Source organism: Sturnira hondurensis, unplaced genomic scaffold (genome assembly GCF_014824575.4).
Source record: "Sturnira hondurensis isolate 20B ecotype Veracruz unplaced genomic scaffold, ASM1482457v3 Scaffold0000780, whole genome shotgun sequence".
Classification (NCBI taxonomy): Eukaryota; Metazoa; Chordata; class Mammalia; order Chiroptera; family Phyllostomidae; genus Sturnira; species Sturnira hondurensis.
The window spans coordinates 11,584,780-11,728,958 of NW_028073411.1; the positions used below are offsets into that span (position 1 = coordinate 11,584,780).

The following is a 144,179-nucleotide window of genomic DNA, read 5'->3' on the forward strand; positions in this document are numbered from 1 at the left end:
TGAGGATGGCGTGGGAAGAATGCCACCACCATACGCCTCATTTTCTTTGCATATCCTCCATCTACCCAAAGACACACACTTCAGCACACATAATGTATTTCCATGTTTTCGGGCTCCCAGGAGTCAGTCTGTTGTGTGCCATGGTACTTATCACATGGCATGGAGACAATATGATCACCACACACTAGCCTGTGTGAAGGCGGGGACTTTGTCTTCACTCATTATTAAATCTGACCCAGCATCACAGTGTCTGCCTGGTTGCTGCAGGCTTAGCTAAAGAGTTGTAGAATAAATATACAAGGTGGGGGCAAAATTAGATTTATAGTTGTATCTGCTTTCAAATATAATAATGAATAAATAAGTAATAATACAAGAATAAACCCTGTGCTTCACGTCCAAGCATGAAAGAAGAAATAATTAAAAAGGAAATTATGACTTCACTTTAACTTGCTTGAGATTACTCAGCATTGCTTACCTCTGGTTTTTGACTAACTATAGTCTTTTGAGAATTATCAAAGACTGTCTGAGATGTTATGATTCTTTTAAGTAACAGGCAAACATGTAATTTTATAAAGATTTAATGAGGCAATATCATTTCCAGGTGGTTTTATCACTCAGGGAATTTAATAAAAATTTTATTAACATTGTCTTGAATTTGTTTAAATATTTATAAACACTGTTTTCAAGGGAATTCATATCTGGGGTTATTGTTTTATAGAATTCATTTTGGTTTGGTTTCAACAGTTTGGTGGTTCATTTTATTTTAATAGGTTTTGCTAGAACTGGCTGTAAATACTCTGCAATCTGAATGGGAGTCTCTTTGGATTTCACTTCTGTTTTTTGCCACCTCCCAGGGCCCCAGACTGAGTCAAAGCGTGTCCCCCAGGGATTTTGGAATGTTCTGGTCGGCTGTCCTGATCACAGCTCGTCGTCTTCTGATATGGAATCTAGATAATCTGTGTCAACGTACAGTAGAAATCCGGAGAACAAGCTGTCCGCCCAGCCTGGGTCTGAGAAGAGGCCATTCTGGTCAGTGAAGAAGATCTCCAGCCAGACTTCATCTTCTGGCTGTAGATAGATGACCGTGGACCCAGAAGCCACATCGTGGTTCCCTGTGTTGGCATCGAAGGTCTTTATCCGGTACTGCCCGTTGTGGACCAGCCCAATTGCCAGATGCTTATTGGCCAATGTGATATCATAAGAAAAGTAATAGATTCCTGGGAAAGCGCAGATGAACTTGCCCGTTGCAGGGTTGTAGTGCTCTCCCTCATTGAAGAGGACCTTGTTAAATATAATTGGTAGCCTTTCTTCTGGGTAGCTTGTTGTGATACCAACAGAAAAGGCAGATTTGAGCACGATGCTTCCACATCTACAAACTCCAGGCAGCCCCGGGTCCCCTTGTTCTCCTCTGTCTCCCTTTGGTCCAGGAGGTCCAGCTGGACCTACTTCTCCTTTCTCTCCTTCTGGGCCCATGGGTCCTTTCTTCCCAGTCTCTCCTTGGTCTCCTTTCTCTCCAGCAAGGCCCAGAGGTCCAGTCTTGCCTCTTAAACCTATAAAAAGAGTTTGCAGTTTAATCAATAGTTCCTTTAAATATAGAGTGACAAATAGCATGCCCACATTGTCCCAGCATACCCTAAATTTGTCTCTTCAGATAACTTTCAAATGCATACTCCCAAACAATCAATCTTCTAAAGAATCATGAGTACACTAAAATGGAAATATAAAATTTCCATTAGAATTCCAAGTGAATTTACTTGGCTATGTGGGAAGTCATTTAAATCCTGACTAATTTAAATAATTAACTATCATTCTGATGCTGGATCACCTGTCACTAAATGAGCCACATGCAGGTCTCATCGTTACGGGAGGAATTTAAGGAGCGGGAGGATGACATTACCCCCAGAGCAGAGTCAGGGGGGTGGACAGAGCCAGGCAGATCTTCAGAGGCTCTGCAGTCTCATGCCCCACTCTCCTGTGAGTACTACTAACAAAAGAATCGAAACGAGATCAGCTCCTATTTACTGGATGTTTTCTATATACCAAGAACAGCATTTTATTTACATGCATTATCTTCTTTAAGTTCTGCAACAATTTCATGACCTAGGAGTTATTATTACTTCCATTGTAGATGAGGAAACGGAGCCATGGAGAAGTCTGTTTGCTCATGGAAACAGAGCTAGTGAATGACGAAGCTGCCGTCTGAACTCATGCCTGCCTGACTCTGGAGCCTGAGCACTTCCAGGCAGTGGCTAGAGCAGAATCGTAAAGGGGGCCTGACACATAGTGAAGGATCAATATGCTGCAATCACTTAACAATAGTGACTGCCACCACTGTGCAGTAAGTCCTTTTTTTGGAGGAAAAAAACTGAGCCCCACAGAGGTGAAGCAAGGCTAGGACTGGAATCCAAGTCTCAGCCTAGTAATGCTTCCCCTCCATCTAAATGCCTCTTACCTTTGGGCCTGGAATTAAGAATCCTAAATTCCGTTTGGCTCTGCAGCTAAGGGTTGTATCGTTTTAGGCAAATCCCTTAATTTCTCTGGGTCTCCTTACATATAGAAAAGACATAGTCGCCATGAAGAGATTTCAACAAATTCAAAACCACCATAGTGAAATATTTTCTGTTTGTCCAATTTTTTTTATGTCTCCAGATCAACCATAGGCTAAATGCAGAGAAATAGTGGCCATGGCTTGAAAGTGCTAAGGAACAACTTTAATTTCAAATTGTATGTATAATAGCAACAAATTAGTAGCATTAAAAAGGTCATTCGATTTTATGGCCAAATCCATTCCATAAATAGCATCTGTGTAATGATACTTTCTCAAAAATATTCAAATTATTGGTTATTTGTGATGTACTTTTATAGTCAGGGACAATACATTGTTGATAAATTTTGTAGTGTATTTTCAGGAACTTTTATTCAGCTAAGCCTCTTTACCTTGATAGTGCGTTGATATCATTTATTTGAATATTACATAAGCACTGGTGTATGAGTTTGATCACTTTTCATTTATTTGGAAAATGTAGCAACAAGAATTTTGGATATTGTAAATTTGCAAAGAATAAAACCTACTTTTAAAACCTCAAACATTTTATTTCTATAATTTTGGAAAAGAGCTGCTTGCCAATTTATAGGGCACAAAAGATGGTAATAATGAAAGCAATTTTGGGGGAGGGGTGACAAAGATCAGCATAGTTACTGATCATAGAACTGTTCTTTAGTTGTATGTAGATGACATTTGCTTTTGAATTGAAATTTCACTGTCTCCAGCCAGAACCCAACCTGGTATTTATTTTTGAAATATGGTTATAATAGTTTGCCATTTCAATAATTGCTTTTTTGGGAAGAAGTAGAATATGAACATTATTTTGCTAGTAAATTAACTTTTAAGTTGAAGACAACTTCTAAATTATAATTTTATCTTCAATAGCAGCTTAACTTTTGCTATCTTCATCCGTGACTTTTGATGCATTAATTGAAAAAAACCATTTTGGCATCAGTAACAATTTGAGCATTAAATTTCATATGTACTCAAATTCTTTTTCTCTGTAACTTTGGGCAAGTCAGTTCTTGTCTGTGTTCCAAATGCTCCATTTGTAATATGAAGAAATCAGATCCAAATCCATTTCAAACATGGTGGGAAAAGCAGTAAACAGTGACTCAGCAGATCAGCCATAAACCCTAGTTCAGCTATGAGTCAGGTGAATTTGACAAAGGGGCTTCCTATCCCTGCCTTTAGTTTCTCAGACCTTGAAATGAAGCTATTGCACTAGGTCACTTGAGGTCTCATCCTATTGGAAATTCTCTGAGCTCAAACCATAAATACTAAGATAGGATTTTACAGTGAAAAGGTCTTCACAATTTCAGTCTTTGGCTTTTTTGTAGTTATTGACTATGCTGAACTGCAGGGAGTTAGATAATCGGGGGCCAGCTGTAATAACTTACAACAATTCTTCCTGTTTCCACACGGATTTACCCCTGTACCTGGGGCCAAAGAGGGGATAGATCATCCTCCTGCTCCCTGGTCAGACATGATTATGTAGAGAAGAGAATTATGGAGAAAGTGTTATCTGCATTTAAGTACTAAAGCTTGGAGAGAAAGGATTTCTTCTTAACTCTCTGTGGTGTGGGCTTACAAAGATTTTTTTCAGTGCCATGTCTTTCTTCCATCCATCCATGCACCCACCCATGCATCCATGGATTTATGCATGTGTGCACGCATCCACCTAAACCATCTCATGCCAACTAATCGTCTGCTGCATACCAGGCAGTGTCCCAGGGGCTAAGGGAGACACTGACATGAATGCCACCTGCTCCACTTTCAAGTTAGCTGTCTCTGTGTGTTGTATCTGCAAATATGGATCTTAGCTAAGTTTATAATATCCAAAGCCATGAAATAAACCACAATGACCTATTTCAGAAGGGGGTTCTACTGTTATTTGAAGATATTTATGTGGAGACACATTCAGATTAAATTCAATGTTGATATATGATACAACAGTAATTGCTATAGACCAGTGAATGAGACAAATATCTTAATGGAAAATTTATAGTTCAGTACAATAAGCTGTGCATTTGTACTTTGGAATAGTGAAATTAAACAAAAATTATGCTGATTCTGCTTGCACTTGGTGGAGGTAAGTGTGGTGGGGATGTTCCCCAAGGGTACATGGATGAGAAGACCTTTGTGGGGTCACTGAAGTGGGGAGAGGGAGAAGAAGCTCCCAGCTATGTGCACTCTTCTGGCCATGTTCAAAGCCTGTCCCCAAGCTCCAGGGCTCTGTGGATCTCGTTTGTAAGGGGCACTTCTCTTCAGCGATCACAAAGGCAGGCATTCTCACTTTTTCTTTCTTAGCTGGTACGTATTCTCATGAATGTATATGTGGATACTGGATTTAAATAATCTCAGGTTGGGAAAGTCATTTTATTTTTAAATCTCCATTTTTTCATTTGTAGCATTATTAGTATTGCTGATTATAATAATTGCTGATAGGATTATGGTGGACAATAAGTACTCAAGGTAAAATTTCTGACACACAGGTATATTATGTTCTTAATAAATGGTTACGATGATGGTGATGGCGATGACGATGATGATATACTACTGTGACTGTGTTTTTCCGTACTGGCCTCCCATACCCAAATGTCTGCTTAGTAAGGAAGGACAACGTTGTATTCCAATTAGTGTTCTCAGTGTCCAGAACCGTGTTCTGAACCAGGAGCGATTTTGCAATGCCCGCTGAGGGAGAGTTGGCAACATGGAGACATTGTTGGTTATGGCAGTTGGTGGGGGAGTCACTGGGATGTAGCGGGGCGCTGCTACATGTTGTGCAGAGCACGGGGTCATCATCCCTCCGTCAATAATTATTCAGTCCAAAGTGTCATTAGTGTGCAGGGTGCAAANCGATGATGATATACTACTGTGACTGTGTTTTTCCGTACTGGCCTCCCATACCCAAATGTCTGCTTAGTAAGGAAGGACAACGTTGTATTCCAATTAGTGTTCTCAGTGTCCAGAACCGTGTTCTGAACCAGGAGCGATTTTGCAATGCCCGCTGAGGGAGAGTTGGCAACATGGAGACATTGTTGGTTATCGCAGTTGGTGGGGGAGTCACTGGGATGTAGCGGGGCGCAGCTACATGTTGTGCAGTGCACGGGGTCATCATCCCTCCGTCAATAATTATTCAGTCCAAAGTGTCATTAGTGTGTAGGGTGCAAAACACTGGTCTAGAACAATCATGGATAGCAATAGGTGTGCAAAAATCTCGTGGAATATGTAATGCATGAGTGGATAAATGAATATATGGATGGATGAACATGGGGGTGGGTGTAGCTGGCCTCATACATGGTTAAAATGGTAGCAATTATGAATACTTGATGTGATCTGAATATATATCCATAAACATGTCTTTAAATAGCACTAGAACTACTTTGCAAACCAGATCACTCCTTTCGAGTTTATTACGTAGCTTTGAGTATTCACGAACTTAGCTATGACTCATATTTGCAGATCACAATGTCTTAAGTAATAGCAGCTAACATTTATCGAATGCTTACCACATGACACTCTGTTGCGTGTTTTACATGCATTATTGTTCTTAATCTTCCCAGTCACCCTTAGTATCCCTCATTTATAAATGAGAAAAACAAGGCTCAAAAAGGCTATTTGCCCATGATGCTAAGTAGTAACTGAAGAAGCCAAGATTTTATCCTGTCTTTCTGACTCCAAGGCATGTTTGTGTAATCACTGTATTATTACTTCCAGGCACAGTAAACTGAAAGGGTTGCTAATACCTAATTATGATCCTCATGTCATTTCCAGGATACTCATGACCATGACATAGCAGTCAGTGGTGCTCATAGGTGCTGCTGCAGAGAAGGGCTTGAAAGATAAAATTTAATTTCCAAATTAGTCTTTTTTTAATGTAATATTGAACTTCTACATAAAGATTCTTTATCTAATATTGAACAATATTTATGATTATTCAATAAATTGTTGAACAATATTGTTGAACAACATTCAACAAAAATTTATTGAACACAATAAATTGTGTTCAATATTTATGATTGTTCTTCTACTGATTTGCCAAATATTGACTGCATGACAAATTCAGAAACAAATTATCAGCCAATAATTTGAATATATATTATATTGTTTCATACAACAGGACAAACCGAGGTACAATGATGAGGTACAATCTAAGAAATAAGGTCTTTGTAGAGAGACCCATTTCTTAGATCTATTGACATTTTCTCTTTGTCTTTTCCCCCCAACTTTTATGCTTAGAAACATGTTTTTAAAGATTGATTCTAAATCGCTTCCTCCTTCAGGGTTAACATGGCCACTCTAGAATTTTAATTTGTTTTACTCTGAAGGATTGCAGAAACTAACAGTTTCCTGGGCCAACCATTTTTGTAAGAAAAATGAGAAAATTACTGAAAGACGAGGGGACATTATGTTGCTGTAAAGAGCTATAAGAAATCTTTTTTTTTCCTCGCTGCTACAGCACAGGTTGGAAAGTGATGAACTAGGAAAGAAGTATGCTGTCCTGTACTATTGCCATTTCATCTTTGACAAAGAAAACCTAGAAGCCCTTTGTGTGTCTTTGCTCAGGATATCAGCGCAGAGCAAGATGGCACCCATGCTTTTGGCTCCCAGTTCTGCCTCTCTTTCGTCTCCCTTCCTGTCCATCTGTCTGTCCATCCACAGGGCCATCTCACACCCAGCCACACCACCTGCCGCTGTAACAGTGCAGTGGTCACGACATCTGCTGTCGGAATCCAGCTCTGCCAGTCACTAGCAATGCTCTTCCGTGTTCAGTGACTCATTGGACTGCAGCATTGCTCTGTATTCTCATCTACAAAATAGGATGACTTCCGCCTGAAAGAGTTGCCGCTACAATAAAAGGAGAATGCACACAAAGAGCTGGGAGCAGCGCCTGACGCATAGTCAAGGTGCAAGCAACTGATAGGATTAATCATGGTGAAGTAGAGGAGGAATGTAAGGAACAATTCCCATTGGAAAAAGCAACAAAGAAAGGGGGCAGTTTTCATGGGGGGTGAAGGAGGGGATTTTTTACAGAGCCTCATCATTCATTACCTGCAGCCCCCTTTTCTCCTTTTTCTCCTTTTCTGCCATCTCGTCCATCTCTTCCTGGAAGGCCGATCCGACCGTGGGGTCCAGGGGAACCATTTGCTCCAGGGGGGCCTGGAGGTCCAGGTAAGCCAGGGATGCTACAGATGTATTTCGGGGAGTAGTTCTCTCCTTTGAACTGATTACCCCGAGGTTGTCCACTTGCACAAATGGCAAAACTTGTAACATAGAGCAAGACAAACATCTTGGGCTCTGCAAAAAAACCAACACACAGAGATAAATGCACACTCTCGGGTGGGGCTTTTGGTGCAAATGAACATCAGAATAGGCATCTGCAACGAGTCTCTTCCGTGCTCACCTTTTCACGAAGGTAAGAAAACACCGTTCGCTCTCATAATCCTGTTGGAAACTATCAATGCATTGTTGGTGGAGAGCTCTCAGCGCCCCACACAGGGCTGGTGGAGATGAAGGACTGATTTAAAAATTTTCAAACTAAATCCCTTCATTGCATAGTTTCTGCAGGAACCGTGGATGGACCTTGCTAACCAATGTTTTCTTTTCGCCAAAGTAATGCATTTTTAAAAAAATTAGTGATGCAAATAAATAATATAAATATCAACATTACTCTCACCACTTGAGGATAATCTCTTCACATTTCGATATCCACATCTTTCCTATCTTTTCTACAACAAAGAACAAAAGTGATATCATGTCGTTCATGCTATTCCTCAACTTTTTCCACTTGACAATATATCATGAACTCCTACCCATGTCAAAAATTATTCATAACATTAAAATAACTTTTGGATTTGATTTGTCTCTACTCTCCTTTACAGAGAGAATTCCCCACTATAAACAGTTCTTTCCAGTTTTCTGTCAATATATACACCATACTAGAATCTTTGTATCTAATCTTTGCATGCATCTCTGGTCATTTTCTCAAAATTTTGGGGCCTTTTAAAGCAGGATAAAGAAAGTGGCATTTTTAGGAAAACCATGTTCTTCACTAAAAAAGCATGTGTAATGCCAATTAGTGTTAATTGGAGCACTCTGCTTGTCCTGAGGGGGTCTCAGGCTTTAATTTAAAATCTACAGGATAAAATTCCATGGTGTCCCATTAAGCTGTCAGCACTGGGACTCCATCAAAGAGCTGAGCAAAATGAAAGCATGCATAGTACCAAGTGCTCTGAGCGAGGCAGGCAACAGGTCGCTTCAGCTATGAGCTGGTAGGACTTGGTTTCTCTCTCTCTTAAGCCTGGCAACTGAGAGGGATGGGTCACTTACTGTCATGACATTTGGCATATAGGCCGGAGGGTGTGCAGTGTAGGTTAAGGACCCCTGATTTTTCTATGCTAAAGGTCCTTAGCACTAGTAGCATCTTGGATTGGTAGAATGTATAGATGGTGTTCGGGGGCCACATGAATGAGTGGTTTTTAGATAGTTGGACCTCTGCTTGAATAGGAAGTCTGTGCAGTGCTTGATGTATATACCTGATATATACTCACCCAAGGAGGAAATTATAAAATGTAGGGGAAGCAATCAGACAAAGTTTCTTTGCTTCTTTGGACAGTCACATCAGAAAACGAACCAGGCGCACTGTACCACTTTTATGGTACCCATGGGGAAATTGCAACATCTTGGAATTAGACCCAGAAATTTGCCAGATTGTAGGAATGACAAACCAAGAAAAACAGTGTGCACATGTGGTTTGAAACAGATCTGATTCCTAGAAACCTTATTTGTGAAAAACTAAAGCAACTTATCCAAATATAGGCTCTGTCTCCTTGAGCAAACTTCCATGTTACCAGTGGGCCCTTCCCCCCAAACCAACATCTTCATCATGCAAGATTTCTTACATAGCACAAGCTCAAGTAGAATTGCACACATGGAACCTATATAGTATTATTAGCCAATGTCACCCCAACAAATTCGATGAAAATATTCAAGATTACTGATTCTATGGCTCAAATCGGATTAAGGCAGTTCCTGAAAGGTCTAGTGGGTCTGCTGAAAACACAGCCACTCACATGCACGTCAGCTGAAGGAAGTGGAAGAGCCTTTTATCTCCACTGCCTGCCACAATTAAAAAAAGATGCAATCATTACATTGCTCTTCTTCTTTCTTGTAAAAATCTAACTGGAGGAGGCTTTGAGAAGGGATTTAAAAACATGCTCATAGAAGACAGTCATGAAAAACCTGTTAACCTACAGACGGAGGCTGGGATGCTGTAGCTCAGGCCAGAAGTTGGTTCAGAGAGGGAATTGAAGTGACCTGGAAAGAAGTCGTTTTGGGCAGTGACATCTCAGACACTCTGACAAAAGGGGGAATCAGGGATCAGTCCACGAAGAAGCATGCAGTGAGGGTCTCAGTTATGGCAGATGGAAGGAGCAGAAATTTTAGGTATGCTTGGAGCTGCAGGTATCACTATTTCCAGGCACGAGGTGCTCAATGGGGCAGTAAGTAACGGGAAGAAATGCATTCGCAGAGTGAGTGGTTTGCTTCTCATGGACAAGGGCACTAGAGCATTTCCTGTACAGTAGTCTAAGTGCTGGAAGCACCCTCAGTTGGAATTTTTTGAAAGGCACTCCAAGTGATTATCTGTTAACAAGCTTCATCAGAATTGAGGGACAATGTGTTATGGTGCCTGATGAGTGATGACGGTGTGGTTTTGAGTGGCCAGTCCAGTTTTGGGACTCAGTTCATCAGGATGGCAAATGGGGATGGATTATAATGGAAAACGGCAGTGGCATCACCCTGTGATGGTTCTTTATTTCACTGAAAGTCAGAAGCCTGATGGTATAACAGGTGTGGAATGAGGTTCAGGACTTTGGGTGTCCAGGAATACAGGAGAACCCCCCACAGCCATCACTAGGGGGGTGGGGAAGCAGACACATTGGTGGAGAGGTACTTTGCGTATCAATAACTACTGGATAGTATTCGCTAAATAGTTAGACTGCTGTACTGGGGGCAAGGGAGGTGGGTGTGACTTCAACCCTTGACGTAGCTGGGAGACAGTTTCCCGGCTGCTGTCCCTGTGCGTGAGTGGGAAGAAGGTTCCCCTGCCTCATAGAGCCACACCTGCCCAGATTAACAATGGAAACAGGAGAAAGGCCAGAGAAGCTAGAGGGTGGACTGGTGTAACCCTTTGCGGGAGGAGCTGGAAATGGGGTTACAGAGGAAGGGCAGGCTGGGATTTGAGCTCAAGCTTAGGGCGGCCTCTTTCTTTTGACCAGGTGGCACGGAAGGGAGTCGGAGAGTCCTGAAAGGGCTCTCTCTCTCTGGCATGCAGCTTGGAGAAGAAAAGCGTGACGTAGCAGCTGTGCAGAGCTCTTCCTAACCATGCAGCTTAGGACGGAGAAGCACTCTAGGCCGTGCAGGGAGTAATGATGAGGGCACCGACACACTGTCGTGTCGTAGTAAGGGATTAGGCCATGCACTGCTGTGATCGTGTCAGCTCCAGCTGACTCCAGAATTGCGAAGGACTTCTTTGCAAGATGCTGCTTTGCAGACCTGGACTTTATCTGGGCTGTTAAGACTTGTGCCCTTTCCTGAATTTCACCATGATCCAGACTAATAGGGAACATTGTTTCCTGGACTATTATATGGAGGCTGATGGCAATGTATCCCAGACTCTGCACAGATAGTGATATGGGAACTTCTGGGGGGTTCTTTCTGGCTTATAGTCTTATGGGGAGCATGAGAAGTATCAGGTCTTGTGGGAAAGGAGGGCTCCGAGCTGAGGTGCTCTGAGCACCCCCAAGGTTGGAATGTTGTAAATAAAGATCTGCTCCATCCCACACTAACTGTTGGGTTGTTCACCAAGGTAACACATGGACAGGCCCGGTCTGCTTGCTCACAGTCTGGGTGAGCTCAGCAACGATGGTGGATGGTCTATAAGGACCTTCTTGGCTGGGCACCGAGCCTCCTTCTTCCCTGAATCCATCTTCTATTCTTCTCCTTTTCCCTTTCTCAGCTCCAGTCATACTGAATTTCTTGGTGTTCCTCCAAGATGCTGAGTGCTCTGCTGTAGCACCTTCATACTTTCTCTTAGTCTCGGCCTTTCTCTCTGTCTCGTTCTCCGTCTCCCAGATACGTACTTGCTTCATCCTCTCATCTCCTTCTTTAACTATTGGCTGAAACCCCACCCTCTCACCAAAGCCAACTTTTACCACCTTATTGAACATCACAATCCACCTTCCCCTACTTTCCGACTCTCCCTCACCCTGCTGATTTTTTTCTCTTCCATATTGTATTTATCTCCCTGTAACTCACTAGATTATTCTTATCTTTGTTGTTCTTTCTATGTTGGACATTTCCATCTGCTAGGAGGAAAGCTCTGTGAGGCCGGATCTTGGAGTCACTGACCTCTCCAACTATCTCAGTGTTTGGCACACACCGAGACTCAGGCTGGGGACAGAGGAGAAGGTTTTAATTTTTGTGGAAAATGTGAGTTTTGTGGAAAAAAAAAAGACAACCAGAGAGAATGGATTATGACAATATCACAAGAAAGAGGAAGGAGAGGATTTAAGGAAACATTCCTTTTGCAGAGTTTTAGAAATACAAGTAAAAGACTCAGGTTGTTTTAATTTTTCATAGTGTAGAGCATTTAAAATGTTTTAAATATGTATTTTTGTGTGGGCAGAACATGTACATTCATAAATTTAAAACCTAGAGTATGCAAAAAAGGTAAACTTCTTCTTCCTCTCAGTCTCTCAAAAGCAAGGTACAGAAGGGGCGTGCGGTTTGCTGTCCTGGAGGCAACACCGTTGCTCCTTTCCTCTGTGCCCTCTTCCCGATGTTGGTGCGTTGTGTGGCCCTTTCTGTACCTTGCTTTTTCACATCTTGGAGATCTTTCTGTGAGCGGCGTATGCAGAGTTGCCTCGTTATTTTTAGAGGTCATAGAATACTCACCACATGGATGTGTTCCATTTAACCCATCTCATACTGATGGATATTTGGGATATTTTCATTCTTGTACTATTCTAATAGTAGAGTGATGAGTATCTCCACAGAGTTCAATGAATATCACATACATAACATTTTTGCACATAGTGTATGACACGAGCAGTAAAAAGCTTTTTCCAGTTTGTCTTTTTGTTTTGTTCGTGTATTTTAAAATATTTTTTTATCATGGAAACACATTTTTAGGTTCAGTTTATTCTATTTATAAAAACCTCTTTACTTCAAGATTATTTGACCCATTAGCATTTTCCTGATGAGGTGTGTAAGGTAGAAACCCAACTTTATATTTCAACAACTTATGTTGAATAATTCATCCTTCCCTCAGTGCCCCACTGGTTTGCAATTAATTGGTTATTTTGGCTGGGACTGACCTGTGTGTGTTATGGCTTTATAAAAATTACAATGTGTTTCGACAGCTTTATTGAGATTTAATTTACACAGCATAAAATTGACCTACTTAAATTATAGAACTCAGTGTACACCACAATCTGATGTTAGAACATTTTCAAAACTTCAAAAAATCTTCATGCACATTAGCAGTCACTTCTCATACAAAGTGCTTTGAAGGATTACACTGAATTATGCAGATTTATAGAATATGTGCTAAAAGGTCTTTCCCCCCCTATTATGCTTCTTTGGACTTAGAAAATCAAAGCTCTGGAAACACTGGTACTCTTGAGCAGATCTGTCCTTGATGTTAATTGTAAATGACCCTCTGTTCTGTTTTTCGGCAGGCATTACAAAGTGCTGCTACTTCGTTTTTTAAGCACATACTGAAAAAATCACTTTGTGGCACCGTAGGTTTCAGAACCTGTGTGTTAACATGTGCTTTGAATACATAAGGCAGGAATGTAGCACATAGTGTTCTGTGGGGTCTTTCTTTTCCCTTTTGAGATGGAACCCTGTGTTCTTGCTAAACTAGCCACAGAAAACAGTAGGAGGAATACGGAATAAATCAGTGCAAAATCAAACTTCTAGAAAATGTGTCCACAGATGGAGATCCCTTTATAAATAGCATTTTCCCCTTTATTTAAAAAATAAACAAACCCATGTATGTACAGTCAAATGTTATTCAACAAGAGAGCCCAGAATACTCGATGGAAAAAGGGTAGTCTCTTTAGTAAACGGTGGTGGGAAAACCGGGTGTTCTGTGCAAAAGAACAAAATTGGACCCCTAACTTACACCACTCAAAAAATTCACTTGAAATTGACGACAGACTTAAAAGTGAGACCTGAAACCAAAAAACCTCTAGATGAAAACAGGAAAAAAATCCTTAACATTGGTTTTGGCAACAGTGTTTTTGGATATGACACAGAAGCACAGCCACAGAAGCAAAAATAAATGGCTGAGACTCCAGCAAACATAAAACTTCCTGCACAGCAAAGAAAACCATCAACAAAAGGAAAAGGCAGCCCACAGGATGGGGGGACATGTTTGCAAACCGCCTGAGCAATACCAGAGAGGGCATTGCTATCCAAAACATGTAAGGAACTTACACAACTCAATAGCAAAAAATAAATAATCTGATTGAAATGGGCTAAAGATCCGAACAGACATTGTCCCAAAGAAGACAGGCCAACAGCTACGTGAAAAGATGCTCAGCGTCACTAATTATCAGGGACATGCAGATGCAAACCACAGCGGAGTATCACCTTGCACCTATCAGATGGCTGTTACCAAAGAGAGGTGAGAAATGTTCCTGAGATGTGGAGAAAGGGCAGCCCTCCTGCACTCGTACAGCCACTAAGGAAAACAGTATGACTGCTCAAAAACAACTCGAAAAATTAAAAATAGAACTATCATGTGATCCAGCAATTCCACTTCTGGGTTTTTATCCAAAAGAAACGAACACAGAATGTTGGAGAGCTCTCTGTGTTCCCGTGTCCACACAGCATCGTTCACAACAGCCCCGACGCGAAAACGGCCTGGGCGTCTCCCGACAGATGGTTGAGGAAAGAAAATACGACTCAAATACAAAGGAATACCATTCCGCCATCAAAAGAAGGACATCCTGCCACTTGTGACAAAACAGGTGAAATTCAAAGGCATATATGAAGTGAAATAAATCAGACAGAAAGAAAAAGACTGTATAACATCACTTATGTGTGGAATCTAAACAGCTGAAATCACAGAAATGTGGAGTAAAATGGGACCTGGGGGTGGGAGAAAGGGGGAGATATCGATTGAGTGGTCAAACTTCCAGTTAAAAGATGAATATGTTTGGGAACTAATGTCCAGCATGACATCTTTCATGGACAGTACTGTAGGACATCCTTGAAAGTTGCTGAAGTAATAAATCTTAAATGTTCTCGCTGTACACGCAAAATGATAGTTATGGGAGGTAATGGACGTGTTAACTAATCTGATGGTGGCAATCATTTCAGAATAATCATGATTATAAACCCATGAGAGACTGGGTATCAAACCTTCACATTGTACCCCTTACACTTACACAATATTATATGTCAATTACATCTCAATAAAACTGGAAAAAACTGTACTTGGCAGAACTGTACATTGGTGAGGCTGCTGTGCAAAACAGTATGGAGATTCCTCTAACACTTTCATACAGAATCACCATGAGACCCAACAGTTCCAGTTCTGAGTACACACCCCAAAGAAGTAAAAACAGGGGCTCAACAAATACCTGCGCATCCATGCTCACAGCGGCAATATTCACACTAGCCAAAAGCAACCCACGTGTCCACCGACAGGTGAGTGGATAAAGCAAGTAGGGTACAGACTTACAGTGGAATACTGTTCCACCTTTAAGGGGAAAGAAACTTTGAGACACACTGCAGTGTGGAAGCATCTTAAAGACTTTATGCTGACTAGTGTTGAACGGTTCTACCTGCATGATGTAACCAGAATGGTCACAGTGGTAGACAGGAAGTGGATTGGCGATTGTCAGGGGCTGGGGGCAGGGAAGAGGAGTCCGTGTTTAGTGCAGACAGAGTCTCAGCTGGGAAGGGTGAAAAGCTCTGGGGATGGGTGGGGTGGGGTGAGGGTGAGGGGTTGTATGACAGGGTGCCTGTGCTTAATGTCACAGAATTGCACACTTAAAAATGGCAAATTTTGCATTATGTATATTTTATCACAATTAAAATACTAAATATGGGGATGAAGAAGACATATTAGTTTTCTTATTTCGGTGCTAGGAGTTTTAAAGACAACATTTTATTTTACAAATAAGAACACCGAGACTGAGGGTACAAGTCCACACAGCCATAAAAATGGCTCCGAAGGACTTGAACTGAGCTCTTTTTGTTTGCAAATACTTTGGTTCTCCCCTATTTCATGTGAGGGAAACTATAACGTTAGTTCGTGACAGAGGGCTGGACTTGGTTATTAATTCAAGTTGAAAATGTGTTTTGCCTGGAAATGATTAGGAAGAGGCTAGGTAACCAGGGGCAGCCAAAACGAGTCAGATCCTTGGCCTGTGGAGGAGAGATTTCACAATCACAGGCTTTTCCCTCTGGCTGCACCGAGGAGTGGCACTGTGAATGACACAGGATGGGGGGCTCTTAGGCGCTGGTCCCCCAGAGCTTGTGTTTTGTGGGTGCTCCTATCTGACTCTGAGGCTCCATTTTTCCCCCTGAGACTTGCTCCTCCTGTGGGCCCTGGATGACCGCCCCTCCTCCCGTCCCTACGTCTCCCACAAGACCACACGCCACTCTGTGGTGTGGCTATTCACGTGCTTTTCCTCCACCAACCTATAAACTCTGTATTACCAACATTAGGACAAAGGCTGGTCTACAATACAGGCTCAAGAAATCTGAATGAAGAAAAATGTTCACTCATCAATATTTATTTTTATCAACAGCATCGGCTGCTTTCTGTAAAGGGCTATGATGGTATGACAGTGAGAAATACTGACATTTGTCAAACATACTGTAGTCAACAGAGCAATGTCATGTTTGTACCCTCTTCCCAAAGACCCTTGTGTGGTAGGTCAGACAGGGAGCCGGTGTTCAGGGAAGTCAGGTGACTTCTTCATGGTCACAAAGCCAGTGTCAGACCAGAGATTTGAACCCAGGTCTTCAGTTTCATGGGTTCCTCTTACAGACCTGCCTATTGAACACACCAAAAGCTACCATAAAGACATGGCCATGATACCCACATCTGCCAAAATTCTCAACAAAAAGAGTAAACACCATACCTTGCTCTGGGATGGTGGGCTGCTCCAGGATTCTAAATCCACAGGAGTCTGAGAGTCTTTCATGAGAGCTCAGCGAGAAACTTGCGTTGGTACCACGTAGAAAAACAGATCCAAGTTCTCAGAGGTTTCCAAATAGTTTTGCTAAAAATAATTTTCTCCTTTAGTCCCAAAGAGTCAGAGGCCCTGGAAGTCATTCATTGAGCGAGGCGCAGCCAGAGGTTGGTTAAAATTATGGCTTTGTTTGACATAAACCTTAAGCATTTGCTTTTGTTGACAAAGTTTACAGGCGCCTCCATCTCTGTGTGTCGTGGCCTCTTTTTCAGATTTGTTTGCTTCATTTTTTCCCCTTCTTCATTTGTTTTCCACTGAGTGGATGTTTCAGGGGAAAAAAATTACTCACTGACTGGAAATCAGTCGTCAACTTAGAAAAAAAGAATCATTTCCTCTTTGAGAGTTTTCAAGGTAGAGTCTTCAAACCCTGGGCATCAGGTGGTATCTCAGGGGGTAACAAGGGGCCATGCCCCTAATCTGACAACCATGTCAGGAAAATGGCCTCTAGGCCTACATGCTGCAAAATGAAGTGAAGTTATAAATACAGTCATGATGTTTTCTTTGTTCTCTGCTGAAGAGATAAATAATCGGATATTCTTAGCAGACTAATATGTCTTTGTTCCTGTGGAGAACTGATCTTAACACCTCAAAAGGCTGAGTGGTTCTTCAGAATCCTGTGACGACTCGTCTTCGATGCAATCAGTTCCTTTGTTTCTTTCCAGCAGGTACTTAGATGTCTCCTTAGCAACAGCACTAGATTATGCGTGATGCCATGCACGGAAATGAAGGGACTGAAAAATCGTGGTATTCCCTTGCTTCCCCTACCGTCCTTTTCAAGCCATTGAGAACACTAATTGGAAGAAGTATTTCCAAGGTAAGGGAACACTGACCACAAACCTGACCAAGACGCTGGGTGGGCTCCCCGTTCCCATAAGCTTTATTGTGCCTTTGCTATCCTGCCTCCCATCCGGAGATCATCTTTTGAATTTGTGGGCTGTCCAAAATCTAAATGCCATCATAGGGTGGTAAAAACAATTCCTTAAACACAGAAGCGAAGCACAAATTTTTGCCCAATGAAGTTCTTTTTTTAAATTAAATAAATTTGTCATGCAACCCTGTATATGTTAAAGGTGGACAGAGTGTCACCTTGAAATAATTTACATATTGTAATCTGATTGCCACTGTCAGACTATTACATTATATAATGAAAGTACAATATTATTGTCTATACTCATCATCCTTTCTGGCTTATTCACTACTCTTTACAAGTTTGCACCCTTAGCCACGATCCATGTTATCCCCTCCCTCTCATTGCCTGGTGGCCACCGTTTTACAGAGTAGGATCTTCATCAGAAAGAGTCCCTGGGTCTTTCTCATTCTCCAAACAAAATGGTTGTCCTCAATTATTTCTAGGTCTCCTCACTGTTCTTAATATTCTCTAACGGACTACTTGTGCCTCGTGAGATAGAGTTAAGAAAAAGGCATCGTTGGCTTCAGAGCATCGAGGTAGAGATACAAGTCTCCTTGAAAGCCTACTTTTGTTGTTATGGAGATGAATCACGCAAAGGACTCTTCCCAGGCTGTACACAAAAGGAGGAATTTGGTAATGGCTCAGTGGAGGTTTTTCCTCTCAGGCACCTTTCGCTAGAGAGGGCTTGAGATTACTTGCTTAAAGTGTCTAGGCCCTTAAAAGAGAAAGGAGCCAAGGAGCCAGCCTTTTCTTTCCATGGTGTACATTTAGGGAAATTAGTAATGGACAGTGGGGTTGGCCAGTTTCAAAGCCTGTTGTGAAATAAAGCAGGATGGAATGGTAGACCACAGGATGGAATTGACCAGGAGGTAAGTGGGAATCTGGGTAAAAAACCTAAAGGATTTGGGGGTGGCCAGTTTTGGCACAGTATGTGAACGAGGCTGAAACTTTGCTTTCGGTCATTCTGTCATAGCAGCTACCCTGTGGGACAGTTGAACCCATGGTGGTGAATTACAAGTCATCGTATTAGTAAAGGGGTAATAAAGAGTTAATTGTGGGATCCTCAAGAACATCCTCTACAAATGGATGAACATCTATTGTGCATGACTAGATCATCACCATTTGGTGGCAACTGAAGCAACAGGGAGACCAGAAAATCAAAGGTTTTGCTTTCTACTTTCTAGCTGGGTTGAAAGTAGGGATGACCCCTTTGGGATGGAGCAAGCCTGTAGACTTCCTAGAGCATTCGTGGAGGGGAGGATTTAAATCTTGACTAGTCTGCCTACCAGAAAAGCAAGTGGGACCCTAGCAGCTAAAGCAAACATGACTATTTGAACCTAAACTCACAAAGCAGGTCGTAGAGGCTAAATGCTTTCATTCGCTCACTCCTAATATAACATCACAGAACAATATTTTGTCATGTGTAGGAGAGCTCCGACTATCTGACTTTTAAGAAATCCCCTCACGCTCTACATTGAAGTCTTCTAAAAGGCTGAACTAGACGCCAGTCCCTACAAGTTTAATGTCAGATGTTCCAGCTTTTGGATATGTTCATTTACTTGTTTAAAAGTGATGACTTCTTAAAGGGCTTTTCTATTTACTTTCTTTAGAACAGCACAATCTCCATCAGAGAGCTTACAGATGGATGAGTTGTTTTTTGACTTCCGGGAATTAGACATATCCTAATTTTTCTGCTTTAACTTGGCCAAGTGTTGACACAATTGGTGGGTATACACATTTGCTTTTTCTATGCCATTTTCAACTTCCTCAATTTCCCTTCAGTGTTTGATGATAAGGTTTCCTGTGTTATTAAAGTGTCACAGTATTTTTTGTTCTTCAGTATTTGATTTCTTTTTTATTTTTTAAATATCAGATAATTTGCTAAAAGCTGCATATTCCTGGATGTCTCCTCCTTTTCCTCCTCCTCCTTCTTCTCCACAGAATGGTCTTCTAGGGCATTCAGACCTCAGATGTAGCTAAAGCTTGTTAGTGACTATTTCACTCTATTATTTTCACACTTATTTTAGAGGCAGTCGTAAAAAGTGATGGGTAGAAGAATATGCTGAAGAGAGTATTGGCATACAGTAACATGGGAGACTCCATTTTTACTTGTTACTCACACCAAGGCCAGGGTTCTCTTCTATTTCTCACAGGCAGATGATTTTTTTCTCTTAGCTTGTGCCTCTGTTCTCCCATAGCTTCCACTCACTTTTCAACTGAATTCAGTTCAATACAGACTAATAATAATTCATGTTCACAGAGGATCTCACAGTGTGCTGGTAAACTAGTTCCCATAGAAAAGACTCAGAGTCATAGCTTTGTCAATTTACTTGGTGTAAATACTCCCATCATGGCCAATTTGGAGCTACAAGCATGACCTTCACCGAACGCAAAGTTGGGAAGCTATGTGCAGAATTGGCCCTTGCTAGCTGGTCTCAGCTGACTCAGCACACCATTGGTATATGTGCCAATTCTAGGTACTATAATGAGTACAAAAAGAAGGTTCTAATGATATATAATGAACACTTATGTGCTAAGACATTACACCATCATCTCTTTTAATCCTCACTTTAACCTCTTGAGGTGAGTCATGCTACCTTCCTCCCATAGACAAGGAATTAAGCAGTCTGATCCACAGTTGGCCCACCTGACCGCTATGCCATTTACCTCCCCAGGGATGTTGCCATCTTGTAGATGTTGCCATCTACAAGTCAAAGTTTCTGCATCCAAACAGCTTGCAGCCAGGAGAATTGCTTGCTGACTCTCTCTTCCCATAGCATTAGACTCCGTCTGGAATCTATCACCTCCTCTGGCTCGCAAGTCTCCGCCAGCCATGTTTTCCCATGCTCCTTTCTTCAGCTGTTCGCATATGTCCTCTTTTTGCCAGAACGTCTCCCTGATTCTACCAACCAGTTACAGCCTTCCGTTCCATTAATCCTCCTGGCACGTGTTTTGGGCTCTCCCATGCACCTTAGCTCACTGGTTTTTAGCCAGATCTCCTGAGTCAGCATACCTCTGAATCAGATCGGAGCACTTATATTTTTCAAAAGTTCTATGGGTAATTCAGAAGGGCAGCCAGTCTTTGGTAATCTTCGCCTTATCTACTCTTGCTCAGATGATGCCTCCTCTGTTAGTCCTTCCAAACCAAGGAGTTTCAATGATACAGTTCCTGGTCTTTTTCCTCTTTCATCTGTTCTTTTTATTCATTAGCTGATTACATATTTATTGAGCTGCTACTGTAGTCCGGACTCTGAATGCTTGGTCTTGGTGTTCAGTGGAAGGCAAACGTGGAGCCCTTGTAGAGGAAAATTCTAGTGGGGAGGACAGACACCCATCAACTAATCACAAAACTCTGTTTACTAAGATGTTAATTGGGACTTTCCATCACTTTGGAGTTTTAGTTCAAGACTCAAAGCAGAGAAAAATGGGCAATCAGTGCCCACGTTTATTTAAGACTTGCTAAAAACCAGCTGGATATGACACTGGTTTTTAGCCAGATCTCCTGAGTCAGCATACCTCTGAATCAGATCGGAGCACTTATATTTTTCAAAAGTTCTATGGGTAATTCAGAAGGGCAGCCAGTCTTTGGTAATCTTCGCCTTATCTACTCTTGCTCAGATGATGCCTCCTCTGTTAGTCCTTCCAAACCAAGGATTCATCATCTGCTTTCACTCTACCTAGTAGAAAACTAGAAGTTCAAAAAGATTAATGGGTGAAGAGAGCCTTTGAGGTAGGGAGCTTTAGCTGATGAGAGAGTGCTGGGGGTCTCTCCCCTCCCCTGCTCCTATGAGGGAGGGCAGGAGGAATGACACCTACCCCCTGGCCTAGTGGCAAGGACCCCATGAGATCACAGACAATATTAGAGATAACCTGCAAGAAGCAAACTATCTACTTTGTACTACACTCAGTTGGTAACTGAGCTCTGAAACTGAGAGCCTTGCAGCTAACATGTGATCAGAGAAATGTGATAAACAAGTTGTGGGAGAGCTTGACCCACCCCCAGAGGTTTTTTCTTCTTTTTATTTTACAGTGAAAACAATTTTTATATTTAGAATTAGCCAGCTGGAATCAGTTTAGATGATCCAATGTTGGCAGCTTCCAAAGCATCCTAGTTGAGAGCCAGTAGAACATGGACCTTTTTCTCCCCATCAGGCCGGATCTGGGTGTTGACCTTAGCCACGTCAGTGTCATAGAGCTTCTTCACAGCCTGTTTGATCTGGTACTGGTTGGCCTTGACATTCACAATGAACACAAGTGTATTGTTGTCTTCTGTCTTCTTCATGGCTCACTCACTCATCAGGGGGAATGTGATGAGGGCAGAGTGGTCAAGCTCGTGTCTCCTGGGGGCACCCTTCCCAGAATATTTGGGTTGCTACGGAGCTGCAGTGTCTTGGCCATTAGAAGTGGGTGACATGAGATTTTTATTTATTTATTTATTTATTTATTTATTTATTTATTTATGGCATGGGCACATTTTAGCACTGCCCTCTTTGCCCACAAAGCCTTCACATTGGCTTTGGCTTTGGGAGGAACAGCGGCTTCCTCCTTCATTTTTGGTGCTATCTTTGTGAAAAGTTCACCCCTGGAATTTGATGTCTTATGTGATCATAGAAAGCATAGAATCCTGAAGGCAGGGACTGTCTGAAGGAGAAAGAGCAATACAGGGACAGCTATTGGAGAGGCGAGGGTGTCTGAGTTTCCCCAAGAGGCAGATGGTCCTGAGGATGGCAGCTGGGTTTGGGCCATTTATGGGCTCTATTGAGCAAGGAGGGAGCCCCTCTAGGGTAAGAAAGCCGGGAAGAAGCCACTGAGTATATCACTGAGTATAGAAGCTGAAGCTGGTGTGGGACAGTGTCAGGGTCCAGGAGGGACTCATTCATGGCAGGAACTATTCAAGATGGAGGTCTCTCGGAAAGCCTCCAGTGACCCCAGAAATATGCTCGGCCCAGAGAAAGCTAGTCCTTGAAGGTCCGGAGCACACAGCACACGTTGGCAGCCAGGGGAGAACCATGGAAACAGCACCTGTTAAGTAAAAGTACCTCAGTCTTGCTTTTCCAGTTCTCCTGCCCTCTGATCTGACTCTAGACATGCCGAAGTGGAAGGAGGGGTAGGAGATGGGGGAAGAAAGAAAAACCATAGGATATACTGAGCTGAAGACATGCAAAGGGAACGAACAGGCTTTGTATCGCATGTGGAACTGAAGTTTTGAGTTAGATTTATTTTATTATCTGAAAACAAGTTATAGTTGACTAACAAGATTGTTCACGTAACTGAAAGTGGCCAGAAAGCTAAGAAATTCGCCTAAGGTGTTCTGAAAGGGCAGGGAAGAAAGATGCAACAGAATTTGACTGGAAGAATTGATAGGAGAAAAACAAAGCTGTTCCTCACTTACACCTCACTCATTTGATAAAGTCAGTAACCCCTGGAGAGCACTCCAAAGGAACAGTAAAAGGTGTTTGCTATGAGAGCTTTTGGGCAGTGCCTTAGTCCAGACGATGGGTCAGGCTTCCCTAAAGAAAGCACATCTGACTTGAAACAGGGAACAGGAAGAGGGGTGGGAAAACACCCCAGGCTGAGGGAATGCCCTGTGCGGAGGCCCTGAGGTAGAAGAGGATGCTTTGGAAAGAAGGCCACTGATAGGAATAAAAGAGAACCGGAGGCTGGAGTGAGGATGTGCCTGGCCCAGGGGAGGCTCTGGGGGTGACGGGAGGTTCTGGTCTTGATCCTGGGGCTGGTTGGAGCTGTGGGTGGGGTGGCATGGGTCATGCCATCAACCCTGCCTCAACCCCAGTCTGGTTACAATATTGGAGAGGATCTAAGGAGGGGCGATGCCTGTTTCCACTTTCCTGGCTTGTCAAGGCAAGTTCAACAAGCTGTAAAGATTCAGTTTGGTTTCTGAATGGAGAGATACGAGTCCTGGCAAGGACAGTAGAAAATTCACCCATTCATCGAATGAACCAATGTCCTGGATCCCTACCATGTGCCAGGTGCTGCCCCAGGGCCTGGAGATAAGGAGTTCAGAGGATCACAGACACCCCTCCCAACCGCACCCCACCTCCCATCATTAGGAAAGGAGGAAGCCTCAGAAGTCACCAGCCTGATCTTCCCATTTCATAGATGGGAAAACAGATTCAGCAAGAAGTGATTTGCCCAAAGCTCACATTTTTTAAAATTATTTTAAAAAATATTTTATTTATTTATTTTTAGAGAGAGGGGATGGGAAGGAGAAAGAGTGGGAGGGAAACATCAATGTGTGTTTGCTTCTCATGTGTCCCCACTGGGGACCTGGCCTGCATCCCAGGCATGTGCCCTGACTGGGAACTGAACTGGCAACACTTTGCTTGGTAGGTCCATGCTCAATCCACTGAGCTACACCAGCCAGGGCCCAAAGGTCACTTTTGTACACAACATCATAATTAGGTCTTGGGTCTCTTGTGTTATTTCTCAGATTACTCTGCATAGCACAGCCTCTCACCAAGACCTGATTCCTAACACACAGAAAAGATGCTGCAGAAATTTTTTAAAGACATAAAAATCCATCACTATAGGCAATTGGGAATTAACAGTATAGTATTATCCCAGATTATAATACTTGATCCTCGTCTTTATACCCATCACTTCTCATATTTTAAATTACAAGAAATTGTTTTTAAATTCAGAAAATTTCAAACATACCTGGAAATAGAGATCAGAGGGATAATGAATTCCCACAAACCCACCACCCAGATTAACGGCCACCCACGGGGAGTCACATTTCATGGACGCACCCAGCCATTTATTCCCCCTTCCCTCCCAAATTCCACACGGCGTGTCATTTACTATTTTGGGAAAACCTAGACATTTTTATCATCTTGGACAGTAACAGAGTGACTGGCACCATGCATCTCCATTGGCCCTGGAGGCCTTTTAACCAAAAACGAGCATATTTTAGATCAGTAAAAAATGTCTTCAAAGCTCTTTAACACAGGCTGCTATGTTGTGCGCTAAACGATCCAAAATGTAATTTTATGTGGTTGTTAAGGTTTTTCAGTGAAGTTTTCGGAGAGCAAGGGGAACTCTCCGATGGCTCGTTGTAGACATTCCGGAAGACGTGGGTTCCCGGAAAGGAGGCCGCAGAGCGGCCTCCGGTTTTGCTTGGCGTGCGGAGCGGGTGGGGCTGGGCAAGTCTCCCACTCGGTGGTGTCACTGGCAAAGCCTGTCACACAGTCAGGGTCCTTCCAGGGGTGTCAAACTCATTTTCACCGGGGGTAGGGGGGGCCACATCAGCCTCAAGGTTGCTTTCAAAGGGCCAACTGTAATTTTAGGACTGGATAAACATAACTACTCCTTCACTAGGGGCAGGGAGCTCAGTGCAAGGTGCCGGGTGGATAAAACAAGGTAGAGGGCCGGATTCGGCCCATCCGCTGTGTGCATGCCACCTTCAGGCAATACTGGGCAACTGGGGCTGTCTGTACAGTGTGAGGTAATGGTAGAGCCTTGGGTTGGAGAGCTAACAGTAAACATTTCTTGAAATGTTTGGCATTTGAGAGATAACTGTGTTCTGCACGTATGTGTTCTGTTTTTTAAAATGGAGTTATAGTTTTAGGGTCAATATCTGCACAGGTTGCAAAATGATCACTGCCGTGAATGCAGTGAACTCCTATCACCTCCCAGGGTACACGGTTTTTGTCTTGTGACAAGGACTTTTAAGATTTACCCTGCACACAATGTTCAAATATACAGCACAGTCTCATTAATGAGAGTTACGTGCTGTACGTCATCACATGCATGTACGTGCATGTTGGGACTTATTTTTTTTAATCAGAAGTTTGTTTCTTTTGACCACCTTCCTCCATTCCATCCCACTCCCCCAGCCCTGCCTCTGGCAGCCACGGATCTGATCTCTGTATCATGAACTCAGTTTTTGATTTTTTAAAAAAGATCTTACATTCAAGTGGGATTGCATTGTGTTTGCCTTTGTCTGATATTTCACATAGCTTAATGTCCTCAGGGCTATCCCTGTTGTCCCAAGTGGCAAGACTCCATTCTTTTTAATGGCTAAGTAATATTTCATTATAGATATAATATATGCATTATATTATATATATTATATATATATATTATATATATATATAATATTTTCTTTGCCCATGAATCCATTGACAGACACTCAAGGTTGTTTCCGAGGAGCCACACGTCTGAGCTATCCAAATAAAAAGGAGTTACCCTTTATCATGAGTTCATCACGACAAGGCCCAGTGCTGAGTGCTTTATGGGCATTTTTTTTTTATTCCTCACCAGGAGCCTGTGAGGCAGCTGCTATGGCCCCACTGTGACAACTGAGGGGACTGAGAATAGGGACAGACTGAACCACGACTAAGGGCAGAGCTGGACTCCAAAACCCTTCTGTTCACAAGTGAACACCATATCTACACAGGTAAAATCCAAGGACAATTTCCAACCTTGGCTTAGGGGGTCTGTCTTCATGACACCTAATGGCAACAAGAATGGAAAGGGAAATGTATTATTTGGAAGTTTAACCTTGAATAGACAAAGAATAAAGTTAGAGAAAGGGTTTTTCTAAGCATACCACCACTTTATTTATTCTACCTTAGGGAAGGTTGGGTGGATGAATTTGAGAAACTTGGGAAGAACAGCCAGGTGTATTCAGCTCAGAAACTGGAGACAAAAATCTGCCCAATTTCATGGAATCTGGATTAAGAAGCTCATTTACCATCACACCTAAGCAATATTCTTTTTTAAAAAAGGTATAATTTACAAAGAGTAAAATTCACCTTTTTTAGAGGTAAAATTTGATGTTGTTGACCAATGCGTTCGGCTGTGTAGCCAGCATAGGTGGAGACACGAAGCATCCCATTCCCTCCAAAATATTTCCTCCGCACCTGCAGTCAGACCTCCCCTCACCCAGCCACGGATCTTGTTTCTGTCCTGATAATTTTACCAATCCCAAAATGTCATGTAAAATGTATGTGTACCTCAAAATTTATTTTCTGTGCTCTATGTGCTGAGCATAATTATCAAGTGGCTTTTCTCATATTATATTTTAAATATGTGCTTACTGAAGAAAATTTGTAGACGAGAAAAGGTAGAATAATAAAATTAAAAATGTAAAGTTCTATCTCTCAGATAACCACTGTCGCCCTTTTAGTTTATTTTTTCTGTTGTTTTTGTTATGTGTGTGTATGGGCATAGATCTTTTCTTCAAAGATTTGTAATATTACTCATATATGGTTGCTGCTTGCTTCTCCTTTCTTAAAAAAATAAAACATGCATATTTGATACATAACTATGTAATTTAAGGTATAAAACAAGTTGATTTGATATTTAGGTATTATAATATGATTGCCATTGTAGCAACATTAGTAATAATCATTAATACTAATCATCATAACTATTTCTTTCTGTAGTGAGAATAATTAAGATCCAGTTTCTTAGCAAGCTCGATGATTATAATGTAGCATTGTGTCTCTATTCACTGCACTGTGTGTGTTAGGTCTCCAGGACTTACTACTAGTTGTAAGTTTGCACCCTTACACACATCTCTCCTCTCCCCCACCTCCAGACACTGGTAACCAGCATTCTACTCTCTGTTTTTATGTGTTTGTTTCTTTTTTAGATTCTGCATGTAAGTGATACCCTGCAGTCTTTGTTTTTCTCTGTCTGACTTATCTTACTTAGCAGAGTGCCCTCAAGGTCCTTCCAAGCGGTTGCAAATGGCAGGATTTCCTTCTTTCTCCAGGCTGAACCCTGTTTCATTGTATAGAGCCCTCTTCTTTACCCCTTCCACTACTGTGGGGCTTTTAGGTTGTTTCCATACCTTGGCTATTGTGAAAAGAGCTGCAATGAACAGGGGAGTGCAGATGTCTAATAGCCCGTTTCACTTTCTTCGGATATATGCCCAGAAGTGAAATTATTGATTGTCTGCTTGCTTTTTCTTTAACCTAATAGATCATAAGCATTTCTCCTCTGTTACTTTTTTGGAACCATGAATGGCCATACAATATATATCAGGTAGTTATACCATAATTTATTTAATCTCCTTTACCACCACCCCCCATTATTGGACAATTAAGCTGTTTCCATTTTTTTTTCTATTATAAATGAGATTACATTGAAAGTATTTGTGCATAAGCCTTTATCCCCATTTTGGATTAATTCCTTAAGATAAATTCCCACAAATGGAATTGCTGGGTCAAAAGATTTGGATATTTTACGTCTCTCTTGGTACATGCTACCAAACTGCTTCCCAAAAGGCTGCACTTATGCTGTCCATCGCTGCATGAAAACAGAATCCAGGGGGATGTAAGCTCCTCAACTGCCAGTCCCCATTAGCCTCTGGAACCCAGACAGAGCCACAGAATGTCGATCTGAAAGTGACTGCCATGGTCGGCGAAGCCGGCCTCCACTGATGCTTGACCACGGATGCGTGTTTTGCAGACAGAACATCAAAACTTGTTCCCTAGAGGTGCTGCCAATTGCACTGTCTCTGGGTTGGGTGGCTCCAGATTCCCCACACACCCTCAGCCAGGGGTTAAGCCTTGTTCATCAGTAAGTTCACAGAGTTAGTTCTGTGCTGGGAGCGTTGGGCGCTCACCCGCCTTGTCAGATTGGATATAGGTGATGAGACACTCTGCCTGGTGGAAGTTACCTCACTGTCCCCTGAGCAGACAGCTCAGGTGGACGCCAGGGGCAGCCTTGCACTGGGACAGGACAATCATCCCCTCGTGTGGCCAGGGCTCAAGGGCACCAGAGGCCCTCAGTCACCAGGCTCCTCTTCTATGGGGTCTTTGAAGCGTCGGGCATTCTTATACAGCTTTCCAGAAGTCCTTGCTCAAGGATCAAGGAGTCATGTGGCCAGGGAAGAGGCAGAAGCCATTTCTATCTCTTCCACACCAAGCTGTCAGCTGCACTAGCCCTCCCCTCAAGTCTCTGTACTGACTCCGACCTACTGGTGACCTTTGCCCGGGTCACTGGCGGTGGTCTGACCTTCCTTTGCTCCTTACATTCTCTAGAATATGCCAGTTTGCCAGGCCCAGCTGAAAGCCAGCTCTGCTATCTCTAGGTGGTTCATTCATTCCACCCAGGTTCATCTAGCATCCTCCTGTCCCAGCCACTGGTCATGTGTTGAGGTCCAGAGTGAGACAAGGTCCACACACACACTTCGTTTTCTAGGAGCTCCATGGCTTTGTGTGCTGTTTCTCTCTCTCAACCTGCACGATCTCTCCATCTCTCTGTTTCTTCATCTGGTTCAACTCCAAACTCACTTAAAAAAAATCACTGTTTTTCTTCAACTATGTGCCCAGTCAACACCTTTGAGCAGACCCAGTGAGGCCTCTGAGTGTGCAGTGGGTTAGGGAGCTAGCCAGCAGTCAGGACTTCCAGTACTGTTTTCATTTCATACATGGAAGAGGCTGAGGCACACTCAGTCTCTTGCCTGAGACCACACAGCCTTTGACTCTTAACCACTCCATTCTGTGACCTCCCCTCAGCAACTTCCTGCACACTGTGGATAGCAACGTGCCACACAGACAGAGGAGCAGTTGTAGACAGAGGCTGGAATGGGGGACCTAGTTTAATTCTGGGGATTAGGGAAGGCCACTCTAAGGAAGGGACATTTGGAGGGATTCCCGAGGATGATTTAGACTGGTGTCAGCAGAGGAGCACGTGTAAAGGCCCAGGGACGGGGCAGGGCTTTGGGAATTCTAGAAAGTGAAGGGACAGTGGCCTGGCCCTATCGCAGAAAGTAGCCTATAACGGAGGGGGCCAAATCATCTCAGGGCTTTGCAGAGTCTAGACTTTATCTCCAGAGCAATGGGAAAGGAAACCATCCTCTTGGTTATGCTTAGAGGGCGTTCTGGTTGTTGTGTGGAGAAAGGATTAGAGAGTGCGGGGGAGGCTTGTCAGCAGGCAAGAGATGGTCATGGCCGGTCACCATGGTGGCGGAAGATAGAGAACTAGGGAGATTTGGAACACATACTTGTTAAGGTCTGATGGGTCAGACATAGTGTCCTATGGGAAGCCTCTTCAGCACTCATCAGCACCAGCTGGCTCCACAGATTCTCTCTGCTCCCTGACCCTGGGAGTGGTACCTGACCCTGTTATTTCACAGGCCACGGTTTCCTCGTTATCTCGTCTGCTTCCTCTCTGGACTGTGAACTATCTATTGTTTATTGTTTTACTCGCTGCTGCCCCTACCACTAAAACACTGCCTGCCCCTTGATAGGTGCTTGATCAGTGCTTTTCAAATTTTGTTGAATTGGTCACTTACTGTGTGATAGTCACTGCACAATATATTATGTGCATGGTCTTGTGAGCTACACTCAGCAGCTTCAGAGGAAGTTTCATCCCTGATTTACAGATGGAGAAGCAAAGGCATGAAGGGCCAGTTGCCTTTATTGCACTTAAGTAACTAGAAAGTGCTAGAGCCATAGCTTGAGTTCAGACCTACTGGTGACAAAAGACCATAGGTGACACCACCCAGCTACGCTTTCTGCTTGCACCGCCCACCAGTTGGCACCTTAGAGGAGCAGGGTCTCTGTTTGGATCATCACTGAACTTCACACCCTGGCACAATGCAGTAGGCAGCAAGGGGGTGTGTGTGGAACTCAGCCAGGCTGAGTCAGGCAGCAGGGACATGCAGGGGAATACTATTTAGCCATCAAAGCCGACAGGGCCCTGAGGTGTGTTACAACATCCATGAACCGTGGAAGCATTCTGAATGAAGGAAGCCAGATGCAAAAAGCCACCAATTCTGTGAGTCTGGTTGGGTGAAATATCCATAGTAGGTGAATTCACAGAGACAGAGAGCAGACTGGGGGTTTCTGAGGCTTGGTGGTGGGCAAGGAGGGACTGATTCATGGGCACGGCATTTGCCTTTGGGGTGGGAAAAGCTCTTTGGAACTTGGCAGAGGTGGTGGTGGCTCAATATTGTTAACACACTGAATACACTGAATCATTCACTTTAAGATGGTGAATTTTATGTTATGTAAGTTTCACCACAATAAGAAATAAAGCTTTGGAATGAAACGCGCTAGCTGCCGAGGGGTGGCTGGGGAGCAAGAAAAGGAGCAAAGTGAAGCTTTAGCTATGCCTATACTTTTTTATATCTTTATAAGTAAATAAATATTTAAAAAATTTTCTTACAAGAGATCTGAAGCAGGAAACCCAAGCCCACCGTTGGACTTTGGCTTGAAATTCTTTGCATAGAGAAAGGTAGCTAGGACAGAACGGAGCACAGTCGCCGAGCGGGATATCCAAGTTGGCCGAATTTCAGCCTCATTCTCCTTCCACTAAAGCCTGTGATTTAAAAAAAATATTTTATTTATTTATTTTTAGAGAGAGGGGAAGGGAAGGAGAAAGAGTGGGAGAGAAACGTCAATGTGTGGTTGCCTCTCATGTGTCCCCCACTGGGGACCTGGCCAGTAACTCAGGCATGTGCCCTGACTGGGAATTGAACCAGCTACCCTTTGTTACAGGGGCCTGTGCTCAATCCACTGAGCTACACCAGCCAGGGCAAGCCTGTGGGGTTTAAAGCAGGGACTTCAAAGTCATAACAGATGGGCCGTGTTGTAGCCACACTTCATCTCAGAAGGAATGTCATGTCAGTGGGAACTCAAACAGGCTGCAGAAATCGGCTTCTCATCACTCATCTCTCTTCCCTCAGATGGAAAGGAGTTGTCTGAGACACCAGCGCACATCAGGGCGGAGGGCTGAGTCCTCCATGGAGACCTCACTGAATGTCGTGGGAAGAGCCGTTGCCTCGATGGAGTAGTTGCCCAGGCTTGTAGGGAAGTGGAGCTCCCACACCGATGCTTATGGAGGGGCCCCGGACTCTCCCTGGGCCTCACCCCTGTGCACATGTCAGTGTGGCTAACTTTCAGAATCACCTGGTGGGTGTGTGTTCAAAGCTGAGAGAAAGGAGATCAGGTGAGAGACACGCCCAAGGTCACAGAGGGACCAAGACAGAGCTGGGGGTTTCAATGTGGTCTGCCTGGTGCCAGGTCTGCCTGTGTTTGCTGCAGGGCCTCCGCTTGAGCACAGACCCCAGCGCACAGAACGTGCTGTGTAAGCCCTTGTTCGATGAATACATGGATGGCAGCAAAAGGACATTGTTTTTAATGACGTAGTAGTTGGGAGAGATGCACAGAATTCAAACCAGGGAGGGGGCAGGCACGTCCACAGGTTCTCTGTGCAGATAGAAAGTGATACAATCTTCAGAGTGCAAAATTTATGCTGACAGATATATTGGAAGAGTTTGAAAACTGGGCAACTCTTTGCCTCAACATTCCACTCTTAGGGTTTAATTTGAAGAAAAAAAAAACCAATGAAGGCAAAGCTATATGTACAATGGAAATGATCACAGCAAAACCTACCTTTCTGACATCATACATGATTTATTCTATAGTTCTAGACCGGTTAAGTTCATGGCACAGCAACAGAAGGACTATTTTACAGCCATGAAAATTTATATTCTGTAAGAACATGTAATGACAAAGGCAACTGTTTACGATATAGTAAGGGGAAAAGCAGGTTCCCAAATGGTGTCTCTAGTGTTGGAACACTCATTCTGGCTTAAAAAATAATATATGTCTCAAAAAGATGAGAAGCCTTGATACCTAAATGTTAATGTGGTTGTGTCACTGTTTGAAGGGCTATACATCATTTGTATTTTCTACTTCCATTTCTATTGTTTTTCAATTTTCTGCAGGGGGCAATAAGCACATTTCTTTTGGCCTTAGAAAGTCAATAAATGCTACATAAAAACAAAAGAAAAAAACCCTCACTCTACCCACCCATTGGATAACATCTTGTGTAAGTAAAAAAATGATCTTTTCTGCAAAAAAAAGGGAAAACATTGATAATATAAGAGATGGTTTGTGGCTACATATCTCCGTGTATTTCTCTTTTATTTTGTTTGTTTGTCCTTCAGTGTAGAATCCTAGCTGCTTCTTCTCTTCCTGGTACCAGATTTAAGCATTTGGTTGGAGTTCCAAATTTTCTTCATCTCCACCATCTCGTTAAGGAATTTGGAAAGAAAGAGTCTTGGATTTTAGACATCTGGGAATGGCCACAGTTTGGGGTTTGTTTTGTAAAAGATATATTTGTTCGGTTGAGCAAGTGTGAGGCAAATGCTTTCAGCGTGTCGATTAATCTTCATGGCCTAAGTGATGTAAGGGTCTGCTCAGTCACGTTTTATGATGTTTTGTTTCATAAAAATGTTTGGTTTCAAGGCATTGGCCCCTGTTCTTTGTTGATGGAGAAAGGATTTGGAGTATGGAAGGTATTTTGATTTTCCTCCCCGCATTTAGTTTGTTTTTTAATCATGTACTGGAACTCTATGATGGTTATGACTAACATATTTCGTGAGTTCATGAAAACATTTATTTTAATAAAAAAAAACAAAACAAAACTAAGCCTGCGAACCACACGATCCTGGTTCGATTCCCAGTCCGGGCACATGCCTGGGTTGCAGGCCAGTTCCCAGCAGGGAACTCACAAGAGGCAACCATACATTGACATTTCTTTCCTTCTCTCCTTCCCTTTCCCTCTAAAGATAAATAAATAAAATCTTAAAAAAAAAACAACTAATAGAACAGCACTAAAACCAGAATGTCTGACACCATGTTGTGCCGGAAGACTCCTGCTGGGGGATTTCGGGATGGGTTTAGGTGAGCGCTGCTGCTTCGAAGGGATGGAGGGAGGCATCTGCCTGCAGGCTGCAGACCTGGAAAGGTAAAGCGGAGAGACGTAACCCTTTCAGGGGGAAGTTGAGTGGCGAGGGGCTCAACAAACTGGCTTGAAGGGGCCTTCTAGTGGAGTCGGGGAACTGATGCCAGTTGGTTCTAGCTGAGATGCAGGGGGAGCTCTGTTCGGGTTGCACCGGAGTTGAAGCTGCTGAAGCACACAAGGACCTACAAGTTGTCTGTATGCCCGGGAGTCGTGTTAGAACATTCTTCTTCTTCAACCGACTTCAGAACTGTGAGGTGGGGCAAAGCTCATGTTACAGAGTTCAGTGAAAATGTCCCAATGCACGACCATGTGCACAGGACTTTGTAAGGAGAAAAATACAAAGAGAAAGCACTCCACACTGCAATAATAAAAAAAAGACCAGAGAGAAATATAATAAAGGTTTTATGATCATGAAAAATGTTTCTTGCTCTCTACCTTTCTCTATATTCTGAAATTTTAATAGTCATGCCCTATTTCTCTAATAAAAGATTCCATGAAGGAGCTTTTCGCCTCTAGGGGAGAGAGACAAATAGATGAGAAATGCATGGTTGCCACAGAGGAGGCATATTTGAGGTCAGCGTGTGAACCACAAAGCGGTGGCCATTACAGTTGCGTGCAGTCAAATTTTAAAAATAATTAAGCATATGTGTCCGGAACGACAAAGCCCTGCATGCCTGAAAGAATGCCATCTCTTGGAGTCTGTGTTGTTCTGTTTAGTTACGAGTGTTTCAGAGGATGGGACCTAAGGCTGAGGTGCTCCACTTCGTAGGGGCTGAGTGAGGAGCACGGAGGTGACAGGGTGTTGCAACTTGTCAGGTTCAGAAATGTGATGAGTCGGTGTCCCGCTGACTCCATGTCTTTGCCTGCGACGGCTGTAACTTCACCCATGTCCTCCTTGAGTTCCACGAGTTTGACGTGCATTCCTCGCTCCCTCGGATCCTGTGTTTTAGGTCATCTTCCTCTGTAATTTTAACTCTGGCTGAGGCGTAACCCTTTCAGGGGGAAGTTGAGTGGCGAGGGGCTCAACAAACTGGCTTGAAAAGGGAAGAGAGGCCTGGGCCAGGTCTCCAGGGGTTTTCCAAAGAGGCAGTGCCTTCCCTTGGACGTTAAGTTGTTGATTTTGGCCGTAGAGAAGGTTTTTGGGGCATTTGTTTATTTCCAGTGTTCCATCCATGTTGTAAGTGGTTAAGTTGGCTCACATGGGCTATCTCTGGGTTAAAGGCGTGTTCTTTATTTATTACACAAAAACGTTGATTTAGTATGTGCCATGTGCCTGGTCTATTCCAAGAGCGGGGGTAGGAGGAGGAAGGGGACAATAGTTCGCAATGGATGAGGCCCTTATCTTCATGGAGATACACAACAAACGCCAGACAAATAAATAACTAAGGAAATCAGTGGTGAAACACTGTGAAAGTGGTGGTGACGGAAGGTCGTACGCAGGGGGTTGCTTCCTTTTACTGTGCATCCCCAGTGTCGGCCTGGTGCCCACCAGCATTGCCGTGTGCCCGCAGGAGAATTAGCTAACTAACCTGAACCTCTGTTTACTCATCTCTGTTCTGTGGGCAAGTATGCCCCCTTCCATCCAGATTTGCTGTGCTGATGAAATGAGTTCAGGTGGGTGAAGTATGAGGAACATATTAGGGGCTCAAAACTAAGGGGAAGCTGGTGCACTTAAAAAAATCCATCTCCATTTCCTATTGCTACGTCTGTGGGGATTGCTGGGATTCTAGATGTAACAGCTTTCTTCTCCTTTATTATCTCCAGAAAAGAAGCAATGCAGCTACACTGTTTCTTTCCAAGTTGTCTTTTAGCTTTGCTCACTTCCCAGGCATGGTACACTGAAAATGTTCACCTCCTAACTGGCCCCCTGCCTGCCCAGCATCTATGAGTGTTACTTGACACAGCAAGGAGGCTTTGCAGATATGATTAAGGTAAAGATTGTGAGATAGGGAGATTGTCCTGGGTTATCCTGGGGGCACACCGATCTTCTAAGGAGAGGCAAGAGGGTCAGAATTACAGAGAGAAAGTGATGTGAGGCTGGAAGCAGAGGGGAACAGTATCAGAGAGAGGAGGTGCTATCTGATGTTTTGAATCTGGAGGAATGGGCATGAGCCAAGAAATGTAGGCTTCCTGTGCAAGAGAGAACAGGCAAGGAGACAGCTTGTCCCAAGGGAATCAAGCCCTTTGCACCCATTTGAGACCTCTGACCTCCAGAACTGTAGGATGGGAACTGTGTTGCGGTAAACCACTAAGTTTGTGGTGATTTGTTGCAGGAGCAATAAGGAACTAATACAGGCGAGCTCCAGGCAACAATAACAAGGGCGGAGGGATCTCTGGGGCTGGCTGACAGGATGTTTTCTGGATTTGCAGCCCCACTCTCCCACCTGCTAACTGTCGATCCTGAGAAAATGGCAGTCTCTCAGTGCCTCCGTGTGCCTTCCATAAAATGGGATGAAAATGGGCACACGCTTAGGGTACATAGTAGGAAATTAGCGTGCAGTAAGTGCTCAAGAAATACAACTTATAATTAGTAGAAATGAGGTCTTGCTGAAATGAATAACCGTCTCCCTGGGATCGTGGAAGATGAGTGAACTGTTGCCCTTAGGTGCCGGTAGATACTTCCCAGATGGTCCCTGAGTGCCACCCGAGGGTTATTCCAGTTGGTATACATACTCATTTCCACAGAGCGTTAGTTCTGCGGAGGCCAGTTTGCTCCCCTCGCTGGTCACATGTGGAACAAGCTGCCCATTGGAGGACAGGCTCTGACGCTCCTCAAAACTCTGTTTTGTTTCTCGGCTCTGATTCAAAATTGACGTTGCAGCTGGAGCTGCCAAATAGAGGGCGTCCTTTGAACTTTCTGCAATTGTTTGTCTCCGGTCAATCACAAGCTGCCTGGTTTCTGCTTTGCTAAACGTTATTCTCCTGATAATTCTGAAAACCAGGGAGAAAGCACGTTCACACGAAATGGCTGTGATTTTTCTAAGTTTAGTTAGGGCAATCCTATTATCTAGTGTAATTTTCTATTTGAAAACCAGAAGGCTGGCTGTTTGTGTGAATTTGGCCTAAAGAAATAGTTTTTAATTCAATAAAAATATCTGCATACAAAGATGTCGATTACAGCATTATTAAAAAAACAGGAAAAAATGGAATGCACTGAAAAGTGAGACAGTAGGGGAATTATTAAATATATTGCAGAAGGATCACTCGGTGGTTATAATGACTTTGCTGTAATAGAAAAAATATTTGCAATATACTTTTAGGAGAAAAATTGAGAAACAAAATTGTGTTCAGTGTAAACATAATGCTTATAATGATTAAAACTCACATGTGACACAACCCAGCCCAAAATATACCAAAATATTGCCATCTATTGTGATAAGGTGGTGGAATTATGAATTTTTTCTTCTCTGTTTTTCCAAACATTTTGTAATACGAGTGTTATTTATATCTCTAAGGAAACTGGAGTTCAAAATTATGTAAAGTAATAAGCCAGAGCTTCGAAATAGTATGGAAGAAGCCCAAGAAAATTATGCACACACACACTTACAACTTCGACGAAAATGCCTGGGGACTTCTAACTTCCTAGATTGGTGCTAACGGCAGAAAAAACAGGCTGAGAAACCTCGGCCGTCAGCACTCGGCGGGGACCTGTGGAGACCTTTCCTGGCACGTACACTTTCTTGCTTTAAGTTGACTGATTTGGTTTCATAAGACAAAGAAGAGGGTTGCTTTCCTAAGTCATTCGGTTCTGATTGCATCAGGAGCCTCTATCCCAGCACAGGGGCACAGGGAGGAAAAAAGCCCAAGGAATATTTATTATTGATCAAGGGTTTGCCATGTGCCAGGCTCTGTGCTGAGTGCTTTTTACATGGCTTGTCTTCGTTCATCCTCACGGATCTGTTAAGCAGGCCCTTTTGTGTGAGTTTTATAGGCAAGAGACGCTCAGGAAAGTGAACACTGGTTTTTGGGCAGAGAGGCGGCTTCAGACCCTGCTGTTGGATTCCCCTGCTCACGATCTCAAACAGAGCTCTGGCTCACCAGGCTTCCCGAACCCCCCGGCTGCTGCTCTGTAATGCTGTACCTTTAAGAGGTCCACCAATGTGTCCCTATGGTCGTACTTCCCTCCTATGGCTGTGCATGGGGAGTTTTCAGGTTGAAAACTTCACATAATAAAAAGTATATTACTACATAAATCTTCCTTCCACATCCATCCCTCATTCCCCGGTTGGTCTTCCCTGAGAAAACCACCATAAATGGGGATCCATGCTCAAGTTTTAATGATTTAGAATCTCCTAGGTTTTCCCAGGAACCTGGACTTTTAACAGGCGTCCCAGACAACCTGGAGGCTGGGCGTGGAGCTGGGGACCACTGCTCCAGTGATGCAGTGATGCCCAACGAAATTTTTTTTAGAAAAGAGCAATTCATTGTGTACCTGAACAGTGTTTCAGTTGTAGCTTTTCCGGAATATAAATGTTTAAAACAAGTTTACCTTTTTGCAAAGTTCAAACAGTTTTGGAACGTGGTGCATTTTAGTTAAAAATGTTTACGAGCAGAAGCGGAATTGAAAAATCAATCGTAAAACCCTGTGTGTCCTCATCCCCAGCTGGTGGACTTCCCTCAGCCCCAGGGAAGAGTGCCGGCCTGGGGGCAACTGGGTGTCTTAGCTCAGACCCCGATGACAAAACACTACAGACGAGGTGGCATAAATAGCTCTCACTGATTTCCATCAGTTCTGGAGCCTGCAAAGTCTAAGATCAAGGTGGCGGACTTGGGGTCCTCAGCGAATGCTCCTCCTGGCTTACAGAGGGCTTCCTTCTTGCTATGCTGTCACATGCTGGAGAGACACAGCTCTGGTGTCCCTTCTTCTTCTTATAGAGCCACTCATCCAGCTGAGGGCCGCCCTCATGACTCATTTAACCTGATTGCCTCCTCAAGGCCCTATCTTGGAGTACCATCTCATTGTGGGGTGGAGCTTTGACATGTGGCTTCGAGGGGGATGCATTTAGCCGGAAACACTGGGCTTCTTGTCCACTCAGCTCAGGTCCAACTGAGTGCTATTGGGTAACTTACTTCAGTCATTGGCTTTCATTTCTTCATCTATAAGGTAAGCAGGTTGGATCAGGTCAAGGGTATCCACAGTGCGCCCCAGGAGAACCCCAAGCTCTCTTTGGGGCTGAGATGGGGTGAGGTGTTGGTGACTGAGCAAGCAGGTTTTGACCTCAATAGGCCAGCCCTCTCCTCGCCATCACCATGCTACAAGAGAAGCTCCTATCTGTCTGTCTGTCTGTCTATCTGTCTATCTATCTGTCTATCTATCTATCTATCTATCTATCTATCTATCTATCTATCTAATCATGTTAGCATTTAACTACAGATATGCCAGCTTTTCCACAAAAGCTGTTTGCCTGTTCCAGGAACAAATATAGGGTACCACACTGAATTTAGTGTCTTTCTTGTTGGATTCTTGCCTCTGATTAAAATTTTGCTCAAACCAATGGTTCCCAAACAACAGTAAATGGGTATCAGTACATGTCTGATACCCGCTGGATTAACTGCTTGTTAGATGTCTTCCACTTGCTTGGGCTTGAGGCTGATGACGTGTATGAGGGTTAACTGTGTTGCTGGCGAGTGTGCAAGTGAGAGTGTACCCCCTTTAGATTCAGGCCCGCTAGAGGATCGCAGACAAGTCACTGAGCCTCCCTAAACTCCAGGGTTCTTATTTATAAAAGGGGTTAGTCATACCTACTTTGTGTGTTCTGAAGATACAGGGGGTTTGACAGAGGGGAGTTTTGCATTTTGCCTATGGTGGCTATTTCCTGGGTCCATATGATGTCACTGGCCCTCAAGTGAAGGGCTTCCTAGGTCACCCCATGGTTGTACAACCATGGTTGTACTGTGGGGCCTGGCCCCCCGTTATACTTGCCCCATGCCCAGTTGAGCCCCTTAAGCATTTGTGTGTGCTGGAGTAATAATGAACAGCAGACTGCTTTTCTGTGCCCAGGAAAGACCCTCTGCTATCTAGTGCTTTCATCAAACTGTTGAGATGGAATTTAAAACATGCACCACAATTCAGCTGTTCCCAATGGGGAAAAAGATTACACTGTTGATGCATGCTATCCATAGAAAAATTAGACTATATGGATGACAAAAGGAAGAAAATAAAAACCAGCTGTAAGCAGACCACCCAGTAGTGACCCCGTTACCCTTCTGGGATCTACATCTGGGAAGACACACCTCCTCCCTCTTCCTTTGGAAATTGTACTATTCTATGCATCAGTTTTTGAATCTTGTTGCCATTACTACACATATATATGTATATGTACACACCTATATATATAATCATATTTCCATGTAATAAAGTGCAATTCTGCAATGTAATTTTAAAATTGTGTTATGTAGATGTATTGAAATTATCTTAATTCATTCCCTATTGTTGGGTGGTTTGGCTGTTTATAACTTTTGCTTTTGCCAATGACATTGCGATACACGTCCCCCTAGTGAAGCCTTTGTGGACCCCTCTCCAGTTTCGAAGTTCAAGGTGGCAGCTGTCGTGGTCCGTCCACACCTCCCATCCTCTTCCTTCTCCTTTCAGAAATATTGCTGGTGCTTGCCCCTGTTCCTAGGGCGACTGTGTGCTCCTTGGAGGGGCGGCGAGCACATGTTGTCCATCTTCACCTTCTCTGGACTACTTAGCAGTGTCGGGGGCCCCCTGCGTGTTTCTTCTTCCACCCTGAGCTTGCACCCCGGTTGCTGGTTCTGCCTGGACATTCGACGTCTGGTTTCCTAACTCTGGTCCATACCTCAGTCATTTCACAGAGATCTACTGAGCGCCCCTGACGTGCAAAGCACAGATCCGGGCTCTGAGGAAGCAGAGACAGAAGTGGTCCTGCCCTCCGAGAGCAATGCTGTCACGTGGCAGGCAGATGCCAGCCAAGTGAACAAATGCAGTGGTCATTTTGAATGAAGAGAAGTGCCAGGAAGACTGGAAGGCGGTTTGTTGGGGGAAGGCCGATCTTGGGGAGATCAGAGGAGGCTTCTGAAAGGAGGAGAGTACGTGGAGGGACAAAGGCCCCTGCAGAGGGATGGCCACTGTAAGGACGCTGCAGCAGGAGCAATTCAGGCTGTTCCCAAAGCAGCAAGAAGGAGATGAGTCCTCGGCCAGGAGGAAGCCTGAGGTGTGAGAGATGGGAGCCTGGGGTGGGGTGGGGGAGAGAAGCTCAATCCTGCTGGGTCTCAGCAGCCGCGGGATGAGGTTAAGGTGCAATTTGAAGTTTGAAGGAAAGCTCTGGTTTTCATTTTCCAAAGGATCACCCTGCTCAAATTTTATCCTAGACTGAAATCATTTGGATGATAAACCCTCATCAGAGAAAGTGATAACCTCTCAACAGATACTCGCTAAAAGGAAGGAACACGGTTTTCTGAATTTCAGTTTCCTGAGCTTTTCGGGTTTCTTTACGTGGCAGATGTTATTATTAATACATGGCAACCATTATTAAGTTGACATCCATTCTCCCTTTATCTTTGCTACCAGAATTCTGACTTTCTCAGGAGGCTATATACACCCACTTCCCAGCCTCCTTTGCAGGTGGTCTGGGAAGGCACACGACGTAGTTTTAGCCAATCAGGTATAAGAAAACATGGTACAGCGGGTTCAGGGAAGGCTCTTGCTTTCCCGATAGAAGGACACAGACACAACCGACTAACACAGAGGTGATGTCTCAAAGCACAGAGCCATCTTGCTATCACTTGGTGACAAGGGTGAGGGTGAAAGATAACATGATAAGGATGAAATAGTGGGAAGGGAGGGGTGGCCTGGGTCTCTCATGGCTTTAATGAGCAGCTGAACCAACATTGGCGAGCCCCTGATGTTTTGTTACGTGAGGAAGTAAAAAACCCTGGTGGTTTAAGCTGCTGTTACTGAGGCATTCGGTTAACTGCAGCCAAAGCATTTCTCACCGATGTGTTCATCACCAGGGGAAGTGGGAACTGACTCCATTAGTAGTTCCACAGCCTATTGGGCACATCATAAAAATTCTGAAAATCTCAGTTTCTGTTCGTTGTGGATTCGGGCTCAGGATCTCCACAATAGGGTGGCACGCTGTTCAACAGCCACGTAATGCAAGAAAGACACCTACCATGCCCAACAGGCATCTTCACCTGAGAGGTGAGGCCTGCCCAAGACTCTGCTACAAAGACCGTTGGGCTTGCTTTCTCTCTCAGGTTGCTTGGCTCCCATTATCTGGGGTAATCTGCCACCCTTGCTCTGGGCGGGCCTGCTCCGCCTGCCACTTTAAAGTCCCAAGTGGGTATCTGAGATCAGAGAACACACTGTTTACTCGACCCTGCGCACTGATGCACTCAAGGAGCTTGGAGTCTGAGCCACCCAGTCTTCCATAGGTCTCCCCGGCACAACCCCGCTAAAGTATACTTTACAACATGAACATTGTAAACATCCACCATATTGGAGGCACTTTATGAAGCACTGCGTAAACATTTCTAATCCTCGTTTCATCTTCACTATGGTTCATAGATGAGAGATTATTTTCCTAATAAAACTCAATACTCAGAAAAGTGAAATCATTTGCCCAAACTCATACAGCTAAGTAAGGGGACAAAAGGAACTTGAACCCAGATACACCTGGTTCCAAGGCCTGTGCTCTGTAGTGATCCTCGGGCCCCGTGTGTTGTGTGGACTCCTCACCTATAGGGTGGCTCGCTACCTCCGTGAACCACAGAAGCAGCAGCGTAACATCTTGGTTTATACATCATTCAAAAAGCATTTACAGGAGGTTGGACGGTGGACCCCAAAAAGACATGTCCAGCCAAATCTATAGGTGTGAAAAACGGATTTTGCAAGTGGGATTTTGGTTCCTCCAGGAGGAACCAAATCAAGCCAAAATCTGAACTGTGGGAGAATAAACTTCTGTTGCTTTAAGCACCAAGTCTGTGATAATTTGTTATGGCAGCCGCAGTAAACTAATACCACATCACCCACGTGGGAAGATGAGATGGGAGGGGACCGACACTCGGTGTCTGAAAGGAGAAAGAGCTAAATTGTCGCTGACCACAGTGAGATGGAACTCTGCCGGTGGGACCCACTCTCCCTGGGTGGACTGGATGGTTTGGCTTGTATGGGGTCTGGGGGTGCTCCAGGGAGTGGCTGGGTAAGTGATCTCTGTGGGTGAATTCTTACTTGGTTGCAACTGTGGTAACATTTGTGAAAATGTGTCAGCTTATTACAAAGATTTCCAAGGATTTCAGAAAAGAGCAAAGAAACAAGCAAAACAAAACAAAACTCCCGTCTCTCAGAAACTATTTTGTTCCTCAACATTGATGAACATCATCTCAGACTTCCCTCTAGGCACACTTCAGCAGGAAGCTGGGGTAGATAGAACTTTGCAAAAATAGATTCAGACTGTGCACACTGTTTTTATAAGAATTACTAAATGGAAGTCTACTTGCATTGACCAGAATTAAAAGAAACGGGAATCAAGGCTGAAGGAACTGTTGCACGTTGGATAAATATTTGTTCATCACAAGAGATATCAGTTCCTAAAAGATGTTTTTAAGGGTAAAAGGCAATTATGAGACAAAAATCGAGAGTTTGGCAGTATTTGACTTTTTAAAACTCTGTATGTTTTTGCTTAATCCAATTTGCATCTACTTTGTCATGAAACAAGATTTCATGCACTGCTTTTCCCCTCCCACCCCCAGCCTCCCAGTTTTTGCTAGTCACACTATTATTTTTGGATCGCCTGAAATGATAACATTTATATTCTGTTCTGCCAACTCACTCCCACTGTTACTCAGTCTCAGTTCTGTGTGTAAATGAATCCAATGCCCATTGTTGTTCTTTTCCGTGACTTTTCCACTGCTGGGTGTTTAGTTTTGGTTCATGTCTTGTTATGCTGGATTTTACATAAAATATTTTTCAAGAAGGGCTTTGATTCCTCAGCCCTGGGCTTGTAGCATGTTTAAGGATGTCCGCCTGTTCCATAGCCGCAGTACAATTTGGCCGAGTGGAAACTGCGTGGGGCTCCCTGTTCTCCCTTGGTGCTTGGTCGATGTTATTCTGCTGTTCTCTAGTGCTGAGGGTGGTAGTAGGAAAGAGGGATCTTGTGATTCGTGTTCTCTGCACAAAACATAGACTGCACATGTCCCCTTGAATTTCAGTGTCTTCATGGAACGTCACTGATGTCGCAATTTTGCTTATGTTTCCTAGGACACATGTGTCCTTTAAATCTGGAGGTACCTAGCTTCCCTTACTTCAGGCAACGTTTTTGAATTTTCTTAAGCTTTTTCCTGTTCATTTTGGTGCCTCCGTTCAGGGTGCTGATTTGTCTACACCGGCCTCCTTTTCCTCCGTTGGGTTGTCTCGTCTGTAATCCCTTTTATCTCATTGTTCCTTTCTGTTTCATTTTGTGTGATTTCTCGTGCTTGGCATGTGCTTTCAACAGTATTTATCTTTTTGTGCGTTTGCTTCTGAGTTGACTTTCATCTCTGTAATTGCTTTATTTTTTAATCTTCTGTTTATTTCCCGAGCTCTGCCAGTTTACTTTTCAAAGGGTTTTCTTCTTATTTCTTTTTTGATCCTGTGTTTCTTCTTTGAGGTTTTCTGAAAAACCGTGTCGTTGATTATTTAAGACTGAAGAGATTAATCCCGTGTTCTCAGGAATAGATCATTTATGGTATATAGTGTTTTACTCTACTGTAGGCATGTGTTTCCCTTCCTGTTCCCCTCTCTTGCAGCAGTGCGCGCCGGGGCCCTCGCAGCCTGGTTACTTGGGTGGCGGTAGTCCTCCCGCATGCAGAGGTGCCTCCAACTGCATGACCGACCACAGTGCAGAGGGTGCAGAGAGGCATGCTAAATTGGGCTCCAAATTGCAATAGGTTGTGGTGGCTGCGCTCCCATTCAACCATGAAATGTCTGCCTCAGGCTTTGGTTTCCAGGGTGTCAGTGTGGTTCAAAACCATAGAGTTAAGGGCTGTCCCATAACTTCACTGCCTGACTCATCCGCTGCCTTTCCCACCACAGTCTTTTCCAACCAAAGACTGTTCATAAAAAACAAACATGGAGTGTCTTCCTGGCTCCTCCTCATTTATTTGCCACTCCCCTCTTTCTTTCCCTGGCCCCTCCTCCCTTCCCAGCTATCTGCAATGTGGGAACAGATTTTTTTTTACGTAAAAAAATTATTCTTTCTAAACTAAATATATCTAAAAGACACTAAGTTGTTAGCGTTTATACATATGGAATTATTAAGGCTTTAAACTGCGCTAAGATTTTTGAGAAACCTTTTTTAAGAACTTGGAGCAAATAACAGAAAACCAAGGTGCTCACGTCTTTTCACCCAGAAGTGCTTCCGTGTCCCAGGGTTCTCTCTTTTTTTAATTTAATTCTTATTCAAGTACAGTTTTCTGTTTTATATTCCCTGCCCTGCCCCCCCCCAGTGCTCCCCACCTCCCTCCCATTCCCCTCCCCACCTTAATTATTGTCCATGTGTCCTTTATAATTGTTCATGTGAGTCCATCCCCTTTTCCCCTATGATTCTCTCCCCTCTCCTCTCTGGACCCTGTCAGCCTGTTCCGTATTTGAGTGTCATTGATCATATTTTGCTTGCTTGTTTGTTTTGTTGTTTAGATTCCTGTTAAAGGTGAGATCACATGGTATTTATCTTTCACCACTTGGCTTATTTTGCTCAACATAATGCTCTCCAGTTCCATTCATGATTTTGCAAAAGGTAGGAGCTCCTTCTTCCTTTCTGCAGCATAGAATTCCATTGTGTAAATGTACTATAGCTTTTTGATCCAGTCATTTACCGATGGGCATCTAGATTGCTTCCAACTCTTGGCTATCATGAATTGTGCTGCTATGAACACTGGGATGCATAGGTTCTTTTGGATTGGTGTTTCAGGGTTCTTAGGATATACTCCTAATAGTGGAATTGCTGGGTCAAAAGGCATATTCATTTTTAGTTTTCTTAGAAAATTCCATACTGTTTTCCATAGTGGTTGTACCAGTCTGCAATCCCACCAAAAAGGGTCCCCTTTTCCCCACAACCTCTCCAGCACTTGTTGTTTGTTTCTTTGTTTATGATAGCCATTCTGACTGGTGTAAAGTGGTATCTCATTGTGGTTTTAATTTGCATCTCTCTGATAGCTAGCGATATCGAGCATCTTTTCATGTGTCTCTGGATTCTCTGTATGTCCTCCTTGGAGAAATGTCTGTTCAAGTCCTCTGCCCATTTTTTAATTGGGTTGCTTGTCTTCTTTGAGTGGAGTCGAGTGAGTTCTTTGTATATTTTGGAGATTAAACCTTTGTCTGAGGTATCATTGGCAAATATGTTTTCCCAAGCTGTTGCTTCTCTTTTTATCTTGATACTGTTTTCCTTAGCCATGCAGAAGCTTTTAATTTTGATGAGATCCCATTTGTTTATTCTTTCCTTTATGTCCCTTGCTCTAGGGGACGTATCAGTAAAAATCTTGCTGCATGGAATATCTGAGATTTTCCTGCCAATGTTCTCCTCTAGGGCTTTAATGGTTTCACAGCTTATATTTAAGTCTTTTATCCACCTTGAATTAATTTTGGTGTATGGTGTAATTTGGTGCTCGAGTTTCATTTTTTTGCATGTAGCTGTCCAGTTCTCCCAACACCATTTGTTGAAGAGGCTATCTTTACTCCATTTTATGTTACTTGCCCCCTTTGTTGAATATTAATTGACTGTAGAGATTTGGGTTTATTTCTGGGCTCTCTGTTCTATTCCATTGGTCTATGTGCCTGTTTTTATGCCAGTACCAGGCTGTTTTGATTACAGTGGCCTTGTAATACAGTTTGATATCAGGTATTGTGATCCCTCCTACTTTGTTCTTCTTTCTCAAAATTGCAGCTGCTATTCAGGATCTTTTATGGTTCCATATAAATTTTTGAAGTGTTTGTTCTCTGTCTGTGAAATATGCCATTGGTACTTTAATAGGGATTGCATTGAATCTGTAAATTGCTTTGGGTAGTATGGACATTTTGATGATGTTAATTCTTCCAATCCATGAGCATGGTATATGTGGAAACAGATTTTTATTTCCTATGGGGATATTCTGACTTATCCTATGGGGGTACACAGCTTGGTGTCCACCAGTGTTTCTGGTTCTACTCTCTTCTGAGACTTATCCCACCTTCCTCATCCCTCAATGCTAGCAGGGCCCTGTGGTTGCTTGGACAGAAAAATGTGAGTGGAAGTAACATGAGTTAACTACATAGTTTACTCCCTTTCTACAAGGAACAAGAAAGCCTCACATGATAATGATGGTGGCCTAGGAAGCTGGTGAAGTCGGCCAGGTTGCTGAGTGCCTACTCTGTGGTCTCACACTGAACGCATTGCAATAACAATATTGTAGCAACAATAATATGCAGCATAATAATAATACTAACAATAAATGATGCATAAACTTCTGCTGGTTTAAGCCACTGAGAGTCAGGATTTGATCGTCACTCCTGCCAGCCTAGCTTCTTTGACTGGGCCAGGCAAGAAAGGCCAACATTTGCTGTGTGGAACACGAGGAAGCCTGGATGTTGAGGTGATCTGGAGGGCTGGTTGGAGGGTGTGCATTCCTCACCTGTCCAGGCAACTGACTGGCTGCAAAGGCTTCCTTGCACTGTGGAGGGGAAATTTTGTAGAATCTGCCAAGGGAAGGCCTTTTGTTGCAGAGGGTTTCAGATTTCTTGTCTTAAACAGGAAGCAGAACAATAGAACTTAATCTGTTTCTGCTTCTCTCTGCTTCCTTTCATCCATCTTTTGCTCCAAATTTAGTGCTGTTGACAGCATCGTTTACCACCTTGGCACAAGCTTGGCTCATTGCTGGTGGGTTTCCTGGATCATCTGCCCCTAAGGGAGCTGTGGGGCCTGCTGCCTTCGGGTCTTCTTGCAATTTACAGCCTGAAAAGCTCTCTCTGTCTCTTTAAAATTGAGTTATCTTTCCCCTTTATAATAAAAAAAATGTGTATGATCCTAGATGTTCTAAGAATAAAACCTTGCACCTTTGAATTACTGTTCGACCTAGAGACAGTTGAAGATGTCTTAGCCCTAGTCTTGTTTCCCTAAAATCCAGCACACTCAGGAGCACCGGGGACACTTCTTTCCCTGAACCTGACAATCCAGGCTCAGACCCCTGCCTTGCCATTCCTGAATGGCAATGGACCTGGAAAGAACTGCATAAACTTCTGGAGCTCATTTTCTTCCTTTCTCTCTCTCTCTCTCTCTTTCTTTCTTTCTAAAAAGATCTTATTTACTCATCTTTAGAGAGGGGAAGGGATGGAGAAAGAGAGAGAGAGACATCAATGTGTGGTTGCTTCTTACATGCTCCCTACTGGGGACCTGGCCTGCAACCCAGGCATGTGCTCTAGACTGGGAATCGACCCTTTGGTTCACAGGCTGGCACTCAATCCACTGAGCTACACCAGCCAGGGCATTTTCTTATCTGTGAAATGTGATAATGGCAGTAGACTTTCAGTCCCATGGGGATGTGGGGGAGACCAGGTAAACTAATAATACATGGTGAAGTCTCTGGACCAGTGCCTGGTCCCAAGAAATACTCAGTACATGTTATGCATAAGCATTTTGTGGGTTTTACAAGTGACATATCAGTTCATTTACTCATGCATTTAATATATATATATATATATATATATATAGCCACTAATTTATGTAAGACATATATAAAGAGATAACAGATTAAGGTAACAATTATAATCAAGAGTCACCCCTATTCTGAGATTACATTTGAGTGTTTAATTATGTGCTCAAGCACTGGACTAAGTTTTTAAATGGGCCATCTCATTTAATATGTACAACAACTCTCTATAATAAAAGTCTAAGTCCAGCCATCGTTAACATAATGAGAATGTTTTATGTGACATCGATGTAACCTGGCAGCCAGGGAGAGTAGACTGGAATGCACATGCGTAAACAATGACAACTTCACTGTACTACTCAGTGGGGGCGGTAGATACTGTTAAATGAGCAGGTATACTGTGTGGCCGTCACATTCAAAATGACTGAGCAAGTAGAGAAATGAACTTGTACCAAATTTTGCATTAAGCTTGAATGTTCCTCCATGAAACTATTTGGATGATTTAGAAGGCTGCAGCCATGGGCAGCTGGTGATTGGCAGCTTCATCACAACAATGTACCTGCTCATGCATCATGTCTTGTGCAGAGTTTTTTGGTGAAACATCAAATCACCCAGGTGACTTAGCACCCCGTACAGCCCAGATTTGGCACCCTGTGACTTCTGGCTTTTCCCAAAACTGAAATCACCTTTGAAAGGGAAGAGATTTCAGACTGTTGATGAAATTCAGGAAAATACAACAGGACAGCTGATGGCAATTGGGAGAACAACTGTGTGAGGTCCCAAGGTGCCTACTTTGACGGGCACTGAAGTGTCATTGTCCTATGTACAGTGTTTCTTGTATCTCCTTCAATAAATGTTTCTATTTTTCATAGTACATGGCCAGATACTTCCTGGACAGACTTTGTATTTCTAGTATTATCGCCATTGTAAAGAGACAGAAACAGGCTTCAAACTATGAAGGAACTGGCCCAGGTCATGGAGGTCAGAGTTGGAATGGGCATTTTGGGCAGTGTGACTCCGAGCATGTGATCAACCCCTATGTACAGTGTCTCTGGAGGTACTCCCAGGGGCTGGAAGCAGACTGCTGTCTCCAGATGGATGGTTAAAAAAGGCCTTTTGCAGAAAAGGATGCCCGAGCTCAGCCCTGCAGTCTGCATAGGAGCTCTCCCTTGGAGGAGACCTGGGCAAGAGCGAAGGTCATCATGGAACAGAAAAGCTGCAGGTGTGGAGTCTGTGAGGCAAGGTGGGAGGGCAAGGCCTGAATCTGATAAAGAGGCTTAGACATCAGACAAAGAGGCTGGGACCAATGATAGATGGTAGGCTTGAGCCTAACACACACCTGGGTGCAGATTTCTTAGCTAAGGCACTTTTGGGTACGTTACGTGAGAAAGTGCCAGAGCCAGGCCTTATAGTTCGTGACCTGCGAGCCTCCCCACCATCTCACCTGTCATCCCTGAAATCTGAAAAGTAGATTCCAGTTCAATGTGTATTAACACACGTTTTGTATTTTCTGAAAATTGTAAGACATATTTGTTGTAAAAAAATGAAAACAATAGAGAAGTGTATGAAGTCAAATGAATCCCTCTCTGCAAATCTCCTCCTTCGAGTCCTGACCCTCAAAGATTTCCACTCGCCGTCCTGTGTGCACACCCTTCCATGCTTCTTCACTCTGCACAAATGTGTATACAGTCGTGCTGCAACCAGCTTTTCTCCAAAATCAGATCCACATGTAACCGTTTTCTGCACCATGGTGTTTTCACTCAACAGTATTTGGTGACAATATTTGGTGACTAATATTTCCTTCCTCCCTCCTTCTTTTCCTTCCTTCCTTCCTTCCTTCCTGTCTGCCTTCATGTGTTCCTGCCTTCCCGCCTTCCCATGGTGATTATTGCTCTTTATTGCTCGAAGATGGAGAAAGAAAATAGGTCCCAGAGAGGCAAAGCAGACTCATAGGGGATTCCTGGCTCATGGCCTCTCCTCTTGCACCTTCCACTTTCCTGGAGGTGCCAGGGAGCCTGTGGCCTTCATCCAGCTCAGAGAAGCAGGCCTGGAAGTGGGCATCCCTGGAGAGGCTGGGACTGGATGGACATGGATATTCCTCTGGGCTTACAGAATGTGGAAAGCAGGGCTAATGCCCTTGGACAGGGATGGCTGTGCTGGACACACTCCTGTGATGAAGCTGACGGAGCCCTGGGCTTGGGTGAGAAGGTTTGGAGAACATAAGGGCTCTGCCATTTCATCTTGTCTATACTGTGGGGCCGAGCGGAAGGTCCCTTCTACTCTGGGGCTGCGGTGAGGAGCAAATGAGATGCTCCAAGGCAAGCGCCTCTAGATCTGCACAGGTGTGAAGCACGAGGGGTTGCAGGTGCCATCTCAGCCTCCTGGTGTCGAGTTCCCTGATGTCTCCAGGGGTGGAGAGTTCGGGGATTTGGGGAGAGGAGCACACAAATCCTGCGTAGTGTCCATGGCACACTTCTAACATTTGCATTTTTTTTAGCACTGCCTAAAACTTCCTCTAATAAAGCCATTCAAATTACTATCACTGAATCTAACACTGAAGGAATATTCTAGAACACATGATTAATTCGGTTTAAAGTTAATCCAGATTAAAAACCTGAATACTCATGAATACTTTTTTCCACTTCCTTCTTCCTTCTCTGCCTCCTTTTCTCCATCCCTGTCTGCCTATTTTCATGAGGACTTAGTTGCAACAGAAAGAACATGAGAGTGGGGGTCTGTCAGACCCTACTTTATCCACTTAATTCCTTCATGCATCAGTTTTTTTAAGCTGGAAAAAAAGAGGGTAAAAATACCTACAAATCCAGATGATGTGGGAGCCCAATAACAGAAGTTGATAATTACAGAACAGTTAGCATATGCCCAGTGCTTTACCTGTATTAATTAATACGTTTAATCCTCATAACGATCCTGTGAGGCAGGGACTCATTATCCCATGTTACAGTTGAGGGAACCCAGACAGTGGGAACTTAAATAACTTGCCCGAAGTCACACAGCTAGTAAGGACCACAGCTACAACTGTCACTACTCTTGTTTCAACTCATTCTTAACAGATGGGAATTCTGACTGTGCAAAGAATCACCTGTATTCACTCTGTTAACAGAACAGAACAAATTTCTCTTTACATCTGGATGACTTTGCCCAAATAGTGGTTCTTTCTTCCTGCTTCCCTTTGCAGCACAAACTCAAGCCCTACCTTAATAATAAAGCTATAATCATACTAAATAACAATGTTTCTTATTTAGAAGGCATATTTGCACATATCTCACTTGAGTTTTGATACTACTTGTTGTAGCTGTGAGACTTACAAAGTTTTGTTAGCAGCCCCTCCTCAGAGGTGAGGAAACAGCCTTGAGCTCAGGACAGCATGGAAGTCTCAGCTCTGTTGACCTGCCCTGGCTTCTGGAGCTCCAGTTGTGATATTCCTGTAGAGGGCCCTAACTTTGTTGTCTACCTGACAGCTGTTCCTGTTTTGGGGGGCCTTTTCTTTCCCCCCTTAGAACTTGTGGTTTGGGTGGGGTCTCCCCAGCCATGCTCCAACACCTTGGGTTTACTACATTGCTCTGGTCACAGTGACTCATTCATGGGAAGCGCTAATGACTTAAATGAGTCCAGTGGACTCATTGAAATTTCTACTTAACCCTGGAGATTTTCTGCTGGGATCGCTGCTCCAGGGTGTAGGCCTGGAGCTGTTGGGGACCCTCTCCGCCGACGCAAGGAGATACCTGACCAAGGGTGAAGCCAGCTCAGAGAAGAGCAGAACCCAGGGATGCACCAAGATAAGATACAGAATACCTGGATCCAACAGTACCTGAAGCCAGAAGATCTACCCAGACTTCAGTTGTATGCATGAATGAATCCCCTCCCCACGCAGCACCACTTTTTTGCTTCAAAGCATCTTGAGCTGCATGTTCTGTAGCTTTCAGTTGAAAGAATGGAAACTGATGGTGTCCCCAGGCGAATGGTGACTAATTATTTTTTTCTGTATTGATTAGCTGGGTACTAATTAGGTGCCAATAATTATTTGTCAATTCATTAATCATGAATTCAGTGGACAATGGGATAGTTATTAGGAATTTTGAACTGTTACTTAAAAATCCTTGCACACTGGACATATGTTTTCTTTCTCAAAATATCAGCGAAGTTTGGAATGACTTTCTTTGGGGTTCTTTCCAACTTGTTTTATTTCCCACTGAGATCAACTGCAATTTACATGGGTTTGCACTGAAGAAAGTCACACTTTAGTTTTAGTACCGCTAGCTGGAATTCTCTATGAACTTGTACCACTGAAGCATGATCTGATCTTTCTGAAATGCAAGGTAGACCATTTTACTCCTTTCTTTATAAAGCTTCAAGGGCTCCTCTTTGCTCATAGAAGGAGCGTCCAGCCCTGGGTCTCTAGGTGTGAGGGAACACACTGACATCACGGTCAGTTTTACATGTATCTCAACTTGGCTGGGACTCAGTCCCCAGTTTTTCATCCAGCCCTCCTCTAGGTTTTGCCTAGACATGATTGCCATCTCTACCCAGTTTTTCCCTAGGTTCTGCCTATTTTTTAAGATGTGATTGCCATCTCTACCCAGTTGACTTTAAGTAAGGGTGCGTTTTCCAGAGAATCTGAGTGGGGCAATGATGTAATCAGCTGAAAGGTCTCAGCAGAGCTGATGCTTCTATAAAAAAGAAGAAAGCCTTCCTATGTACATCGGCCTCAGCATGTGCCTAAGAGTTCCTGTCTGCCCTTCCTGGAGGTCTCCTTGGTAAAATTCCAGGCTCTCTAGATACTTTCCCCAGTTGCACAATCCAATTCCTCACAGTGTATCTCTTAATGTGCATTGTCTCCTACTGGTCTGTTTCTCTGGTCCAACCCCAACGTGTCCAACTGACAACTTCTTAACTCTCTGAACTGTAGACACAACGGCTATGTAGGGTTATGTGGGGTGGGGACAGATCATAATCTTTGTGGTTTCCCTAGGACCCTGTCACATCCCTGAGACTAAGAACCCTGGTCTGTTGGATGAAGGCTGAGGTCTTTAACATGGTTTTCCAGAACCTGTGCCCACTGCCCACCCCAGCCTCACTTCCTGCTTCCTCATCCTTCTTGTATTTTATCCTCCGGGATTATCAATGCACCTGGGTCTCTCAAGATAGTTCATGAAAATCTTCATGGAGAACAAGGAAGTCAGGCCAGAGCTTCCTGGGTGCCCCAGGCAAGGCTCCTCACCCCACCCCAACCCCCCAATGGCCTGGTCTTGTAGACCCCACCTGGCTCCTCCCTCCCACTTACAACCTCACCACCACCCTCCGCCTTGGGACTATCAGGGGAGTCCCATCACACCCTTTATTTCAGTTCATGTGCTTCAAGCTCAAAACCACCGCTTATCCTGCGCACTCTCACCCCTGGGACCCCTTTCCTGACCCATCTCACACCCGTTCTGGACTCCATAATGCCTTCCCCATAATGCCTTCACTCATCAGCAAAGTCCTCTGTATCCCTGTCTTCCTTTCGGAATGTTCTCTCACTCTCTTGTTCTGATAGAAGCCCCAGCTCTCCCCTGAGCCCACTCAAGTGATGGTCCTTGTCACTCTCTGGGGATATCCCTACAATGGCCAGGAAAGGCAGGTCCAGGGAAAACAAGGATGAACAAACAGCTTTTTCTTTGCTCTCCAGGTCTGGTTTTGAACACGACAGTCTGGGATTTGAGCTTTCTGGCTGGTGAAGTAACCTGCCACAAATAGAAACATTGGTAGGCCAGCTGATTACATTTTATTACTCTGCAGTGATGGTGTTTGTCTGTCCTCAAGCTGAGCAATGGAAGGTAAAATATTAGCTGCAAGGTGGATTGTTGTCAAACTTTTTATGTGTGTCCCTTTTATTTTGGCATGTGAATTTTTTATCACATGAGCCTGCTATTGTTGTTGAAACAATTATGGGCCTGGCAAGTCTACTGAGAGCTAAGCAGGGATGACATAATTCACCTAGCTGCGCCTCCCGACAGTCCATTTTTCCAAACAGCAGTCTTTCAGAGTGGTTTTTCAGAATTAAAGTCAGAATCTGTCAGTTACTCTCTTGCTCCAAACCCTGCCCAAACCTCCTTCATCCCTTGGGTTAAAGCTCAGAGCCCTTGCGGTGCCTGAGGTGTGTGACGCCACTCCTTCCTGACATTGTGTCTCTGCCTCATGCATGCATCCAAGCCCCTGGATGTTCCCCTGTTCTTGCCACCAGCCAGGAACCATTTGTCCTGCCTTCTCTACTGCCTGTGACTCCTTCTCCCAGAATGCTCTTCTCCCAGATGCTGGCATGGCTTGGTCCTCCCTGTTGGCTTTCCGTGGCCCCAGTCTTCTCTGACGAACCTGTCTAAAGCACAGCCTGCCCCTCTCTCACTCCACTTTCTTCCTCATGGTCCTCATCACCTCATCTTTGTGTTGTCTTTGTTTGTCCACTTCTCAACTGGACTGGAGAGGTCTGGCAAAAGAGAGTTAGTCTGTTTTCGTCACAGCTGTGTCCCCAGAGCCTGCTTCCCTATGACCAGATTTCCTAAGAGACAAGCCAAAGAGACCGGTGCTTACTTACTTATAAGAAGTGTGTGTGTGTGTGTGTGTGAGAGAGAGAGAGAGAGAGAGAGAGAGAGAATATATATATATATATATTATATATATATATATATATATGAGATCTGTCCAGAAAAACCCAATTTTTGTTAATATAATGAGAACACTTTGCATGACATCCATATGACCTGACAGCCAAGGAGAGTGGACTAGAATGTACATGCCTGAACAATGATGACTTCACTGTACTACTCAGTGGGAGCGGTAGATGCTGTTGAGTGAGCGTGTGTACTGTGTGAATGTCATTCGAAATGACTGAGTGAGTAGAACAAGGAATCCGCATCAAGGTTTGCATGAAGCTTGCACATTCCTCCACAGAAACGACTGGGATGATTCAGAAACTGCAGCTATGGGCAGCTGGTGATTGGCAGCTTCGTCACAACAACACACCTGCTCATGCATCTTGTCTCGTGCAGAGTTTTTGGGTGAAACCTCAAGTCACCCAGGTTGCTCAGCTCCTCTATGGACCAGATTTGGTGCCCTGTAATTTCTGGCTTTTCCCAAAACTAAAATCACCTTTGGAAGGAAAGAGATTTTGCACTGTCGATGAAATTCAGGAAAATATGATGGGGCAGCTGATGGTGGGGCAGCTGATGGCAAGTCCAACAAAGGATTTTGCAGGGTGTTTTGAACAGTGGGAGAGACTCTGGGAGAACTGTGTGAGGTCCCAATGTGCCTCCTTTGAAGGGGGCTGAAGCTTCATTGTCCTATGTACAATGTTTCTTGTCTCTTATATCTTCTTTAATAAATGTCTTTATTTTTCATATTACATGCCCGGATATTTTCCGGCCAGACCATTTTATATATATCAGTGCTTGATAAATCCCCAACTCTAAAACCTTGTTTCTGCAAGAGAACTCTCCTCTTGGGAACCCCAAAGCACTGGCTGAGCCTGGCCCCGGTCTCCTCATGTTTGTGGTCAAGGGCAAGGAGAGGCTTGAGCTGCCTCCACGAGCCACTACCTGCTGTGTTCTGTCTGCCAGCTGCCCTCCAGTCGGAGCATAAAAGGTCCCCACACTGACCCATATGATTTCAAATAAACAAACGAAGACAGTCTAAATCTGAAACATTTGGGAGCTAAGATCCTGATTTAGCCCAGGAAAGCTGATGGTTATTAAAATCTTCAAAGGCAGTCACAAACGATCCATGTTTTAGATTATCTTCCTAACATTTGTCATGTCTGGAACCATTTTTACAACACTGAAATAAAAATCTCTAAGAGTTCAGTGTTCTTCCTCCACACACCTCTTTCTTGGCAAAGTTCCAGAATATTCTCCAGGCTTTGGGGTCACGGAAGGACTAGAAGGCTTCTCTGACAGTTTGCACCTGGGCCAAGTTATTTTCAAAACTGAGATAAGTTCAAAGAGATAAGTTCATTATAATGCAGAGTTTAAAAGAAAAGTTTCAAGAAGGCTCATATGTTTTATTTATGCAAAAGGTATGGGTGGTGTCATGGTGGCTAATTTTATATGAGATCTCTTGGAAATAAACACTTGCTATAAATTTAAACCTGTCAAGGGAGAAAGAAGTGAATGCAATTTTTTCCCCAGTGCTTACTCTGTGACAAGAACTGGGCTGGATGCTTGCGGCACACACTTCATCAGCTTACCGTCCTTATCTTAAGCCACCATCCCAGTTCCAGCCTCCCAGAGGAAAACAGGAGCATCATCCTGATCCCCTCAATTTCCCTACCACCCTTAATTTACTCACATTCTCATCCATCCTTATCTGCTTCCTGCCCGCCGCAATGAGCACAGGTGTGAGTCAGAACCCATGCCCGGGCAAGACCAAGCACTCCTCCTGGGTGGTGGTTTGGACCAACCTCTTTTCTCTCCTAGATTGCCTGACTGACGATGGCTCATTGTTCTCAACCTATGCAAATGTTCAAGTCTTTTCCATTTTGAGATAACCTTGACTTGGCTCTCTGGGCCCACCTTGAACCACTATGCATCTCTGTCCTTCTGAAGAAAGTGGACCTGGTAGGTCAAGGCATCTTGCAGAACCAGTAAGGGGTGAAGAAAACAGGTCAGGTTTTCCCAAGGATGCTTCAGAAGCCATTACCTGAAAGGGTTTCGGTGTGCCTGGCCATTCTGTGCTCGAGAAGAGATGGTCATAACTATGTCCAAACTATACTAATTTTATTGAATTTATTGGGGTGACACTGGTTAATAACATTATATAGGTTTCAGGTGTACAATTCTAAGTATATCTGTTTATTGTGTGGTATGTTCACCATCTCAAGTCAAATCTCCTTCAATCCCCCTTTATGCTACTTTTACCCTCTTTTACCTCCCCCCACATACCGATGTGTGCCTATGAGGTTTTTTTCTTTGCTGAATCTCTTCATCTTTTTTACTCAGTCCCCAGCCCTTCTCCCCACTGATGGCTGCCAGTCTGTTCTCTGTGAGTCTCTTTCTGTTTTGGTTGTTAGTTAATTTTATTAGATTCCACATATAAGTGAAATCATATGGTATTTATCTTTCTCTGGCTGGATCAGTTCACTTAGCACAATATTCTCCAGATCCATCCATGCTGTCACAGCAGGTAATATCTCCTTTGTTTTTACGGCTGAGTAGTATCCCACAGTGTAAATGTCCTATCATTGTTTTATCCATTTACGTAATGGTGGGCACCTCGGCTGCTTCCATATCTTGGCTGTTGCAAGTAGTGCTTCAATGAATATAGGGGTGCATATATTATTTCAAATTAGTGATCAGTTTTTAAAAAATATATTCCCAAAAGTGGAATTGTTGGATCATAAGGCAATTCCATTTTTCATTTTTTGAGGTAACTCCGTATTGCATTCCACAGCGGCTGCACCAATCTGCATTCCCACCAACAGTACTTGAGGGCTCCCTTTTCTCTCATTGTCAACAATTGTTTGTTGATATATTGATGATAACCATTCTCTTTTTAAAAGATCTTATTTATTTATTTTTAGAGAGAGGGGAAGGGAGGGAGAAAGAGAGGGACAGAAACATCAATGTATAGTTGCCTCTCACGCACCCCCTACTGGGGATCTGGTCCGCAACCCAGGCATGTGTCCTGACTGGGAATCAAACCAGTGACCCTTGGGTTCTCAGGCGAACACTCAGTCCACTGAGCCACATCAGCCAGGGCTATTGATGATGACCATTCTGAGAGGTGTGAAGTGATATCTCATTGTGGTTTTAATTTGCATTTCTCTGGTGATTGAGCATCTTTTCACATGTCCATTGTCCATCTGTATGTCCTCTTTGAAGAAGTGTCTATTCAGGTTCTTTGCCACTTATTAATTGGATTGTTTGGGGGGGGTTGGTGTTAATTTTTTTAAGTTCTTTATAAATTTTGGATATTAACCCCTTATCAGATGCAGCATTGGTGAATATGTTCTCCCATTCAGTGGGTTGTCTTTTCATTTTGTTGGTGGTTTCCCTTGCTGTGAAAAACTTTTTAGTTTGATGTAGTCCAATCTGTTTATTTTGTCTTTTGCTTCTCTTGCCCAAGGCAATACATCAGAAAAAAATATTGCTACAAGAAATGTTTGAGATTTTACAGCCTATGTTTTCTTCTAGGATTTTTATGGTTTTGAACCTATCATTTAAGTCCTTAATCCATTTTGAGTTTATCCTTCTGTGTAGTGTAAGAAGGTGGTCTAGTTTCATTGTCTTTGTATGTATCTGTCCAATTTTCCCAACACCATTTGTTGACTAGACTGTTTTTACCACGCTGTATGTTTTTGCCTCCTTTGTCAAATATTCATTGACCATAAAAGGTACTAAACTTTAGTCAAATTGACTAAAGTTTATTGGTTTCCACAATGTTCCATCTAAAGCCAACTAAAAGTTGGAGATGGACTGTGAAGCTGAGAGGTGTGGGGGGTATGTATACGCAAGTGTCTGAATGGGGTGGGGTAGCTGAGGAGCAGTCAGTAGAGGGTGTAAATTGTTTCTACTCTTTGATTTCTAAGGCTTTGTAACCAGACTTGTTAAAGTTGGGTGCTAAAAAATTTTTTTCCAGGAAAATTTTTCAGGAAGACATTTTCAGTCATGGCTTGAGTCTCTGGAAAGAACACAATTACTCAGGGCCCAGTGACTCAGAATGGGGTTGTGGCTTTCTCCCTGTCTATGACTGGAACTTAGCAACACTCTGGCTGCTTAAAGAAGATCAGCTTTGGGTAAGACAGGAGACTCCATCCTTCCTATGAATGTTACTATTCTCAAGATACACATAATTAGGTCCATGGTTTGCATAGAGGACTAGGATTTGGACCATGATTTACATAGTGACTGTTGCTTAGAAATTTATGAACACAAGTGGGCACAGCATAGAAACACTTGGGGGATCTCCGTGATAGGAGAGATAATGGCACTGGATTGTCGATGTTGGGCATCCTCGTCAATATGCCAGTCTGGTGAGGCCAGGGGGCAGGAATTTTATCTGTATGGAACACTCCTGATCCAATAGAAAAAAAATATACACACACACACACACACACACACATATATATATATATATATTCTCTTTTGAATATATTCTCTCTCTCTCTCTCTCTCTCCATATATATATATATTCAATGATCTTGAGATAAATCTGGATGCATTTGGGTCAAGAAAAGGTGGTAAGCCTGCAGAGAGTGGAATATTTAGTCTGAACAGCTAGAATTAGGAAGAACCCAGGGAGAACTGGCTAAATTCAGATGAAGGATATAGAAGAGAGAGTGAAGGAAAAGCTGTGGAGTCTTGTCAAGAAAGTTTGTCTGTAAAAATAAAGTGAGAGTTCAGATGGAAGTCTGAGAAGGTTATGGGACTCATTATGTGGTATAAAATGATACAAACTGTACTATAATCAATGGGAAATAAAAAATAGACTAGAGTATATTATGCATCATTTTGAATGGTGTATCTAGTGTATTATCTGAATAATATTTATATCAATTAGGTGAAATGGGAGGCAAGGTATGTGCATTCCTTCTTCCAAGGGAGGATGGAGAATAAGATTCAATAGTTTGCTGAAGGTCACAGAACTCATACACAAACTAAACTTCATGGCTTTGCAAAGCATTCCATCATTTTCCTCCACCTTACCATTATACAGAAATGAGATTTTGGCTGATGGATAGATTTAGGCTCTGTAAGTTTGTGGACTCTTTTTGGTCTGTTTGTTTCCTCTTTTTAATTTTGCAATGGTGACCATGAGGTGATAAACTTTAAACATCCATCTTTGACTGAAAAGGTCGGAGGGACATGGGGAGATAACTAAAATGGAAAGAAACCCAATTTAAAACCTGGCTCCACGGGTTAAGCTGAGGATAATGTGTTGAAACAGCTGAAAGTCTCTGTGTAGGCTTCATTTCACAGCTCAACAACACAGAACAAATTGCACAAATTCTAGGAATTATATCCCTCGGTAACAAACACTGAAGTCACTTTATAAAATGTCACCAAATGGCTCTCTTGATTCTGTTTTGTAACAAGTCACAAGCAGATGGCACTTTGAAGCACACAATGCGGTTTGGAAAACAAAATCACTTAGACATTTTTGTCTGGCTTGGTAAGATAATATGCTGAAGCCTCAGATGAGAGGTTCTTGGCATGAACTGAGAGAGAAAGGCTACACACCATTCAGAGGGTTTGTTCTAATGTTGTTGCAATCAAAGAGTTGATTCTTCAACTGTCAGCTCCAGCTGAGTAGAGTATCATGAACATTTTTGCACTTGCTGACTAAAAGGTGCAAAGCAAGAGAGAAAAGAACTACTATTTCTTGAATACCTATTATGTATTCAAGACTCTTTCTATGGTATTTAATTCTAAAGCAATTCTATGGGTAGCTCTATAACCACTATTTTAAATATAAAACAAGTGAATTTCAGAGACATCCCACACCTAATTAGGTATAGAGCTGGAATTCAGATCTTGAATTTGTTTCCATTACTCTGTGGCACTACAGGTAGAATGCTGTCACTACCTACCTCTTACTACTTGATTTGAAAATATTTTTCTGCTCAAAATTGACTATTAAAATAGATGCAGCTAGCAAATGTTGATATAAAATAGTCTTTTACATGTATAAAATTCCAAATATATTGCTTTAAGTTTGGAATATATGACATATTTTGTCAAGTATTGTAGGTTGACTCACTCAAAGCCCATCCCAATGCACTTTCCTCATGCCTTTTTCTATATTAAAGACTGGAAAACAGAATACCCAAGCTTTCAGATTCCCTTGCAGCTAGGAGTGGCCACGTGACACAGTTTGTCCAATGAGAGGCACATGGGAAGTCCCAGAAAAGTGCTTCCTTTTCTCCCCCAAAAGTCAAAGTTTGACAAGGAGAAAAACTTTGCCATCCTGCCTGGATTATGAATTCAACAACTAGAGGTTGTAACTCTTTCATAATAAGGATAAAAGCCACATGCTAATGCTGGTAAAGCATAGAAAAAGTAGAAAAAGCCTAATTTCCTGGTAACATCTTTGAATAGCTACACCGTCTTTGGATCACCTACATACATCTGGGTTTCTTTTTATGTGAGAAAAATAGACCTTTTACATGTGGAAGAAACAATACTTTCTGATACAGACAAGTACAATCCTAACTGATACACACAACAACCAGAATTTTTTAAAAAAATTTCTATTTTTATGCTCTTTTGGCCCCAATATGTAGTTCTGAAGACTGGAAAAAACAGTGTCAAATGAGATAATAGAGCCATTGGAATAGTGTTCATTTGGTTGGGCACAGACTGGAACAGAGTTGGGGCCCCTTCCTGGTTGTGCGAATAATGACTGGAAAAGCTCGTGATCTGAGTGAGTATGGCTCTTCCAGAAAGTCTGGACCTCCTTTTGGCCAGAGTGATGGCATAGAGCTAGGGAGGAAGAGACAATGGCTGGACTCAACACGTCACCACCATCTTGCCTTGCCTGGATGTAGACTTGGCCTTTGGTTGGAAGAACCAGAAAGGAACTTGAGGAGTCATTGTATCTGTCTTCTCACCTTGGGGAGTACCACACTGAAGCCATACTAGATGTATATAATAACCGATCTGGTTTTACCAGACCTCCAAAGAAGACATTTTTCAGCTTCTCTCTCAGAAGGCTATTTCAACATTTAAAAACTTGCCATAGATTCTTTGTTTTTAACTTAAATTGAATGTCTATTGCATGTGAAGAAAAAGCCCACTATCTTTTTTATGTAGAATGGTAGAATAGAACATTTGTGAGTCATGGAGTAGGGTGGTCATGAGTTCAAGGTGTAGTTCTGGCATTTCCTAGATGGAGAACTTCCTTGTTACTTAACTACACCAAGTCTCAGTTGCTCACCAGTAACATAAGCAGAGTAATAGTCATATTACACTAGGGTAAGGAGATAATGCCTTTAAAATGCTGGGAATGTTATTTGCCATAAAAGTAAATTCAGAACAGTAGTGCCCTAACCCCGAATGTCCCCACTGGGTGAAACTGCTTTAGAGCCCTAAGGTTCATCAGGACTCACCCACAGCTCGCTGCCCTGTGGGTTAAGGAACACCAACGTTCTGATCTCACTCTCTTTGCTCTGAGTTTTCAGTCTTTGGATCTCAACTTTGGACTTTGTTTTAAAAACAATTTTAAGAGCACGTTTGCAATTTGGAGAGATCCCATTCTTAAAAATTAAGCAAAAAGATATCAGTGTTTGAAAATAAAAAACATTGACCTGTACCTTTTCTGTTGCAGCGCACACAAAATTCTCGTTCTGGGTTGTGGATCCATAGCTGAGGTTTACACTATCGTGATAAAGGCGACATGGAGGAATAAGACCAGCCAAGAATATTCCGACCACAAGTACGTGGCTGACTGAAAGAGGAAGACTCCTCCGGTACACGTCATCTGCATTGTCAACTTGATGTTGGAGAGATGCTGTCTCAGACCCGAGAGAGGTCTCCCGCACCATTTTAAGAAAGGAAACATTTCAGACCAGGGATTGTTTTTTAAAGCCATACACATGATTCTTGGCTAATAGTAGCGTGTTGGATCAACTGACTTCTGGCAGCTTCGCTGCTGGCGCCACTAACACATGTACAATTTCAGACTTGAAGCCACACATGAAGTCATTGTGAAGCTGCACGGCTCATCCCCAAACATCTGTCATGTGGTGGGTCTTGTCTTCTCCCACAGTGCAGCCTCTAGGAGTAGCGATGATATGCGTGTTTAAAGAAGAATCATTAAATTAATCTTCATTTACTTAGGACTTACTAATTTATCTTTGGTGAGGAAGAACATATTTAAAACAATCCAGAAAATGGAATAAAAGAAGAAGTAACTGCAGTATACAGTTTGGTTCAGAGATGGTTTCTATTCTGTTTGTATAATTACCCATGGCACACGGTGCTAATCCAAGGGAAGCCAGTGACAGTTCCAGGGACAGCAGCCATGCCAAAGACTGACTTCAGGTCTGTAGTTCTGAGGTGATAAAACAGAGGCCTAAGGAGTTTCAATGGCTTGTCTAGTGCCACATGGTGAGTGACTTAACCACAGCTTTTGTGGCTTTCTTATGATTCAAGTCTGTGCCAAATACCACTTCCTCAACAAGATGGTCCCTGACTAGGTTAGCTGAGGAAGTATCCCCTCCCCCCACCTGCCAGTCACACTGTCGCATTACCATATTTTTTTCCTTCCTGACACTTATCAGTCTCCAAAGCCACATTCTGGCTTGTGATTCTGTTGCTTCCCCCTTCAAAGGTCTGAAGGCAGAGACTTCGGCTCTTGTTCACGGCTGTATCTAGAATAATGCTGGGCACATAGCAAGTGTTCAATAAATATTTGCGGATTGAATGCTGAGTTGTTTATGTCCGTTACATATGCTTGAGAGGTAAGCAACATATTGGAGTCTTGCAGTTAGAAAGTGGTGAAGCCAGAACTCAAAGCCAGGGATGCTTCCCTTTAAATCCAGATATTTGACACCGCAGGAAATCATGTCCAACGTCTGATGGTTCCTATTCCTCTACGCCCCCCATGACCTCTTTCCAAGGCCTCTCAAGTCCCCAGTGTGTGTTTTGGCACCCTCTTTTTGGCTTGTAATCTATCTGGGTTGCAGTAGTCTTCAGAGAAATCAGTCTGATTGTATTTTATTCAGCACAGTAAAGATTGCATTGCGGGTTTCTCTGTGTGAAGTTTATGGAGTACATTTCTCATGTTATAGATACTGCTCACGTTATTCTAACACAGTGATGCATTCCACGCAGTTGTGCTGATTTCCAAGGGAAAGACATCTACCCATCTGCTGATCATTGAAGCCTGATGCAATCAAAGGGGCTGATGACAAAAAGTTCAGATGGTCAGAGGGCTTAGAGAGTGACATGTGCCAATGGAGGAGATGAGCACGGGGACATAAACAAGACGGTAAATAACTGAAACAGTGTGGCTTCTGACCGCAGGGTAATCCAAAAATTTAAATGAGGGAAAATGCCCAATCCCTTGTCTTGAACAAAATTATCACCTTTTTCAGGGGAAGGTCACCAGGATTTTTCCTGGATTGCAGGACAGGCTGTGGAGATTGATCACCAGACTTTGATGCACACCCAAACCCTCTGGAGAATTATTAACCAAGGGGCTCAGGCACCTGCTGTCATGAGGCAGGGCCAGGAACCGAGGGCTCAGTTGACAGTGAGCATCACCAGCCTTCACTGGTGCACTCTGTCCTGCAGGGGGCTTGACCTTTTCAAGAGCGTGGGGTCAGGAAAAGAGCACCGGACATGGGGTTTTTGAAAACCTGTGCTTAGCTCTCAGCACTGCTAATTTGTAGGCATGTGACTTTGGGTGGGTTACTTCATATCTTTGAGCTGCCGTGTTCTTGCCTGAAACCTTCATGGTCACTGGTCAGCGACATTTATGTAGAAGACCATTGCAAGGACTGGATAAAGGAATGCATGTGAAAGAACTCAACAGCACAGGGAAGGAGGCAATGGTCAAAAATGGGGCTTTCTCCATTATGATGAAGCCAGATTCTTTACTTCCAAATCCCACCTTGCCAGCCAGCTGTCACCTGTGTGGCCGTGGGGAAGTTTCTGGTTATCGCTAGCCTTGGTTTCTCAGACATGAGATAGACAAAAGCAGCCCTGTGCCTGCATTACTGGTAACTCTCAAGCTTCACATGCATCCTGCTGTTGTTTTGTTTGTCTGTTTGTTTGTTTCATAGTAAGAAAACCTAGGCACCCAGGAGTTAAGTCATCACCCTGAACCCCATGCAGGCCCACCTGGGATGTGTCTCAGGGGCTCTGGGTACAGAGCCACCACTTCTGACCAGTGAGTCGCCAGCTCTGAAGACCCTATGAGACATGCAAAGCAGAGGGCCAAGCCCATGGTCAATGCTCAGTAATGCCTAATATGTGAATGTTTCACATCCCAACCATGCATGCATCCCTCCCTCTTAGGATCCTCACACCGCACGTGTCCAGTAGGCAGTGCCCAGACTCATGAATGTATTGCCCATGAACGGGATGCTCACTTGGGCTGCACAAATGGGGAACACATTTACGCGAGAAAGAGAGCATTGCATCACGTTGGTCCTTATTGCCTTCAGAACGTTGGACGTATATGTTTGTTAAACGAAGGTTAGAGATCCCCTGAGTCTGAAAGTCAAGGTAACTTGATTGATAATGGAGGGCTACATAGGAAAGAGGTGGTGATGAATTCCTAGTAACTCACACCCCTTTCTGCCTGAAGCCTCCTGACCCTCAGCAATGCCTTACATACACATGGGCCGACCTTCACTAACATATCAGGAACGAGACCAGTCTTATCCTCACAGGATGCCAAAGAGTGAGTCAAAATTACTAAAAGAGAAGAAAGGAAGATGGATGTTGACTAGAGCTAAGAGCAATATTCTTGTCCTTTTGGAAGCTTTCTAGGGCATCAGGATGATACAAGCCAGGCTGCGGGGGTGAGGGCTTCTAATTCAAATCAGGCATCAGGCCGCACTGACACAGTCTGACGACGGGAGGGTGTGAGATCTGGGGGCACAAGTTCCCAGCAGCCCTAGGGCTCTTGATGAGGGGCCCTGGAAGAGGACACTCAAGGCAAGATTGAGGGTTTCACCAAATAAAGGCTGACCAAAACCAAACCATTTCCTACCAGTTAGCTATATCCCCCAAATCACTCCCCAGTCCTGAACCAAATACAACTCAAAATACCCGAGAGAGAAACACACTCTAGTACAATGCACTATTTATGAAATGCTACAATTCATTCTTATAATTTCTGTTAATACAAACCCATTGTTTTACCAACATAGTCTAGAGGCTTATAGCCCTACATTGCAAGGGATGCATTACCACCCCCACAGCCACGTGGAGCAACAAGTACATTTGTTTTAAAAAATAAACAGTAAATAAATTAGCACTGTTAACCAAAGACAAATTGAGCACAAGATTTAGACTATGACAGGGAAATCTCCATGGAACCATATTAGCTTTACTGTGTTCTTTTCCTCTAGTAAAATCCTACAGTATATCAAAATGAAAGAAGCAACTTAAACTTGAATTATGTAGGCGCAGACTCGATGACAATCCTGTTTTTCTGGGTGAAGGTCCCACAGGATATCCTGTCAGCCTCACAGTCTTTTGAATATGGATTTATGGCCACTCAGGAGCATGATTTCTAAGACAAGGGCTGCTTTCAAAACCAACTCTCCCCACGCAAAGCCAGCTCTCACGCCTTCTGCTTGCTCTCCTCTGTTCAGCAGAGGCCTCCCCAGAGGAGGTTTCATTGAGTCAGACCCAGTCAGTAAACACCCCCAAACCTCAGAGAAGAACAGAGAAAGAGTAACACCAACCTGAGCCAAAAGACTCATCTCCGGGAGAAAAAGAGCCTGAAGAAGTTCACTTCCATCGGGACGGCGGGCTCCTTGCTTCCATCTCCTGCAAGACCTTCCAACAGCTGGAGTCTGCGAACAGCTGTGGAGCATTCACTTGAAATCCCCTTCCCTTTGGCAGCAAGGCAAGCTCATAACCCTTTGGGGCTTCAGTCTGATAAGTAATTTCCTGATTTGTTTCAAAAGCATTCTCCCAGGCTTGGAGCAGTGGCAGCGGCAGAGGGAACACGCAAGGCCCACGGCGTGCCGTGGCTCTGTGGTCCACGCAGACCTCCTATTTGTTTGATGGAGTTCCAAAGAAGTATTTTTGACCTCACAAACAAAAACAAATATCCTTCCCTATCTGTTGGCTCGCTCCCCAAATCGTATTTGGAAAAACAGTGCAAAGAGTCTGGACAATATTCGTTGTAAGTACAAAATTGAAGTTACACGCTTTCTCATTTTTCTTCTTGGGGGAAACCAGGACACCTTTGGTCTTCAAGGCCCGTGGTGGTGGCTTAGTTACCAGCCACCATACAGAGTGTTCCTGGAGACCCTGTGGGTCAGCTCCTTCCGTCTGTCGTGGAAGGAAATGAAGCTCAGGGTTACCCGCCTGCCTTGACCAGGTCACACAGGAAGTGAGAGGAAGAATGGGGACCACAGGGAGGTGAAGACAGACACAGAGGTTTGAGATCCAGCTCTTGATCTTTAGGCTGCATGTCCCTCGATGGCGCCCTTAGTGTTTTAGTTCTCACAGCTGCGCAATGGGGATGATAATAATAGCTACCCCTGCTTGGTCACATAATGTGCTGATCACGGAGAAAGAACTTCAAGGATGAAATCAATTATGTCAGGTGTGGGAGTTTTTTTAACAGGTCCAAATTTACATGCTTCGCTTCTCCTCTACATTTTCATGTTCCACTTAATATTATTTCTTTCACTTCAAGAAGCCAGTAAGGGACTTGGGGGAGAAGAACAATATTGGTCAGGGGATGGGATTGGACATGGATAAAACTTTGACCTTGGAAAACAAGATCAAGATCAGAAGGAAAGGTGCGCTTTGCAATTTGCCATGGAAAGGTCACTGGGCCTGAAGCCAGAACATTGAAGCTCACCACTGCTTCTGACACCAGCGGAGGGAGCCCCATGTAAACCCCCCCAAACCAGAGTTTTCTTACTGGGGGCAAGATCCCCGTCTGCTGTGCCTAACTCATTTGCTGGAGGGAGGTCTTCACTGAGATAGTGCTTATTAGCAATGGCCTAGGTTTTAGAGGAAGAAAATAGGGAAAAAGAACTCAACAGTAGCATTGACAACCATTATTCCTCCCGAGTTTGGGGGAGGGGAGAAGAAAAGTGCGTCTTCTAGTTCAAAAAATACAGTATTTCACTTCTCTAACAGTAGGAATTAAAAAAGAGAGAGAAAACACGTGCTCAACCACATAGAAAAGCATCCATAGACTTTTAGCACCGACAGGCTGTCTTTCCCTGGAAGTGGCCACAACCAAAGAGCAAGTAAATCAAAACCAGCCTCACTTGTGAAAATGCTCACGCTTTGAATCCAGCCCATATTTAATCATTGCATTCACTTCCTTTGCCCTTTTATAAATCCATTCTTTCCATGTCATTGCAATTCAGATTTGCACTTTATTGTCTATTAGAGCAACTTATAAATGGAGTCTTGTCTTAGTTGGGTTCAGTGGCTATATCAAGACAGACTAGGGATTAAACAACAGCCCCAATGAGCTGCATTGCCTGCATCGCATCGGCATAAACTATCTAACGAAAAAAATATATTTGTAGGAAAACCTTAGGTGACGACATGGCCCAGGTGGTACTGCGTAATGGCAAGAAATGTGGAGTGATGTGCATGCTGATATTTGGAAAGTGCAAATGTTGTGGAAGTACCAAGTAATGACCCCGACTTGTTGGTGGGAACCCTGCCGTGAGGGAGCATTTGGATTTGCCTCCAAAGAGAAGTGGATTCTTCAGCCCTTTTAACAAGGGCAATAAAATTCGCAACACTCTCCGAAGGGTCTTCTGAAGACCCCGCCTCCCCCTTTCACGGCACTCCCCTGAGGGCTCGACACTGTTTCCTTTCAACTTGCATGTTACAATTTTGATTGAAAACATTCAAATGCAGGCCTGGCTTCAAAGCATAGTTTATAACCAAGAAGGATTTTCTGGTTTACATTGCTTAATTAATGATGATGTTGACTCAAACGAAGAAAACGTTTCCAAATCTCAAGAATTTTCATTGTTGGTAGATGCGACCTCTACGTAAAGAGTTAGACGAGAATGCCCCTTGAAAAGACTCGTCCTCAAGCCCTTCCAGCCTCCAATCTCCTCATTTCACAATCACTGTCTTTTTCGCCCCTTCCACCCACTTTTTGTTCTCTATGTTCAGCATCATAACCACGCTGTCCCAGTAAAACCACAGTAACTGCACTACATGTCTTGTCTTAATCAACGATGAAGTTTCCACTTATTTGATGGATTATGCAGGATAAATGTATCTATTGAAGCAGGCTTGTTTTCATCAAACAACACAGAACAGTTCCTTGGAAGATCACAAACAAGATCTAAATCAGATGATATTTGAAAGGTGCGTATGTTGCCAAAAAAGAGAGTATAAAAGAAAAAAGGAAATAGAGAGATGGAAAGAAGGCCGGGAGATCTGATGCATTTGGAAACGGATTATTTGACTTGGGTGAGCATGTAGCCCAAGAAAGGTAGGCTCTGGGCGGGAGATGGCTGTTGTGCTTCCACTAGAGATTGTCATTGGTCATCTTGTTCGTCATGTGTGACCAGGTCAATGGACTCACAAGGAAGTGGGGCAGGAGGGACAGAGACACAGACACACAGAAGCATCATTCAAGCCCCCAGATGCTGCCACGAGGAAGCTAACGCCATCCGTAGACCGACAGGAGCTAACAGTGCCTTCCCTTTCTTTCCTCTCTCGGCTGTCTTGAGTTAGGTGTCTGTCATGGGCAACAACAGAACTGTGTCCAGTAGAAGACGCATGTAAACTTAGCCTTCTATTCCGATTTCCGTCTCTATCTCCTAACAGAGATAGGCTGAACCACATGAAATTGCCAACTTCTTTTCACTTCCTATAGGGGCAGTTTTACTTGGTTCAACTTACGTGTTATTTCCATTGTACAGATGAGGAGAAAACTTGGTGGTGACAAGCAGTATGACTAATGTTGCACATTTATCAGCTAGCAGATCTGGGAATCGAATCCAGGTCTGATTCCAAGGAACACAAATACCAGTTGTTTGTGCTGCGTGAACAAAGGAAGGCTCCAGAGAGCTATCTTTTGCTGTCTGGCACAGGCCTTGAAAAGATGCAAGACTGCCACCCCACGTGGTTCCAAACACCTGCGTGTCGCTCCCAAAATTCCCGTTTCACTGGACGCTTCATGAAAAGAAGTCAGACTCACGAGCGTGTCAGGCATGATGGGAAACAGCTCTCTACTCCGGAGAGTGTTTACACTTTGGTGGGGATAGAGGTCAGGCTGACTGGACGTCAGATTTCCAAATTTTCTTCAGCTCTGGTTTCCACTGATAATCAAAAGATGTGATTCTTGCCTCACACGGGCAAGAATCTTTACCCATTCTCCTCTTGGTACAGAAAGATGGCTTGTTTCCCATAACTCCAACCTAACACACTTACAACGCAGCTGCACCAGGGAGGTAAGCACTCGGGGTGTTTTCCGTTATCGTCGCCACCCCACAAGCTTGCCCACTGGTAATCAAAACAAAATCAAGCTTGGCCAGAAAATATTTCTTTCCTTGGTGGTATTCTATACCTGCTCTAAAACCCTCAGAGTGTGACTCAGAGAAGTTTGTGTGTCATTTTTTAGTATTTATTTTATGGGAGGTCATTAAAATTTAAGGTTGTCAATTTTAATGAATGCTAGATAAACAATGTGTCTTCTTACAGTGGGGATGCTCTTCCGTAGTCAATGCCGTTGGCATTCTCTGCCGGGCATCTTTGCCATGAATTTTCCTCCCTTACCGCATGGTGGCAGGCTGCATCATCAGTTATTGCACCATAATAATAATATAATACTGCAGTATAATACTGCACCATAATCATAAACAACCCTCAAATCCCAGTGGCTTATAACACCAAGCATTAATTTTTGTCTCTCTCAGAACAGGTTATAAAATTTTCCCCAGATCACTTGGCTGGTGAAAGACAAAGCTGAGATTCATTCCTTCAACAGATACCCCCGAGCGCCTACTAAATGCCGAGCATGATAAAAAGGCTGATAAACCACCAAACGGAAGACTATTTATGTCTTAGCTGATGAAGGTAAAAGTGAAAACAATTTCATTAGCGCTCTGGAGAGTCCATCAGAAAGAAGGAATGTACCAAGCAGGAAAGACTTGATGGAATCTAAACAAAGCCAGCAATGCCGTGTGTGCCGTGGGTTGGAAAGATATGCAACAGAGAAGTAGCCGTAACTAGATCATACCAAGGTTGATTAGATAATGCCAATATAGAGGCATTCTAAGAGGAAACTGGTGTCATGTCTCTTAATTTCATTTGAGAGAGAGGACAAGGAGAGGGGGAGCCTCTGAAAGCATTCTGGGCGGGGGGGCTTCGCTGTACCAAGCCTTGTCACATGAGAAGAATCCACGTGGCAATCTTCTGTATCTCATTTTGTATTTTACAGCTCTCTGGACAGCCTTTTCTTTATGTCTAGGGCAAGGGTAGTGTTGGTTCTTTCTTAGCTTGTGCCTGATACATTGCAGGCCCTCAGTGAGTGGTAATGCTCTTGGCAGATTGTGAGTTCCTTTCTGATGTCTATTTTCCATTTTGTCCTCCTTTCTTACTAACAGAGGCCTCGTTTGCTTGGGGAGCCAATGTCCCCAGGTAAATACCTACCTCCCCAGTTCCATGTGGCCAGAGTAGTCACTGTGACCCACTCCACCTGAACAAGGATATTTAAGAAGAGGTCAAACGAAGAGGTTGCTAGGAAAACTTCCTCCAGGGGGAAGACAGCAGGTGTCACCTGTTCAGATTTTGTTGTCTGTGTTTTGCTGCTGTATTTCCCCCAGAATGCAGTCCTGACATTAATGCAGCATGGACATCTTGGGGTCGCCACAAAGAGAGCTGCGTGCCAATGCTGAAGAGCAGGAGGGGAGAAGGAACCGGGGTCTCTGATGACGTGGTGAAGCCATGGCACCCACCACCCACCCTCGACTGTGAATCTCCAACACAACTGCTTTTCAGATGAGAAGCACCCACCATGGCTTGGCCACAGCCCTGAAACTGGGTTGCTGTCCCATGGGTCGAACGCACTCCCTAACTGACCCGGCTCCACCCCACCTTTCCTCTTCCCCTCAGTGTGGAAGACTTCCAGATGTGTGTACAATACTGCAGGGTTCCAAAAGATCTGGCTTCTTTCTGATCAAACTTTCTAAAATAGTCATTTTTCTTACTACATGAGGCATTATTGGGCTATGATATCACAGAGTTCTGTTTGAAAAAAACAATTAAACATGTCTTTTTTTAAAAACCAACCATCCAACATATAATCACTGCAACCTACAGAAACAGCCCCGGCCTGGTGCACTGACTGCGCGGCGTTCCAGCTCGTCACACGCAGCGGCGTCAGTGGAAACAGAGAAATCAAAGCCTAAAGTGCAGAAACAAACCAATGGAAGTGACGCAAGCAAAGATTCCTCAGGCCTCTTGTAAGGTCTGCATTCTAATTCTACAGCATCAGCAGTGATTGGGTAGAAAAAAAATGCAGCATTTCAAGGCAGAGAATCCAGGTTCAAATCCCCACTGAGTCACTTACCAGCTGCCTAATTTGGGGTAAGTCTTTTCATCTGACCAGGCTTTGGTTTTCCACGCTGCAAAATTCTGATGATGATAGCAGCAACAAAGATAATAATACCTACTTAGCAAAGCTGAGATGAAGAGTAAGTAGGGGGCATACGTATAAGGGATCAGTAAATATTAAACTATCACACGAGCTTTTGTCGCTACTGAGACGCGAAAGGGTAAGTCAAACGTGAAATGGAGCCGAGTCTGTCTAGAGGCCATCTGGCCCAAATGCGTCATCTAGAGGTGTGAAACCAAGAGGCTGAGGGGCGTATGGGCTGTAAGTCCTCTGTTGAAGGTCAGCAATGAAGGCCTTTTGTGGGGTTAGCTTATTAGTGACTCTCAGAAGTATGAGTCTTCTCAGTCCAAGGTTAAGGAGACTTAACTCTGTTTATCTGGAAGAAAAAAAGGAATGGACTTTCTAGCCAGCCATTGAGACCTCCCGCACCACCTCTTAGGTAGTAACGAGAGCAAACATTTGGCTGTGTGGCTGTCATTGTTCTAAACACTTCAACTTATTAACTCATTCATCTCTCACATCAGCCCTAAGTAAGATTAGGGCTGTGATTACCCCCATCTTGCAGGCGAGAGAACTGAGGAATGGGGAGCTTAAATGACTCGCCCAAAGACACCTAGTCAGACTGGAATAGAGGCAGCCTGGCCCGAGGGCCCTGTATTCAGGGTGATGCGATTTTACCCTTCGAGGGGAGGAATGAATAAAGCAGAACATATGGCTGACAGCTGGGCTGTGAATCTTGATGACTCGGCTCCTTGAGACACTCAGAGAGGGCCTGTGTTTCCTTCAGGGAAGGAAGAACTGCCTAGAGATCCTTTGGTTTTTCGGTGAATTAAAATGTAAACATCCACTCACAAATAGCAATGTCTCTCCTTATTCTAATGGGGAATTCAGGGATTCAGGAAGGCATCTGGAACTATTTATGCCATCTGGGTTTTAAACTTCAATATTAAATTTTTATAATGAAAGACCAGAGTCGGAATAGACCAGATTAGCAAAACCTGACTACACAGGGCTTATGTCTGCAAACCCAGCTTTAATGTCTGGCTAAAATATTGCTCCCAACACCCTGGGTCAAAAGGGGCAAACACGCTGCTGGGGCCTCTGACCTGCTGTGTCTGAGACAACACGCAAGGCTGGAGTTCAGGGTGTGTGCTCCCCAGACAGTTCTGCAAACAACCTCAGCAATGAACTTGCCTGCGCTGAGATGAAACAGGACACAAAGACACTATGGTGCCAGAGCCAGTTTGTCATTGTGATGCCGGGACGACAGCATGGGCTTCAGGGACAGACAGCCTGGGACTAGTTTTGCCACTTTGTGAGTTGTGTGATTTCACACCATCTCTGAGATTCCGCTTCCCAGCTGAGAGGACTTCTCCAGCAGGCCGGGGAAAGCAGGGACACAGATCTGGGGAATTTTCTATGGTCCACTGTGGCCGAAGTGGAAAGAGCTTGTGAGGAAAGCTAAGAGGGTAAGATCAGAAATCATGGTGTGCCCCAAGCCAGAGTGCTTAAACTCTTTCCTGAAAGCAAGAGGGAGCTACCAGTGGGTTGTTTTAATTTTAATTTTTAAGCACTGAACAGAATGAGTTTTCCTTATTACTAATGTAAGGGCTTATCGTAGAAAAAAGTAATAAAGAAGAGTGCTTTTGTTAATCTCTTGAGAATGTTGTTCTTCATTGTAGAGGGATTTTTTAATAAAAGATCTAATCAAATTGTACCCACTCTTTTAGAATCTTCTTTTCTGTTATGACTGTGTAAATAGCGGTGTCAGTCAATGTGGATCTGTGCACATTGTCACCTTAATGGCGACCCGGCAGTCAGTGGCCGTACGGATGTGCCATCATTTCCTTACAGTGTTCCTTGCTCGGGACTCTCAGTTATGAAGAACCCTGTAATGTACATTCTCCTAACTAAATCCCAGCAGGATCATTTCCTTAGACTCAATCTTGAGACATGGGGAGATTTGAGTATTTTAAGGAATTTCCTGTGCGTTGCCAAATCACTCCCCAGTAAAGTTGTGTAAATTAACTGTCTTGCCAGCTGATATTGAAGCTACTTAACTTTATTCTAGAGCCTAAGCAGATGGCAGTTAATTTCTGATAGGTTAGAACGCTGTTCCAAGAAGGTGACAGATGGTAGAATTGTGAGAGACAGCAATGTCAAAGGTTGGCAACTGCCCTCTTGGAGGAGGGGACTGGTAGTGTCTTCCAATATTCGAGAGACCACCACGTGGAAGGAGGGCTGACCCTGTTCTGCATCGTGCCCAAGGACACGGCCAGGACCAGTTTCTATCAGTCCCAGACACAGAGCCTGCCTTTACAGAAAAAAGATTTTCTATCAATTTAATGCTAAAATATCCAAGTGACCAATCTTAGAAAGATGTCCCTATTTGGGATCAGTGTGCTTTTATGGGAACCCCCCCACCCCAGCTCTACAATGGAATATTTTACTTTCTTTTGACAACCACGGTGTCCTCTGGGCTAGTTAATGCTTGTGGTTTTTAGATATAAATCAAGCTGATATGAATTGACTGGAGCCCTTACGAGGCTGAGTCTAAGTGCAAATATTATGTCTGATACGTAAGTGTGTGAATGCCTTTCAGATACAGTCAGCACTTGTCACTGGCAGGTTTTGTATTTTGGCAAATTCACCCACTTTCTGAAATTTATTTGCAATCTCCACAACCATGCTCATGGTGCTGTCTCAGTCATTTGAGGCTATGCACAGAACTGCAAAAAATCTGAGCCTTCAACACGCACAAATGCAGCTGAAGTGGAACAAGGTGACGCTTTGTCTTCTTCCAGCTCTCACGGTATAAACAAGTGTCCTTGCTACAGTCTGTTCAGTGCCACCTGTTTTGCGTTCTTGGGCTGCTTAGAGTGGCCGTCACAGAAGTGGTGTCTAGAATTCCCAGGTGCAGGAAGGCTGTGTGATGTGTCTTCGGGAGAAAAGCCCACGTGTCAGGTGAGCCGCACTCAGAAACGAGTTTGAGTGCCATTAATGTCAACAGTGTGCATTGAGTAAAGTGTCTTTAAACAGAAACACATGCAGAACAAGGTTGTGTGATCAATTGTTGAAATGCTGTCACCAGAGACTCGTAGGACCCTAATCCTGTACTTTCCCTAGGAACAGTGGTTCAGGATTTGCTTATTCAGTCTCTGGAGTGACTTCAGACAGAACCTAACTACTGTGAATAGGAAGAATTGACTATACGTTTTAAAACAACTGATGAATTACTTTTGCCCATGGAACCCAACTCTCAAATGCCTGGTCACCTGCATTGGTCCCAAAGCCCCGACTGTTCAGATGACGCCTGGCCGTCCAAGTGGGGGCCTCCTGAAGGCCTTTTCAGTGGGCTGGACCATTGCTTCCACCAGCCAAACTCACGCAGGTTAGGGTTCCATTGGCTGCAGAGGCAAGGCTTGTCTAACAAGGCTGCAGAGACAAGGCTCGCTCAGTCCTGGTGTGGGTCATTTAAATATTGCTTGTCCTCTAACAGTCAGAGCCTGCGTCTGTCTTATATTTCATTCCCCTTCATACAGAGCACAGCGTTGAGTGGCATGCAAACCATTCTGAGTGGTGAGGAGTCAGGCACAAGAAAGGAAACATAACTGAGCCTTAAAAATAACTGTCCTGACTCATTGAGCATTATAGGGGACTGGCAACTGGATGCAGGGCTTTGGTAAAAGCTGTCCTGCCAGCCTCCCACCCACCAGACCTCCCTGCAGACCAGAAACTAAAGGGTTAATGTCTGGCACAGGAGGGATGGTGAGGGGGCTCTGCCACCACCTGCTGCAGCCCCCTTCTGATGGGCAAGCCCCTCTGCCCTTGACCTCAGTTACTCCCCACCACTGCTCTCTGCACTGCCCTTATTATCCACATTGTTTGACAGGGAGAGGGGACTTTGAGGAGGTGCGGGCCATGTCTAAACACACACAACCAGCAAGTGGGAGGGGTGGGGTTCCAGCAGGACAGTTCGCAAGCATCCAGTGCCCCGCCCAGGTGGGGCATGGAGCCTGCAGTGTCTCCGAGCCTAACCCAGCCTGCTGCATTCCTCCTCCTCCCCTGCTTGGCCCCGTTGACCTTGATTTGACCTTGTTCTCCACTGTGTCAGCTCCTTGCCTTCAGTCTGATCCTGTCATCTATATAATTGCATCATGGTTTTATTGCTATTCTGCAGCTGAATGAATTTGCTCAAGATCATATGGCTAAATGAGATTCACGTTAGTTCTCCAGCCCCTTTCTCCACACCGCCTCCTGGACTTTCTACAGCCTGTGAACTGCTGCCCCTAAGAAGCAAGGCCTGGTTTCGGCTTTCCCCAGGCACGGATTTGTGAAGATTGCTCTGATGAAAGCAAGAATGCAGCGGTGCCGGAAGGGCCTGCGTGAGCAGAGGCAGGGGGAGGTGACAGTATTTCTACGGAAACTCTCCCTAAGTACTAACAGAGTCCAAGTGGGCCCTTCCCATTCTGACATTTCTGCTTGAGAGCTATAATTTAAACAGGTGTCTCACAGCGGGGGGAATGCTTCTTCGTGAGGCAGGCACGTTCATTCCCCGAGTGGCTTTCCCCTCCTGTCCTGCCTCCTAAGGTCAATATGCCTGTTGGGGGGAGTGTCCTTCTCCGGGGAGGGGTCATTCTCTGGTGAAAGAGTTCCAGATGACGTTTCCGAGTCAAGGATCCCGATTTTGCATCACTCCCCATGAACCCATGGCAAAGGGCACAGGCAGCCGGAAGATGCCTGCTTCATCCAAACAGGGCTCAGCAGAGCCCAAGTGTCGTCACAGAGAACCTCCAGCCAGCCAGCCCTGGCCTTCGGGATGTCCTGGAATTTGCCTGGGGAAAGTCCCCCATCTGGCCTCCTCATTTCCAGCCCCGCCCCCACAGGGTGGCCAGCACAGTCCCTCTGAAATGCTGCTGTCCACATGGCTCTCTCTCTCAAAAGTGGCTTCTCTTTTCCTTGAGAGGACAGTCAAGATGACCTCTCCTGCATGTGAGTTCTTTGCTGTTTGAACCCTTATTCAACCCTCCTCAAACTTTTATTTCACTGCTTTCCTTCCAGAACATTCTTCTCTGAGTAAACAGGGATACTTGGCTTTCACGGAGGAGTCCATATGCAAGTTTTTCCCCCCTCTATTCTCCACTGAATATATGGGTCCTCTCGCTCCTTCGAGACCCTGTCCGAGTTTCTCTCCTTTGAGGTTTGAGACTTACGGGCCTCCCTTTCCCTGGTTGGAAGAGGGATTTTGATGAGGATTAAGTACACGCAGCCAGCCCTCCACGAAACAGCTGCGGAGGGGGAAACGATGATGACGCTTCTTCTCAAGATCCAGGAATATGGGGATACACCTTGACCGCAGCTTCAGGCTCGCACAAAACATCAGCTTCCAATTTCCAGTGGTTGGAGTGGATACAGAGCCCATAGATTCCGTGTATGATTTATTTCTTCTTTTGTTATGTCCCAAGACCCACTGATTCATGGACTCAGACACATTTTGGACAAAGAGTAGTTTCAGCCTCGTTCTGCCGCTCATATCACCCCCACCCTCGCCAGGCGATCCCTGCCGTTCACCGTCCTCAGCTTCTTTTCCCTGCTGGTAAATGGACATAGTGTCCACCTCAAGGGGTGCCTGGAGGACTGAATGCAGTGCCTGTCCGCTCCTAGTTAGGACAGATGGCACACGCCAGATACAGTGGGCACCCAGAAAACGCATCTCTTTCCCTTCCTTCAATGACTTGTGTCATCAGTTACAGCCACCATGGACCAGAATCTTGTCCGAGCCACCTGGGACTCCCAGGACTGTTTCTATCAGAGCCACAAACTCTGTCTGAGGTGCTCACATTTTACGGGTCCATCCCATAGTCTTCTTTCCAGTTTTTGTTTCACAAACTTTTCAAGAAAACCTAAAAATTGGAGCCGAAAGAAAAACCTGCCTTTCTGTGGGCATGTCGGCAGTCTGTCTGTCCAAACTAAACAGTCTCTGCTATGGTCTTATCCAAGTTTATTCTCAAAGAATCTAAAACTTGTCCTGGAATGAACTTGCTGGCCAGTTTCTTTTAAGATACATTATTAAACATTTATTTTTCAAGAGACAACACACAATGTCACTGGCTCTTTCATGCAGACATTGCATCGGCAACGTCCAGGCCCTTTGATTGGGAGGAAAAGCAAAGTCTTGCTCCCTTATCTGAGTGCAAAGTATAACTAGCAACAATGTCTACAGATAGCAGCCCAGATGGAAATCATCTCTTTGACACGGATTATTAGTTCCTCTTTGGAACTAATCTCAATCTTTGTATTAGACTTCATTGTCTAAGCTAATACTCCTGAAATCAAGGCTGCCCTCTGGATTATATGTACCTGGGTGGGCTCCGAGGAAAATGCGCTTGCAAATGGATACTGATCAGTTTTCTGGGGTGACGGAGGGACATGGACAATCTGTTTCAGCAAGTGAAGACCTCCAAATGAATGGAAACTTGGGGGGGTGACTGGGCAGGCAGAAGCCAGCAAGGACTGCGTACCCGGGGAAGGAGCAAGGAGCGGGCTGATGGCGCAGAGGAACAACGATGGCGGAGAGTGACTGGTCCTGTCCATGCACCCGAGTGTGGGGTTAGGGTCAGTTGTGGGCAATCCCATTTCTGGCCGCCCCTCTACCACCTTCCTGGGCATCGGTGCCCATGATGACAAGGGCCTTGTGCCCACCCCTTTCAAAAAATGCTTTGCACCTTGCTCACGCCCTCGTGCAACCTGAAGTAGGAGCCGCAGCCTTCGATACACTTTTACTTTTTCATTCATTTCACTCAGAGGCCCTGGTGCTGGGACATGACCTTTCAGGGCACAGTTTTTGTCAGGTTTCTATGGAAGCATGCAGCTCTCCAGCCATTCAATTTGTGCTTTACCCGGGGCTCAGGGGCAGGGTGGAAAGCCCGTGGGCTTCGGGGTCACGCGGATCCCGGTCGGAACCCTGGTATTCCACTGCTGACTCGGGGCAAACCGGCGAACCTCCGTAAATCTCATCTCACCTGAAAAGCTTCCCTGTCTGCACAGCAGAGGCAGCCATTTTAGAAGGTTTTGTGAAGATTAAGAGAGGTAGTAAATATTGACACACAGGAGAAAACTGAACAGGTGGCCATTAAAATAAACCGAGGAGTGAGGTGTTAAACAGAGGCGTGGTCGCTCGGGATACGGTCACAGGTCTGGTGTCATCAAGGTGAAACCTACTGCACTGATGAAGCCGTTTTTTTTTTTTTTTGTGACTATTTCCCACACTTTAAATTGTAAATGTACCAGATATGGTAGTCTCATCGATGGTCTCCGGCACTCTGAAAAGGTTATTATTGCGCTTTAGCTGACCCCTCACGCTCCCTTCCTCACTCTTCCCTCCAGGCTGCACACCCACTGAAGGACCGAGCCATCCAGCCCTTCCTTTCACAGCTGAATTTCTGTTTCCACGGCCTCCTGACAGTTCCTCTAGTGCAGGGGTTTCCCACCAGTGGGACGCAGAGCTTCTAAAACTTGCAATACCTGAGTATTTCGCTAGGGGCACTGGCCTCTTTCCCCTTATCAATGTTTCTCTTGTCAGATAAAAAAAAATGACAATGGTTGACAAAACAACAGCTGTCTGGTGTGGATGAATAAAAATTATGCCTATTTTTTGTCAGATTGGCAAAAATACACTTTTTTGGTGTGTCACAGAATTTTCGTAATTAATTTAGGTGTGCCATGAGAAGAAAAAGAGGGGAAATTGAGGCCCTGGAGTGTAGAAAGTCATCAGTGCACTCCCACCACACACACGGCCCCGTCACCGCTGCGGCTTTGCACTGTGCTGGCCACCACCTCCTCTGCAACAGCAGCTCTGAGCCTTGGCTGTGTATCAGAATCACCTCGGGGCCTTTAACTTTCTATTTTTACACGGATCCCACCACCAGAGAATCTGGTATAATGGTCTTGGGTACAGCCTGGGCTCTGGGACTCCTCACAGCTCTCGTCGCTGTGTAAGGTGCAGCCGAGGCTGAGGACCACTGCTGAGAGTCCTCTCCTTGATTTACATAACATGGCAAAGTTCTGCTTCTCCGACTCACCAAACACTTCTGAAGCTCCTCCAGGGGTCTCACTCAAATCCTGTTTAGAATGTGGTTTTGTGTAGTAAAGGATGCAATTGTTATAATTAAGGTAACTAATGGTTGGAGTCATTGCTATGGTACTGTTAAAGGAATTCTGCAATTCTTGGTTAATCAGAAAGCTTACTGAATGCAAGTTCAAGGGCCTGCTGGATGGGTATGGGAAAAGGGAGAAGGAAGGGAGGATCTTACGCTTTATGACCCAATAACCCTGTATATCTAATACTTTCTCTTCTATTGTATTTCATCAGGAGTGTCAGGAATATTAATCTTAGCAATGGCTGATTGAGCACCATATTGTATCCTCACATGGATCTATAACACGCGTGTATTAGAAGTTTGATGAGATGGACTAGCCTCATTTTACAGCATGAAAGTGGGTGTAGGGAGGGCTAGTTGTCCAAGGTCACAAGCCTAGAAAATGAAAGCTTCGGTTTTAACTCCGAACAGGTCCCCTCTGGACCAGAATCTTAAGTAATTCATGCCAAATGTGGGGGAATTCCTCCAGAAGTCTTACTTGGGGGAGATATTCAAATACTCAACATCAGTGCCATGTCACCCTTCGGTTTTCCCCGTCTCCAGGCCAGGACCCTGCAAACTTTCTTCCTGTGCTTTGGTGTTGATACTTCTCATCTTCTGGTTACTCAGGCCACCACTACTGCAGCTTGCCGGTGGCCCTACTGGCATGCAATGTCCAGAGTAAGATAATTGCAAGAGTCTTAGGCACTGACCAGTTGTCAAGGGCATTCTGAGGGAATGGCTAAGTCAGTCATAAAGCAGAAAATTTGCGATAGTGGTTGGATTTCTATGTTCAGGAGAGAGTGTTGGAAAGAAAGAACTAGGTTTTCATTGAACAGGAGTGGCCAGAGGTGGAGGTGCGGCCTTCTCTGCAGGCCTCAGAGGGACGCTGAGGGTGCAGGAGAGAGGAAAGAGTACAGCGCAAGGAAAGATAAGGAAAATACTCTAGGAGAATGTGAAAAAGGGTTCAACAAAACCCTTCCTCCCTTCCCTTCCCTTCCCTTCCCTTCCTTCTGTTATCTGTGACCTTTCTCCCAAAGCTAACCAGCTGTCACTTGAACCTGTATTCAGTAAGCTGATTAATCAAAAACTTCAGATTTCCTTTAACAACACCATAGCAACAACTCTAACTACAAATTACCTTCATTGTAAGATTTGCCTTCTTGACTACTCAAAACAACGTTCTAAACAGGATCTAAGTGAGAGTTTACTACAGCACTGGCTAGCCAGTGCGAGATCAAGGCAATGCTGGAAAGAATGTAGTTACATGAGGGGAAACAGTTGTTCAAAGCAGGACCCAGGTCAGGGCCAAGGACAAGGACTTCATTTCCTGCCCTCTGACCCTTCACCCTGAGCACACTGGAGGGTACACCGGTCACTTCAAGTCTGAAAAGGCTCTGGGTCTGGCTTCCAGGAGGTGAAGTTTCACACTCAATCACAGTAACTAGATGGGGCCCTGTGGCTCACATAGTTAGTTCCTCTTCCATCTAATGGCTTCCATCTTTTTTTTTTTTCCATTTCCACTGCTTCATCTCGCACATTTCTTTGGGCTTGCCTGGAGCTCTGTGTAGAAGGGGCACACTGACATGCACGGGATTTCCACTGTGAACGAGGCGCTGTGCATGTCACTCCAGCTATCAGGGGCATATTCACTGCAGGCATAATCTGTTTGTATTTACGAGGCATAAATACGGAGAGGGTTTTGACTCGGGGGCTCTGGTGGAGGAGAGGGCAAGAAGAAAAGGAAGAGAGAGGAGGAGACTTTGGAGAAGAGGGTGGCTGGAGTGAAGGAGTAGAGAAGAGAGAGCGGAGGGAGAGAAAGGAGAATGTGTGAGGAGAGGGGCTTGCGGAAAGCAAGGCAGGAGATGGATGGAGAATGAAAGGACTGCGTGGTACAAACTATAGGGTAGAAAGAGGGCGTGGCTGAATGAAGTGGGCTGGACAGGAAGAAGACGGAGGGCGAAGATTGGAAAAGAAGGAAAAGTAGCAGTGGCTGATTCTCCACAGAAGGGATGAGGGGTGTTACAGACACTTAACTGTGATCCTCCCCCAATTCGTATGTTGAAGCCCTAACCCACTGTGGGACAGTGTTTGGAGACAGGGCCTTTAAGGGGGTAATTAAGGTTAACCGAGGCCATGAGGGTGGGGCCCTGATTCAATAGGACTGGTGTCTTCATGAGAAGAGAAGGAAGCACCAGACCTCGCTCTCTCCCCCCACTGGCTATATCTTGATCTCCCCTATGTCAAGTGATAGCTAGAAGGTGGCCATCTGCCAGCCAAGAACAGGGTTTTTCCAGGAACCAATCTTATAGACACCTCGATCTTGGCCTTCCACCATCTGACCAGTGAAATAAGTAAATTTCCATCGCTTCAGCCATCCAGCGTGTGGGGTTGTTCTGCTGTCATAGCCTGAGAGAACTAATCCCAGGGGTGTGAAGTAGAGTGAGTCCAGGAGGTCTCTGCTTCACGACCTGCCATCTCCGGGGGAGTGGGCCGGAACACGCAGCTTCAGTTTCTTCCTCTGGCCTAGCAGACGTGGGGACCCTGGCTCTCTAGGCCAGCGGATGACGTATCCACGTCCACGTGCACCAGCATCAGCGGGTGGTGAGGCTTTGGGTCTCATTTGTAAAGTGAGGATACACACGGTGCCAGCTTTGCAGGGTGTTGGGGGATTAAATGACGGTTTGCCCCCACACATACCTCTGGGTAGGGAGGGTGCTCTGTTAGCCGTCACTGTTAGCACTGTGTGTGTGTGTGTGTGTGCCACACTTATTTAAGACAGTTCTTTTTGAAGGGCAAGGTCTCTTGAGATGTCCCACGCAGCAAAAAATCTTGAACTGTTTCTGTGTCTCTAGGTTAAATTGGGTTGAACCATATGAAACTGCCATTCCCATAGGTGAAAGGCAGCAAGTGTTTTTTAAAATAGGAGCATTTCACATAAAACCCAGATACATGGATGTTCTTTTAGAATCTGAAGGTCTGGCCCTGTCGGGCCACATTGGAGCGAGCGGTGAGTGCCCACTTGGGGTGGAGCATGCCACCCCAGGACGTGGGGTCTCAGCCACACGCCCATTCACTCAAGCACGGGTCCAGCCTGGTCCTATACAAGGATTGCAGCCTTCCACCTAGTATACTGCCTAGAGCTGTGGTGACGTGTTGCTGCTGATGGACCCTGGGGGACACGTATATTTTCTTTTACAGACAAAAGCACTAAAACCACAATGCAGAGTTGGGTTAGCAAATGGCAAGCACAAATCATCTCAAATCAAACAGCTGAGGCCCTTGGAGAATTCAAATAGACCAGGGGGAGCCATTCCAGATTCTGCTCGTCAGTTTGCACTCTCATCTGGGCTGAAACTGTTCCCCTTGAAAGGTTCACATTCACATGCAAGTCCCGTCACTGAGTATCTACATGTGTTCTTCTCTCTTGTTCGAACTTTTATGTTTAATCACCTGCCCTGCGTCAATTTGTCCAGTGAGAAGAACTCCCCTAAAACAAAGAGGTCTGTGGGAATATCAGCTGGCCAGCCAAAAATATCAGGCCCTTAACAACAACTGGCATTTTGGGGGCTGGGGAGCCTAAAGTTATTTTGTTTTGCAAATGAAGAAACTGAGGCTCAGAGAGGTTACTAAGCTTGTGCAGAGTCACACAGCTAGGTAGGAGAGCTGAGATTCAAACCCCATTCCCTTTCTAGTTATGGTGGGTGTCAACAATACCGTTGAGGCCCACGTAAGTTAGTTCCCCAGGCGTAGATCCAATCCCGTGCAAGTGAACACTGCACGGACACATCCCTGTCACGGGAATGGGATTTTGTTGTAAGTGGTCATGTTGTGAGTGGCCATGGTGAGAGAGTTTCTGTGCCCTGGGCTGCTGCAGCAGGCAGGGAAGGCTGAGCCACAGGAGAGGGAACAGTGACACGCCTGCAAGAGACAGCCTCTTCCAAAGCCGCCCCTTGGTGAGCCCACACTCTCAGAATGCGATGTTTTGCTTTTCCCTTTCCATAACAACGGGCATTTGCATTTCACCTTCTAACTTGCATACTTTCTCTAACATAGTATCTCATTTAATACTACCAATGGGTCCACTGGACTAGGTATGTATTATTCCCAATTTAACGGACAGACAGAGGCTCAGAGAGTTCAAAGATCTTCCCCACAATCATACAACCAGGAATGGTTAGGGCTGAAACTGGCATAGAGAGAGTTTATAATTCCAGATTCTTCATTCTCTTAGTTCACTACGAAGAAAATCGGCACTATCACATGGGTGAGAGTAGGCTTCATTACAGCTAAGTATTTGGTTTTGTCTTTGTTAAGTCTGAGTGTTGGTCTTTTTATGAGATGAGCTTCCTGGCAAAGCTGGTACAAATTCAGCATTAAGGAAAATAAAGTATTTGAGTTAGAGAGGGTACCAGTGGCCCTGAAGTGTGGGTGTCAGACACCACCCTGAGGGGCAGTGCCAGCAGCTCGGGCCAGTCACCACTTGTTGGGCTCTGCTTTCCTTCCTGCCCGCCCCTGGTTGGGCCCCCATCCTTTCTCAGCACAGAGTGTCCCTCTCCGTCCTAGGGAGCTGACACAGAGTGTGCAGTGGGGAGAAGTCATCCGGAACCTGGTGTCCAAGTCGGGATGTCCCTTTCCAGAGGGGTGTGGCTGTTCCTGCTGAACCACACGGTGTCCAGGGGGAAATTCCTCTCTGTAAGTGCAGGGAAACCCCAGAGAGCTTTGGGGAGGCAGTCGGTGATGGTCTTCAAGTATTTAAAAGGCCAGGAAAAAAGAGGTGGACTTCTCCTTGCTACTTTCAAAAGCAGAGCAAAGACCAATGGAGAGACATTTGCAAATGTCCAGATTCCGGTATAATACAGAACATTCTGGCAGCCAGTGGTGTTTTAATGGAAGGAGCTGCCTTAACAAATATGAGCTTTTTGGTGCCGTCGGTATTGAGACTGAACGTGAAATCTGCTGTGTAGATAAATTCTAAAAGCCTGTTTGAATTGCATTCCGTATCAGCCTCAGGGACGAAGCAGGAGATGATCAACAATTTTCTGTGACATTTTAAGGACCTAGCACATAAATTGCCTTCAAGAAATGAGAATTTTTGTTAAGTCTCCTCACTATATTGGAAACATATAAAATTGCTATTTTCGTAGGTAATAAAATGGTTGAAGGTCAGCAGTTTTATATAGTTCAACATAATTCATACAAAGACGGAAGAATAGGCTTGATTCTTTAGACCCACGTTACCTAGAGAAAAGGGACGCTCGTGCAACTGTGAGGGGTTCACTGTGTGTAGGTGTTTTGCTGTTCTGGGCCGAATTGAGTTTCCCCCATAATTCACAGTTTAACTACCTTAGAGTGTGACTGTATTAGAAGATAAGACCCTTTTTTACAAGGTTTTTTAAAATTTATTTTTAGAGAGAAGGGAAGGGAGGGAGAGAAACATCAATGTGTGGTTGCCCCTCATGCATCTCCTACTGGGAGCGTGGCCTGCAATCCAGGCATGTGCCCTGACTGGGAATCGAACCTGCGACCCTTTGCTTTGCAGGCCCGTGTTCAATCCAATGAATTTACACCAGCCAGGACTGAAGATAAGACCTTTAAATGGCTTATGAAGTTAAAGTGAGGCCCTGAGGGTTGGCCCTAATCCAGCTGGGCTGGTGTCCTTATAAGAGGGAATTTTGACACACAGAGAAAACCCAGAGGTGTGCTGCACAGAAGAAAGACTGTGCAAGGCCACTGCAGGAAGGAAGCCATCTACACATTAAGGGGAATGGCCTCTGAAAGAACCAAATTGACGGACATGTTGGTCTTGGACTGCTCGTCTCCAGAACTGTGAGAAAATTTATTTCTGTTGTTTAAGTCACTCAGTTCATGGTATTTGGTATACAGGGGCCTATGGATACATGGAGGATGACTGTAGGGATGAAGGTGGACAAGGAGGGCTGGGAAAAGAGGGATTTTCAAAGTCCCCTGAAGACCATGCCAAGGAATGTGGTCTTAATTGGGAAGGAAGAGAGGGGATGCTGATGACCTGGGAAACCGGCATAAACACGTATGATATGCTCACCAGATGGGCTGGTGAGGCCAATACATTCAAAGAAATCCTTAACTAAGATCCTATTAACATTAAATTAGATTTTAGAGTGGAATGGGGTAACAACTACTTCCTAAACAGTCTTTTCTAAAAAAAAATAATGGTTAAGAAAGAAACTGGTAAAAAATCACAACCAATTTAAGAGAATAAGCCACATTGAGGATAACAGAAAAGCCACCAAGGAATATCTTAATGACAACTGTCAAATGTTGGTCTCGTGCTGAGGGCTATATATTTGGTAGGATGTGGTTTAAGACAACCGCGTAAGCTCTGCATGGCCGTTATTGGTAGAATAGGCCCCGAAACTGCAAATAATTCATGGTATTCTATAATTTGTCTTTGATTCCTTAGCACTAAGGCCCTCCCTGTGATTTGGAGGCAGACAAACATGCGTTGGAGCCGGAGCTCTCGTCTGGCTCTGTGACCTTGGACACGTCATTTCATCTCGTTCGTGTCTTCCAGCCGGTGTTAAATCTGCTGCTTCCGAGATGCATGATAAAATGGGGTAATGAACCGGCCTGTGGGATTATTATGATCCAAAGCAGAGTCACACTGTGTTCATAGTGAAAAAATCTCTGTTTAAAACAAGTTTTAATTAGAAATGGCAACTGAAGGACTAGTCAAGAGTAGACCTCTGGGCTGCTCGGTAGAAAATAAAGAATCCTTCCAGGGTCCATGTGGCAGGGTGGGGACGGTGTGTGTTATGGAGACCGCGACACCTTCAGTTTAGAGACATGCTCCATCTCTTGGCGCTTATAGGACATTAACTAAGCTACTCACCACTCCTCACCTGAAAAACGGGGACGTGGAGCCCGTATATGCAAAGCACCGGCCCATGCTAGGTGTGCATTAAAAAGACTCTATTAAGCTGGTCATAACAGCCCCTTCTCTGTCAGCAAACCGAGCAACTTCGGAGAGGCCATTTCATCAGTTATTGAGGACCGCGTGTCACTGACGATTACGGAATACCAACTGGATGTTGGAATGTGTGTCCTTCACCGCCAGCTGATTCCAAGAATGTTGCCTGGGCCTTGGTGTGTATTTGTCTCAAGATTGTGCAGAACAGGAAGCAGACGTTCCTTGAAAAACCTGGTTTTCTTTCTTTCCTGAGTGTATCCCACAAGATGGGGGATAGGAGACCCCTGAGAAGAGATTTCCTTGGGCCTGGAGAGAGGGGGTCAGGATTAGCACCTCTGTGAGAAGTGAAAGTGCTCACTCTGTGGGGTGTCTGGCCCGCCAGTGACTTTAGACAGTGACTCTCAGACCCTAGACAGGGGTTGACAGCAGACTCCACAGACATCAGGGACAGGCAGTTTATAAGACTGAGCATAACTGGTAAGAAGAAAAACCTCCTTGGTATTGGAGGTGGTGGGGCAGGAGCCTGATCATTTCTAAAACTGAAGTTCCTGTATGCATGGACTCTCGGAATCAGATTCAAGTTGAATGAAAGAAAACAAAGAAATGTGATATTTCTGCAGACCTGTGTTTTTTAGATTGCTTGACACCCGCTCTCATGGTAAGACACTGGAGAATTTAAAGATGAATTAATTCCTACTTCTTGGGGGCTCAGCAGCTATTTGAGAGCTGGAGGCGGTCATATAACAACACCTGGTGGGTAACTATCATTCAGAGTGTCGCAGGGACCCAACTTGGGATCAGCTGCGGTAAGACCACTCAGTACAAGAGGCAGACAGCTGAATTTTGCTAAAGGCAGACAGCCAGGATGATGGCTGAGAGTTTCTCCTGAAGGGATATATTAAAATACACTCCCCCAATCACTGCATGCCAATACCACATTATGTAATCGCCATAGCTATAAACTTAGGCACTTCTCTAGACCCTGATGTTCTTTTGGCAGTAGGCCCACTTGATAGGACGAAGTACAGACCCTGGTAACGGAATGAGGAACTGCAGAGTTAATGATTCCCATGAAAGCACCGAGAGGTTTATCTCCACGGAGTCCGGGGACTGAGAAGGGCCCCAGACGTCAGCCAGCTCCTCCTGCCCCTTCCATTCCCCGATCCCTCTTATTTCACAGGGTCTGGTCAGATTTAACAAGGCCTCAAGACTGTTATTTGAAAGACCACGAGGATGGTCATGGCCTTGGTGGAGCAGGTGGAGGAGACTGGGCTCCAGGTTCACCCCCACCCCTTAACCGCTGTGTGAACAAGGGCCACTGTTGTCTCCTGCTGGACAAATAGCGCTCCCTGACTGGGAGTTTAGTCTCTGCCCTGCCTGTGCACTGCTTAATCATCTGAAATAGTTGTTTTGATGAACTGCTGGCAAGTTACTTTCTTGTTTACAAACTTTTAATGATCACTCCATTAAAAAATTCAAACTCTGTGGTTTGGCATCCAAGTCTTTCTTATGACCTGATTCCAGCCAAGTCTCCATGACCCCTTCCCCATCTGCCGGCTAAGTCTTTTGAGCTTATTTCCCTTTGTTCCCCATGCCTGCACTTTGTTCCACTAGGGAAGCTCTCCTACCACTCCCCACGCTGGTATCTTTCGTGGTTTTCCTAATACTCTTCTTCCTGCTTGGAACGCCCCTACCACCATCTTATCCATCCTTCAAGGCCAAATTTCATGTTACCTCCTCTGAGGGGTCTTCCCTGAACATCCATCAGATGGACCTGAGTTTGAGATCAGACTCTGCCACTTACTTCTTAGAAAACTTCAGGTGGTTACTGAATTTCTCTAGGGCTCAATTTTCTCACCTGTTAAATGGGCCCATTAAAACCCATCTTGTAGCCTTACAAAGTACACATGGATTAGTCATATTATTATAAGGTACTTAGCACAGTTCCTCGTACATGGTAAGTGCCAGAGAGTGTTACACATTACTCTAGTTTTTCCAGACACCTGAGGTCTCCTTTTCTCTGAAGCCTCATTCACTATGAGCCTCTCTGATGTCTTTTTCGGAAATCTAACTTTGCGTTTTACATGTAGGAACACATATTTTATTTTCTCCATTTGACTGAGCACTCCTTCCAGGTCCTGTTTTATTATAGCTGGTGTCTTTTGCAGGGCCATCTGTACAGCAGGCCCCCAAAACCACCGACAAAGGCTGACTTTCTCGGGTGTGAGACAAGGATTTGCTTTCTGTCACTTTCCCTTCTAAAGGTTGACAATGTTTTTTAAAAAACTTAATTGCCTTAAATATGAGAATCCCAGTTGTTGGGCTTCTGTTTTATAGAAATGTGGGAAATCAGTTAATGAAGTGGAGATTTAAATTTTAATCAAGTCTTGGGGAATGGCATGCGTTTGAAGGCCACGGGCAGTTTGCCATTTTCCAGCGCACATTCCACATTCCGTGATTTGTGTGATAGCCGTTGGGAAAGGTGGTTTCATGTCCTAATGAGTGCGGAAAAGACCAGATTCTAACACCCACTCATAGAAAGACAGAGGACACATTAAGAAACAAAAACATGTGAAAATAGCTAACTTCCTAGCATGAGTGATGATCAGAAAGTTTTGATTATGGGTGCCCCATCAAATTTATTCCTGAGATAAATTTGAGCAAGTTACTGGACCTTTCTGGGCCACAGTTTTCTCAACGTATAAAGTCAAGATTATAGCAGAATTCTAGTAATAATGTCCCAGATAGAATGTGAGTTTTAAATGCAACTATTCATTTTTATTATGATTTAGTTATTTTTTCATTTTGTTTTACTTTATTCTTATTGTTGACACTATTACAGATGTCCCCACTTTACCCCCTTTGTGTGCCTCCACTCAGCCCCCACACTATTCAAATAAAGCACTTTGAATAGTGCTTGAGACAAAAGAAGTAGTCAATAAAATGTTATAAATTAATGTCTTCATTAGTAGACACAAATGCAAAGGGAGTATTTGAGAAAAATAAAATAAAAAACGTAAATGTGCGAGAAGCCCTGCAGTGAAGAAATCAGCATTTCACAGATAATAAAAGCTCACATTCACGAAGCTCTCATATGCCAGACACTCTGATAGTAGGCCCTTTTTACAGATTCCTAACTCACCCCCAGAATACCTTTATATGAATAGATATAACTATTGGCTTCATTTAACAGGTGAAGAAACTGATGCTTGAATAGGTCTGAGTTTGCAGGGCGGTTACCAGGTAGAGCTGCATCTGAAGTCAGATGTGTGTCTCCCCAGAACCTGAGTTCTGGTCCACCGTGGTGCGTAGCTTCCCACATTTCGCTTTGGGTTATCCTTTTATCACTAATCCCTGAAACTAGTGAGCCTCGAGATGCAATTTGGGCAGGAGAGCCTCACTGCCCCAGTGGACTGGGTTCCTGGGAGCCACCATGGTCTTCCCACCTCAGTGCCTCCGCTCACTGGCTTCTGCCTGGATGCTCTTGCCCCTATTGTTTCTTTGATGGTATTTTAATCCTCCTCCAAGGTCTAGTTCAAATGCAACTCTATGAGATTTCTCTGACTTTATCAGGCAGATTTCCAAAGCCCCACTCAACGCTGTTCTCCACGTACTTCTGTGCTGACTCTTACACACGTTCTCTCTGTCAGGGCTAGGCTCAAAGAGCCTTGGCAAAGTTTCTGGCATGGAGTGGATACTCAGTTAAGGGTACCTCTTTCCTAGTCTCTCTAGGGTTTGATTCCTGAGCCTGGGGCTTTTTGGGTCCTGGTTCACAGAGTCGGGATCTGTGGGGGCAGCTGACAACCTGGGCCAGGTCTGGCTTATGTTCAAATCCTTTTCCGCTTCAGACAGCGGGGCTCCCACACTCCCTAGCAGTTCATTAGTTAACACGGATGGCCTCGCTCCATCCTCTCCTTCGGCCCCTCTGAGGTGAACAGGTATGATTAGGTCACACTGGGCCTCTCATCATCGTCCTTTTTGGGACAACCCTGACCTGTCCTTTCCAGGGCGCTGTCCAGGTCTCCTTACAAAGCCCCTTGGTGGCTGCGCCTCAGATGAGTCAGCTGGCTTGGGCTTCATTAGCAGCTCTAATTGCCTTTCCTTTTCAGGCTCTTTGGGGCCTCCCCAGGGCCCAGAGGCGGGGCCTGGCAGGCCTGGTTTCCAGAGATGGAGCCCGCCTGCGTAGGAGCTTGGGGTGGGAAGTCCTCGCTCCGCTTCTGCCCCCTCCCCCGCCCCCCGGCACGTCATGCCACTCTGCGCTGTTCTCAGCCGCACCCATCCCTGGGGCGCAGTCTGGCGCCACGAAACCGCTGGCCATCCCAGCTCTCCAGCTGCCTTCGATGAGGTCATGGGGTGGGGTCCTGGAGACCCCCTCCAAACAGGGTGGGGGCTCCTCCAACTGGCCCGGGAATAGTCGAGAGGGTGAGGAGGAAGAGATGAGAATACTTTCAAATGTCCAACCCACTGCTGCCTCTCTTGAGGCCGTGTGGCCAGCGTGGGTAGAAGGAGAGAAAGGGAAAGGAGAGAATGTAGGGGAAGAAAGACGAGGAGAGGGCGGGCACTGGTCCCTCGTTTCTTCCATTAACAACCGTGGACGGGGAAAGGAACTAACAATTTCTCTTGACCACCTTGCAATGAGCTGATTGAACTGCCTTCTCGGTTTTGAAAAATAATGTCCTTCCTCTGATCTTCATCTCATTCCCTTCACGGAGACCACAAAAGGCAGAGAAGCCATTATAATCCACCTTATGTAATCAGAATTGGACGCAGAAGGGAGAGAGAGCTCAGACACAGAGAATGCGTTGGTGCAGGAAACACAGGTAGAGCCCTTTGTAACCCAAGCACGGCGTAGCACCTCACACTCTCACCCAGGCCCCACGGAGTGTTTGCTAGTGTCTCCCGATGGGTGGGTTTTGCAGACTGCGGCTGCTTAGATGTCTCAAGCCACTCAAAAGCTGGGTCAAACCCACAGAGCTTTTTAATTTCTGCCGGTGAGAACATCTGTGTGCATGGAGGAATGAGCTCAGGGCTCTGCTAAATGCAGCGTGCTGGAAGAATTTGCAGACCTCCACAACTATCTAGGTTTTATTTTATTTTATTTTATTTTATTTTATTTTTTGCACCTGGAAGTTTGCCTTGAAAAGATGGGAATGCCGATAACAGACTTTTTCAGGGAAATTGGAAGAACACATCACATACTTGTGCCTTTCCTCCTAAAACCACAAGCAATGTCTCATCTGGCCAATGCATGGAAAAATACGAAATTCTTTAGTCTCTCTACTTCCTACCTGTTTCTGAGGCACGATCAAGAAGGCAAAGCTACTGCATTGAGATAACAGCATTGTCAGTCAACTGAGACTGGAATGAACACACTTGGTGTGGAACTCTTCCCCCCCAAGACATAATAACTGTAACCTCATCTCATGTGGCTACAAAGGAAAAAATCAAATGACTTATTTAACGTTTAAAAACATGCTCTGCAAAACAAGTTTATAAGCAGTCATAGTAACTGTATTTAAGAGAATTTTTGGAATGTTATTAAAAAACTTCCGTGGGAAAGATTTCTGAGCTAATAGAAAGATCATAGCTCCGGAAGTTGAGTTGCATATAACGGAGTAAGAAAACATAGACACTCTGGCCTCGGTAAAATCAGCCCATCACCACATTAGCGAAAGCCAAGCACATCGGATAGAGATTTTGAAGACTCGCACGCACTGTCTAAAGGAAACGGCATTTTTCATACAGTCAAAAGCTACTTCGGAGAGGTTTGCGGGTCGAGCAGAATAGAAAATAGGAGAAAGCACCACCGCTGAGTTCTCGAACCTCTGATATATCATTCGTTGAAACACTTTGTATAAGCTCCTCGTTTCTTTACAAGTAGCTGTTTTAAGTTCCCCTGGGAAATATTTTTGACAAAGGCCAAACGGGAGAGAAGGAGAAATACCACAGAGAAGTGGTAGCTTACCTTTTCTAGGCATTGCTGACATCACACTTCCCACCAAAACATGAGGCTTTTTGGCTTCGGTTGTCCCATGCAGTTAGAAACCATTTAAAAAAAATGTCAAGCAGAAATACGCATTTATTATTCAAAGCCGCTTCAAAACAACACAAAAAACCGCTTGATGAAACATGAAGCACTCGTCTGCGCACGAGAACACATTTGAAGCTCGGAGCTCATGCTGTTGGAGGAGGTTTTGCAACTGTCTTCCTCAGTTTAAACAACCTCCTGCTCCTCCCAGGCACTTGCCAACTGCTCTAATTTAAAGCAACTGCGATCCTTCCCATAATACTCACATTTCAAAGAGCTCAATATATACTCTCGTTAGGAATGAGTAGGAGCGGGTGGCGTTCTTCTACAAACCCCAGCCTGAGGCAAATCAGAAGCAAAGGGTTCAGGTATCAAAACACTTCTGTTCCTTTCCCTCTTTTATCCATGGATCTTCTCACCGTGTTACTTCAAGTTGCTTTTGCCTTTTCAAGTGGTGCCTTGAGACCGATCGGCATCACCTCACTGGAAGCAAAAAGTGCACCGGACAGTTTATGTCTCAAGTTAGGGAACAAGAATGCTAGTGAAATTGTGTTTAAACAGCCCTTTGCTAACACTGTTATTTCCATGCAATTCTTTCTTCCCTGTCTTTTTGAAAATTTAAAATTAGTGCCCATGATATTTTTATAAAAGGGGAAAATACCTAAAATGATGTCCTTTATTGGTCTTATTTTAACCTTTATCTTGTTTGCAAGTCATCACGTCCAGGAAGGTTACTTGCTTTGCAGCGTGTGTCTGTAGCTGAATGAGTCTTCCGATGTTTAGTCTGTAACGGATGTTACAGATTTCACTCCTTCCATCACCCTTCTCCTCCTGCTGTCAGTCTCTTCCCCCTCTCACACACATACACATGCATTTATGAATTCAAAGTACAGCCAATTTAAAGTGTGGTCAACTGAAAATGGTGGTTTAAAACATTTTTATAGTATATCTTAAAAAATTCTCAATTACAGTCTACACTTAATTCTATTCTGCATCATCTTTGTATGGACAGCATAGCAGCCAGTCACACTCTCCAGTGTGGCCCCCCTAGACATTCCATGCACCCACCTGGCACCATACATGGCCATTGCAATATTATTGATATATTCCTTAGGCAGTAATTTACATGCCTGAGACTGTTCTGTAACTACCAGCCTGTACTTCTCAATCCCTTCACCTTTTTCACCCAGTCCTCCAACCTCCCTCCCCTCTGTCCAATGTTGGTCTGTCTTTGTATCTAGGAGTCTGTTTCTACTTTGTCTATTTTGTTCTTTAGGTTCCACATATAAGGGACACCCTATGGCATTTGTCTTTTTGTATCTTAAAGCAGGTATCACTCAGTACCTGATAATAAGTGCTAAAAAAATACAAACTGAATCAAATAAAATATTGCATAGGTTCAGACTAGTCAACAGTTTTGGCAACCTTGGTTTGCAGGTGTGTTCCTCCGAGACAATGTTTATATGTCAAAGCTTGTGCAGAGAGTTGAGGGCCAAGAAGGTGTGCCCGTGCTAGATTTAATGAATGGTTATGGTACAGTGAAACCCCTGAATGATTATAGACAATATTCATTAAATAAATAAAGCCATTTGGTGGAGAAAAGAAATGTTGACACAGGTACAATCTATTAAGTATGCTCACTGTGTAAATTTATGCAAACAAGTCACAGCACAAAAATCTCATTCATTCATTAAAAAGCTATATGCTACTTCGCACTGTGTGTTTTGAGTCACCCAGTGTAACTATTATTCTATGGCTAGACGGTAACACTTCTGATTGAGACCGTGCAAGGAGAGGAGGACTCTCAGACCACAGCGAAAGGTCAGGTTTCAGACTTCCCATGCTAGGAAAACAGAGGAAAAGGCGGAGCCTGTTTTTATTCTGCCTCCTCCTGGGACGATGTCTGGAGAAATAAGCACGTGCAGGGTCATAGACCTGGATCCGCCACACTCCAGTTAGGTGGCTTTGGATGTGTTACATTTTTTAAGCATTGGTTTTCTTACCAGTCAAAGATTAAATGCAAGTATATTAAAACAACCTATCTGTGTATGTGTATATACACACACACAGGGTCCAGCACAAATAATGCCCCTTTTTATTACAGAAGAAACATGTAACTCTGTAACATAACAATACCACACTCAAGCAAATCCTATGATGTTTTAGGTGAAATGTTCAAGTTAAAACTATATATTAGTACACCCATATTACCCTCCTACCGACCACACCCAAGCAGGCCTTACTTCTGCCAGGTGCTGTATATACATTATATTGCATTTATTCAACAAATATTAATGAAGTACCTCGTTGTGTGTCTGGTACTTTGCAATTTGTGAGTCACTGTGATGAATGCTGTGCTTAACACCAAAACTGGCTGTGGACATGGGATTCTCTAACATAAACCTCACTCATCCGCCAGGGCCTAACAGGAGGTGAGTGGTCAGGAAACTGATCCCAGGGACCACAGAGGTGAAATGCCATGCTTGGCAATGGCGGAACATTTGGTGAAACTGGCACCCATGACACCTTGGAAGGCCACATGTGCCAAGTAACTTTGCAGGTCTAGGAGAGAAGGAGGGGGAAGAAACAATGGTGTGCATTGGTTACAATGAATAGCATCTGGCAAGGACTGTCAAGGATGAGTCCAAGAAGGAATGTCTAAATTACAAACAGAAATAAAAGGGAATAGAGAGACCGTACATACATATGATGACTTGCAGAAGCTTACTGATTTTTGGCAGGACTTACGTTGCTAAAATAACTATAAGCCTGTACTAAAAACGTCTTTCAAGACTGAAAATAACTTCTTTCCGGTAGAAGGAAGTGGACTGTTGCCTGCATGGAGGGCCAGCTCCTCAACACATTCCTCCGAGGTGGGCAAGAGGAGCCTCTCAGAAGGAGAAACGAGTGGACGCTGAGACGGTGGATGAGGGACCTTCCCAGCAAGCAGAGCCGGGGCCACATCCAGAACCTCCTTCTCCCGTAGGGCAGTGCGCTGCTCCTATGTTGACCTGCCCACCCGAGGCGTCAGTGGCTGCTGTGTGTCTCCATACTTTCCTTTCATTTTCTGAATGGGGATTTTTACTATGGTCATTTTATCGCTGTTACATCATTCGTATTGTGTGTGTTTGCATGGCGGGGGAGAGGGAAGGGGGGAGAGAGAGTGACTATGAATACCTTCCTTTGCTGCATAGATCACTTTCTTTCCGGTTCATAAGTCACTGGATCAAGTGATGGCGAGTCCAGACTTAAAAGGAAAACACGTAACCCAGAAGTCCTGGGCTCTGACCGGCTGGCAACAACAGGATGGAATTTGTCCTTGTTTCCTTTGGGGAGGGATAAGTGTGCGCCTTGTTTGCAAAAAGGAAAGGAGGTAGATATTTAATGGCCAGAAGAATAAACTGTAACAGGTCTTTTTAGTGGTTACTGATGTCTGCATACTGCCTACCATTTTCCAGCCTCTCTTGTAGTTCAGTTGACCACATGCCTCATCTCTGGCCAGTGGGATGTGAGCAGAAGTAATCTGGGGTTAACCCTAAACTGAGGTGGTGAGAAACTTAGCGCTCTTTCTCCCTAACTCACCCGTGTGGCAGGAAGCAGAAGACGCAGAGGCGCTTGAGCCCCGCAGTAGAAGGAACTCTGAAAGCCGAGGCATCCCTCAGAGGACCAGATGTCCTTGAGTAACGTAGAAACTGACATTGTGTTCCCCCACTGAGTTTGGGGGTGTATTTGCCACAGGTAGCTAATGTCAATGACTCTGATACAGATAGCTACCTTAAAAGATTCTTGGAAGATTAAGTTATAGGTAAGGAATGCAGGACAGGTCTCACACAATAAATGCTTGAACATAGTGGTTATTTTTATACTAACTGTAAATTCTACCTTGTTGCTCTAGCTAAACTAATCTAGTTAAATGCCAGTTGTGAGTACTTCTATAAATTGAAGATTTATAAATTGTGTGCTAACGGGCTAAGCAAATTGGAAACCACGGGAAGCTTGGTGACAGAAATAAATATAGAAAACAAAATTTATTATCCATCTATAAAAATACATGCATTTATTAAGGAAATTGTCCAATGGGTGACTGTCAGATTTTACAGGCAACCTGCAAAGCAAGGGATATAGGGAGTTATAAACTTCAAGGCATCGGTTAGGTATTCTCCTTAGCATTTAATCAGCACGCACTCCACTTACCCAAACATTGGTTTTACTGTGTATACAGAAGAAGGCTGTAGTCTTGACATTGACTATTCCAGGCTGCTCCTCAGCACAAATGGAATAAACATCTCATTAATGCTAATCAAGTGGTAATTTTTCTAAAATTGCCTTCCACACAGACCATTTGTTTTCCCTACTGAGTTTAAACTCAGCTCTAAACAGAGGTACAAAAGGTTCTAGTTCACACATTTTGTTTCTACCCCAAGTATTTCAGGCCCTTCCCACTAAAAATGTGGCTTATTTCATTTCACAAACTCTTTTAAAGGGGCCAGACCCCTTTCTCTTCTATCATTTTAAAACAACAATGATAACAATTGCAGACATTTGTTGAGCGTGCACTGTACAGTAGGCAGCATTTTATGTGCTGTGTAAGTATATTGACTGAATTTACTTTTTTCAACAATCCTATGAGGTAGACACTAATATTATTCTCATTTTGCTGGTGGGGAACCTAAAACACAGAGAGGTTAAGGGTCTGGCTGAAGGTCACACGGCCTATAAGTACCTGAACAATTAAATGGTGGTTAAAACATATTCTCCACACCACATGCAGAAAATATGCTTACACGGTGTATTTTCCTTATCGCCCCTTGCATTTGAGATAATTAAAGATTACTTTTGAAACACACACTCAACTTGTAGACAGCAGGTTGTTTTTCTTGGAAAACATGCACTTCCCCTTTCTGAATGCAATTATGAAGCTTGAACATTTTTCATTTTTAAGCTTTGTGTTTTTATAGTTGACTTTATTTCTTCTTCTTTGCATGCATAAATCAGCCAAGTTCCAAATTATATCCTGAAACCCAGGTGGCGTCCTCTGGATTGTATCATGCAGCCTTTTCTGAATTCTGTCAAACATGTGAAGACATCGAGGAAGAGGCCAAAGGAGAAATGACCTAGTTGGAAACCTCATCCTTCTTTTGGAAAATGTTATTAAACATATGAAAATATCAAACCACTATGTTGTACACCTGAAACTAATATAACATTGTATGTCAACTATAGTTCAATTAAAAAAGGGGCGATTGGAGATCAAATAAAATGGTCTTTATTGAGAGCGGCAGGAGATAATCCAATCCAAACTTCAAAGTGAAGCCACTCAGAAGGTGCTGACCCTTCTTTAAATTGTCAGATGATACAAAGATGCCTACTGTGTGCTGCTCATCACTCTTGGGTATCAGGGACACCATGGGACAGAAGCCATTTCTTTGAGTTGTAAGTTTCTGGCTCACTTTTCTCAGATTTTGGTCATGGGGAGCAAATCCGAAGGTCCCTTTTTACTTTCTTGGGAATTTAGGGTAACAAATCAACGTATTGCAAACAGTCAAAAAGGAAAAAGGAGACGGTCTATTTGTATATCACTGGATCACGGATTTGGAAGAAGACTCGAGAGTGTTCGCATTCACTCTCTCACCCTATTCACGATATCTCTGCACAGCCTGGGCAGGCGGCTGCTGCACTCTCGCTTGCTGGCTCCCAGGGGTAAAAGGAGCCCCGGCTTCACAAAACACAGAAGAATTTTCTGAGCAACAGTGAATGCTCCTGCGCCATTCTTCACCCTTTAGAACCTTTACAATGTCCGAAAGCAATGCTTAGGCTTCTTCCCCCCCACCACTTTATCCTCTTTTTCCCAAGTTCAATGTGTCTGGCTCCTTCAACTGTTCTTCATGCAACGTGATTTCAATTAGATTGTCATCTTGCTTGGTTGCCCTCCAGTGAACCACTATTCAGTTCATTGCTAAATGACACATGAGCACTGGGGTGAGGTTGCCGAAAAGTCCAAGCATTTGAGTTATAGTCTCAACTCCACGATTGGCCTTAGGAAGTCATTTTCCAACTCTCGGCCTCTGTGTGTAATGCCCACTTACATCACAGCATTTTGAGGAGCCTCACTTGTCTCTGGACTCTCTTTCCTTCGCAAGGTTCTCCTTGATGAGCTGCCATTCAGCAATTCACGAAATCTATGGAACCAGTCTAACTCCCCTGCCACACCCCTCCCCCACACTGGCATCATTTTTGCTTTCTTTTTTAAAAATTTTTATTTATTTATTTATCTTTAGAGGGGAAGGAGAGAGGGAGAGAAACATCAATGTATGGTTGCCTTTTGTGCACCCCCTGCTGGGAGTTGGCCTGCAGGGAACCGGCCTGCAACCCAGGCATGTGCCCTGACTGGGAATTGAACCGCGATCCTCTGGTTGCAGGCCCAGGCTCAATCCACTGAGCTACACCAGCCAGGGCTCATTTTTGCTTTCTTAATGTTAGTTGAATTTCACTTCTAATGATAGCACATTTTTGTCAAGTTTAATGTTTTTAAAGCAAAGCTATTTTCCTTCAAACCCACTTTCCCTGAGTTGTCTAATTCTGTCATTACTCCCATAGTCCTCTCAGATTCTCAGAGTTTTAAACACCATTTTTTTTGCTCCCTCTTCTACTTCCCCAAAGCTTTCCACTATCAAATCCTGATGGCCCCCCCTTTTTTTAATCATGTCTCTAAAATCTGGCATGCTGGGGCACTTATGTTATCACAATTTATTTATTGCAGCATCTCTCCAGACTGTTTTTGAAAATATATTCTGAAGTGTTCCATGGAAAGAGAATAAGTGTGTAATAGTAAGTCATTTTGGATGATACTAGTTCCACATGGCACTTTGAATCTTAGTCTGCTTGGGCTGCCATAACAAAAGACCATAAACTGGTGGCTTAGGCAACAGACAAATATTTCCTCACAGCCTTGGAGTCTCAGACATCTAAGAAAGGGATGGTCAAGTTGTGGTGAGAGCTTCCTTCCCGGCCCTTAGATGAATACCTTCTCACTGTGTCCTCATGTGATGGGAAAGAGAGAGCTCAGGTCTCTCCTCCTCTTCTTAAAAACCCCAATTCCATCACTCTCATGAACGCATCGATACATTATTCTCTCCTAAAGGCCCCGTCTCCAGATACTATCACATTGTGGCAAGGGCCCCAGTGTGTGAATTCTGGGGTGACATAATTCAGTTCATAGCAATCTCCAAGAAGTGTATATCCTTTAACTATTTCTATGTTTAAAAAACAAACAGCAACCATTTATTATTCCTCATGAATCTATGGGTTGACTGGGTGATACCACTGATCTCAGCTGTGCTGGGCTAGGCAGTTGTTCTGGTCTTGGCAATGGATGACTCACACATCATATAGTTTGCTGGGTGTTGGCTGATCTAGGATGGCCTTAGCTGGAGCAACTGACTCTGTGCCCTGTCTAATATCTCATTCTCCATAAGGAGACTCTGGATGTGTCCTCAGGCAATTGTAAGAGTTCAAGAAAAGAAGTGGAAATATTCAAGTGCTGTTTTTTATGTTTTTGCTTACGTCAAGTTTGCTATTGACCCATTGGCCAAAGCAAGTCACGTGCTCAAGCCTAGGGTCAGTATGAGATACCAGAGACACGGACACACAAAATTGTGAGAAAGCTGTACAATGGGTGCAATCAGTGTTCCACTAAGGGGTAAAAATATTCTGTTTTCCAAAGGGATATTTGATTCAAAGAATTCTTATTTTGAAGTACAAATATGATACAAATATTGTGCAAAGCACATTCGGGGAGAGGCTGTGCTAAGGTAATGACCCTTGTGGGGAGGGGGAGAAGGCTTCTTCTCCTCTGCTCACAACTCAGCTTCAGCCCAGAGGAGAGAAAAAGATAATGCTACTGCCCTCCCTTTCCATAGTCTTCCTCTGTTTTTCTAGTTGTCCTCTAATGGAGAAAGAGTTATAATTTGCTTGGTCCAAGACTGGACTTTACTGGCCACAGTCTCACTAGTGGGTGGAGATATAGCCTTAAAAGGTTGTAACTTTTCTGGCTGAGCTCCTTCTGATTTTAAGTGGACCCATCTCCTCAGGTCTGGGCAGGAACAATTCTCTTGTCTACTCTTTCACTTCCAGGGCCCAGGCGAGATGCATGACTTTTAATTTCTGTGTAGCAACAGGTAAGTCATCACCCCACACAGTGGGTTGACCATTCTTTTACCCTATTTTTAGATTTTTCATCTATACAGTTGATTAAGTAATTGAGCTCAGTGTTGACTTTGTGAATTCGAGAGTAGGAGTGGGGAATAGCAAATATCACTTCATATGGAGCTGTAAACCTGTGCTTCCACACTAAGATGCAGAATGACCCAATCAACAAACAATAAGTGATGATGAGGTTGTGGAGAAAGGGTACCCTAACAGTACATTGCTGTGGTAATGCAGAGTGGTGTAGCCACTGTAGAAAACAGTATGAAATTTCCTCAGAAAATTAAAAACGGAGTTGCCTTTTGACCCAGCAATTCCACTGCTGGGATTCTACCCTAAGCATCCTAAAACACCAGTTCAAAACAACCTGTGCACCCTGATGTTTATAGCAGCACCATTTATAATAGCCAAGTGTTGGAAGCAACCTAAGTGCCCATCAGTAAATGGCTGGATAAAAAAAATATGGTACATATACACAATGGAATTCTATGCATCAGGAAGAAAGAAGGTACTCCTACCCTTTGTGACAGTATGGATGGAACTGGAGAGCATTCGTTAAGTAAAACAGGCCAGGCGATAAAAGGCAGATACCATATGATCTCACTTATAAGAAGAACCTAATCAACAAAACAAACAAGCTAGCAAAATATAACCAGAGACAGTGAAATAAAAAATGCACCTACTGTAACCAGAGGGGAGGAGGAAGAGGGATAAAGGGGGGAAATAGAAGAAGGTTCGTCAAAGAGCATGTATAAAGGACACAAGGACAAAGCCAAAGGGGGCAGGATTGAGAGTGGGAGGCAGAGATGAGTGGGATGGGGGGAATGAAGGGGAGGGGAATGGAAACAACTGTGCTTGAACAACAATTAAATAAGTAAATAAATATTAAATAAAGGGGAAAAAGAGAAAAGATTCTTCTCCCTAACCGGGGGATTGTATGAATGGGCACTTGCACAACTATCACGCATCCCTTTGTCCCCCAGCCTGCTACTAATTCTTGTATGCGTGGTTCTCTTGGCAGGACAAATCCCTGCCTACAAGGACACTCAATGCTTTCAAGCTGCAGTCTATTATGTTACTCTTGGGGTACTTATCACTCTTTCTTTTATGTCATCATTCTTTATGTGAGTGCCTGTTTTCATTCTCTAGTTCAAGTTTCTCAAAGACTGAGATCATGTCTTAACCTTTGTTGTAACTTTCTATTATCCATGGTGCTTCATAGAATAACTTGTTTTTATGGACATACTAGAACAATTGCCAAATGAAGCCACAAAAGGATAAAACCATTTGAGAATTTATGTTGTGAAAATGTGTTCAGAGTTATGAAGCAAATTAAAGTATTCATGCATGACTTAGTCCATTTTCAAATAGTCATGCAGAGCTACCAGATATAACACTGGGAACTTGATGTTATCATATTGGGAATCTTAACAAGAAAAGGGGTAGACAACGTGAATCTAAAATTATTATATTTGGATGGTCGTTTATTGCCAGGATTAGAAAGAAAAATGGGGAGGAAGTCAAGAAAACATTTTTGCTTGGATTTGGCTTCAGGGATAGACAGAATCCTTGGCTCAACTTTTATTTTGCTTCATGGCTAAACCTGTGCCTGATTGTGAAGTGCGATTCCTTTGATTTACAGAAGGTCAAAATAAAATGTTGAATGATAAATTTTCAAATTTATTTTAGAGTTGGCCAGAACTTGAATTAATATATTTTCATCAGAAATAGTGGTTCTTTAAACTTGCAGTGTGGTACATCTTCCACTAAGATATTCATTCTTCAGCTTTATTCTTCAGACCAAAATACTAGACTGGAAGAAAGCTAATAGTATAATAATACAATGCATATTATACTGCATATATTTTAGTGTTATCAAAGCTAATAGTAATTATTTCATGAATGCATGGGGTCTCTTTGGGTAACTTTTACTCTCTTGAGACTTGACTTACAAACACAAATGTAATCTTGGATGTATTGGTCAAAAAATGGAGATTTAACACAGGCTTTGTGAAGAGATGGAGGAGAAGAGCACATCACACACTGAAAAGCAAAACTTAATCCAAATTTTTGGGCTACTGTGGAGTGTCCCCTTCTCTTGAATTTATATATTGAGACCCTAACTTCAAGGTGATGGTATTTGGAGATAGAGCATTTAGGAGGAATTAGGTTTAGATGAGGTCAGGAGGGTAGGGCTCTCATGATGGGACCAGTGCCCTCATAGACACACTGGCTTGCTTCCTTCCCTCTTTCTACCATATGAGGACACAGAGAGATGGTGGTAATCTACAAGCCAGTAAGAGAGGTGTCACTGGGGAAGCAAGTTGGCATAACCTTGATCATGGACTTCCTACTTTCTAGAACATTGAGAAATAAATTGCTGTTGTTGAATCCACAGAGTTTATAACATTTTGTTATGGTAGACCAAATCATAAGATGGGGTACTACTATTTCATAATGATACTTTATTATGAAACCTAGCAATTCTGTTCCTAAGTTATTTACCCAAGATAAATGGGAATTTATATATATATATGTGTGTGTGTGTGTGTGTGTGTGAGAAGTTAATACCAAAATATTCATAGCAACCTATTTCATTATATCTAATAACGGAAAACAAAATATCCATCTATAAGTGAGTGAATAAACAATTTGAAGTATATCCATATGATAGAACACTACTAAGCAATAAAACTGGAAACCCGAGTGACCATCAATAGGTGAATCAATAAACTAATTGTGGTACATTTACCCAATGGAANCTATTTCATAATGATACTTTATTATGAAACCTAGCAATTCTGTTCCTAAGTTATTTACCCAAGATAAATGGGAATTTATATATATATATGTGTGTGTGTGTGTGTGTGTGTGAGAAGTTAATACCAAAATATTCATAGCAACCTATTTCATTATATCTAATAACGGAAAACAAAATATCTATCTATAAGTGAGTGAATAAACAATTTGAAGTATATCCATATGATAGAACACTACTAAGCAATAAAACTGGAAACCCAAGTGACCATCAATAGGTGAATGAATAAACTAATTGTGGTACATTTACCCAATGGAATACCACTCACGCACAAAAAAAGGATGAAGGGCTGATGTATGTCACAACATGAATGAATCTCAAAAGCACTGTGCTAAGTCAAAGACACCAGATACAACAGAGAATATACTGTGGGATTCCATTTACAAGAAATACTAAAGCAGGCCAACTAATCGATGGTGACAAAGCAGACCTGTAGTTTACTGGACTGGGGTCCACATGGGGACTAAAAGCAAAGGGGCTACAGGGAAGAGCTCCAGAGAAATCTGGGAAGTAATAAGAACATTCTATACCTTGATAACAGTGGTGGTTACAATGATAAACAGTCATCACAATTTGTTGAACCATTCACATAAAATGCTTGCATTTTATTATATGTAAATTCTACCTTAATAAAGTTGATATAAAAATGCAAAAATAATTTCTGCAGGTACTCTGAGAATTTTGATTCTTTCCTCCATCTTACATATCCTCCTTAGAAAACTGAATGCTACCTACAGTAGAAAGGCAAACAATATGACTATTGATTGATGTTCAGTCACACAAGGCTTGTGTTGTTCCCAGTTCACTGTGCCATAGATATATGTCTGATAAATGTTTGAGTCTTAAAATGTCCTGTGATTTGGAACTTGTTTAGGGTTATTATCTGCAAGCTGAGCTTATTTTTATATAATTATTGCTATTTGTTTATTTATCTAAGCACAGGGCTCTAAACTAAAACTCTCAACTTTTGTTGGCTTCGGCCACCATATCTTTGGGACAATTTCCTTAGTCCACCTTTACCATCTATTCATTAACCCTTCCATAATCCTGGATTTAAATGCCATGTGATCACTAAAGTCCAGCTTGGAAGTGACCATGCACCAGCTCAAGCAAGAACTGGGCATGAAATTATCCCGACTCTAAGCTGCAAACATAACTCAAGGGATGGGGACTGGCATCTGGTGACCAGCTGTTCAGGCACTAAAAAAAAAAAAAAGACTTTAAAAGTCTTCCAGATGAAACAAAGTATGCGGGTGGCATCATTTAACTCAATGACATGACTCATCTGCTTCAGAAACTGGGTCCCCAAGAGTTTTCCATCTGAGCTGTTAAAATGCCAGTGGAGAAAGTGGCTGCTGATGGGCGCGGAGGACCTGGTTCAGTGTTGTTAGCAGGACCCATGTCCCGCAGCTGGAGAAAACCCACACTGTTGCTGAATCCAGCTGCCTGCCAGGCCCGAGGTGGGGCTGTGTTGAAAGTTGTCAACAGCAGAGCTCCTCCAGGCCACACTTCTTGGCCAACTCTGATGCGACCAGCTCCCCTGGCTTTTGCTCAATGCCTCAGATCCAGCTCTCCACGCAGCCCTGTGGGTTAAGAGCAGAGCCTGGAGCCACCAGGGCTGAGATGCTTTCCAAGAAATGGTTTCCAGGTATTTCGCACCCTCCTTTCAAAATCTCCCCATTATACCTCACTGCTGTATTCAGAGCAGCATCTTTGAAGAGAAGGATCATAGAGATTTTTTTTTAACCATCAAGGTTTTGCAAAAACAGAGGCTCAGAACTGGTAGATGATATTCCCAATGGCAGCAGCTGATGTTAAGTTAAGAACCCACAGTCTAGGTCCCAAACTTCCCACCAGAGTTTGTTAACCTACACACAGATTCAACAGTATGCCTACAACACCCCAAGGTGTGCTTTGAAGGGTTTCAGAGGAAAGGTCCCTGATCTAAAAATATCTCCTCAAAATGCTGTTCCAGAGTCTTCCTTTTGACTTGCATAATCATAATTTGTGAGACACCGGGGAAGGATTTCCTGAGCCTCCTAGTGCAGATCAGAGCCTCTCACTGTCACCCCGAGCCATTAGCTCCTACAGTGTCCTGTCTGCTGTCTGTTGACATCACACTCCAGTGAAGACAGGTTATACTTAGCCTTGTTCATGGGAGGACAAGCCTCTCACACACTAGCAAGTCACTCACTAAGTACAGAACTAATTAAGTGGTCACTCTATCAGTCTTTTGTGCTTCAGCAGAAATGAGCTTAATACAAAAGTTACTTTTCTTTCTTTTTTTTATATTTTATTTATTTATCTTTAGAGGGGAAGGGAAGGAGAGAGGAAGAGAAACATCAATGTATGGTTGCTTCTTGTGCATCCCCTGCTGGGAACTGGACCCTGCTGGGAATTGGCCTGCAACCCAGGCATGTGCCCTGACTGGGAATCGAACCGCGATCGTCTGGTTCGCAAGCCCATGCTCAATCCACTGAGCTACACCAGCCAGGGCAACAGTTACTTTTCTGATAATAGGTGAAAACTAGCCTAAGTGGAGGAGAGTATTATTTGGAGGAAGGAGAGGGGGAGGGAGCAGGCTTAATGTTTAAACAGGAGTTCAGGTTCGAACACCAGGTTTCCGTGCACTTGTGTAACCCTTGCAGAACCCTGAAGCTTTCTGCATCTCAGCTTGGTTCTTCTCAGAAGAGAAGCACCCATTACCCTACATAAGTTATTTTAAGAATTAAGTGAGATAATATACACGTAGTATAAAATGAGCTATATATTTCTCCTGGTGCCATTCATTTTAAGAACTTAACAGTGTGACTCACCATTCTGAACAGTCTAAAATAATGTTGTAGCCCTGGCTGGTGTAGCTCAGTGGATTGAGCGTGGGCCTGTGAACCACATGATCACAGTTTGATTCCCAGTCAGGGCACATGCCTGGGTTGCAGGCCGGTTCCTTGCAGGCTAACTACCAGCAAGGGATGCACAAAAGGCAACCATACATTGATGTTTCTCTCTCTCTCTGCTTCCCCTCTAAAAGTAAATAAATAAATAAAATCTTAAAAATAAAAAAATAAAATAAAATAATGTTGTGCGTGGTAATCACGGCTTGGTCAGCAGAATGCCAAATGATCTCCCCAGTGTCCCACCTTGTGATAATTGTGATTTATAATAAGAAACATATGGGGTCTGGCACAAACGATGCCCCTTTTTATTACAAAATCATAGGCATGCAATTCTGTGATGTAACAGTATCACACTCAAGCACACCATGTGACATTTTAGGTGAAACATTCAAATTAAGACTATAACTTATTACACCCATATTATTCCCCTACCGACCACACTTAGGCAGGCAAGACTTCTGCTGGACCCTGTTTATTTGGTCTTTGTCCCCTTTTCTAGCACAGAACTCCTAAAACTCTTGGAAATTTCTAAGTGATATAAGTGATAAAAGTGTCTGGGTATTCAAAACAAGCCTCTTTCAACCACTCCTGAGTTTTTGTTAATGGGGTAACTTTCAGAAAGGACCTAAGGTTGGGGGCTGTGTTATTAGGGGAAACAACCACATGGTTAAGTTTTTGGTGGGAGCCTTTAACTCCAGCATCGTTCAAGGCTCAACTGTATATTTTTATGTACATGTACATCGGTATAGATATGGGTATCTTTTGGTTGTATTTCTCTAGAGAACCCTGAGTGATACACAGGGGTTCAGAGAAATAATGGTGCATTCAAAGCATTAGTAAATGTTATTATTTTTGATTTGTGTCTGTCCATGTAGTAGTAAAACAGATTGAAGGATGTAGGTCAGAAAGAGTTTATTTTGGATTCCCACATTTCATACTTTTATTTGGCCACATCTGTTGGTGATGTGCTTAAGTCTTTTTCCTATTCCAAGGGTGGGTGGTGGTGGAGATCTAGCAGGTTTCAATGATTACAGATGATGGGGATTATTATCATTGACACAAGCAGGCAAATTAGGGATCGAGCTATAATCACTCCGTGAAAGGGCTCTGAAAGCAGTTGCTGGGGGAAGGGCAGGAAGGAAGCCCTTCTCCTGAAATCCTACCAGGACCATAATGACGATGGTGCTGGTGTTTCCCTCCGAAGTCCTGTTTCTGATGGTCCACATCTGCCTTCCAATGGGCTTGTCAACAGCTTTCGTGAACCGAAGAAACCAAGTTGGTTGACGGTTCTGGACGTGGACAGAAGAAACCCTCATGGAGGAGGAGACTGGATGTGCACAGATGGAAAAAGAGCAGCAATCTTGTGCATTTGTATAGTTTTTGCAGCATATGAAGTGCCTGCATTTCCATGACCTCATCTAACTTTTACAAGTAGAGCATTGCTATCCTTATTGGAACAGGAAGAAATGAAGGCACTAATCTCAATGCAAACTTCCCAGCAGGCCAAAGGCAAAGCCCAGGTGTGTCTGGTTTGGGGAACAGTCCCTTTTCATCTGCAAGGGCCATCTTGCCATACTAATGGTGCATTCCTGCAGGATGCAAAAATCACTGACATCCAGGGGTAGCAGCAGCTTTTCTTTGATCGTTCCTCCTTTGGTGAGTGGAGCCACCTAGTAATTAGAGAGAGACTCTTGAAACATGGGGCCCTTCAATGTTGGAGCCGTTGTAGGCTGACTCAGGATAGGAAGGAGTGGGGTGGGGGTGGCAGGGAGGATGAGGACCAGCAAATGCATAATAAGGCTGAGTGTATTCATGCTCGAGGAATGATGTCAGTTATGATAGGAGCAGGATTATGAATTTTTAATGTAGACCAGACAAGAATTTTCAGAAAATTAATCTTCTTGGCGATGATGTACACTTAATTTTATATATCTCAGAGAGGTATGAACTCCAGTGAATTCAGGGGCTGGGAAAGTCAGACAAGTGGGTGAGCTGGCTGTGGATTGGATGGTGAAGAATCAAGGCTATGCTGGAGAGCTGGGGAGTACAGCCAGAACAAGACACCTGGAAGCCAAGTTTTTGAGGACACCAGTTTTCTATCCCCATCTCTAGAATCAAATGCTTGCATCCTCCTCAGTCATAAAGCAAGAGCCCATGTTCACTCTCCCTGGGGAAACTGGAAGACCACCCGCTGAAGCTCAGCTCTCCCCTCTAAGTGAGAAAGGGAGACAAGACTGTTATTTTGAGTGGGTGCCATTGCTGTAGAATTCTGTCCAACACAAAAAGAGATCTAAGGGGACTGAGGCCTAAGTAGTGAAAGCTCATCCCCTCTAAGGGTTTCAAAGAGGGAAGAGGCTTCACCAGACCAAGGGATGAACTCCCGATTGTTCTCCTTCCCCTCCATTCAGTATCCTCTGATCCCCCAATCTCCAAATGTGTACAACTTTGACACAATTTCTGAAACTGTTTTGAACTTTAAACTTGTATTGATGTCCATGTCTACTCAGTTCTGGGAATGGTAGTAGAGGCCGTGTCCTAAGTAGGTCACTGACATGCCCCTTCTTTTTTCATTTGACTTGTGTCCCCCCAAATTTATGTCCACCCCAAACCTCAGAATGTGAGCTTTTTGAGAAATAGGGTCTTTGCTAATGTACTTAAGCCAAGGATCTCGAGAGGAAGAGATCCTATTAGATTACTCAGGTGAGCCTTAAATCCAATGACAAGTGTCCTTATAAAAGACACACAGAAGAGAGACATATGGGAAGAGGAGGAGGAGGCCATGTGATGGTAGAAGCAGAGATTGAAATGATGTGGCCATGAGCCAAGGAATCCTTGGAGCCAGCAGAAGCTAGAATGGGCAAGGAAGGGGTTGTTCCTAGAATCTTCAGAAGGAGCCTGGTCCCGCCGATGCCTTGATCTTGGACTTCTGGCCTCCAGAACTGTGAGGGAATAAATATCTGTCATTTTAAGCCCCCCAGGTTGTGGTAGCTTTTCACGGTGATCACAGCAGCAGCCCCAGTCTCTCTGTGGATGCCTGGGGAGTGGTGGGCACCACCGACCTGCCGGATGGTGAGCCCGGTGGAAGATCTGTGAGATGAATTCCCCCCCAAACCATCTGGGTTCAAATACTAACTCCACTGCTAACCAGTGTGCTCCGGTTTCCTCATCCTCAAAAGGAGAACAGGAATAGGACCTGCCTCCTCGAAAGGGTCCAGAGGGGCCAGGAATGCCGCTGCAACCAACAACCCCTAGACCTGAGTGGTTACAACCGCTGAGATGGATATCTCCCTGACGTCCTCACGGCGGGGTGGCTGGGGGCCCACTTGGCCTCGTCAGAAGTTCATTATTACAATTACCTACCTTGTTGCTACAGTGTAAAGTTAAAAAAAAAGACTTCTAGTTATTATCATCCATGTAACCTTGAAAAGCACACTTAGTCTCTCTGAACTTCAGTTTCTTCATTACGAAGATAGAGAAGGTAAGGATTGAGGCAAGGAGACTGTTTCTTAGTGAATCAGTGGGCATCTCCACATTGCTGGTACCCATGGCAGGAGGAAAAGAGCGCTCTGGGGGGGTCTGACCATCAAAGGCTCACCCTGGAAGGTATACACATTACTTTTGCTCACAACGGATGGGTCAGAGCCAGCCACATGACCTGCCCAACCACAGGGGTTCAAGAGGGGCCAGTAAGGTGGAGAGCTGCAAATATTTGGCAAGCATAATAAATGACTAATTCATAGAGCTATTTGGAGGATAAAATGAGTGAATACCTATACAAACCTTAGAAGAATACCTGGTATACAGTGAGTGCTCAAAGGCATTTTTCAGACAATCTGTCTCTGCCAGAGGACACTCCTGCGGGTGAGAAAAGACAGGGGCCAGCTGGCTGTGCACAGGAAGTGTGGCAGTCGGTTCCAGCACCACTTCCCCTGTGCCTGTTCCGGGAGGCAGGGCCGTGAGGCTCACAGGCGTGGGCCCTTGGCCATGTCCTCCCCTTTCTATGCCCTAGTGTCTTCTCCCAGTGCAATGAGAGTTAGGAAACATGGGCCAGGCCAGGACCCCTCTCAAACGGGGAGCCACCCCAGGGTCCAGGCGGTGACTGATATCCTCAAGTATCTTTGGGAGGATAGAGGATTTTGAAGGAATTTAAAAGAAAGCGGCCGGATGAAAATCGGGGGTCAGAGCTCTCTCCAAACGAGCAGGGAACCCACATGAATGGCTCACTGTTCACATCTGCACAGGTTTTCAGTGGAGCCCAGGTCCAGAGAAGGCTGAACACCCAATTCCCAAGCAGAGGATGGACCATTACACCACAGGTCTGGCCTCCTGTGCTAGGAGACCTGGCTGGCTCTCCAAGGTGACCTGCCCTCAGGCCAGTTTTTACTTGCAGTGAAAAATCTCTTTGATTTCAAAATTGTTACTCACTAGATTCAAGTACTTGGGTTCTCAACTGTTTTTTCCCTTGAGAATAATTTCCCTTGATTTATCTGAAGCCATGTTGATGTTGATTAAAGGACAATATCTGTGCTTGTAAGTGCTGATGAGGAGAGTGAGGTGCTGATCTGAAAGACAGAAAGACTCAAATTAGTTCTTTGAGAAGAACTGCCAGAAGAAATCCCGTTGTCATTAATCAAGGGGCTCCTCTGTTGACACACTGTTCTAGGAGCTGGAGATTTGGCAGGGGTCACAGCAGCCTCTCCTATCTTTTCCCGGCAGTGGGGGAGAGGGAGGCCGGGAGCCACCAGCCCGTATGCAGAAGTCTGCGAATTCACGTGGCATTCTGTCTACACTCCCCAGAACAGTCTGCTAAACTCAGATTTGGCCAGAAGCTTGGAATTCTTGGGAAGGCTCAAGCTGATAGGACTAGAATAAGGCCAACACCCCTTTGAACTTTTAAATAAGAATGATTATTTGTCTTCTCACTCATCTCGTGGCAGGCTCGGTCCTAGGCATTAGCTACAAGGATGACACACAGCATGAACCAGGTTCTGCTGCCCGGGAATGGATATTCCAAAGGAGCGAGGCAGACCACGAAGGGGAGGTGAGCAAAACTGTCTTCTCCAAGCTTTAGGTGTGCATTTTAGAGTTGAAGTAATAAAAAATAGAAGGAGAACATATATGCCTACTTACATTTATACTTACACACAGTGTACCCTGGTACACATTTAACAAACAAACAAATGAGCCCTGGCTTTGCAGCATTTGTTGATTTCTCCAGTGTTCCCACTGCAGTTGATTTTAAGCTACCAATGTTATGTCACCAAATGTGGAGCTGGAACAGGCATGATTTAAATGCACCTAACATGAAAAGCATGGAAAATAGTAAAATGTAAAATAATGAGGATGTTAGGCATTTTGTGTACTTGTTACCTTTATTTTTAATATAATTTATTTAATTTTAAGTTGATATAATTGAACTTTAATAATGGTTGTGTTAACAATGGGCTCAGGAATGCATAGAAACTTCCAAATGAGACTTCACGAGTCAGTGTGGCTGTCACTGACACACATACATGCACACCTAAGCACACACATGCATGTGCACACACACACATATTTTGGGCATCTTGAGCATACACTGACTAAAACATTAACTCTGATCCAGGTATTTGTTTTTGCTTTCACCCATTCCGTATTTAAATATCCCTTCTTCTTTATTGACACCCTGGATTCCAACAACACCCACAACACATCACTCATTTGCTCAGTCCAGTTACACATCCTAAGTAGTTTTACAATTGCTTCTCTCCTGGCTTGTGTGTCTCAGTGGATTGAGCACTGGCCTGCAAACCAAAGAGTCGCTGGTTCAATTCCCAGTCAAGGCACATGCCTGGGTTGTGGGCCAGGTTCCCAATAGGGGGTGTGTGAGAGGCAACCACACATTGTTTTGCTCCTTCTTTTTCTCCCTCCCTTCCCCTCTGTCTAAAAATAAATAAATAAAATTAAAAAAAGTAAAATTGCTACTCTTGGGTCCCTGGGGAAAACAAAACCCCAGGAATTTAGCTGTCCCTCGTTCTCAACTCAAGACTGAGGGTACAAGGGACAGACTCTGTCATACACACTGGGATTGGTTATGCACTTCCAACTGCAACAGTAAGGACTTTGTGTTCATTGTGAACACTTTTGGGTTCATGTATTTTTGTTTTCTGTTTCAGATTTTCTTTCCTCCACCGTGTCATGGTTGGTTTAAGATTATTTTTAAAAACTGTGGAACATGAAGGTGCTGCAGAAAGTCAGATCTGAGCCAAAGGCGCCCTCAGGACAACAGCCCTCGCTCCTGTGTCCCCTCCTGCTGTGGTCCCTCCAGCTGCAGCGTCCTCTGCTTTGCTCTGCCTGTGGTTTTCTTTGTAAAGATGAGCAGAGATCTGTTTGCTTCCCACTTTCTCTTTTTTTAACACACAAGACAGACTTTTTGCCTGCCACTTTTATCATCTAACGTTATTTTCTAGAAACCATTCTATATCAAACCTTAAAGCTCCCCCTCATTTTTTCAGCTGTATAGTACTCCACCATGTGTATATATTATAGCTATTCAACCAATATCCTATATGTATACATTTTATAAAATTCCAACTTTTTAAATTATAAAGCAATGAATAACTACATGCGTATATACGTTATAGCTGGAAGTGTCTGTTTGGGGTAAATTCCTAGATGTGGGATCACTGGGTTGATGGATACATGCTTTCTTTATGCTTAGGTTGTTTTGTTAGGAATTGCCAAGCTTCCCTTTCTAGGACTTGTCCCATTTTGCATCCCTTCTAGTATTGAATGACAATGGTACCTGTTCCCCTACAGCCTATCGTATTTTTATACTTAAAGTGAAAAATTTTTTAAAAAGACACTGCCTTTGAAATCTGGGAGTCCAGTTTTTGCCACCTGTGTGAGTTTAGGGAACCCCCATGTGCAAGCCTCGGTTTCCTCATCTCGAAAACGAAGGTGCGGCCTGCAGGGCTGAGAGGGGAGTGGCGTGCAGCAGACAGTGCTTTTGAACCTGAGAAGAAGTGTGCGAATGTTGCTTTCTTATACTGTGCATTTAGTTGCTTTACATTAATCTTGATCAAGATTAATTCTTCAGAAACAAGAATTCTGGCAACTCAACATTCCAAGTAAACAGGAACCTCCTTGCTTGTGATTTTACTGAATGTGGACCGTAGGGCTGCCAGGTAAAATGTATGTGAGACACACAGTTAAATCTGAATTTCAGATGGATAACAAATAATTTTCTTAGCATAAGTAGACTCAATGACTGCATAGGGCATAGTCATACTAAAAATGTATATTTAACCTGAAATTCAACTGGGCAGTGTGTATTTTTATTTGCTAAAACTGGCAACCTAATGATGGGGGTGAGAGAACAAAGATTTCTATGTGAAATGTCACGTTCTTGGTCCAAGATGATTTAAAATAAAAATTCAATGCCCATCAATGAGTGACTGGTTAATCAATGTGGTATGTCCGTGCAACAGAATATTAGTCAGCTTTAAAAAGTATCAAAATTTGGATACATGCTACAACATGGATGGATTTGAAGATTTTATGCAAAGTAAAAGAAGCCAGGTGCAAAAGAATAAATACTGTATGATTTTCACTCATGTGTGGTTCTTGGGATCGTCAAATTCACAGAGAGAAGGTAGAATCACGATTCCCTGAGGCTGGGGTGGGGGTGGGGTGGCTGTTGAATGGATGCGCAGCATACGTTTCGGGAGGTGAGAACACTCTGGAGATGGACCATGGTGACGGTTGCACAGCAACATCAGTGTGCTTAATGTCACACGTGAAAATGGTTAAAATGGTTAATTTTACATTAGGTCTGTTTTACTGTAATGAAAAAATACCACATTCAGAAGTGAGTTACTTTTCTTCTCTGCTTTTCAGTTGTCTTATCCCCAAATGGGCTCCTGGACCAGTGAGGAGAGACTGGAATAGAGTGTCCTGACCTGCTTCAGCGTTGTTCACAGTCTTGTTGAAAATATGACATTCTCTTCTAGCCCCTCCCCTGCACCTGGGCTTCTAATTTAATTGGATGCAGGCATGCGCAGGCCACCTGTAGTTTTAATACATTTTCAGGTGCATTTTAAGCAGCAGAAACATTTCCTTCATCAGAAGAATCCAGACTCTTTCACAAGGACTTTAGGAACTAAAATAATTCATGGCTCTCACTGAATTTCTGTATTCATCCCAAGCTTCCTCTGTCTGGAAGAAATATCTTTAGATGTTTCTGAAAAAGTTCAAAGCCATTAAAATTCAACCCAAACTGAAAGTCAAAAGGCTTCAGTGAAATATGTCTCAGTTGGTTTCCTACCCTAGCATAGACTTTATTAATCTACTTTTTTTCTTTATCTTTCAGCTTTCCTCTCATATAACTTACATCTATAGGGTGGCCAAAAGTGGGCTTACAGTTGTGAGTACACAAAACACAGAGTTTATTCTCGTATTATTTATTAATTATTGCATGATTTCCCATATGAACAACTGTAGCTCTGCCTTTGCCCCACCCTGTGTTCCCCCTGAAGATTTCAGCTCTGACTTTGAACTTAGCTTTTTGGGAAACTCTGCCACACATAATATTGATGGTTGTCTTATTTGTCCCTTTTTTTCCAGAGTAAAAATCTAATTTTGGACTAGGTATTAATCTTTAGATTTAAGAGGATTCAAATTGTCTTTAGAGAAAAGATCTAGAATATTCATTATTGGAAGAAAAAAACAACAACAAATTTATAAACTTTTAAAGTTACTTTTCGAAAAAAACCCAAAAAACGAAAAACAACCCCTGCCTGCCTTTTAGCAATGGTGGTCTCACTGGTTTGTATATAAACATGTAACTAAAACCACTACTGTGTGGGCTTCCGTGGTCCAAAATGGGTAATGAAAGCAAGCTGCCCCGTCCTGTATCTCTGCCTTCCTTGTTTTACAGGCCGGAACATTGTCTGCCCTGCCTGGTCTACAAACAAGACTAATGAGCCCCGCCTGGGAGTAGAAATTATCTCATTTATCACTGCGAAATCAGGAGGACCCATTTTTTTAAGAGCTTAAGTGACTCTGGGAAAGGAAGCACATGATATAATTGTTTATAGAGTCAGTGTATATGAAATGTATTTTTGCTCAAGGATGGGTGGAGAGGGATCTGGGGAGCATTTGTGGCAGTTAGGAGTGTCAATTTTGGAGACAGATCTTGCTTGAGTTCTGGCTCTGCCTTTACTAGTTGTGCTGTTTAATAAAACCAGCTAACCTCTCCGTAAAAGGCAGGTGATAATGCCTACAACGAGCTCTGCAGCCGGTGCCACAGGTACAAGAAGCAGGTAATCACCCCTCCCTCCAACAGCAACAACAACAACTGTTATTTTCACGACTATTATTTTGACCAGTCCTTTTGGAGGCAGCCCCTACTCTGTACCAGGCGCTGTTTGAAACGTTTTGCATGTTTTTCTAATAATCTAACTGTCCTTACAGCCCTGCGAGGAAAGTTCAGCTCTTACCACTCTGTCACAGATGGGGAAACTGAGGCATATTATAAGGATTCAGTAGGATCCCTAGAATGGATGCCCTGAGAAGGTAAAATCTGTTGCTCCTCTTTGTTTTCTTCACTGCTGTGGCCCTGGTTCCGACACTCATGCCGGGTTCCTCGTAGAGGCTTGCTAAAGCTCACTGAGGAAATCATGCTTCAACGACCTTTGAAATCCTTGTCTGAAATCAGGTGCCCAGTAATTGGCTAGCCCCATCCACCCCAGGGTCTACCAGGCTCGGGTTACCTGGCACTCACTGAGTGGTTACTGCGTGCCATGCATAACGCTGTTTTTACCTTTATCGCATCATTTAATTCTCACTGTAATTCTGTGCAAGTGGTATCACTATTTCTCCCATTTTGCAGATATGAACTCTGAGGCCCAGAGAAATTCTCACTTGTCCAAGATCACACTCTTAAGAAGAGGCACAGCCAGGTCTCAAAAGCATGTCTGAACTCTGAGCCAGAGTCCACGGTCGTCAGTACTAGGCAGCAATATCACACTAAGTTCTTATCTTTGATATTTAAAAGATAAAACAAAACTCAAGAGGCAAGGGTAGCTAAGCATTTACGGGAGGATACGTTTAATTACTTTTTAATTTGATAGCAGTATATTCTCTTCCCTTTTTCTTCTCTCAGCTCTGACTTCAGTACCCTGTGCAAATGCCCTTCTGTGACTACACACATCCCTGGCATAATGCCTAAGATCCTTAGCATGGCATTCCAAGCCAGCTCACCAGTGTGTTGGTAGTGGTCAGCAGGTATTTGTTGCACGAAGGGACCTACTCGCTCAGTAAAGTGATTCCTCAGTTTCCTCACAGGCAGCCGTGATGGAGTTACATTGGCTTCCAAGTCATCGCATTCACCTTGCATTCCTCAGGGTGACCAGGACAGGGCCTCGAGGACAGCAGGCTTCTATTAGCATTTGTTGAAAAAATGACAAATTTGTAAACTCTCAATGTTCAAACGTGTTCTGATAGTAATCATGTTTATATATTTATTTACTATTTATTAAAACAATGTATTTCAGATTCTATGCATCACAGTAGAAAGTGGATGAATAAAATATTATTCTTACAATCTACTTGTTTAGAGCTATTATGAAGAACAGTTGACTAAATAATAAACTTTAAAAAAAAGTACAAAATACACTTAAAAGAATTGAAAAAGCCCTAAAAGAGAGGCGTGCATATACTGTGAGTGTTTTCAGCAATTCAGTTGTTACTTCCAGATGAAACTTTCCTCTAACTGAGTTTGTGAAGCGCTTTCTGGACCGGACCTCCTTGCTTTGCAGAATGGTTGAATCTAGGCTGTTCGGAGAGCATTCCCAGCTTCTGCGCTCTGCTGGTTCTGTTTGCAATCACGCCGAGGAGGGAAATCACAGCAGGGTTCAGCATTTTGGTGAAAAATATTTTAGCTATTAAAATATAGTTTTCCTATCTAAGCATACCACCATCTATCCAAATTTCTCTGCCCATCTCTCCATCCATCTACCTACACCTATATCCCTTTATGCATCAACCCATCTATCCACCCATTTTATAAACCAGGAGACCAAGGCCAGGAAAGATGAGCAGTGCCTGGCATATAGTAAACTTATAATAATCATTGGCTATTTTTATTATTAACTTAATCAGTCAACCTCTCCAGCACCGCCAATTACTGTTATGCCCTGAGGGGGCAGAAATTTGCCCAAAGCTGGAGAGTCAGACATGTAAAAACTTACTGATAGTAGAGTAAGAACAATAAGGAGAGGCACTTGCTTTTAATAAAGATCTTTAGAAGACCCGAGGTCATCTATTTTTCTGAGATAATAGACTAATTCATTTTCCAACAAACCTATTAGAGAAGTAAGGTTTAACAGCAAGGATTTAGGCTGTGCAGCCAGGAAGATCTATCCTCATTCTTTACAGCCCATGTGATCTTTGGCTCAGGTTATTAACCTCTGAAATAAAGACTGTCATAGCAACAGTAACGGAAACAGACTCTCCCTCATTGGGTTGCTGTCAAAGTCAAGTGAGACAAAGTGTGTAGACACGTCCTAGGGCATCATAGCAGAGCAGGTGCTCAATCCAGGCCTCCTCCCTCCTGGTAGTGTACGCATTGCACCTCAGTTTGTTTCCAGAGACTTTGCACACTTGACATTTGTATCAGAGTGGAGTGTGCAGCCTCAAATAATCACTCATGAGTTCACCAGATTTAGTTATGACTGATTTTACATATTTCCCACAATGAAAGTATTTCCTTCTTCAAGCCAAGTTTTAAGCTCTTCTGTTAATGAGTAGTCTCGGTAGAAGTGACGAACTTGAAGGAAGACAGCTACAGAATCTCCGCAGGACTGTTCAGCTCCCTGGAGAGACTTACTTGAAAGAGAAAACATTCATATTGTTGTGCAAAAGCCTGTATGCTTATCAACAAATCTATCATCTCGAAAAGCTTCTAGACCTTCCAAGCCAACCTTTGCTATTTTATAATTGTACTTTTAACCCTAAACAAGTCTCTTCTCCTCCCCAAGTCTTAGTTTTCCCACACATATCAAAAAGGATTTATCTTAAAATCTAAAGGTTCCAAAGAGATGTTTCAGAGGCAACTCTGGGGCTGGTGCTAGGGGGATGCAGAAAGGTAGGATCTGGGGACCCACACCCTTCCCCTAATTGGGAAGTTCTACTTGCATCTCCTTTACATATATGCATCTACTTGCATATACAAGACTTCAAGATTTCTTTCAAAATTAACTTCTCCTGGTGAAAGTGTTTGAAAGCCCTCAGAGGAGGCATCTTCAAGTTGCTGTCCAGGTCTTGACGTGAGGAGTTCTGCTACCAGTGTCAACAGATGCTGACTGACTACAAGAAAGCACATCAATGTCATTATTTCCGTACAATATTTTATTGTGGAGGGCACTGTATCTCAAATTTTAGTTGTGCATTTGAATTATTTGCAGATCTTATTCCAAGGCAGGTTCTGAGTCAATAGATCCCTTGTTCTTTTCTATTTCCTAGTGTACTCCCGGGTACTGGTAAGGCTGCTGGCCCACAAACCATACTGAAGAGCAAAAATGGAAAGTACGCTTAGCTCACTGGGCTGGAGAAACAGTACTTCAGGGATATTTCTCAAAAGGCATCCAGCAAAGAGGGTTTTCTGGTCAACCTCCAGTTATTCAGAAAACCAAATTACCCTTTCTGGAGTAAGTTACATTATCCAGGCCTCATTAGTTAAGTCTCTGATGCCTTACTGAGCGAGTTGGTTTTACACTTAGTGGCTCAACCAACCCAAATTTGATATTCTACAGTTCTCTAGTATAGCAGTCTCTAGTATAGGTCTTGCTGGGCTTAAATCTAGGTGTCAGCAGGACTGCCTTCCATTCTAGGGGATCTAGAGAAGACTTCATTCCCTTGCCTCTTCTAGCTTTTTGAGCCTGTCCACCTTCCTTGTCTATGGTCCCTTTTTTCCATCTTCATAGTCAGCAGCAACAGCTGGAGTCCTCACATTACATCACTCTCTCTTTTTCTGCCTCTTTCTTCCATTTGTAAGGACCCTTCTTATTACATTGGGCCTACTCAGAAAATCCAAGACAATATTTTCATCTCAACATCCTTAGTTTAAGCACGTCTGCAAAGTCCTTTTAGCATGTAAGGTAAGTATTTACAGGCTTGGGGTTAGGTTGTGGACATCTTCAGGAGACCATTATTTTTTCAGACTTGTTGGCCGGAAACACATGGAATATCAGTAAGTCACAAAAGGCAATTGAGAAGAGATGGTAAAGATCCAGATATAAGAGGAAATAGTGACAACTGGGCTTGAAAGAAGCAGAGAGTTTGGACATTCACAGCCAGAAAGTGATTGAGAGTTCCTGGGCAGTAGAGCAAGGAGAGCGTCCAGGGGGAGGTGGGGGAGCCACTCTGGAGGGCCGTCTCCTGGGCTGCACAGAGATGGATGCAGGGCAGGACCGAGGGTGCCTGCAGAACAAACGCTAGCAGACAGGAGGAGAAAGTGGCTGCAGGTGTGAGGCAGGAGAGCATCATGGGAGAAACATCACTGCATTTGGCTCAATAGCTGGGTTTTAATGGACTCAAAAGAGACAGGCCACCTCTCTGCTCCCCATCAGCAGGGAGGTCCCAACCAGGAAATCATAACCTAAGTGCAAGATGAGAAAGGAGGCTTTGGCAAAGGAGGCCGCTGTGGTCACTTTAAAAGTGAAAACTAATGACAGAGATAGGGGTTGGAAATCCAAAAGAAGGGAATGTGGAAAGTGAGATGTTTTGGATGTGAAATTTCAGACGGAAGGCTAAACACGCACGTATTTCTGTTTTAAGGGATCGAAGAGGAAGAACCTGTCTAAATGAGGACTGTGTGCAGCTCCTATGGGCTAGCCCCGTATGTGGAGGGGCCCAGAGGGTGTTCCTGTAAATATTCCCGGTGCTATAGAGTAAGTGTGGGCTTGAACCTCAGTTCCATCCTTCACCAACTGTGTGACCTCGGTCAGTTCATTAAGTCTCTCTAATCTATTAAATAGTGTCCAAAGCATTTGCCTATGGTGAGGATTCATGAGATTAAACAAGAGCACATACAAAGAGTTTATCACATCACTTGACATTTGACACATGACATTTGACACGTAATCAGAGCATGACTTCCTTCTTTCCACGGCATGGCCACTCTTCTTTCTTAGCGCCTCACTCGCACGTGTTCTGATAATGGTTTCCTTCACTCCAATGCCATGCGATTTATGACAGTATGCAGTATAACTCCTGTCCCTTTTACCCAGGAGAACACAGGATCATCGAAGTCTCCAGAAGCTCCCTGCTGCCTTCGGGTTAGAAATCTAAACCCCTCCGACTGTTTTTCATGGTCCACCTCGATTTGAACAGAGATGTTTTCTCCTACTTACTGCTCCTCCAGTACCAACCTTTGTCTTCAGTCCCCCAAATAAATTCCTGTTGGGATCACCTTTCTCTCCAACCTCCACCCAGCCCTTAAGTTGGCTGGTTCTCACCTCCTGTCACACCTTGGCCTCTGCCTGGAATATCCTCTCTCCTCTCCACATCACTGTATTGGTGACACAGGATGACACAGGAGGAGAAGAGGAGGGGGAGAATTAGCGATGCAGCCAGGCATGACAAGAGAACGTGTATGATGGAGCACCTACTGGCGGAGGCAAGGGGAGGGGAAGTGTGGGGTGGATGAAAAAGAACAGGACCAGGTCCAGGAAGCAGGACTTTGTTACCCTAAAGGCAGATGGGGAAAAAATTAAAAGTAGAAAAGAGTGTCCAGGACAGAGTCTGGGGTAAATGGAACATTTACAAGTTAGGTGGAGGATGAAAAGCTGGTAAAATCCTGTGCAGTGGAGACAAACCTTTGGGTGGGAGCTGTGCACGCCCCAACGTGCTCTCTCTAAATTCTTCCGTGGTAGAGGATGATGGTTCTCATGGGGGCAGGGGTGCTTCCAAGGAAGGCGGCTGCCACCTTCGGGTTTTCCCGGGCCGTCGCACACCCTGCAGCTGAATTTACCACGGATCCAGTGAGAGGGTGTACAGGTCCACGATCAAACAAACCAACAAACAAAACTCTTGTGTGAATGCAATAAACCTCTTTTTATCTAAACAGAGTCATCTTAAAGCTGAGAAAAGGGGAACAGGAGAGCATCCTGCCTTGGTCGCTCTTCTCATCTTCTTCACGTTTGGAGTTTGTCCAGTCAGCCCTGGACGCCCCAGGCTTGCATCCCCTTCGGCATCCCTGAGTACCCTCCCCCCACGTGACTCCTAGTTTAGAGTTACAGGAACCAGGAGCTTGGTGGGCCACTTTGGTTCCGGGGGTCATGTGTTGCAGAGGGCTTGTTTTCTATTTCCAAAGCTGTCCTAGGCACATTGGCGAGTGGCCTTTCCTCTGGCAGAGCATTTCTGCAAATGCTGTTGCTTTCCAGCTGCAGTCTGCTCCTCGGGCTGTCCTGGGCCTTGGGAGAGGCTGCTAGAATTTCCAACTCTGATGAGTCTCAGAGGGAGGTGATGTACTGACCTTCCTTGCACTGTGTGTCCTAGCTATGCCAATTTAGTTTTCTGAGGAGCAGCGCAGCGCAGAGGGATACGGTCTAGCTCAACTTTGAACTGCTCAAAACTAGCTTTGCTAAGTTAGGTCCGTAGTCCACATCGAACTTCATATTGAATGCAGATGGCAAGAGACAGAACTTCCATCCTCCTCACTAAGTTCGAATGTTGTAAACAAATCTGGAGGCTTTGGCTGTACATTTGGAACTAGACTGGTTCTTCAAGGGCAATGAACTCAAGATCAAGTTTTTTAACTTCAAGATTCAATTTCCTTTGACCTGAGCTAGACTGTTTTATCCTGCAGGTCCCCCATAGTAAGAAAGATTTGCAGAGAATGTCTATACTACATTTTCTGGATCTCATTATTTCTCTGTTTGGAATGTTCTCCAAGTTTGTACCTAGTCAACCCTGGCTTGCTCTTCAACAGTCATCCCAAAGACTGCCTCCTCCAGAGGACTTCACTGGCACCTCCTCCCATCCCTGTCAGAGTTGGGGGTCCCTCATCTGTGCTCCTGTGGCACCTGGGTTCTACCACCTTCAGGGCATTGCCCACTTCATTCTGTTAGTACGGGTACTAACCCATCAGGAGCTCCTTGGGTTGATTTGGATTGTGTCCTGTCCCAGGGTTTCACTCATAGTATCTCATCCAAAGCTCAAGGTCACTGCCATTGGCCTTTTCATCTTGTAAATGAGGGCATGGAAGGTTGCAGAGATTTAAAAACTTGTCCAAGGCCACACACATAGTTAGAAGCTGGCTCTTTAGATTCAAATCAAGGAAGCCTGACTCCACCTGGGCTTCCCCATGACTCTCATGACCCCAGAGAGTCAAGGACCACAGTGTGTGCACCTCTGGGCCCCAAGCAGCCAGCACAGTGCCTGCCACAGTGAGAGATCTACAACTGACCAGCAGACTGGTCACATACTGAAGTAAGGCATGCAGAGGCCTATCTTCCGAGGCTGCGACTTCTCTAATAGTAGGGGCCGTAGCTATTTTATAGTTGTTGGTTGTTTCACAGCAAAGACTCTGACACAGAACCATAAAAACAAAAGAATAGCAAACATAACAGTGAGCACGTGTATCATAGTCCAGGTACTACTGCCAGCACTCTACGTCCATGACATGTTTGATCTTGACAAAAACTCTACGAGGGAAGTTCTCTTATAATGTCTATTACACAGATGTGGATGTTGAGGCACAGAGAAGTTAGGTAACTTGCTCAAAGTTGCACAGGGGGAAGCTTGCAGGGCTGGTCTGTGGTCCCAGAGGGTCTATAGAGAGTAAATGCTTGTTGTCACATATGAATGAAATAATAGGAGGGTGGCTTTCTGCACTTGTTTTGAGAGCAATATAGCTTCTTCCTTGTCCCTTGTTCTTTGTAAAGAGTCACTGAAGTGGAAGCTCAAGTTCAAGACCCCATTCTCAGTGTTAGCTGGAGTTCCTGAGTAGGCACAGGGTGAAGGGATGCCAGTGTGGTCCCTTCTCGTGCCTTGTAGACCAGAGGCAGCATCATAGCAGTAGGTGTTAGAAAACTACATCCAGACCTCACCCTTGGAGGGCTAAGAACCGAACTGGGAGGGCACAGAGGCTACTGAGGACTGTGCTGTGGGGTACGTCTTCTCTGGGGAGAATCAAAATATGGCACAGCCCACAAGCATCTCAGACCAACTTCATCCTCTCCTTATGAAGAAGAAAATTAGGGCTCGGAGAGGAGATGACTTGTTTTCATCACACAGCCTCTGGGGAGTGTTATCAGGAACATATCTCTCCCCAGACCAGGTCAGAGGAAAAATAATTCATTTGCTCATGGAAGAGAAATGCCATCAGCTTCTCTTGGGAACTTTGTATGTGCCAAGGACTATGTTAGGCTTTATACCAACTTGATGTCACTTAAAATCTAGGATATCTGAAAATCAAATTTCAGATGAAGAAATCCAGACCCTGGGCCCATTTGCTTAGGCTCATGCAGTTAACATGTATTTGAACCAAGGGATTTTGACAATGTCTATTTTGTCTAGAGTTTCTTAAATTTCCAAGGTGGAACTATATTTGACATGAGACCAACTTCTTAACCACCATGATGGTCATAATGAAAAAGTTACTCAAGAGGCAATTAGTTTAATGTTTCTGTAACAATAAAGAAAACCCCTGACCTCCTGACTCCTTTTCTTTCCAGTAATTTCTTTCAACATCTGAACACATGGACTGCTTTCATTTTAAATCACAGATTAACATCTTCCACTAAATCTGGATGTCCAGTTCATCTCAAATACAGATGAAGGAGAGGGGCATGTTTAACGTAATAAAACCTGCAGCCCAAGAAAACCAGTCGATGATGGAATGCCCCACCCCTCCCTAGAAATGCTCTCTGTGAATATGGGGACAGCTAGGGTCCTTGATGAGCTGACACACTCAGGGCATGGTTTCAGGCATGGTGCATGGTTGCTTTCCTTCTTCTCTCTGCAGAAGGTGAGGTTGGGCCGATGGGGGCCAATGTCACATCTATTTCTGATCTTCGTGAAGGCTGTGGCTTTTTCTCTTGGGTCGTGTCTGCTTGGCCTCATTCACCAGGTCGGGACAATCTGGACCCAGGTTGTGGAGTGGGCTCTGGCATTTGTCCAAAGTATCTGGCTGAGCCAGGAATCCACTCTAAGTTGCCAATGTTGTGGGAGCTTTTATCAGAGACAGAACAATCTCCAAAAAGGGAGAGATTTAGTTTTATGATAAAAGAAGGAAATTTTTTGGCAACCTCCCTAAATGGACCAAGACACAGTCTGCTCCAGGTTACTGAAAATCAAGGTTCTTACTAGTGCTGTTTTATCAGAGTGTCTTCAAGCAGCACACTGACAGAAACAGTGAGAAAATGGGACTATTCTCTGTAGGGGAGGCAGGGAATTTGAGATGTATTTTCTCTGCATCTTATCTCGGATTTATTGAACGTTATCTTCTGATCACTTAACTTTTTTATATCGCAGATTCCTCAACTACCTAGAGAAAAGGATACCACAGGCCCTTTCAGTATCCCATAAGGATGTTATTAAAGGCCAGCTAGTTTAAACTGGAAAATATTTGGTGATTCTGGGACATTGGATGATAGAAAAGAGATTGATACTCTTCTCACTTACGTAACAAACATTCACAAAGTACCCACCGGGTACAAGGACTTTTCCTGGGCACTGACTTATGACCATTATTTGATTTTATGTGTTTAAATTATCTTGAGAACTTTAAATATGTTTAACTCAATCTGTTGTTTGGCACTCACTTGCTGATGGGAATTCAAGGCCCCAAATGACGCCATCTCTGCCTCTTGCTTTTGATTCAATTACAACTGTAACCTGGATATTACAAAATCTCTTCTAAGCCATCAGTCATAGCTGACAGCCTGGGCTGCTTCTCTGAGCCCCATTTTTCCATTTCACTGAAGTTCGGCTCATGCCAAAGAGCTGCCGGGGTACAAAACATCATGAAAGAATTAATCTGTGACTTGTCATTGATGACAAAACTATGAACATCATGAGACACATATTCCCTCCTCCATGTCCTGATCTTTCCTTTTGGGGGACTGGTCTGAGGGCTCCATTTCTGCATGCATCCTTGATAATGGGATGCATGATCCCTTTTGTTAGCACCGTGTTCCCCTCCTATGCAACATGTGTGTGCATGCTTCCGATGACACACTCCAGTGGCTCGCAGAGGGTGTGGTGCAGGCTTCATTTTCATCGCAGACCTGCTATAAAAAGTTGAGTGCTAGCCAGGTCCTCTGGAACACCACTCATCATTCCCACGTACACTTCTTTCCATGAACATCATCAGTCATTATCTGCCAGGGAAGACCCAGACACCTGATGTGGGCCTCAAAGTTACATTGCTTTCCTGATTGACTCCATAACTTTTTTGAAAGTTAATCATAATCAGTTTGATAACCCCTCTGTCCACTCGGCCACAATTATACTTTTTACCCATGTGCCAATTTGTAGATTAAGGACTCTTACAATTTGGGGGGGGGAAAGGTTTGCATTAGAGACTGAGTGTAAGTTTTTATGAGCAGACAATGTTCTAAGATTAGACACCGGTTCCAAGACACTTTTCACTGAGATTCTTCCTCAGAAAGACACAGGGATGCAATCACTCACCCACTCAGCCCTGTCAGGAAGGAAATGGCTTATGGGAGGAAGAGGAGTGTTGTGGGAATTTCCATAAGATTGTGAGCCAGCACTACTTCCCAAATAGTGAAAAAAATAAAAAAATAAAAACAATCAAGCACCTTATTATTTCTCTGGCTAAATGCAACCTGCTCTTATTGATCCAGTTCACTGATGAAAATTGTATTTAGCTGCTTAGGAAACTGCAAGATAATCTACCAGCAAATTTTATACTGGTGTTTTGTTTGGTCTGTGGGCATTGGCTCATGTTCCATGCATTTGCTGGAACCCACTCTGCCAGATGGAGTTTGAAGTATCCAGGGAATAGGGAGGGTAAAGGGAAGCACTCTCAGTATAGTGGCTTCATTTCCCTGTTTGAAGAAGGAGTTTGTGCCCTATAGTTTTCCCCTGCTGGGTACTCATCCTCCTTTGCAGGCAAGCCTTTTGGAAACCACTCTCTCTCTCTCTATGGTTTAGGCACCTTGCTTTCTACTCAGAGATGCTGATCTGTCTCATGCCAATCAGAGCACCACAGTGATTCATTCAGAGATGGACATAGGAGCTAAGCAGGGCCAGTCAGGGTCCTTACTGTGACTTATACAGAGGATGAGGAAAGGGAAGTCTTCCTGCTAGTACTGTGAATTAGGAGCTGTGAGTCCAAGGTTCTGTGTGGCCATTTTATTACCCGTGTGAAGAGAACCTGTCTTGAACAGAAGCTAGGAAAAGGAAAGTAGAGCTGAAGGATGGAAAAAAAAAAGCACAGCCACAGCCTCCTCCCTTGAACAGTAACTTCACCAGCCAAGACTGGCTTGAAGCTCTCCAGAGAACCCCCCCTGCCCCCTTGGAATGAGGCTTGGTTGGTGAGATCCATACCAAATCAGCTCCACCTCTCATTAGGGTCTGGATTAGATTTCTGTGACTTGCAATCGAAGGAGACATGCCTCAAGACATGATTACATGCTAGGCAATTGTCTAGACACATTTCTCTCAATCCTCACAGCATTCACAGGCATGAGAGACTATTGTTTTATTTTACAGGGGCTCAGAGAAGGTTGAGAACTCACTCGCGTTCCCATGACGAACTTCACACTCAGGCTATCTGAGCTCTTCCCCATGCCACCGGAGCGTCTCTCTGAGTCCTCTCTCCTCATTATTTTGCAGTTTCATCTCAGGAAATCCAGCTAGACCGGAACATGTTGAAAAGTCCAGATGGAAATGGAAACAAGGCTGCCAAAGTGGAGGCACATCTCAGAATACGTGCCACCGGAAGAAGAACCAGCTTCATTTCCAGACATCAGCATTGCCTTTCTCCCTGGGACTCCTATCTGACCGTGTTCCACCGAAAGCTTATGAAAAATGCAGCAGTCTCTTTATAAATTAGATGGGGGCAACCTCACAAAACCTCTCATGAGGAGTTGCTACCTAGTGAGAGGGAGAAGAAATTATTTGGAACTAAAACCATTGCTAAATGTCTTCCATAATTAGATGAAGACTGATTGGGATTAGATTAGATTAGGAAAGACAGTTTTCAGGGTCTGCTTAGCAGCAGAAGCATACAGCTCAACTCACCAAGAGCTTTTGGGGAGCTTCTCTCTATGTGTTTGTGCCTACCTGATGCCATTTCTTCACAGCATTTGGGTGAATAAACAGTAGCCTGGAAATGGGAAATGCTAACATGGATGTAGGCTTATGTGGTATCTAGTCTACTTTCAAGTGTCATGTTTGACAAAGTCCACAGGAAAAGGACACCAGAAACGTCTAGATTCTGATATTGCTCTATGTGCTAATTAGCAAGCTACATTAATAATGACCAATTTTAGGTACCTAGAAATAAAAACGATGATAGCTACATCCATGAGCATCTAGTAGACACTAGATAGTTGACATTACTTAAAATCCTCAAAAAGACCTTCCAAGGTGGGTGTACAGACATTACGCTTCAGAAGGGCTAACTTTCCTGAATCCCCAAAGTGAAATAGGTAGGGTTCAATCCAAGAGCCCTTTGATTTCAATGCTTGAGATCTTTCTGCTTTGCTTTGTGTCCTCTCTACCCGAGTACTGAACCCCAACCCACCAAGGTCATTACTGAAAACATGATTTCAGTGTGTATACGGACAAGAACATACACTGATGATCTGAGGGTGCCAGCGGGGACTGTCATCACTCTGTCAGTTGTCAGGATGGATGATGCCGCCCTGGCTCTGCAGCCAAAACAAATCTCAAGGCGTGGACTTTGTCATTCCGCAGACAGTGGTCCGCACCCTGGCTCTGCACTTCAGCTGCCTGGTCTTGGGAAGTATCTGCCGGCCTTCGCACATCGACTTCCTCATCTGTGAAATGGGAATTATCAGCGAGTTCACAGAGTTGAATAAAGAATCTAATGAGATGATGCATTAAGTCCTCAGCACAGAACCTGTCACAGTGTAAGAAAAAGTCTGAATCTATTTTGGATACTTGACTGCCGACATCTTTTAAGTTTTACGCTCACCTTTCCCCCCTTCAGCCCCACTTCTAGGCAAGCTGACCGTGAAACTGTCCTTTCCTAGTTAATCCAGCTCAATCATATATCTGGTTTAATTTGCTCCCCTCTTTCTTATTAATATCTACTAACTGCCTACTGTAACACTGACATTCAACCCAAAATTTGGTTGGAGGGGGTGTCCTCTTGTTTCTGCAGGATTTTTATAACACACAGAATATATTAGCTATCATCATTATCATTAAAATATTAAACTTTTGGCTTTTAAATTTTATGCAAAACCCTTAGTATTTAACTTGAACTTACACATTTACTTGACAACAGTCTGGAAAGGATGGCAATCAAGAAGTTGGTAGGGTTTTCAGAGAGGTGGGGAGGACATTGGACACATGTAGAGCGGGAGATGGATGTTCTTGGGCTTCTGGTATTGTCCTAGGGTGACCAGAAGTTGACTGAGACAAACGTCCACAAATGCTGTTGATTTAGTAGGGAAAAGGAAGATCAAGACAGAAGAGGTTTCTATTGTCATATCTCAGGGTATTTAAAGGCCTAGAATTGAGAGAAGATATGAGGAGTGAAGGACTAAGAAAGATCAATTGTTTAGAAATCAGAGTGTGAGACTGTCAAAGGCAGAATGCTAACCTCTTAGGCTCTTGTTAAGGTGACTGGTTGGTTCCTCTTTAATCTCCTCATTGAGTGTTTCTCTATTGTATACGACATTGGTTTAAAGCAAAAACAACTGCATAGATAATTTGCATTGTATTTTTCTCAGGCAGTTGATAAATGACTAGCTATATGTAAAAAACTTAGCAGGTCTGTCTCTTGAAGGAAATTTGCCCTGAACACATGAGTTTTTCACAAAGTTTCTGGGACAATAAGTCTGATTAATTTTCCATTTCTAGAAACTAGACACTGAAACATCCTACAATGATGTTAACCTGCCCAAATCACCTGGCCAAACAGTGAACATGCTTCTGTCTAATTGACAATGTTTTCCTAATTTAAGTGTTGCCAAAACACAAGGAATATAATTTATGTTTTGAGCTAAGTCAACATGGTAACATGAAGCGATTTTGATAGGCTCTGCATAAACAAAGCTATGGGGTTTGGGCTCAGAGTGACAGAACCAAAAATATAAAACTTGGCTGCTGTGTGCTCTGTTTGTGTGCAAAGACTCATATTTCTTACCAGAAATAAAGGGCGAGAGTTTTTAACATCAGGCGAGCACACTCCGGGAAGATCTTTCGGAGTGAGTCAGCTCTTCCCTAACACAGATGAGGATCTGTTACTCAAATGGGATCAAGACACGTGCCGAAGGAAAGGCCTGAGGGAGCACAGAAACATCATTAAGCGCAGCCACCAAGTCCCCCAGGTCCTTTACGACAGTGGTGTGTCTCAAGAAGAGGCACAAATTACCTTAGCACCTTTGGAAGAACTTGGCTTTGATGCAAAATTCCTTCTAACTGCCTTAAATGATTTTTAAAATGCTGCTCCCACCCCAAATTGGTTTTGCAAACTTTCCTTTATATGGTATAGTCATTAAAATAGTTATTCATAAAAACAATATTTGGGGGTATTTTTCCCCAAAAGATTTTTTTTCTCACTCTAGGGAGAAAAGCATTGCAAAAAGAGTGCGATTTTAACATTTTATGAACAAAGTAAAGTTGCCTTTGTTTCTTTTTGGCAATGGACTGTCTCACCATTTCCTCTCCCTCCAGAGTAAAGAAATTTATGTATGTAACTTACATAACTCTTAATTCTCTCTCCCTTCCTTCCTCAGTCTCTCCTTTAACGAATAATAATTGAGATACTACTGTGTGTCAGACTGTTGCCTAAATCCAGTTGGTTGGTCACTCACAGTGATGAAAGACTGAGTTTAAAGCGGCTGGAAGAGGAAGTCAGTTCCCACAATGCAACACAGAATGCCTTCATCCCTTTAAGAGGTGAACTAGCAAAGGGATCAGGATCCTGGCCGTTGCTATTGCTCATCCCCTCCAGCTATGGCCCTATTGCTATCTTTTCTCCTCGGGCAACTTCTCAAACAGGTCGCCTACAGTCACCATTTTAATTTCCTGATCAGCCCCTTGGACCTGGCTCAGGCTATTGTTATTCACCAGCAGGCTCTTGCTAGACACCTGGACTCTAGCTAAATCCAAGGAATACTTTTTAACTATATTCTCATGGGACATCAGAAAAATTCTGTATTCTTAAACGGTCTCTTTCTTTTGTTTTTAATGATATGATGCGTTTCTTGTTTTTGATGTTCTTTGCAGGCTTATTCTCCTCTTTCTGTCTCTCACAAATAAGAGCTCATTAAAACCTGCCACAGATTATTTTCTTAGTCTCTGCTTCAGCAGCTTCATTGTTGTCACGGCTTCCATTTCGTCATCTGTGTGTTGGTGACTCGTGCGTTTATATCGGTCCTGGTCTCCCTTCCAACCTCTCCTCTCAACCTCTCCACTAGGGTGAGTCAAAGGCAGCTGACACTTACCAGGTCCAAAGGTGAACTCATGATTTCCCTCCCACCTCAGACTCGAGCCCTTTCCATGGTCTCAGTTATGACAACAGTCTTTCCAGATCGGTCAGAAGTCTAGGGTCATCTTCAACAGTCCTATACCCATTCGCATTTGAAGTTTTAGGCCTTTTACCTCATTCGGGTCATTTAACCGAAAAGAGGTCTCCAGTAGAGACAGACAATCGAGCCTCATCCTTTCAGATTCCATGTTTGCAAATGTGCCTTCTGGCTAAAACGTGTTTGGGGACCCCAAATCGAGGTACTTCCCAGGTCATTGACAGATATGCACAGAGCAGTGGGAAGTTTCAGCCCAGCACACATGCCCAGCTGAGGCGGTACGGGTTGCAGCTCTGCCTTTTTGTTTCAGGTCTCATACTGTAAGCAGTGACCTTTCCATGGTCTGCTTAGCGCCATGTGTTATGAATTCTTGTAATGTTGCTGTCGACAATGGCCCCCAGGGGTGGTGCTAAAGGAAGGGTGGTCTCTTGTCCCTCAGCACAAGACCACTTAGAATGTGCTATGCCTTGTGGGGAAAACATGTGTTAAATCATCTTTGTTCAAGTATGTGTTACAGTGCAGTTGGCCATGAGTCCAGTGTTAATAAGTCAACAAAATATATTAGAGAAGGGATCTTTAAACCAACACACACATAAAACAAGTCTGTATTTTGACCAGTTGACAAAAATTCTGTGACCAGAGGCTTGCAGGGACCCAACCCTTTATGTCTCCTGGGAGCAATAATTTGGTATTCACCAAATTAGAGTTTGTGGTGACTTTATACAAAATAACTCTTGTGACTAGTGGCAGCCAGCTGTAGCTACAAGAATACAAGTTGCAGTGGAAACACAGGGAAAGAGAAAGTGACTGATCCTCTCTGAGAAGGCTCAGCGTCACCAAGGAGGTGCACCTAAAAGGCATCAAGAAGTTCATTAGGAAAACTGTGTTCAAGCTGCTGAAGGCAGTAGAAGATAGGGAAGTGACTGATATCCCAACATTTGTTCTTCCAGTTGAGGTTTTTAGCACACACAGAATTTTCAAATCACAGCACAAAAATGCATTCCATTGAAAACACATGTGTTTCCCAGTTGCCCAGAGAGCATTAGAATTTTAGGGAGCCATTGAAACGTTGTGGGGTTTGCGAGGTCTGCCCCTGCCCTGATGGTAACTCGACCCTGGGGGACGCTGTCTCAGCATTGCCCTAGGGATCGGCCTCTTCAGTCCCACTTGCTTTCATCCCTGTTTGGCCTGAGTTACCCATTTTTTTCAGACTATAAGACACACTTTTACCACCCCCCAAATTTGGGAGGAAGAGGGGGGTGCATCTTATAGTCCGAATGTTGCTTTACATTTACATTGGTGAATGTTATGTTATGTTAACATAATGAATATTATGTTATTTATATCATTAAATATCATGTTATTTATGTTATTAAATATTATGTCATTTATGTTATTAAATATTTCACCACATTTTTTGCTTCAAAATTTTTTCCTATTGATACAGAACAGAGCCACTGATGTGTCTCATCCTCCATTTTACCCCAAATGGCGGCTCACCCACATGGCTTGGTGTCCAATCCCCAACATACATTCGGGGTTGGCTTATGGAGCCCAGGGGTTTGCTTCCTCCCCAACCTGAATACAGGTTCCCTTAGTACCACCTGGGCTCACGGAAACTATAAGTGAGCAGACAGGGGCCACCTGGAAGCAGCATACTAACCAAACCATTATCCACAACTCCATTATTCCAAAACAGTATTCAGAAACAAGTTTTCAGCCAAAACACTTTCATGTTTCCACTCCGTTCCCCATTTCATTTTCTTTTCACCTTTCTGGGCACGCCTAGGCGGCCGATGCCCTCAGGAGGAGCGCAGAGAAATCCTCAGAGACTGCGGGAACTCCGATGTCCCACTCTCCTGCACCTGAGGGTGTCGGTCTGCCATGGACAATTATTATCCCACCAGAGTCACCCCAAACTGTTACAGAACAGGGCCGGGGGGGGCACAATATACTGTTACTGAAAGGACCCCCCACTAGGTTCACTATGTCCGCCCCCAGAGGAAACACATCTCTCAATGCCAGAGATTTGTGAAAAGGAAAGGAAATATTTGTATTAAAAGCTATACAAACTTAAAGTGGTGACCCAATGTCTTCATTAAAACACTAAAGTCCTTTAGGATACCCACAGACGCACAGTCCTTCCTTCTCCCCCTGCCCTAATCTGGGGTACTGTACCTCAGAAAAAGAAGCAGAAGTCCGTGATTCGGGCTCCCGACACCAACAGTTGTGTTGCCACCACAATCTCCAGTTAATCCAAAGCCATGTGGCACCTTCTCATGGCTCACCAGCAAGAGTCATTTCACCCCTTTTCTCCCAGGCAAAGTCCCTCCTACCTCCTAAACCACGTGATTCTCCCTCCAGCATGGCTGCCGCATCTGGATTTAAATCCCCGTGCCAATCTTCCTCTGCAACCCCATTTCCGACTCCTCCTACAATCAGTTACACCTGCCAGCGTTCCCGTATCCTTCCAGGTTTACTGGGCTGCCATAGTAAATCTGGGCGGGTGTGGCCCCATGGTGTGGAGCCAATCATCTCTAAGCTCTCACACAGGCGCTGTAACCAGAGGGAGCTGCCCCCAGTTACATCTTGGGTAGAAGTCACTTCCATCCCCCTGGCTCAAAGCATGGCCACAGCTATTTAACATATTTAGGAAACCAATTAAAGATTATAGAATTGTTAAATGACCATCCTAGAGGTTAGCTGCAAAGCTGTTGCTGTTCAAAATAGCTCTGCATGTTCCAGCTCCATGTGTCCCTTCCCTCAACTCACACCTGTGGGGGAAGGGGTGAGGACATCCTGTATATCTTTCTAATATTTCCTGGACACCTCGAGTTCTGGACCCCATTCCAAATCCCTATTTGGGGCACCCCTCTCGGCTGCACCCTGTTGCACTATTTCCCTCCTCTAAAGTCTAGGTGCATCTTGTGGTTCAAAAAATACAGTACTTATTTTCCACAAAGTTTCTCTGGGTCTCTAAGATACTATCTCCAAGATAGCATTCCCTGGTAATTTTCATAAAGTACTGTAGTCATATTAGTGATAGAGATACTACTTCATTGATACTAATGACTAACACATTTGTATAGTGTTTTAACATTTTCCAAAACAATTTGCACACAGCTACCATAAAGGTAGTAAGACCTCTAATTTACAGATGACAAATGAGATTTAGAAGTGTTAAATGACTTGTTCAGATCACACAGCTCATGGATGTACTGACTGAGGCTCCAACCCAGGGCTTTAGGCCCCAAAGTCTGTGATGATTCTGATACAGGAGTAAATTTTGAGTTGGGTTTCAGGGTGCTGTAGATTTGAGCTGAGACTTCTCAACGTCTCATAAGATGATGGCTTGCCGCAGCCCTGGGCATCTGGCTCTTAGTTCTCCACTGCCACTTTAACCAGATGAGCTCAGCTTTGATCTTGTTAAGTGGTTAATCTATAGATATATCCATTTATACTTTATACACATAAAGTATTTTAAGAAGCTATTTCCTCTGATTTCAACAAATTTAAAGCCTGTGGACAGCATTGAAGGTACAAAGGGAGAAATGATGTGAATGAAGAAAAAAAATCTGTTTTTTCTGGGAGGAACTTTCTTGGTATTTAGTTTCACCTCTCGATGTTGATGAGAGCAAGAGAAGGAAATTAGTTCCACAATTACTTCCCCATAGTTACTCTACATCAAGGAAATTAGTGGTTCAAGTTAACTCAAGGCTGGAACATTCACTTTCTGGGGCGGCAGCAAAGGACGTGGGAGGGATGGGGGAGGTAGGTCATAGGGTTTGAGACTAAAGGGATCTGGGTTCAATTTCACTTTTGCAACTTGCTCTCTCAACAGCCCCAGTCAAGTTACTTAACTTCACCGAGCTTCAGATTCTTCATATATTATGTATGAATTCATATCTATATTTATATATTATATACATATTTATTATGTTATATATGTATGTATCCTCACCCGAGGACATGCTTTTTGATTTTAGAGAGAATGGAAGGGAGAGAGACATCAATGTGAGAGAGAAACACCTATTGGTTGTCTCTCATACATGCCCTGACAGGCAGAAACCACATTCTAGGCATGTGCCCTGATCGGGAATCGAACCTGCTACCTTTTGGTTTACGTGGTGGTGCTCTACCAGCTGAGACATACTGGCCGGGGAAATTCTTCATATGCTAAAGCGCAAGTGGTAATGTCTGTTGTTGGGGCCTGGAAGGACCATTAAGTAATGCTGTCATCTCCAATGTGTTTGCAACCCCTCGAAATAGCTGCAAGAATTACACAGATGGAATTCAAAACCTCGTTTTTACTACCCTTAGGGCTGAATTAAAGAAATGTGTGACCGTATATCTACGTGGCTTCTTCAAATGCCCTCACTGAACTCCATTTCCCTGCCCAGTAGGTTGCCCTGCCTCTCAGGAGAGGCGAACTGCTCCCTGCAAGTTCGTGCAGCTGAGGATCAGAGTGTCTGTGTCCCCTGCTGAGGGAGGGGCACAGAGCTGCTGCCAAGTCCTCTCTGTCCATGCCACCCACTGGGGAAGTCTTTCTCTTGCCTTTGGGGAGGGGACAAAAGGGCTGGAGAAGGGCCTTGTGTGTTCAGACCCCAGCACCCTTTAGGGAGCTTTCAATGAGGTGTGATATGTAAAGTCCCTGGTTGATGCCCCTGGCACTGTGTGTACTTAATGAGAAGAGAATACGTTGTATTGGCAGAAATGAGCCTGTAAACCCAGACCCTTAGTCCATTTTTCTTCATTCTATGAATAAACAAATGAGTATATTACGCAAGGTTGGGCAGTCTTTAGTATGGTTTAGAACTATATTTCCATCCACACTTCATTTTCTGTGGCGTAAAACCTGGAAGCAACTCAGGGTCAACATAGCAAATATACTTCCTTAATTTGTCCACCCAATGGGACCAGGAAATTCTGTGTGTGTGTGTGTGTGTGTGTGTGTGTGAAGCTGGTGAGGTAACAGGAAAGAGTCGAGTCCAGTCAAATAGATGGAAAAATACATAGGAGTCACTTATTAAACACCTGGTCCACAAAGGTCACAGTGCTGAGAACATTCCGTATGTAGTCTTTCGTTCCCATAGTAATACTGCAGGATGGATGGGAATCATCCTTGGGAATGAAGAAATTCAGAAAGTCGGTTTCAAAGCAGGTTGTTCCCAAGCCTTGCCCCTCTCCCCACTGCATTCTCTTCTAATGTCTCATCCTTTCCTCGCTTCAGAGAGGGAGCGCGTGGAAAGGGAGTGACTGTCCTTCAGATTTAATGGGAGACAGCAGCAGACTCTACCGGAGCAGGAAGTGCAGGGGGCAGCAAAGGAACCCCCTCCAAAAAAGAGCGGATTCTGGATGGGCGGAGCAACCCTGGGGTCCCCACAGCAGGGGCAGGAGGACATTCTCTCACTCGGATAGAGAGGATTCAGTGTCTGAGGCCACGGGGCCTCTTCCTGTTGAACGAGAAAAAGAGAGCAGTGGGGAAACCGTGTAGACCCGCTTTCCCCAAGGAGTGGCTGCTGAAGCTGCCACTGCCGGAGTTGCTGCCGCGCTGGCTGGGTGGCTCGGTCCCAGCGGGCAGCCCGGGCAGACCCGTGGCTCTGTCTCCTCCCAGTCTGGCTTTGACACGGGTTTCTTTCTCCTGCCAGTACATGGTTATCTAAGTCTTGATGGGCATTGCCTTCAAATAGATCTATCCTCAGTCAGATGCCTGCCCTCTTTCCTGCCTCCCACCCCCTTCCCATTCTTCCCTGGTATGGCCAGAGTCAGGTCCCGGAGCCCCGGCACCAGACACTCTGGGGCGGGGACAGAGGAGGAGTTCGAGCAGTTCAAGTCCTTCTAACACCAATCTAACATCTTTTTTTTTTTCCTGGCAGGAGACGTTTCAACCTCCTTTTTATTAAAAATCAGACTTTTAATAAGGGTCATTAAGAAAGTAACATTTTTAGGGCATGCTGATAAATTGTGACATTTACATAGTCCTGTCCTTGGTTCCCCACGTAGAGGAGTGGCCAGTAGGGAGGATAAACTTCTCAACATGTTTTCGAAGAGTCATTAAAAGTAAGACCTAGTCGCAGCTGCAGCTGCTTCACTCCTGAGCAAGAGCAGCCCACAGGCCAGAGAGAACAGCATCAACTCCAGCGTGTGGCCAAATGGTACCCTGTCTTCCATCTCAGCAGCTAGTTCCTTCTTATCTTGCAGCTGACACCAAGGGACCTTTTCTAAAGTGGGAGGAAGGATTCCTCTGTCTATTGGTAATTAAGAGCCTTGTTTCTATGGGGAGTGAATTCAAGGTTGGGGAGAAAGTTTTGAGAAAAAACCACTCTCCCAGTGTTTCCTGAGACAGGCCATGACATCATCAGTGGCATTCTGCTCCTCAGTCTCTTTCCTCCTTCGTACCCTTTCTCTTCCTCATCATCTTTCTTCAGACTGTGAATTGCAGTGAAAAACAATGGCTTTTGACACATTGTAAAACCAGAAAGTTTTTGCTTTTATTTCCTTTTAAAGATACAGTTCTTGTTTATGGTTTCTTATGTTTCTTTTCTTACTCTTGAGTTCCATTCTCTTCTTGTTGATTGTGGCTGACATCGCTTGACTCGCCCAAACTCCAAACTGCGTCCATTCTCTAGGGCTGCCTCCCTGACAGAGGCTATGAAAGAGAAATAGTTGATTTTCCAACCATCTTTGCAGCTCGAATAATAATTTGATCCAGTTGTGGGCAGTTATAAGTAAGTTGAAATTTGCAGAATCTACCCTTCTTCTTCTTCTCTTTTTTTCCTGTCATAAGTAGAGGCCTGATGCCTCGGCCTGAAGCCCTTATCTTGTCACCGTGAGACAACGGGTGTCAGCGAAAGGCCAAGAGACACTTAGAGAGACTACTTCTGATGTCACACCACGTTTTACTTGGTTTAGTTTGTGTCTACCGGATAGCTCTCCAAACACACGCACATGCGCACACCAATCCCTATTGGACTGTTTCTGCTGTATTCTTTGCATGAGATTTAAAAAAGGAAAAAATATATATATACACACACATTTATTAAAGTCTTAATGAAGGATCACACCACAGTAAATTGATGATAACACACCAAGCAATCCCTCTCGGAGTGACGCAAGGAAGTGGCAGTGGCCACTGGCTTGAGGGCTTTGGAAGAGAGCGTGGGGGAGGAGCTTCACTCTGCAGGCCGGCGATTCTGCCATCGGTGCATCCTAAGAGGGGTGTTTTAGTTGTTAAGTTCCACGAGGAGGCATTTTTCACAAACACGGGCAAAGTTGTCATAGCATGTTATGGATTTCGTAGAAGAACTGAAACACACGTGGGGATTGAGGCCCATGAGAGTATGATTACTCAGCATGTTGGCAAGTGGGGTGGTTCCAATAGGGAAAAGGATTTCTGAATGGAGGAGGCCTGGGGACTCCAGTGAGGTTTCCCAGATTAGCTTTCTAAAGCTGTCCTGTAATCCAATGATGTGACCTACTGACCAATACCCTGTTGCCATTGAGAGCTGGAATCTAATTTGTCTAAGAAAATTGTAAGAATATGCTACCAGCAACATTCCTGTCCCTGATGGTATATAAAGTACAACCAGTGAATAGTTCAGGATCCCGCCCTTACTACTTGCACTTGTTTTCAATTGTGCTCTACTGTGATTTGCACACCAGGTGTATGTTCTTTGCCGAGTTACCCTCTGAGACTCAGTTTCCTTATCTGTAAAGCCAGAATATTTCTGTAGCTACTGTTAGGGATGTTGGAGGATTAAATGCAATAATTTTCACAGAGTGTTAGAATAGCATCTAGCCCCCAGGGAGAGTAGCTATTATTGTATTTTCAGTGTTCAGGAGCTATTATTGTATTTTCAGTAGTTGTTATTTTCAGTGTTCCAAGCTAACTCAATTGTCCAAGATTTTTCTTCATGTAAATTTTACATCAAAGACACGATCCAAGCTTTCAAGTACCAAAAAGATCTATTTCCCAAAAGAGCCACAGCAAAAACAAACAAGCAAACAAAACACCCTATTCAGTGAGCAGTGTCTTGCATTGTCCGCATCAGCAGCCCATATCGTGATAATTCTGCTCTAGACATGGTGCACATTCTCAACTACGGAAAAAATTTCATGACAAGAGAACTGATAAGGCTGTTCCCTCACCCCAGGCCTGTGGTCCATCTGCACCACAAGAGCATGCAGTCTGAGGAATGCAGACACAGGCAGAGCACAGACTATTTTTTAAGCACGCTAACAACTGGGATGGAGAGTAGCTGTTGCCAATGGCCCGTGGAGAGAAACTATGAAAAGCTGGAAATGTTAGAGCCCTAGACGTCCCACAGTGAGATGCTGCAGAGACAGAATGGAGGAGTTTAGAGGAGATCCTGGAACACACAGTGTGTGCAGAGGAGTGAGGTGCGAAGGTCTTTCCTCTTCGACTCAAATGACCTGCATTTGAATCTTACGGCTCCCACTGAGCCATCTCTTGGCCATGGCCAGTTAATGCAAGTTCTGAGAACAACAAGCTGCGAACAGTAAAATGGGGACCATGGTATCTATCTCAAAGAGCCATTCTGAAAACAGATTTTCATGGGCTCACTCCATGCATTCATTTGTTCACATACTAATTACAGAAACACTTCCTAAATAACTATATGTGTGAGGTACAGTTCCAGGATCTGGGAAAACCAAGGGAAAATCAAATCTGATTCATCTGACTCCATTGCAAATTAGACTTTAAAGTTCTGAGTGCTGTACACTTTAAAACAAAGGGTTCCTATTCAGGATTCCTGAGTAGGAAGTACTAAGTGGACAGCCACTCTGAGCAATTTCCGGGGATACTCCCAAGGCTCCCCTGGGAAGCCCTTCCTTTCATCTTTCAAAGTCAATTTAAAATGGCTTTCATCAAAAGAGATAATCAGTTGTGTCCAGTAACTGAGAAGTTCTACGGTTGAATTTGGCCACCGCAAGCTGAACGAAATGCTCAAACAACACTCTGAGGCCTGTTTCTCTTTTCCTTGGTGTTGCTTTACTCTTCCTGAGGAAGCTGAGATGGCTCAGGGCAGCTCTGGGATCGTAACAGCTTCCAGGACCATAATCCCAGAGGAAAGAGGGCATCTTGTTCCCAGTGATTTCAGTAAGAGACCTAGGGAGTAACTGACCAGCCTGGCCCAGTTCAGGTGTCCAGTCCTCGCCCAGTCACTGTGGTCAGAAAGGGGAAGGTCTCTGACTGGCCAAGCGGGTCAGCTGCTCCTCTCTGGAGGTGGGGATAAGAACTGGGTGAGGAACCGTTGGAGAAATGGTTGTGCAGACGAACTCGTACGCCCAACACATCTGCTCACAAGAGGATTTTTCCTTTCATTTTTCTTCTTCATCCCCAAGAGTCTCGAGAGGGTCACATCCTTCTCCAGAACTAACGATGTTCCTGCAATTAGGAATCAGTTCTGTGGGGCTCACAGGTTGGAGAGCGGTCAAAGATACCTGTTAGAAATGCAGACAGAAGAACGATTCAGACCCTAATCTTAAAGACGGACATTGGTGGGGAAGCTTCAGTCATAGATTTGCCTGAGATAAAGGACTTAGGGAATCTCCCTTCTAGTTGAGGGAGATAAACTGTCTTCTCAAACATTCAGGGACATACATGTGTGAAGCGATGCCAACTCATCCCAGTTCATAGCCCCTGGGTTTCCTCCCCGCCCCACCGCCCACCCCATGCTTTCTCTTTCTTCTGTCCCCATCCAATGACATGTGTAATGAATCGCACTTGCCCTCCGGAGCCAGCCTCTCCTGGCGGGGATGAGGTTCCTTCCAACGACAAGGCACCGGCACATCTGTGCTTGTCAGGCCCTGGCAACCGGGAACGGAGAAAATATTCCGCATGGTGCTGGCTTCACTGGCTTCCCACCTCTGCGTTAGTTCTCTCCTGAAAACACATCGTGCAACACTTTGTTTCTTTACAGTCAATAAACACTAATTTTTAAAAACAAAGGAAATATATAAATAGAGAGAAAATACAAGACACACAGACTTCACCCTCCCCCAAATCCCAAATTAATATTTTAAGGTATATCATCCCAGACTTTATCAGTGTAATTCCATTTTATTGAGAGATGGGTTCCTAAGGAGCTCATCTAATTTAAAAACAGTGACCCGTGAGGCTGATTCTGTCACAGGATTAAATACGCAGGAGCAGGGGACGTGGTTTTGGAGTGTGGGCATCCTCAGGGCACCTCGCCACCTGCTCCTCCTAGCCAAGGAGCCAGGTGTTTTTCTCTGAGCAGGTTCTCATTTTTCTTTCCCAGTGTTATGATGACTCTGGAGAACCCAGTTCCATTTTGTGTGTTTCTCACTCCAAAACTCACCCATCCACTTGCCGTTTCAGGGAATATGATGGCCTTCTTCACAATGCTCAATTACATCTAACACCTAGTTCCAAAGTTGCTGACTTTTAGAAAGGTTTTCCTATTCCAGTGTTATTGCCTAACTGAAGTTTGGTCGACATGGCTGGAGGATACAAAAATAATTGAAAAAAATAAGAGTGAGTCAGACTGAGTCAGTCCCTGATGGTCCCAGGGACCACCCATATCTGAGCCGGTGCAGAAAGCCAGGGGGTTCCCAGGATAGTGAGGGGCCCCGCCACTACACAGACATGCATCACCCATCACTCTAGACTCCACACTCTTTGATTTCTGGCCGTTGTTTAAAGTTCTAATAGATTTATATTATTTTGATTTTATGATGAGAGTCTAAACATTTCTTAGCCCACCACGATCGATCCACAGAAACTGGGATCTTCCCCTCTGTGGGTTGCGTGGGTGGATATGTCTTTTCTCGCAGAAATGGGGTTCACAGTGGATGCTGTACAGAAGCTCGTGTTTTCGACTTAATAATGTATCATTGTCTACAATGTGTGACACACAAAAATATTTCAGTCAGAAGAGAGCCTGTTCTTTTCCTCACACCATTTAGTGTTCTCAGCAACTGGAGACAGGCATCTAAAGACACCCCATGCCTGTGATGTACCTATTATTTATCTAAATCTCTGTAGTAAGGTGTTCCTCATTTTTAACTGCAGTCTGTGGACTCAAGAATTCTTAGCAAAACCCAGATATTCTTAAAATCCTTAATTCAAGAGGAAATTCCCCAAGTCTCCCTTGTAGCGTAGGTGCCAGGGTAAGGCAGCAGAGTGTGGGCTCTGTCCTGGTGCCGAGTCTACAGATGAGATGGGCCATGAAGCGCGTGAGGAGCGCCTGTACCGTATGAAGGACAAGAACTCTGACAATTCAGAGACGGTGGGACGGCCACCTGTGTCTTGAAGACGTTTCAGCTGAGCCCTGGAGGATCCCTCCTTGGAGGGAGCTGGGAGCTCTCCCAGAGGCCACGGACAGTGTTCCAGAGTGAGGGAATGGAGTGTGGGGGGCAGTGTGGCAATGGGAGTTTCTGAAAGGCATCCAATGCCATAGGACATAAAGCAGAATGACAGGAGTCTGAGAGGACATCCCGGGGACAGACTTCATGCGGATGTAAAGGGACATGCAGTGAAGCCACAGTTGACCAGTGACAACATGGCCTATCTCAATGGTTGTCCCAGAGCATGTGAGCAGGTTGGGGTTGCCTTGGGGGTGATCAAGATTTGGAAGGAGACCAGAGAGATGACCCAGGTTCTCCCCCACCCTACCAAACACATTCTCCCTAAAACCCGCAATCAGAGCCTCTTTCCTTACTACTGTGACTTTGTGCCCTTCCTCTGGCCAGACACCACGGAATATGACTCAACCCCTGTAGAACTGCGTGTGGAGTTCCGCCCCTGTCAGGTCTGGTCTCACCCCGCTGTCGTTCGTCTGAAGGTGTATGGAAAACTTAACTGGCTCCAGGGCATTCACCTACCAGGAAATAGAATTTTGAAGAAGTGTGGAAAAGCATCTTTAAAAAGATGAAAAAAGTCTGTGCCCAACACCACACTTTAGAATTGAAAGGGACTTTGGAGGCCAACAAGCTGACAGGGACCCAAGGCAGGGCTGCGGAAACAGGCCTCTGGCTCTCGACC

General features: G+C 44.1%; 1 protein-coding gene across 3 annotated transcripts; it reads right to left on the reverse strand.

The window, feature by feature from the left end:
• Positions 1 to 565: 565 nt before the first annotated feature.
• C1QTNF7 (C1q and TNF related 7) lies at positions 566 to 93,809 on the reverse strand. Of its 3 annotated transcripts, none has more exons than XM_037045618.1 (3): positions 93,426 to 93,809; positions 7,601 to 7,846; positions 566 to 1,550 (listed from the first exon to the last, which is right to left on the reverse strand). In XM_037045618.1, the coding sequence occupies exons 1-3, from the start codon at positions 93,445 to 93,447 to the stop codon at positions 919 to 921; spliced, it is 900 nt and encodes a 299-aa protein (XP_036901513.1). In that variant the 5' UTR covers positions 93,448 to 93,809; the 3' UTR covers positions 566 to 918. The 3 variants fall into 3 exon arrangements, with proteins under 3 accessions (XP_036901513.1, XP_036901522.1, XP_036901532.1); XM_037045627.1 differs by lacking the exon at positions 93,426 to 93,809 and adding an exon at positions 66,498 to 66,697; XM_037045637.1 differs by lacking the exon at positions 93,426 to 93,809 and adding an exon at positions 16,717 to 17,033.
• Between the last annotated feature and the right edge of the window lie 50,370 nt (positions 93,810 to 144,179).

Bases quoted from the DNA above. Each gene is read 5' to 3' on its own strand.
- C1QTNF7 (XM_037045618.1), bottom strand. From the start codon at position 93,447: ATGTCAGCAATGCCTAGAAAAG. The intron at 7,847-93,425 runs GTAAGCTACCAC...GTTTTTTTGCAG, and splicing joins GTCAGCAATGCCTAGAAAAG to AGCCCAAGATGTTTGTCTTG. The intron at 1,551-7,600 runs GTAATGAATGAT...CTCTTTTTATAG, and splicing joins AGGAGAAAAGGGGGCTGCAG to GTTTAAGAGGCAAGACTGGA.